Source organism: Polypterus senegalus, chromosome 12 (assembly GCF_016835505.1).
Source record: "Polypterus senegalus isolate Bchr_013 chromosome 12, ASM1683550v1, whole genome shotgun sequence".
NCBI lineage: Eukaryota > Metazoa > Chordata > Cladistia > Polypteriformes > Polypteridae > Polypterus > Polypterus senegalus.
The window spans coordinates 38,505,341-38,637,962 of NC_053165.1; the positions used below are offsets into that span (position 1 = coordinate 38,505,341).

At 41.0% G+C, this 132,622-nt stretch overlaps 2 protein-coding genes across 9 annotated transcripts in view; one reads left to right on the top strand and one right to left on the bottom strand.

Annotated features, from left to right (window-relative positions):
- Positions 1-8,102: 8,102 nt before the first annotated feature.
- atg7 (ATG7 autophagy related 7 homolog (S. cerevisiae)) lies at positions 8,103-92,634 on the top strand. 6 transcript variants are annotated; one of them, XM_039770877.1, is made up of 20 exons: positions 8,103-8,209; positions 10,360-10,406; positions 30,464-30,648; positions 30,855-30,909; positions 31,261-31,378; positions 32,400-32,474; positions 32,552-32,668; positions 35,723-35,869; positions 36,009-36,097; positions 37,947-38,068; positions 38,699-38,789; positions 39,835-39,979; positions 40,087-40,245; positions 80,613-80,807; positions 80,921-81,103; positions 81,188-81,303; positions 85,108-85,183; positions 88,171-88,251; positions 88,716-88,847; positions 91,787-92,634. In XM_039770877.1, exons 3-20 carry the CDS (start codon positions 30,483-30,485, stop codon positions 91,817-91,819), a joined length of 2,100 nt encoding a protein of 699 aa, XP_039626811.1. In that variant the 5' UTR covers positions 8,103-8,209; positions 10,360-10,406; positions 30,464-30,482; the 3' UTR covers positions 91,820-92,634. The 6 variants fall into 6 exon arrangements, with proteins under 6 accessions (XP_039626811.1, XP_039626807.1, XP_039626812.1 ...); XM_039770873.1 differs by lacking the exon at positions 8,103-8,209 and adding an exon at positions 8,847-8,942; XM_039770878.1 differs by lacking the exon at positions 8,103-8,209 and adding an exon at positions 8,847-8,942 and having other exon boundaries at positions 88,716-88,838.
- Positions 92,635-105,906: 13,272 nt separating this feature from the next.
- vgll4b (vestigial-like family member 4b) overlaps positions 105,907-132,622 on the bottom strand; it is a 239,506-nt gene continuing 212,790 nt past the window's right edge. For all 3 annotated transcript variants that reach the window (XM_039770880.1, XM_039770881.1, XM_039770879.1), the window contains 3 exons: positions 119,260-119,476; positions 116,678-116,801; positions 105,907-108,133 (listed from right to left, as the gene is read on the bottom strand). In XM_039770880.1, coding sequence (XP_039626814.1) covers positions 107,865-108,133; positions 116,678-116,801; positions 119,260-119,476 — 610 coding nt within the window. In that variant the 3' untranslated portion in view covers positions 105,907-107,864. The remainder of the gene's footprint in view (positions 108,134-116,677; positions 116,802-119,259; positions 119,477-132,622) is intronic.

Sequence of the window (132,622 nt, forward strand, 5' to 3'; positions counted from 1 at the left end):
CCCACCGCAGGGCACACACACCCACACTCACCCAACAAGCTGACCCAACAAATACAAAAAAGAAGGGCTATATGGAACATACCTATGGCACACATTGAGGACAAATATATGCAATGACCATCCTTTACCTGAAATGAAGTGACCACTGCATCGTGCCACTGGTTCTGAGGAGGAGTTTCCCCCTGGAATGCCCTCAGAAACAGGGCGATGGGCATTTTGCAGGAGAGCAAATTCTTCTGCTGGGGTTAGGTGTAGACCGCGTGGACCTCCACCTGTTTTTTGCTTGTCTGCCTTCTTATTAGCTTTAAAATTAATGTTTTTTATATATGATTCTTTATGTCAACAATTCTTTAAATAGTTATATACCAATATTTACCAGTTTTTCTTGTACTTCACTTTAACCTGTTCCCATGTTCTCCTTGTGCTCACGTTTGATCTGGAATTATGACATACTGTATTAAATAATAATTAATCTGACACATAGGAAGTGAAACGCTGCATTCAGTAAGTACAATGCACACTACTTAGTGTTTAATTTGTCGGCCACTTTTTGCCAGCCGTCTTTTCTGGTTTGGGCTGCTTTTGCAGTGTTACCCCTTGTGCATATTAAATCTTGAAATTCTTCATATCCTTCGAGTAAAAGGTCCTGCTCCGCTTGTGTGAAAAAATGCACCCGTTCTTTCGTCATTTTGTTGCACCCTATCAAAGACTTACTGATCATGTTTTCTAGACTCAATATATATGGGCTTTTCAATCAGCATGGGCACACATATTCATCTCGGATGATTAGATCCACCTAGACTAATCTACATGCCTGCGTTTGAAAAACCGACTTAATCCGGATGAGTTTCACCAGCATCAACTCATCCAAGATAAGGCATCTGATCTCGAATGATTTAAGCGACGTACGGAAAATACCCCCCAGTACTCAACCACTTCATCCAGTTCAGAATCACCAGAGCCAGTGTATTTCCTGGCAGCAAAGGATGCAAGACAAGAGGCACCCATGAGACTTGCTAAAAGTGGTTTAAAATTTAACCAACTATTCCTCTGAGTTTATGTGCCATAGTGGTTAAGGTGGGTTTGAATCTCAGCCAAGATGCAGACTCTGTGGTTTGCAGATGTCAGAGAAAACACCAGTTTTCGTCCCACATCACAAAAACATAAAGGTTAGATTTATTGTCAACTCTCTTTCAGGTTTGACTCCTCGTGTGCTTGTGACTTCACATGCTACACTGTTCAGCTGATACAACATCTTCAGAACAGGTACATAAACTGCTGGCGGGCTGCTTTTCAGAAAATGCCTCAAGTAGCACAGAAGAATCAAGTCTGAAATCAGGCTGGTACTATAATATTTCCATTGCCATGCAGGTGCATGATTAAAATCCATCCATCCATCCTCTTCCGCTTATCCGGGAAAGAAAGCAGGCTGCCTGGGCCTGAGTAGATGAGGACCTGACCAGGAAGATTTGAATGCAACTTTAAGTTATCGTCCATCCATCCTCTTCCGCTTATCCGAGTTTGGGTCGCGGGGGCAGCAGCTTGAGCAGGGATGCCCAGACTTCCCTCTCCCCAGCCACTTTTTCTAGCTCTTACGGGGAAATCCCAAAGTGTTCCCAGGCCAGGCGGGAGACATAGTCCCTCCAGCGTGTCCTGGGTCTTCCCCGGTGGCCTCCTCCCGGTTGGACATGCCCGGAACACCTCACCAGGGAGGCGTCCAGGAGGCATCCTGATCAGATGCCCGAGCCACCTCATCTGACTCCTCTCGATGTGGAGGAGTAGCGTCTCTACTCTGAGCCCCTCCCGGATGACTGAGCTTCTCATCCTATCTTTAAGGGAAAGCCCAGACACCCTGCGGTGGAAACTCATTTCAGCCGCTTGTATTCGCGATCTCATTCTTTTGGTCACTACCCATAGCTCATGACTATAGGTGAGGGTAGGAACGTAGATCGACTGGTAAATTGATAGCTTTGCCTTATGGCTCAGCTCTTTTTTCACCACGACAGACCGATGCAGAGCCCATATCACTGCGGATGCCACACCGATCCGCCTGGCGATCTCACGGTCCATTCTTCCCTCACTCGTGAACAAGACCCCGAGATACTTGAACTCCTCCACTTGAGGCAGGATCTCTCCCCCAACCCTGATTAAAATTTTCCCCAGAATAGATCTAAAAACAGTGTTAGAAGTGGGCCAGTATGTTTTTTTGTTCAGAGCTCCATGGGGGGTTGGGGGATGTTGGTCTGAAGTCAGCCAGTACTCACCAGTAAGCAGTACTGGCACTTATATATTTTACTCTTTGAAGTTGGGTCACTTATTTTTGCAGTACTCATTACCGAAACTTCTTACCATCTCTCAGACCTATAATCCCATGTGTTAACTGGTCGCCTTTTCTGGGGATATGAAGGGGTTCCCACCTCCCATACGTAAAAGCTCTCCATCTCCTAGATTATATTGTTTATGTAGCCACGGCTGGACTTCTGTACTGGCTACTCTGGACTGTAGCCCAGGACATCATAAACTCCTAAGGACCCAAAATTAATCAAGAGGCATTAAAAACTAATTATTCTTTGCTTTTCAAACAACTGTTCCTGGCATTAGATGAACTGATCCAGACATGTTTAACCTCTTCACCACTGTCCCTGAAGAAACTGGTTCACTGCTAGCTGCACACATACCGTCATCCCCAAGTTTTTGGATGTCCAGTGAATTTTAGGTAGTGATGGAAGGCAGCTGTTAGACAGCATTTGGGGTAGCAGGAGAGCTAAATACCGGATGTCAGAGAGGAAAGTGGGTATATTTATAATAGTGACAGTTCTTAAGCAATGGTCAATGATACGATTTATAGATTAGTTCTAGTGATAGAGAAGGATAAAAAGGTGACAGTTTGCATACACAGTAAACTATGATGCCACTTCTGCTTTCAAAATTGCCGTTCAATGATTGGTCAGATTGATCATGTACAAATGATGCCTTACGGAATTTTTGTCTATTCATAAGTGATGACATATTAGATGTACTGGTGATGGTATGGGGCCCTTTTCTAGTAGTAGATGACAAAATGTAGGCATAAACTATATAATGTATGAAGCCTGAAGTCCAAATAGCAAAGAAACATTTTCACAAGAATAACACAATTGCACTTTTATTCAAACATATAACTGCAGAAACAAAAAGCCGCCTTAACATGCGACATTAACACCAGTTTACTGTAACTGACTCCGTGGCTCAATAGACTCAACCCCCGCTTGGGAATCAAGGGGTCGTGGGTTCGATCCTGCGCCCTCCGTTTTGAGAAGTAAACTGCTCTTGTCTTACTGTTTTACAATAAAAGCATACATTTGATTTCAGTCTGTAACAGCCAGTGCAGTTTATGATCCTTGTAAAGGTTAGCTTTTTTTTTATTCACTTTTCACTCTCTCAGTCGCGTTCAGAATTAATCCATACAACCCCATCTGACACGGCTGTTTTCACTAAAGGTTCTGACACACAAACGCTGGCGAAGCTGCCTTCTTCGTATCTCACCGTCACTTGCTTTTCGTCTTATTGAGTGTTCCTGCCAGTCCCCGCATGTTGCTGTATGCTTTTTCTTTGTACTACAGGACATGCAGAGGAAAGAATGGTAAAGACCAGTAACTTCGGCGCTATATGCAATCATCAGACACTCCCCATCTGCCCGTGTCGTTCAAGCACAGGAACATATATTAGTGTAAAGTATAACAAAAGTGCACTTTTATTCAAGTGCACTTTTCCATTGCCTTTTCCTGTAAGAAGCAGTGTACACACTTCTCTCTATCCAGCATACAGCAACATGCGGGACTGGCAGGAACACTCAATAAAACTGAATAAAAAGAAAATCAAGTGACGGTGAGATACGAAGAAGGCAGCTTCGCCAGCGTCTGTGTGTCAGAACCGGGTGGGGGGGCGTTAGTATGCATCGTGGTACAACGCAGAGCTATAGCGCGTCTGTATTCTGTTTCTTTTGTACTCGAGGGCACGCAGAGGAGAGAATAGTAAAGAGCAGTAAGTTCGGCGCTATATGCAATCATCAGACACTCCCCATCTGCCCGTTGTTTTGTTATACTTTTCAATACTTTTATACTGCTCAAACTGGCATGCTCAAAAAATACACGTGTAATGCCACGAAAAGTGCACGCAGACACTTCATTTCTCAAACAAAACAAGTGCACTTTTATTCAAAACTACCTGTATAACCGAAGAAAAAAGAAAGCAAGTTACAGTAGGCGATTGATACGACACCTTGCATGGTGCAATGCTAAGAAGTGCAGATTTTCATTCCGTGCTATATGAAATCATCACATTCAAAATTAACAGTTCCACACACCCAAGGACCGTCCTTCCTACATTTACGACACGTGTACTTGCCGTGTACACACCTCTCTGTGCTTATGGTTTCTATTACACTGAATGAGCACCTGACACTGTACTTTCTTCCCTGGGGGAAGGGTCCGCATCAGAGAATTTCCAGTTCTTGCATAAATTCACACCCGATCTGACGCTGTTCGTTTTCAAATAATATTGCATTAGTGCGATTATATTTTCACATATATTGTCTCTTTCTTTCAGGTGTGTAATAGAAACCACAGCATAGAGAGAAGTGTGTACATTGCTTCTTACAGGAAAAGGCGATGGAAAAAAGTGCACTTTTGTTATACTTTTACACTAATATATGTTCCTGTGCTTGAACGACACGGGCAGATGGGGAGTGTCTGATGATTGCATATAGCGCCGAAGTTACTGGTCTTTACCATTCTTTCCTCTGCATGTCCTGTAGTACAAAGAAAAAGCATACAGCAACATGCGGGGACTGGCAGGAACACTCAATAAGACGAAAAGCAAGTGACGGTGAGATACGAAGAAGGCAGCTTCGCCAGCGTTTGTGTGTCAGAACCCTTTAGTGAAAACAGCCGTGTCAGATGGGGTTGTATGGATTAATTCTGAACGCGACTGAGAGAGTGAAAAGTGAATAAAAAAAAGCTAACCTTTACAAGGATCATAAACTGCACTGGCTGTTACAGACTGAAATCAAATGTATGCTTTTATTGTAAAACAGTAAGACAAGAGCAGTTTACTTCTCAAAACGGAGGGCGCAGGATCGAACCACGACCCCTTGATTCCCAAGCGGGGTTGAGTCTATTGAGCCACGGAGTCAGTTACAGTAAACTGGTGTTAATGTCGCATGTTAAGGCGGCTTTTGTTTCTGCAGTTATATGTTTGAATAAAAGTGCAATTGTGTTATTCTTGTGAAAATGTTTCTTTGCTATTTGGACTTCAGGCTTCATACATTATATAGTTTATGCCTACATTTTGTCATCTACTACTAGAATATAAAAAGTTTCTGTTTTAACAATGTGTTGACACAGATTACTGTAGAAACGGAACAGACATGAAATGCGTGTGTTCCAAACAACGATCTATTATTTCCGCTCTAAAACTCCACTTCACTCCCAGATACTCAATCAAGGCATGAGCTGAGAGAAGTTCGTGCACGTTCTAAATTGGTGGGGGGATGGAATAGCCGGCTTCTCTTTATCAGCACATTTAGAAGACATGTTAAAGATTCACGAAAAGGTGCCGACTCACTTTAAGCACTGTATCTAATAATTCAAAGGTTTTGTGTTAGAATGTACTAATCAACAAAACCTTTACCTAAAACATCTTACTGACTACCCTAGATATGGATCATGAGTGAAACATTTCAGCTTATCCATCCATCCTCTTCCGCTTATCCGAGGTCGGGTCGCGGGGGCAGCAGCTTAAGCAGAGAGGCCCAGACTTCCCTCTCCCCGGCCACTTCTTCCAGCTCTTCCGGGAGAATCCCAAGGCGTTCCCAGGCCATCCGGGAGACATATATGACATAGTCCCTCCAGCATGTCCTGGGTCTTCCCGGAACACCTCACCAGGGAGGCGTCCAGGAGGCATCCTGATCAGATGCCCGAGCCACCTCATCTGACTCCTCTCGATGCGGAGGAGCAGCGGCTCTACTCTGAGCCCCTCCCGGATGACTGAACTTCTCACCCTATCTTTAAGGGAAAGCCCAGACACCCTGCGGAGGAAACTCATTTCAGCCGCTTGTATTCGCGATCTCGTTCTTTCGGTCACTACCCATAGCTCATGACTATAGGTGAGGGTAGGAGCGTAGATCGACTGGTAAATTGAGAGCTTTGCCTTACGGCTCAGCTCCTTTTTCACCACGGCAGACCGATGCAGAGCCCGCATCACTGCGGATGCCGCACCGATCCGCCTGTCGATCTCACACTACATTCTTCCCTCACTCGTGAACAAGACCCAGAGATACTTGAACTCCTCCACTTGGGGCAGGATCTCTCCCCCAACCCTGAGAGGGCACTCCACCCTTTTCCGGCTGAGGACCATGCTCTCGGATTTGGAGGTGCTGATTCTCATCCCAGCCGCTTCACACTCAGCTGCGAACTGATCCAGAGAGAGCTGAAGATCACGACCTGATGAAGCAAACAGGACAACATCATCTGCAAAAAGCAGTGACCCAATCCTGAGTCCACCAAACCGGACCCATTCAACATCCTGGCTGCGCCTAGAAATTCTATCCATAAAAGTTATGAACAGAATCGGTGACAAAGGGCAGCCCTGGCGGAGTCCAACTCTCACTGGAAATGGGCTCGACTTACTGCCGGCAATGCAGACCAGGCTCTGACACCGGTTGTACAGAGACCGAACAGCTCTTATCAGGGGGTCCGGTACCCCATGCTCCCGGAGCACCCCCCACAGGATTCCCCGAGGGACACGGTCGAAAGCCTTTTCGAAGTCCACATAACACATGTAAACTGGTCGGGCAAACTCCCATGCACCCTCCAGGACTCTGCTAAGGGTGAAGAGCTGGTCCACTGTTCCGCGACCAGGACGGAAACCACACTGTTCCTCCTGAATCCGAGGTTCGACTATCCGACGGACCCTCCTCTCCAGAACCCCCGAATAGACTTTTCCAGGTAACCCCCGAATAGACATTTCAGCTTACACTCCTAAAAATGAAGGTGAAAGAGTGGTTCTTCAGAGCAATGCCATTGGAAAACCATTTTTGGTTCCCAAAAGACCTGAAGACCAAAAGACCTGAAGTTCCTGAAAGAACCTTTATTTATTTAGATCTGTAACAGGCTCCATAAGTAAATAAACACTAATAGAGAGTAAAAGATGTGTGATATACCAATTGCTCATAATTTTAAAAGCACTGATACTGCATATAACAGGCTAAGTCCAGGTTTTCTTAATATGTTAGTGTCCTGTTGGGTATACTACAATACATTAAAGATTTATTTTTTTCCACATATTCAGAAATTTTTCAAAGCACAAAAAAACAACTTCATATGCAAAGAATGAAATGGTGCTTTGTCAAGCAAAGTTTCAACAAGGAACCACACAACCCAGTAAAGAACCATCAGGCATTTACATTCTGCTGACAATTGCCACTTTGCACAGTAGCAAGAAATCTTTTTGAAAACCAGATATATACTTTACATACCTGTGCAGAATGTTGTGGTGGACAAAGCACAGGGACTGGAAAGGTTGTTTGAGAATGAAGGGATACAAACTGTACCTCCTACAAATACTTAGCTGGCCGAATTTCAACTGAACAGCATATAAAGCTCTTTGGTATAGCTGGGCAAAAGTTCCCAGAGTCTGTGAAATGGCAAAACACTAAACCTACTGATGTGTTTTTATTCCCATTTTATTTTTATTGTTTCTGAGTTTTACATTAACACCTGAAAATATTGAATATTGTGTAAATAACTACTGCTAGAATGTTTTTAAATAGTTTTTTTCTCTCTCTCTCTAGATAGTTAAAAAAAAAATCATAGTCTATTTGTCAATACCTGACATGCTATACTGAGCTTTGACGTCATCACATATGAAGTTTTGGAATTGCATCGTCTGTGCCTCAGTCTTTTATTGTGTTTCTTCTGCTACCCATAAGCTTACTGCATGCATATAACACTACTTGCTTTTGTTATCTAGTACCTATTAAAGTTAAGAGGACTCGTAACGTCTGACCTTACAAATTAGTTTATACGTGGTTTCCTTTCAGAAAACCATGGTGGGGCTCGAACGTTCAAGATCCTCGATCCCCGGTAAGTCCGAGCCTGTGTAAGTGAAGAAGCTGACGCTCCTGGTGCACCGCCTCTTGCATTCTTTCACTTCTACCACCACTTAAAAGGTAACAGTGTGATAAAAGTATTTTAGGCTGGAAACCTTGTGTATTGATGTGACGTTTATCATTTCTTTGCAGAACGGACGTTCAGTTAAAAGCAGGTTCTGCTACCTGTTAATCTCACTCTCTAATTTAACGCAATTTGCTCTACGTTCGTCGATTTCCTAACATGCATATTGAGCTTTGGGTAGCACAGTGCCAAATAAAAACTGTATATAATCTAATAGCTGAATTAGACATAAGCGGGTAATGAATACCCTAGATAAGGATACCGTTTTTACGAAATATACTTTAGACGTAATTTTTGCTGAGAGACTGATATCGCCACTCTTAAAACAAACAATGGCTGAATATAAAGACTCCAGTCAACCTTGATGCATAAAGAATTGTGGCAGGTTTATTTGTTCTTCGTTGTCCTCCCACAGTCCAAAAACATGCCGGTCAGGTGGTCTAGCGACACTAAAATGACCGCTGTGTGCATGTTCACCCGGCAATAGGCTGGCGGCCTGCCCGACACCCATTGTTTGCTTACGTATAGCCATACATATTTAGTAAATCAGTCACTAAGAAATAACTGACCGACTGTTTAATATTGCAAGTTGCTTTAAATGCCGAATTATCGTTCCAAAACAAGCCAGTTGGACCAATCGATTGGCAATACGTCTGTAGTCACGTGTGCGGAAACAGGAAGCGCAGCGTGAAGCTTGGATTTTGGCTGGAAAGTGGGCGCAAAGTAAAGGTACATCTGTGCCACGCGCCCTTATTCCAGACTCCTTCGTAATACTTGATTATCGTGCCATTGATATTTTTTATTCGGCTACGCGAGTGAATGAAAATAAGTTTAGTGACAGCACGAGGGCCTGCGGATTCGCGAACGTTTTATTTATGGCGTAAAGCATTTGTTCATCCACATGACCTATGTTGAAATAGGCCTACTGTAAGGTTTTTTTCTATTATTATTTTTTAATTCGTCTCGATAACCGCCCGTAATGAAAATGATAGAGTCCTGGGCAGGGCGGGGGACGTTATATTGCCGCGCAGCTGAGACCTCGCTCTCGTTTAAGCTGAACAACAATCAGGAAGCAGATATTACTAATTTATTTTACCAGTTCATTCGCAGAAGTTACCTTTTATCGTATGCGAGGTAGCATAAAAATTTTGTTCCTCCCGGGATTCGCAAGCATGATATTCTGAACTAATGCACAATCTTTTAATCTACCAGAGGCGCGTTTGCATCCTAAATTGTTGCAAAGCTACATTAAATCTGATTTTTGCATTTAAATGTAATCCCTTCTGTCTGGGAGCTGTGTGCATCTGCTGTTCGAGGAAGCTTGCTAACCGGTCGACCTGCAGTGACGATCAGCGGTGCCGAGACTATCATAAAGGAGGCGGCTGAGGGTTGTTATGGGAGAGTTGAACATGTTACTTTAGTGAGATTGAGTACTTTAGTTCAGCTCGCTGGCAGATCTGAGCCGCCTTCAAAGTTTAACGTTCTTTGTGCTTTTCATTTATTGCTTGTCTCTAAAAGGTTTTGTTCCCATCATGAATCCCCCTTCATGTCTGGTCCAGGGCATGATTGGATTATAAACATTCATTGCTCCAGTTCTTGGCCTTGAAGATTAGGTGACCATTTCTTCATTGCAAAGAAAAATCTAATGCTAAATAAGACTGTTGTCAAAGTTGTGGCCAATTCAGGTTTTTTGCATCTGTTGGTCAGTTGAAAACGTCCAGGAGCTCCAGAGGGGTTGTGTGAGTCAGGCAGCGAAGTGTGGTATAATGGAGTGGTAATAATGTTTAATTAATCTTTAGCTGATACAGAGAGCACAGACTCTCACTGATCCTTGGAAATGGCAGGTTCAACTGAGGTGTTGTTTTTTTTTTATCCCACCGAACCGAGGGATCCAAATTTGACAGGAAATGTGTTTTAAACATTCTGTTCACATGTTTGAATACAAAAATGTGTTCCAGACGTTTTCAACAATAATCATTGTTCAGCTAACACAATCTTTAATAGTCCATGCATAAATTCATCAGTGCATAAATGACTTCTATGCTTGAACAGAATTGTTTAAACTTAATATTTGATTAGACATTGAATAGATTATGCTTTGATATCTGAAGTTGCAGTTTGATTTTTTTTTCTTTTCTACCCATAGAAGCTGCAAAGCTTAGCAGACCTAAACACTGACCACGTACATTCCAGGTAAGCAAATTGCTGTGCCACTGTCTGTGTGAGGCGTGAATGTTCTTCCTGTGGGAATGGAATTATCTGGCTACTCCTGTTTTAACTCATATTACAAAGAAGAACCAGTTTGGTTACTGACATTTCCAAATTGTCTGTGTGTGTGTGTGTGCTTGTGCTTGCTTGCTTGCAAATGAAGGCCTTATGATAGGCTGATGCCCCATGCAGGGCTGGTTCTTATTTTTGCTATTGATGCTCCATCTCACCACCACACTGTGTTACACAGATACATTTTGAGAATATTATTATGTTATTTTTGAGGTATTGCTGCGTGAAAACAGTAAACTATTAAAGAAAGGCATTATAGTATCCAATTTCCTTTTCAAAAAAGCACCAAAGGAAGCTTTTGAGGCCCCAGATTTTTTGGGGTTTGTTTCTGCTTTGGCAAAAATTGTTTTCTGCAGATTAGCTGTTGAGTGGAAGACAAATCCAGAGCATAAATGTGTTTGTGTGGAGAAGTATGAAAGAGATGAATAAAGCTTTCAGTAGGTGACAGAAGTCAATATGACAGAGATGCACAAAGCATTTGGCTTGGATTTTGTGCTCCTGTCTGTGTATTTAATGACATCCTTGGGTCCACTTTTGTTGTGAAGTAATGTGCATGTACATTAGTTGGAAGGAAGAGCTGGAGGAATAATGCTTCTGTGGGATTCTGCTCCTCTTTAATTGGTGTTATTTTGCAACCTGTATAATTTCACATGTTCAGATCATGCCCGTGTTGGATTTCACACTTCAGCATAGTTGAGAAATAATCTTGTTGTTTGCTGTCAAAATACTGTCTGTGCTACAGCAGGTCACTAGGAAGGCAGTATGTCTTTCTTCTTTCAAATAAGTACACAGAGTGCCTTATTTTCTAAACTCTGGCTATTTGCCATTTTTATGTACTTTCCTTTTAATTTGTAACACTTTTCATTGCAGCAGATAACTAGAGCAACTTCTTTTAAATGAGCACATTATCTGTTCTTTCATGATCATATTCTTTCTCATTTTACTTTTTACAATATTTCTCAATTTAGATGAGATTTGTCATCCAGTTAAAATATACAAAAATTGTTTGTTTGTCAATTGCTTGCTACATGAGAAATCAGAGGATTCCTAAAGGAAATGACTTCCACAGTAAGGGTGTTCGTGTGTGCTGGAATCATTGCAATAGTGTGGCTTACTTACCCAGATCCATTTATCTAGTTTTTAGAAACTTCACCTCCCCAGGTCATCATAACTCATTTTAATTTGAAACATTTCTATAGGTTGGGTTTATAGTTCTGTTTTCACACAGCTTTTTAACATTGTGTACATGTAGCATTTTTTAAGCACCCAAGACATGTGGTACGTGATAATACTTAAGTTGGTACTTGCTCAAATTATTTAAAGATTTAAAAATTTAAACCTATAAACAGCAAGAACTTTTGAATAGTTAAATTCAAGGTGTGTTTAAAAAAAAAATAAAAAAAATTGTTATTACTATGCTTTTGAACTGAAGTCTCTCCTATCTGACTTTCATTGGTCAACAGTCCTGCCTTCAACTGAAAAGTTTGTTTGAATGTAAATATGCTTTGCTATTGAAACAATTTTCTGGAAATAGTTTGTCTAATGATAGTTTATTAAAAAATACACGTGTTTGGGAAGTTGAATATTACTTGATAACTGGCATTTGGATTATGCAACATTAGTAATTTGAGCATTTTGTCATGGGCATTTAATACTATTTTTTATTGTTAAGTAAAATAATTTTGTTATCTCTGTTCTTCATGACAATATGACATACTTATCGTTGGCCATCACTACAAGCAACACAAGATGAGTAATAGAGACAAAATGATTTTTGGGTGTAGTAGTCCTTTAATCTTTTTTTGAGCCAAAACCAAAGGCTGTGAGAGGAATTATTCTGTGCAGTGTGCACAGTGAAATGCATTTGCTACTTTTCATTTAATGCATGAAAACCAATAAATCATAAGAAATACATCACTTTCATCTGTGTTTCAGGAGTATGGTCAAGAGGCAGAAAAGTTGGGTTGTAAAACATAAGAGCTTGTGTTCTGTCCTTATCAGTGGTGTCACCATGTGCAGTTCTTTTACCTGTGTGAGATTCAGTTCTAGAAGCATACACAGTTCACCATCTCTTTACATAATCTGGTTATTGTTTTCACTATGAAAAGCTGCTGAATAAAATAAAGCTTCTTTGTCTCGTAATTTAATTTGTGTAAGTACCACCAGTGTTGCCAGTTTCCACCTATATAGGTGGCTGAGGCTGGTAGCACTTCTTTTCCTTATTGAACAGCTTAGATAATCATCCCTTTAAAGAATAAGGTTGGTTGGTGTTCACAGATATATCTGTCTGTCTTAAATGAACTGATTGTTACAAGTCAGTGCTTAATTTTAATAATTGTCTGGAGCTTATTATGAGGTTCTACTGATTAGGTAGATAGAAATTGTGAAGTACTTTGTTGGGCTCATTGGTCCAAGGTGAAAAAGTATCTAGGTACAGTGACCTCATTAGATTTTGTGTACATATGAGATGATTTGGTCATTTATTTCTGTCTGAGCCCATGTGTGCAACTTTTTAAAGGTATAAAAATTCCCACATCCATTGTTTATTCAGTTGATGATATAATGGATTAATGTCTTATGGAAAATTGTGCACCTGCAGCTTTAAATTACTATTATTGCAGGCCTTAGCACAAACATTACTTAAGTGCCACTTGACAGGAAACCCACTTATCTTGCCTGCTGGACATTTTAAAGAAAAGGTTTCTTTTGGTAGGGGTTGAGATTTGAGTTGAAGTGAGAGAATTCTAGATTTACTGCAACTGAAAATGAAGTTTAAGTATCTGTTTTAGTCACGTAGTTGGGTAGATATTCAACACAATGTAACATTGGAACTCTTGGCTGTCAGAAACACACGTTGAGATGTATTCTCAAAGAATGCCATTTTTACCAGCGCATTTAGAGGTATTGTGATCTCAGTGCAATCTCTTGTCACGACTGGGTCTTTAATAGAAAATGATTGGGCAACCTTTCAACCATAAAAAGGAATAAAGCAGGAACTTTCCTGTATAGCTACAAGTAAAGTTAAAACTCGGCCACAGAAGGATCGACAGAAAGAGGCTGGATTGAGATAACTTCAGTACAGGTCATGTTGTATCTATTGTTGTTGTCAGTAAGTGTGAGAGATTTCATTAGAGATGATGTCATAGGTGGGACCACTCTTGCCTTAATCAGAAGCAGCTTGTGGGCAAAAAATAATTACCCAGTGATCTGCTTAAGATGGGTTGTACAATAAACATTTTTTTCTGGCAGAATAGTGGGAAAGCTCTGATGCAGATTGCACTTCAGAATATCGCCTGGGAGTCGAGGTCCATGTCCTGGAGGTAGTGTTATTCCTGATAACTTCACTGAGTGCAGGCACAGTGCGCTGAATATACTAATAAGATATACTAATTACTAAATACAGAGCTGGTAAACACATGTATAGATTTGTTAAAACACAAAGAGACTTTCAGAAGTAGACTTAATGTTATTTTGGAAGAATTAAGGGGATAGGACTAGCGAGTTTTGTTTGGCTGAATGGCCTTTTCTCATCTAGCTTGTTCTAATGCTCAAAAAAAAAAACAAGGCAGAAGCTGATTAAACATAATTGGAAATAAACAACAACATTTATTTCTATAACACATTTTAATACAAAGGATGTAGCTCAAAGTGCTTTACAACATGTCAAAGAAAGGGAAATTAAATTTTAGATAAGAATAAAAATGAAATAGTATACAAAAGACTGATAATTTACATGTAAGAAAGATATACAGTTAACAGTCCTCCATCCATCCATCCATCCTCTTCCGCTTATCCGAGGTCAGGTCGCGGGGGCAGCAGCTTAAGCAGAGAGACCCAGACTTCCCTCTCCCTGGCCACTTCTTCCAGCTCTTCGGGAGAATCCCAAAGGCGTTCCCCAGGCCAGCCGGGAGACATAGTCCCTCCAGCGTGTCCTGGGTCTTCCCCGGGGCCTCCTCCCGGTTGGACGTGTCCGGAACACCTCACCAGGGAGGCGTCCAGGAGGCATCCTGATCAGATGCCCGAGCCACCTCATCTGACTCCTCTCGATGCGGAGGAGCAGCGGCTCTACTCTGAGCCCCTCCCGGATGACGGAGCTTCTCACCCTATCTTTAAGGGAAAGCCCAGACACCCTGCGGAGGAAACTCATTTCAGCCGCTTGTATTACGATCTCGTTCTTTCGGTTACTACCCATAGCTCATGACCATAGGTGAGGGTAGGAGCGTAGATCGACTGGTAAATTGAGAGCTTTGCCTTACGGCTCAGCTCCTTTTTCACCACGACAGACCGATGCAGAGCCCGCATCACTGCGGATGCCGCACCGATCCGCCTGTCGATCTCACGCTCCATTCTTCCCTCACTCGTGAACAAGACCCCGAGATACTTGAACTCCTCCACTTGGGGCAGGATCTCTCCCCCAACCCTGAGAGGGCACTCCACCCTTTTCCGGCTGAGGACCATGCTCGGATTTGGAGGTGCTGATTCTCATCCCAGCCGCTTCACACTCAGCTGCGAACCGATCCAGAGAGCTGAAGATCACGGCCTGATGAAGCAAACAGGACAACATCATCTGCAAAAGCAGTGACCCAATCCTGAGTCCACCAAACCGGACCCCTTCAACACCCTGGCTGCGCCTAGAAATTCTGTCCATAAAAGTTATGAACAGAATCGGTGACAAAGGGCAGCCCTGGCGGAGTCCAACTCTCACTGGAAGCGGGCTCGACTTACTGCGGCAATGCGGACCAAGCTCTGACACGGTTGTACAGAGACCAACAGCTCTTATCAGGGGTCCGGTACCCCATACTCCCGAGCACCCCCACAGGATTCCCGAGGGACACGGTCGAATGCCTTTTCCAAGTCCACAAAACACATGTAGACCGGTCGGGCAAACTCCCATGCACCCTCCAGGACTCTGCTAAGGGTGAAGAGCTGGTCCACTGTTCGCGACCAGGACGAAAACCACACTGTTCCTCCTGAATCCGAGGTTCGACTATCCGGCGGACCCTCCTCTCCAGAACCCCGAATAGACTTTTCCAGGGAGGCTGAGGAGTGTGATCCCTCTATAGTTGGAACACACCCTCCGGTCCCTTTTAAAGAGGGGACCACCACCCCGGTCTGCCAATCCAGAGGCACTGTCCCGATGTCCATGCGATGTTGCAGAGGCGTGTCAACCAAGACAGTCCTACAACATCCAGAGCCTTAAGGAACTCGGCGTATCTCATCCACCCGGGGCCCTGCCACCAAGGAGTTTTTTGACCACCTCGGTGACTTCAGTCCCAGAGATGGGAGAGCCCACCTCAGAGTCCCCAGGCTCTGCTTCCTCATTGGAAGGCATGTTAGTGGGATTGAGGAGGTCTTGAAGTACTCCTCCCACCGACCCACACGTCAGTGAGGTCAGCAGCGCACCATCCCCACCATATACGGTGTTGACACTGCACTGCTTCCCCTCCTGAGGCCGGACGGTGGACCAGAATCTCCGAAGCCGTCCAAAGTGTTCTCCATGGCCTCTCCAAACTCCTCCCATGCCCGAGTTTTGCCTCAGCAACAACGAAGCAGCGTTCGCTTGGCCTGCGGTACCTATCAGCTGCCTCCAGAGACCCACAGGACAAAAAGTCCTATAGGACTCCTTCTTCAGCTTGACGGCATCCCTCACGCGGTGTCCACCAACGGGTTCGGGATTGCCGCCACGACAGGCACCGACCACCTTGCGGCCACAGCTCCGGTCAGCCGCCTCAACAATAGAGGCACGGAACATGGCCCATTGGACTCAATGTCCCCACCTCCCTCGGGGCGTGGTTGAAGTTCTGCGGAGGTGGGAGTTGAAGCTACTTCTGACAGGGGACTCTGCCAGCCGTTCCCAGCAGACCCTCACAACACGTTTGGGCCTACCAGGTCTGACCGGCATCTTCCCCACCATGAAGCCAACTCACCACCAGGTGGTGATCAGTTGACAGCTCCGCCCCTCTTTCACCCGAGTGTCCAAGACATATGGCCGCAAGTCCGGCACGACCACAAAGTCGATCATCGACCTGAGGCCTAGGGTGTCCTGGTGCCAAGTGACACATATGAACACCCTTATGCATGAACATGGTGTTCGTTATGGACAATCCATGATGAGCACAGAAGTCCAATAACAAAACTCCGCTCGGGTTCAGATCGGGGCCATTCCTCCCAATCACGCCCTTCCAGGTCTCACTGTCATTGCCCACGTGAGCATTGAAGTCTCCCAGCAAAACGAGGGAATCCCCAGAAGGTATGCCCTCTAGCAACCCTCCAGAGACTCCAAAAGGGTGGATACTCCAAACTGCTGTTGGCGATACGCACAAACAACAGTCAGGACCCTTCCCCACCCGGCGGAGGGAGGCCACCCTCTCTCCACGGGGTAAACCCCAATGCACAGGCTCCAGTGGGGGCAATAAGTATGCCCACACCTGCTCGGCGCCTCTCACCGGGGCAACTCCAGAGTGGTAGAGAGTCCAGCCCCTCTCAAGAAGATTGGTTCCACAGTCCAAGCTGTGCGTCGAGGTGAGTCCGACTATATCTAGCCGAACCTCTGACCTCGCGCACTAGGTCAGGCTCCTTCCCCTTCAGAGAGGTGACATTCCACGTCCCAAGAGCCAGTTTCTGTAGCCGAGGATCAGACCGCCAAGGTCCCCGCCTTCGCCACCACCCAACTCACACTGCACCCAACCTCCTTGGCCCCTCCCATAGGTGGTGAGCCCATGGGGATAGTTAACAGTCCTTAAACGTAAAATTATTTTTTTAAGCTTCAAAATGACAGTTCGATGATAAGTTTAGATGGTCTGGGTGGACAGAAAAGAAAAAAATCTCCAGTTAAGGGGAGGGGAAAAAACAGAATCTACACGGGTTCCGGTCCAAGAGACCACCCATCCCACATTGGGCATTCTGTCTAACATAAATGTTCTTAAGTTCTTTTTTCGTTCAACAGGATTCACTTTGGAGTGCTGTATTATATTACTTCTAATATCATTTGTGTTTAAAAACTGTGGCAAAAGGCTTCTGACTTTCATTGGAATCAAGAGGCATTTTATTGGCTGAACTGAGTTTAGAAGATGATCAGTTGTAGAAAATAAATCTCTTGGGTTTTCTGCATTATCTATCTATACTAATAAAAGGCAAAGCACTCACTCATCACTAATTCTCCAACTTCCCATGTAGGTAGAAGGCTGAAATTTGGCAGGCTCATTCCTTACAGCTTACTTACAAAAGCTGGGCAGGTTTCATTTCGAAATCCTACGCGTAATGGTCATAACTGGAATCTATTTTTCTCCATATACTGTAATGGACGTTAGCTCGATGCCCGTGGGGGAGCTGCGTGTGACATCATCACGCCTCCCACGTAATCACATGAACTGACTGTGACCGCAGTAGGTAGAAAAGAAGGAAGAGCTCACAAAGAGCGCTGAAGAAAAATGCTGAATACTTTATTCGCGAGATACAAGTTTAATGAGAAGACACGAGGTATAAACGAGACTTTGGATCACTTTGTAACGGAGTTAAAATTGCTGTAGCGAGAAACTTTTAAGTGCCGGGTCTTAGCTAACATTAAATAAAGCCGTGGACATCGCAACATTACACAAGAGAGCAGCTCACGTGAACTGACTGAACGCAGTACGAGTGATCACTTCCATGCATCAATCCTGTTCAAAAAACGCATTACACAATTGACAAGGTGATGGCTTTATATGTCGTTCGCTTATAAAACAGCGGAGATGCTGTGTAAAGGCTGTTTCACAAAAATCCAGCGGAGCGTCTTATATGAGCAGACAGTCCGCTAAAGAAGGGAATCAATAAATATCTATATAGTCGTAATAAACGAGCAAAAAATAACGTACAAGCCGCGGATTAAATAAAGGAAATAGGTACCTGAACAGTAAAGTAAGTCTCGAATAGCTACACAATAACTATAAGAATCGTAATAAATGAACAATAAAACAGTACAGAACCGTGAAGCAAGGAGAACGATTGCCTTATATGCCGTTCGTTTATAAAGTAGCGGAGAAGCTGTGTGAAGGCAGCTACACAAAAAAACGGCAGAGCGCCACATTCTGAATGTATTCCTGGCATCACCGTTATACCCTCTGATCTCCCATTTCAATTGAAATGCCTCAAATTTCCAGTAAGGCTCTGCTTCGCGATGACAATAAGTCTCAGGGACACACCCTACAAAAGGTTGCCATTGATTTGAGGCAGCATTGCTTTCCTCCTGGACAAAACTATTCGTTGCATTCTCAAAAGTAATCTCAGTGCACAGCTTGGTCATATTACAACCGGACTGCTGAACTGACAACGTGGTACACAAAGAGATCCATAATAGATAGTTATTGGTATATTTTCCCTCAGTTTAAAAAGGTTTTCTTCTTAATAAATTTTCTTAAAAAAAATTTAAAAGCAGTTCTTTGTTGCTGCGAAGCGCGGGGATTTTGCTATATACAGTATATATATGTAGATTATGTATGTATGTATGTATGTATGTATGTATGTGTATATACAGTATATATATGTAGATATGTATGTATATGTGTGTGTGTACATACATATATACAGTACAGGCCAAAAGTTTGGACACACCTCCTCATTCAATGTGTTTTCTTTATTTTCATGACCATTTACATTGGTAGATTCTCACTGAAGGCATCAAAACTATGAATGAACACATGTGGAGTTATGTACTTAACAAAAAAAGGTGAAATAACTGAAAACATGTTTTATATTCTAGTTTCTTCAAAATAGCCACCCTTTGCTCTGATTACTGCTTTGCACACTCTTGGCATTCTCTCGATGAGCTTCAACAGGTAGTCACCTATATGTATGTGTGTATATTATATATACACATGATAAAAGCATGGTTTTGTGCACACTGAAAAGCAAGCAAAATTAGATGCATTCATGTCCATGTCTATTATTTGATTCTGTCGCCCACTAAAACCCTTTTAAATTAAAAAAAAAAAAAATTGCAATTTGGGGCAAATTTACGTACGATTACATACGATTAATCAAGACTAATTATTACACAGCCTCTAATTAATTGGATTATTTTTTTTAATCGAGTCCCACCCCTAATATATATATGTAGATATATATGTGTGTATATAATACATATATATATATATATATATATATATATATATATCTATATAATATATATATATATATATATATATATATATATATATATATATATATATATATATATATCTATATATATATATATATATATATATCTATATCTCTCTCAATTGCCAAAATATGTTTATTCCTACACATGTTGTTAAATCAAATCCTCCCAGTTTAGGCTTGGAGGCAGCTGTCAAGATTTCACATGTTGCTTATTAAGTGAATGATCTGAGATGTTGCTATAACATATTTTCAGTATTTAATGTAAATAGTATGCTTGTGGAAATTTACTTTATAAATCTCTATTTCTGCTCCTATTGTTATTAACACAGTTCAAGTAGTAATTTGAACAGTACTTCAAATAATAAGCAAAGTAAGAATTTCCAAAACAAATACACTCTCAAAGTTTTGAAATTGGTAGGAAACATAGTCGGCATCAGGAGATAGCAAAAATAAATATAAAATAAGAGTTTATATCTGTGGTGATCTTACTGCTCGCAAGCAGGATCTCTGAAAGAAAAAAGAAGCGGTTTTAAAATTATCCATTTACTTAAACTTGTTTTAGTTTAAAGTAACAAATGATTCTTGTATGAATTTTTTGTAATCAATTTTTATTGACGATAAAAACAATAAGCACCAAAAAAGGGAAAGATTTTTTCATGTACAGATTTTGAAGATAATTGTATATATTAAGTTGACATGTACAACATGAATGATATACACACATCAACTTTGACAATGTGGTCTTTTTGGTGAGTAATAAAATGTGACAAAAATTAAGAATTAATTGCTGAAATAATTTGAAGTAAATAAAAATAAAAAACTAAATAAGAACTAAAACTATAAGATATGGCAGATGCATATTTGGCCATGCCACTGCTCTTGGGCTTGGATTCTATCATAACAGCATACATCTTCTTTTACCTCAGGTTTAGGGACTATACATTGCCTTGGGGTGGGTTAGTTTTGAGGAAAAGGGGCATAATGAGTTAAGATTGCATTGTTTAAATTATTATTTAGCTGTCAAGTCCATTCGAGTATAGAATTCGGTCACAACCTACTGTGGTGCAGCCCTTACTAAGGAGATGGCCCAAGGTATGGATGGACAAACTTGATTGTGCAGACCTATGAATACCTGGGAGTGCAGCTTGCAGATAAATACCTGGGAGTGCAGCTGGATGATAAATTGGACTGGACTGCCAATACTGATGCTCTGTGCAAGAGAGGACAGAGCCGACTATACTTCCTTAGAAGGCTGACATCCTTCAACATCTGCAATAAGATTCTGCAGCTGTCCTATCAGACAGTTGTGGCGAGCGCCCTCTTCTACGTGGTGGTGTGCTGGGGAGGCAGCATAAAGAAGAGGGATGCCTCACCCCTGGACAAACTGGTGAGGAAGGCAGGCTCTGTTGTAGACACGGAGCTGGACAGTTTGACATCTGTGGCAGAGCGACGATAACTGAGCAGGCTCCTGTCAATAATGGAAAATTCACTGCATCCACTTAATAGTATCATCTCCAGACAGAGGAGCAGCTTCAGCGACAGACTGCTGTCTCTGTCCTGCTCCACTGACAGACTGAGGAGATCGTTCCTCCCACACACTATGCGACTCTTCAGTTCCATCCGGGGGGTAAACGTTAATATTATACAAAATTATTGTCTGTCTGTTATACCTTCATTGTTAGCACTCTTTAATTTAATATTGTTCTTTATCAGTATGCTGCTGCTGGAGTATGTGAATTTCTCCTTGGGATTAATAAAGTATCTATCTCTAACATGTCATCACATTTACACCGTAGTCAAAGTCCCTGTCTGTCACTGAGCATACAGGGTTCCTCCGATAAGGAGGCATACCATTAAAGAATGGGTTGATGATACATTACAGGATGGAATTCTTGAACCCTCTACCTTGTCCTGGGCCTCTCCAGTAGTCTTAGTACATGAATCCAATGGCACATTCCGTTTCTTTGTTGGCAGTTGTGGGTTGAGTACTAACACCATACTTGATCCTTGTCCTATACCCTCATTTCACAGAATCCTTCAATCCTTGGGTGGAGCAGTGGTTTTCAGTACTGTTGATCTATTGGCAGGTGCGTTTTACAGAAAACAGTTTGCAGAAGATGACTGTCATCATCCCTAATGGTTTGTTCCAATTCCAGTGCTATTCAGCAATTAGAACACTGGAGGTTCTCTTCAGCACTTATTGGAACAAGTTCCATTAGGGAGTTGAGGAGATTCATTGCCAAAACCTGCTTTGTCAGCATTGACAATGTAGTTGTTTTCTCACCTTCTGAAGAAAGATACCTCTGGGATCTTGGGAAAATCTTTCAACAATTTCATAAGGTTCAGCTGACCCTCAGTATTTGAAGGTGTCAACTTGTGTAGTCTCCTTTCTGGGGCATGTAGTATCAGTGGATTCCGAATGGATTGCTGCAATACAACCACACCATAGGACATCAAGGCTCTGCAGTGCTTCACCGGTATGGTGGGATGGTTCTACAGATTCCAATATTTGCTGTCCATGCAAAACTATTACACCAACTCTTTAGGAAAGTGACCTCATGCAAGTGGTCACTAGTGTGCCAAGATGCTTTTGAACACTTGAAGAGAGATTTGATGGCACCACCAGCCTTGGCCTAGTCCACTGCTCACCTACCAAGTGCATACCAATACCACAGGGCTCGCAAAATTTCAAAATCCCTGGTAGCCCTTCGGGCAGGCACTCTTCAGTTTTTGGTAGCCCAAAATAAATTTAAGTAGCCCGAATAAAAAAGATTATTTTTAATGTATAATATTGTAAAGGAAATAAAACATCAATCAAAAAATTGTTAAAACACAAATTACAACAACTGTATAAAAATTACAATCATCAACTCAAATATTTGGTTCTAATTGAACAGAAATTTCTATGAACTTGTAAGAACTGTGTAGAACATGAATCAGTCTGTGTCAGATTCTGAATCTGAAATTTCCACTGAAGTCACGGATGAGAAAATGCCACTCGATGTTGAGGGCATAGCATCTCCTCCATCAGCTTTCTCTTCCTGTGCATCGGCCTCCATTTCACTGCTTTTTGTTCTTGTCGGAGTTTTATGATCCAGGTGTCTTGAACCTTTTCCAGAAAACATCCAGAAACGAATTGACTTGTCAGGGCAAAAAGATTCAACTGTTTCCCCATTAATGGAGAGTTGCATGCAGTCATTCAGTGTTTCAGGGTGTAGAGAGGTACGATGTGTTGTCTTCACTCGGTTCATGCAAGAAAATCCTCTCTCACAGATGGCTGTTGATGGACTAAGTGTCAGCATTAATTTCACCAGCAACAAGATATGAGAGAGGTGTTCTGGATTCTCAGAGAGGAGATCTCTGTACAAGCAATCAACTACCTTGCTACCCCGGTGTTCTGCAAGCCACATTTTTAGATCCATCCATTCTTGTGGAATTTTCTCTTTCTCTTCCTCATCTAGCAAACTGGCAAAATGTGTGACAAGATAATCCACCTCTTCATTCCCATAATTTGCCAGCTCTTCTCTGGGGTATGGAAGAGTGGAAGGGTCAAAACTTTGAAACAAGAGAGAGGCTTTTCACGCAGATTTTTAAATCTATTGTCCATATACTTGACTGAGTTGTCAATAATCTTCTGAATCTCTGCACCAAAGGTGTCTTTGTCTGTACCCTCACCTCTTCTAGCAGGTCGCTGACTTTTTGTGAGCTGAGTTCCACAGTAGCAAATGCTACCATCCTCGTTGCTGTGAACTTTGTGTCCAAGGTTTTCTGGTATTCTCCTGGTTTTGTTTTTAGGCTGAGTAAGCGTGATGTGGTGCTCTCAACTAACTGATTTGTTCGTGTGATGTTTAGGTTATCATGCTGAAAATCAGTACAGCACTTGGATAAGATGGTACTGTAGTCCAACATGAAATGCAGGAAGCGAACAAATTTCTCAGTCTTCATCTCCTGCACCACCCCCTTAGCTTTGGCTGCATCCTCGGACTTGACATCACTTCCTCCTGCCATGTTCTCCATATGAACAACAGTGGGAGTGTAATTTTTTTCCTCTTTTTTCCTTTTTTTTTTTTGCTCTTCAGGCCACTGAAATGTGCCAGTTTCTCATTTAGCAGTTCACTTATTTCTGTCAGTTCTCTTGCTTCTTTGGGGAATAGTAGTACATCTTAAAGATGGTTTTCAGTGTACCTTCAAATTTCACCAGGTACTCACAGCCTTTCACGCTATCCAGCACGGCTAGCTCTAACTTGTGTGCCACACAGTGGATTGTTATGATGTGGGGTATCCTCTGTTTCAGTCTCCCAGCTACTCCTGTTTTCTCACCCATCATCACTGCAGCACCATCAAAATTTGCACACACTACTTTCTTTTTCCATGTGTCTTCTCTGATACCCATGGTGTTCACTGCTTCATCAATAGCCTCTAAAATACCTGCAGCATTTGCACTCTTGACTGGCTGACATTTGATCATGTATGTGGATATGTCACCATTATCTCTCACATACCTGACATGAACCAACTCCTGTTCTATTATACCAGTGTCTGTACTGCCATCTGCAAGAATGGATAAGAACCTGCTTTCTTGAATTTCCTTTTCAATCTGGTCTCTTGAAATTTGTGCTATTGCTCCAATAAACTCTCTGCAAGCATGGTCATTGAGATAAGTGGAACCAAGATCTAGGCCATTTGCTTTTTGAAGTTTGCAAAGACTGCTAAATTTTGCCAATGGTAGTTCACTCTTTGCAACATAGTACGCTGTTCTAAACAGCTTTTTCAAGACTTCTTGTTGTGCTTGGTTTATTTTTAGTATGGTTTTGCAATTGGTGTTTGTTCTGGGAAAGATGCTGCAGACTGAGCACCAATGCATTTCTTGTGATGCAGAGATTTCTCATGGGTTTTGATAGGGTCTTTCCTAAAATTACTGGTCCCAGTAACAAAGGCGCTTGTCGAGTCAGAAATCGAGGGAAACTCACGACACACCCGGCAGAACATTATGTTATTTAGCTTGTCATATTCCAGCCACAGAAATTCTTTTGTCCATGAAACCAAAAAGCTGTGCTTTCTTTTTGCCTCATAGTCTAATTTGTCATAACTTTTCCGCTTTGTGGTAGGCTTTTCTTTGGCTGTCCCTTCTTCACCCTGACCTGTCTTCTTTGGCTCAGCAGAACTAAAATACCTGCGTAAATCCATCTATTTTACACGCACACACAACAGTCAGCGATTTTTTAAATTCTCTGCGCAATCAACCTCTATCACATGTTTAAAGCTTGCTGCGGGAGATTTCACTTCTCACTTTTGAATAGTAAACCAATGAGTGATAAGACGATGTCAGAGGAATTGGTGCGCAATTAATCTGTCACTGACCAATCAGTACTGCCGCTTTCTATACACAGTTCGCTGATCGCAAAGTGAAAGTAAAAAAACAAGCGCGAATTCAAACGCGATTTCAATATTTCACATATTGACAGTGGCTTATCGATGCCCGTAAATGACATAATTACCCAGCTACATTTGCGAAAGAATGCAAAAGCATTGCCGTATATTTTTCCTTCCTATGATAACCCGACGGGCAGGGCTGAGATAGATTTTGGTAGCCCGACTGGAAGACACAATAGCCCCGGGACGTTGGGCTAGCGATTTTGCGAGCCCTGAATACCAGCAACATTGGGTTTTGGGTCTGTCCTGCTACAGAGTAATGATTGGTATCAATAAGTTATTACTCATGTTTCAAAATCATTGCACGTCCCCAAGCTAAATTACCCCACTCCAGAGAAGGAATGTCTGGCAGTAGTGTGTATGATGGAGAAATGGTGCTGTTTCCTTGACAGAGTACTGTTTCAGGTGTACATGGACAACCCTGCTGTGGCCGGGGCTGTGGAAATGTGCTCTCCAGGAATCTGGGCCCCCAACAGGTGTTGTCACTGGTCTTAGTATCAGCTTGTTGTCTGGGTCTCCTTCGTGACTTGGAAGACATTGTATATTCAGTCATTCAGTCCTGTTTGTTAGAATTTGACTAGAAAAGGTCACATCCAGTATAATGAACTCCAAGGCATGTTTAGTGTAGTGTTCCATATAAGTGCAGGCTTGATAAATATCAGCTTGTCATACCCAAGGAGGTTGTTCCAGAGTTTTCATCCAGTTGTCATGATAGTCCATTTGGTGGTCACCTAGGCATGTTAAAGACACTGAAAAAAACCCTGGAGGTGGGTTGGTGATCTACAGTGAAAAAGCATGCATAGAAATACTTGAAGCCCTGACAGACATTCCAACAGTATAAAAACCAACCTGGTTTTCCTTCAGGACAGCTATATTCCACCACAGTGAAGGAGCGTAGTGTAGTGTGGGGAATTGACCTTATGGATCCAAGATGCAAAAGGTAGTCCAGATGGTGGAGCTGTTAGCTTTAGCACTTTGAAAGTGATGTACAAGTTAAGTTGTATTTCATTGAGCCTATCAAAACTGTTGGCAAACTTTGCTGGCAGATCGTAGGTACCTGCTATAGTGCTAACATCTGTTGGATAGCTGTAGAATTCTTATGTTTCTCTTTGTTTTTTTTGGTAAGCAACAGCTTGCAGAAAATAATGCTTTAAATAGAAAGTCTGTAGTTATGTTGTTACAGAGCAGGTTTAAAGTTGCTGATGTTTTGAAACAACTAAACTTGTTGCAAGATGAATATTTTGATGATAACAACTGTGATGGAGATAGTGACAGTCAGCTGGCGTGGAACCTGTTCGCTGTGGTATGGATGTGGATAGCTGCCTTGAAGGCATTTCTTCATCATAAAGTGCCTGACTTGTCATGACTGTCAGGACAGCAGTACATGGACATTCTGCTGCTCACTGAGCACAAACAGTCACCTGTTTCAAAATGTGTTATGTGGAACAAACGTGTACAGTGCAAAGAAACATGTCATATTAACAGCACATGTGCTTCTAATGCTGCACACTGTGTGGTGCCATGCATCATTCAAGTGCATACTTTCAGTTACTGATGAAAATAAATTAAGTTTCTTTATATTTTTGATATACACTCACCTAAAGGATTATTAGGAACACCTGTTCAATTTCTCATTAATGCATTTATCTAATCAACCAATCACATGGCAGTTGCTTCAATGCATTTAGGGGTGTGGTCCTGGTTAAGACAATCTCCTGAACTCCAAACTGAATGTCAGAATGGGAAAGAAAGGTGATTTAAGCAATTTTGAGCGTGGCATGGTTATTGGTACCAGACGGGCCGGTCTGAGTATTTCACAATCTGCTCAGTTACTGGGATTTTCACGCACAACCATTTCTAGGGTTTACAAAGAATGGTGTGAAAAGGGAAAAACATCCAGTATGCGGCAGTCCTGTGGGCAAAAATGTCTTGTTGATGCTGGAGGTCAGAGGAGAATGGGCCGACTGATTCAAGCTGATAGAAGAGCAACTTTGACTGAAATAACCACTCGTTACAACCGAGGTATGCAGCAAAGCATTTGTGAAGCCACAACACGCACAACCTTGAGGCGGATGGGCTACAACAGCAGAAGACCCCACCGGGTACCACTCATCTCCACTACAAATAGGAAAAAGAGGCTACAATTTGCACAAGCTCACCAAAATTGGACAGTTGAAGACTGGAAAAATGTTGCCTGGTCTGATGAGTCTCGATTTCTGTTGAGACATTCAAATGGTAAAGTCAGAATTTGGCGTAAACAGAATGAGAACATGGATCCATCATGCCTTGTTACCACTGTGCAGGCTGGTGGTGGTGGTGTAATGGTGTGGGGGATGTTTTCTTGGCACACTTTAGGCCCCTTAGTGCTAATTGGGCATCGTTTAAATGCCACGGGCTACCTGAGCATTGTTTCTGACCATGTCCATCCCTTCATTACCACCATGTACCCATCCTCTGATGGCTACTTCCAGCAGGATAATGCACCATATCACAAAGCTCGAATCATTTCAAATTGGTTTCTTGAACATGACAATGAGTTCACTGTACTAAAATGCCCCCACAGTCACCAGATCTCAACCCAATAGAGCATCTTTTGGATTTGGTGGCACGGGAGCTTCGTGCCCTGGATGTGCATCCCACAAATCTCCATCAACTGCAAGATGCTATCCTATCAATATGGGCCAACATTTCTAAAGAATGCTTTCAGCACCTTGTTGAATCAATGCCACGTAGAATTAAGGCAGTTCTGAAGGCGAAAGGGGGTCAAACACCCGTATTAGTATGGTGTTCCCAGTAATCCTTTAGGTGAGTGTAGTTAACATTGATAATAAAACCTTTGCTTTCTGATACATTTCTTTACACCTTTTACAAGTTTTGAATGAGTTCATTATTTTACATATACCCATAGACCTATAATGCAGCAGCCTGGTAATAAATGTTCCACCAGTCATTGTGTTAATCAATTCAGTGACGGAAAGTTGTACTCCACCCTTAGAAATGAAGTGTCAACTAGGTGGGAAATGAAAGATGTGTCATCTTTGACAGGGGTCCACAGTTCACCAGCTTGGAGATGAAGCTCCTAATCTTACTGAGCAGATAAACAGGACCCAAAAAAGAATGAATGCCTTTTATGTTGGGACACAATCAGGACTAGGACCAGTAACCTCTGGAGTTGAATGTGGCACTTAATTCAGCATGGCAGAGCACCAGTGAGACCCTAGCTCTATTAGTTTTCAAAAGGCACATACTAGGCTATTGAAGCTTGACATATCTCCCACATCAGACTCAACTCTGTATTTCAGTATTTTACAGTTATAGAACCTTAAGAAACCAGTTAAGGAGAGGCAGATAAGTTCCAGAACCAAACAGACTTGGTATGACAAGCACCAAAAGAAATTCCATCTCTAAAGCCTCTACCAAATTCACTTTCACTTATACATTAGAGCCAAAATGGTTTGGTCCAGCCTATACAAAGAAGAAATTAGGTCCTCTTAATAACTAAGCCATTCAGCAGATGTACAGAGAAACTAAATACAATTCATGTGACCAACATAAAACCCTACTTTAGCCCAAGGAGGAGTTTAGGTTTGGGTAATCTGGACATGAGAATAATTAGTTTCATTGTTTGACTGCACCCATTTTTTTTTTTTTAAACATGCTTGAGACCATTTGTCAGATTGCATCTTAGTCTTAAATGTTATTTAAGATGCCTGCAGCGGTGTAATGATGGGAGAGCACCAATTAGGAACACATATTGGCCTTAAGGGTAGGAGTCAAGGCGGAGATGGAATACATTGGTTGTATGTGTGGACACTTTTTCTCTAGTGTCGTTTCTTGTGACTGAAGACAGAGATATAATTAAAGTTAGAAAAAAAATCTTTTATTTAATACACACCAGGCAAAGGTAAGAATGACAGAGAAGCACAGTCCTAGGACACCTGCCCTTCATCTGCCCCGAGAAGTCGGTGTCCTAAATCTTTTATAGGGCAAAGCTTTGTCTTCTGACTTTAGTTGCACAAGAATTTTGAGACATTACATCTTTACAACAATTTGCTTGGATCAACATTTTTAAAGTTCATCAGTTGGTTTTAAAGTTCATCAGTTGGTCACATGTGGTTTTTTGTCTGTTAGGAAAAAACAGGAACTTGCACTTGCACTTGCACTATAGGCATTTTGCTTAGCACGCACTTCAGTTCTGATCATTAATTCCTATTTTCCAATCTCATACTTTGGTATCTGTATTTTTCTATTTCACATATGCAAGGATAACTGGCTGTTTATGTTTAAAAAAATAGTTACAGCAGTAAGCAGATGTAGAAAAGGAAAATACAGTACATCCTCCCTAAGTACAGCTAAAGCAAAATCCTCCAGAATTTTTGATCATTTGAAGAAAACTTTTAAGACTGAGCAAATCCTGCTGGTAGATGTTCTACCACACAGCTGTGGTGAGCGCCCTCTTCTATACGGTGGTGTGCTGGGGAGGCAGCATAAAGAAGAGGGATGCCTCACCCCTGGACAAACTGATGAGGAAGGCAGGCTCTATTGTAGGCACAGAGCTGGACAGTTTGACATCTGTGGCAGAGCGACAGGCGCTGAGAAGGCTCCTGTCAATCATGGAGAATCCACTGCATCCACTGAACAGTATCATTTCCATACAGAGGAGTAGCTTCAGCAACAGACTGCTGTCACTGTCCTGCTCCACTGACAGAGGGAGGAGATTGTTCCTCCCCTACACTATGCAACTCTTCAATTCCACCCGGTGGGGTAAACGTTAACACTACACAAGATTATAGACCGTTATACCTGCCTTGCACTCTCCACCTTGCATTTTTTAACTTTCTCTGCTTTTTTTTTTATTGCTCTTTAATTAATATTGTTTTTATCAGTATTCTGCTGCTGGAGTATGTGAATTTCTCCTTGGGGATTATTAAAGTATCTATGTAGCTATCTAGCTGTTTTTCAATTCTTTATGATCTGGACAGATACCATCCATTTGCATAGAATTTTCACCTATTCTATACAATCACTTTTTTAATAATTTTGGTTTCCATGCGGACTTAATGGACCTTTCTTTTTAATTGATTTCTTTTTTTCTCTAAGGATTGTTTATTTTTTGATTGTGTGTACTTTTATGGTCTTTATGGATCAGTTAGTTATTGGTGAAGGTATATTTGGCATAATGTGTTTTATTTAACTTTTATTCTTTCAATTCAAATGTATAGACCTAACTTTTTGGTACTTACTGTGAGAATGGAATGGTCTGTACTGTATATGGTCAGTAGGGAAGTAGTTTTGGTTGCCCATTCTATTTATTCACTAAATTACATAATTGTATCATTTGGGGATTGGCACAACCTGGATAAAACTGTTTATAAGCATCATGTTATTCTTTCAAACAGAAGATTTCTGGATTAAGAGATGGCTGATTTGGATGGTAATGACTGCATCTCCCTGCCGAAGTTACAGTTTACTCCGTTCAGCAGTGCACTTGATGCTGGCTTCTGGCATGAATTAACACGGAGGAAGCTGAATGACTATCGGTTGGATGAAAGCCCAAGACACATCAAAGGATACTATTGCAATGGTAAAACCGCATGTGACATTTTGGGAACTATGGCTCACAGTTCATTTGTGAATGAAAGGTGCAGTCTTCCCCAGCTTGATGTTATCCCAATATTTGGGTTTATTGATTGAATGGTCTCAAAGTTTGGGGTTGATATTCAGCCTGGGCACACAGTAAAATCCTTGTAGTCTCACTTTCAGATTTTGTTTTGCTTTGGAAATGCACAGGTGACCCTGATGGACTGCCAATGCGATTAACCCTGGAGTTTAGTGCTTTTGAAATGTAAGTAAGCTAAGTTTGCATAAGTGCAGCTTGGTCTGGGGTTTTGCGATACTTTGGCTACAGTCTTGGTGAAAAGAAACAAACTATTACAGTTGAATTATCAGCTAAGCATAGAGTCTTTGAAGAGGGCTTATGGAATGTTCAAGTTCGAACCTAGCATCTGAGAGGTACATCCAGAGCAATTGTGTACCAGTGCCAGATGAAGATGACAGAGGGTTGAGCAGTTTTTGGTGATAGCTATATTTGAAAGGATAGTTATGTTTGATATGTGGAAGATGGTGAAGGTGAATCCCCACATAGGCTGCTCTAACTATAACTTTATCTTAAAACCACACTTAACACTGTTTTCAGGGAGTCTGCAACTCCAACACGCTGCTGTGCTGCAACAGGACTACTCTACAATACTAACACTCTTGAATCATTCAAGGCCTGTGATAAGAAGGCACTGCTACAGAAGTCAGTTGAAGAGGTGAGAATTACTTGAAAAACTTGAATTTCTATTTGAAAATAAAAGGGAGGTGGCTGAATTGTTAGCATTTGTACATTTTAGCACTTTCCATCATCCTGAATTGTCTTTATGTTTTATTCTTTTGGAAATTATCCTTTCGGGTTAAGGTTATAGCCACAGAAAAGTCTTCTGAAAATACAAGAAGTCAGTCAGTGCATAAAGGATGAGTGGCCACAAATTCTCTAGTGCCCACTTTTTCTTTGGCTGCTGCCCACTCCAAATTTTCCACTCCCATTTAGCTTCTAATGGACCTTAACTAGCAACATGACAACATGAAAATGCAACTTTGAAGGAGGTTTGCATAATGTGGCACATGCACTTCCAAGCCACCTGATAGACTTTCCCATACGACGGCAGTGAATACATTTGCATTATACAGAGGTTTTATCTTCTTATAAACCTTTTTTTTTAGCAAGGAATATTAAACATTGTATAATTTTTTTCAAGGTGGCTTTTCAAAGCTTGCCTTGACCTGCCAGTTCTAAATGTTCCCTCCTGATGAGCAGCTTTTTTACAGAAAAATATTGATTAGCTTACTTTTCTTGTGCCATCAAGAGGCATTTTCCTCTGTTTCTATGGCAGCAAATGATCCTTTGAGAAATCGTATTTCCTGAAAGTAGTTTTTTACGTTTTCCATAGCGCATTTTATCTTTTAGCATTATGGTCAGACTGCAGATTTTCATCACATTAACACGGTAGCCTTGTACTCCAGTTTTTTACTCCGACATTCTTCGTAAAGGGTTCATACACTCCCAGTTTTGCAAAAACACTTCTTTTTATTCCAGCTGCATACAAAGCTGCTTGTACAGACAAGCTTATCCAGGTCAGTAAAACTACTGATATCTCCTGTCCCGCAGTGGGACTCAAAGAATGATGGACACCACTGTCTGTAATCCTGTTGGGTATAGCTTCTAAGAATGTGCTGAAATAAAGTCCAAGGTCTGTTTAGCCAGGTAATCTTTTTTTTTTTTAATATATGGAGATATGGAAGTTGATTGAGTCTGATGAGACACCTGACTGCCTTAACCTGAACCGATTTCTGCTCCTAACCTTTGCTGTAAGTAGGCCTAGATATTTCTTCACACTTGTCCTTCTGCAGAATTTTTCCTTATTTTAGTGCCTTTTGGATTTTAGGATCTGAAGAGGTACCGCTTTTATTACTGGTTCTGTTTTCCTGCCTTGTGTCTTCCTGAAGGGGTTAATTTCCTGCAGCCTCCAGCACCCTTAAGCAAGAAGTTTTCACTCAATCAGGTATCTGCATGAGGTGTTGCCATATATGTAAAACAGAATTTAAATGTATATCTTTTTCTGTTGAATGATGAGCCACATCTTAGTGAATGTCTGGATTCAGCTGAAAACCATTGGGGAAAGAGGCCTTTTTAGAGGTGAGCTATATATCCTCCAATGCAAATAGTAGTTTCAGTGGGCATCTTTTTAAAAAGGCAAGTTTAGGGGAGTGTATTATAGTCATCGGGGACTTTAATTACCTTAATATTAACTGGACAAATCTTGTAAATAGTGTAGTACAGAGTTTTTAAATCTAATCAGTGACTGTTTTTTAACACTGTATGTTGAAGCACTAACCAGGAGAGAACCTATTCTAGGTTTATTACTTTGTAATAATCAGGAAAGAATTGAGGGTGTAGAAATGTTTGGAACTACTAGGTTCAAGTGATCTTAATATAATACGGTTCCCAGTCTTTTGGAAGTGTGGATGCAGGAACCAAAACTGTTAAGTTTAACTTTAGTAGGGCAAAGTTTGAACAGATACTGTACACCAAAGTCTAAAGACTGGGATAAACATTTAAATGTGGAGACATTCAAGGAGCATTGAAACAAGTTTAAAAACGTTGTACATATAATGTAGGACAGATACATCCCAAAGTTTAGAATTGGTAGGACATAAAAAAATGCAGTGAGCTAATAGAGTTGGAAAAAGAAGCTGCAAAGAAAAAGACAGTTGTGTAAAGCATATGAGAATGATAACTACTTTGTGAGCCATACACTGTATGAGAGCATGAGGGCAACCATTAAGAAAGATATTAAGGCACCAAAAAGGCAGTTAGAGAGGAATATTGAAGATAAGGAAGAAAATTGTCCAAAGATATTCTTTCAGTATTTTAGTAGTTGTGATGTGCACACAGTCCCACTGCTCAATACATCCTGCTTCAACGGTGACTTTGCAGCCCTGACGCATAGTGCGCCCGTTGGCCATAGAAGGCTCATTACTACAACAATGAGTTCACTCGCAGCCCCAGTGCGTAACGTGTCCATCGAATGGGGAATGATTGCCGACTCATGGGGTAGTTCACTGGCCCACATTCTCTTTGTCCCCTTTCCTCCAGGATAATGCGATCCCAGTCGTATATCCACAGCCACTGGACCAACCTGACAAGGAAGATTATCAGTACCTCAACTGAAGGATAGAGCCAAGGCAGAATGACTAATGAAGTCACTGCTTGTTTGCTGTGTTTGTGTGTCATGGAGTGGCAACTCCTGCTTGAATAAATACGCTTGCTGTTCCTGTTTGAAGTTGGTCGTTCTGAAGCCTAAGACTGGGCCTTGTTTTTCAGGTGCAGGACAGTGACTCGCACGTCACAGTAGTAAAAAACAATCATTCTGAAGGTGAAGTGCGTCGGGAATAGTAAAAGGGAATTATAAAAAGCATGCAGTGAAATAGTGACTACTCTAAACTTGCATTTTTCTTAACTTTTTACATGTGAGGAAGTGGATAACCTCTCTGTAGTAAAAGAGACTACTAAGGAGGTACTGAGTGATTTGGAAATAATAAACAGAGAATTGCTGGGTAAATAGGCTAAAATCTAACAATTCACCAGGACCAGATAACATTTACTCTTGAGTACTTAAGGAGGTCAGTGAATGCATATATAAACCCTTGAGACATATTTTTATGAATTCCTGTTATATAGAAAGGGTGATCATGCAGATCCAAGTAAGTATAAGACAAGCTTAACATGCATCACAGGTAAATTACCATGAGAAATTCCTAAGGAAAAGATTGTGCGGCACATAGCAAAAATGGAAGTGTTAGTGAACAGTCAGCATGGGTTCAGATGAGGGAGGTCATGTTTTATTAATGCGGTGGAATTCTATGATGAAGCAACAAAAGGATACATTCACAGAGATGCATATGATAGTATTTATCTTGACTTTCAGAAATCAGTCGAAAAGGTTCCACATGAGAGGTTGGGCATCGAACTAAAAGAGGTGGAAGTTCAGGGTGTTGTGTGTAGCTAGTTGAAAAATTGACTCAGACATAGGAAGCAGAGGGTTATGTTGTGAGGAACCCTATCAGAGTTGGCTGATGTTAAAAAGTGGTGTCCCTCAGGGATTGGTGCTAGGACTACTGCTATTTTAATATATGTAAATGATTTCGATAGGAATATAAATTGCAAGATGGCTAAATTTACAGATTATATGAAGCTAGGTGGATTGGCAAATAATTTAGAATGTATTGAATCATTCAGATGTCATTGGATAGCTTTCAGCCATGGGCAGATTTGTGGCAGATGTAATTTAATGCAACTAAACATGAAGTATTACACATAGAAGTTAAAATGTTATATTTGACTATGAAATGGGATGTCTGAACACTGATAATACTGCTTATGGAAAAAATGGTTATGAGTTCATTATGACTACTAAATCCAAGTGCCCGACAGTTGTTCAAAAGCCATAACCTTTTAACAACCTTTAAAACTCCATTTCATGTTATTTATATAGAAAGGTGGATGGGATTTACAAGCTTTGTTAGGCTAAATGTCCATACCTGTTCTTGTAAAAATGTTCTAAAGACATGCTGTCTTATTCTGCCATTTACAAATCCTAAGGAATTGGAGAGCTAAGTGAATTAATTTATTTTTATAATAATTACAGAACTAAATATTTGAAGGACAAAGGAATAATAGTCCACCCCTTTGAACTGCCAGATCTAGACAATTGTTTGGAAATTTATGCTCCTGAAATAGGCAATGAACTGTTATAATTTTTTCATTCCTTTTTAGTTTTTGTATATTACTTTTGCTTTAATATTCTAACCAAATTGATCTCCCATGCAGGAACCTAGTGATATTTTCAGTTTTAGCCTATTCGTACAAATGGCATTATTTGGTCTTCAGTTGTCAACGGTTGTAGTTGGGCCACTGTTGCTGGAATGTTAATTTGAAAAGCATGTTCAAACAGTCATGAATCTTTCTACATTATCTTTTGCTCAGTTAGAGGTCCTGTTTGTCCATTTTCTGTGTTGTGAATGTTAGCTGGTAGTTTTTAATTCTCTTCTTTTAGATAAAGGCACTTCAAGATGCCTACGATGCACTTTGCTGCAAGACTGGAGCTTCAGCTATTCCTTATTTTGTTGTGAAGTACACAGTCGATTCAGTGTCCATATCTCCTCTAGCAAGTTTGGAAGAAGAGGTTAGAGCGCAGAAAAAGGTAAAGCAACATTAGTTTCTTCAAAGTGATGGTTGTGGGAGTCTTTCCACCACTAGTCTATTTCACATTACTAAGTCTTGCCATGACTTTCAAGTGAAAGAGTATAATGTGACTTACATTGTGTTTTGACTTTCCTTAGGTCACCATTGGAGTTTATGACCCCTGCACACTACCTCAGTACCCTGGATGGCCTTTGAGGAATCTTTTGTATCTCATCACCTATCGCTGGTAAATAGAGAAGCCTTTTTATGTCTTGTGGATTGTCTCCAAATTCATTGTCGGACAGATGCTATGATGGCCATTGCTGAAGAAATTATTTATTTGCTGTATTTTTTTTCCTCTTAATAGGAGGGCTGCTGTAGTCATGGTTTTCTTGTTTACCATTGCATTAAAATGCAGACACGCTCACTACAAGATAAGCCGATCCTTTTCATTATCTCTCTCACCTGAAGGTTTGTTTTTACTGATGAGGTGAAACAATTACTAAAATATTTTAATATGTAGATACACTAAAACAAAGTTGACTGACCCCTGTGGATGCTGAATTTCACTCTAGTCAGCATCAGCATTTTCTTTTGAGGTTCCTTTCTGTTTACAGGCAGGCAATGTGGTATAGTGGTAAAGGCTTTGTACCTTTTGACTTCAAATCCTACTGCTGACACACAGCATTGGTGGTGTATAATAATAATAATAATAATAATACATTTTATTTATATGACACCTTTCACATGCTCAAAGTCCTTTACACAAATTCATAAAGAACAACATGGCATATAGAACATTAGATACAAATAACACCTGGATAAACACTAGAATTCATGAAGCCTACGAAAAAACTCGTAATCCTGGGCCACTTTAAATTTCTTTGCATTTCTCCATTAGTGTCTTTTGTTTTGTAAATGTGTCCATCAACACAAGCAACAAGCAGCCTGCTGTTCTATCCGATGCAGCTCAAGTTACACAGAAAATTCTCAGAGTGTGGTAAGGTGAGGTTCGCAACTTATTGCCTTTTAAAATAAATAATCCCTGAACTCGTGGCTTATGAAGAGGGAGTGGTAGTGTGGCTGGAGCAATTCCTGGGTGCAATGCAGCGCAGACATTTCCTCACTTAAGTGCATGGGTGAGGAATCGTCTGTGTCTGTAATTGATACTGGGAGCTACTAATTGCCACACCTGTGCCACGTTCCCACATATAAAATGAGAAGCATGAGTGCGAGGAGGGGAAAAAGATAAGAGGATAAAAAGGGAAATGAATAGGAACTGAGGTTAAAAGGCGGCTGAAGAGCAGTCTCGGTGAGGGTGATCTGGCCACCTAGAGAGAGAAGGCATCATGAACAGGGCCCTGCGAAGGAGTGTAGGTTATGGCGTTCTAGGGTCTGGTTCACCTCACTAAACAATGCCATGGACTGGGCGAGCATGGCAGATGACCTCCCCAGGTATCCGAGGTATGCCTTCGGGTACGAGAAGGATGATGGGAGGAGTGCCAACATGAGATGGTCTGGCTGCGCTGTGAGGAGATTGCCAAAATGGCGATTTGGGGATGAAGTTTGTGGCTGCTGAGTCTCTGCTGTCTACGCAAGTAATGGCTGAGCCAGGGAGACGAAGATTCTTTTTAATAAAAACACGGAGCAGTTTTTACACCATCCCCTTGTTCCGTGTGTATGTGTGTCCATCTGTCAGTTCATTCGGTCATAACTATTGACAGTGATGTGAAGAAGGGACATGGAGTGGACCCATCTCACAGAGCTCAAGTCTGATTTTCTGAGTGTCGGGTTGTATAAGGTAAATAATATAGTGTATTATAATAATAAATACGAGGCAGGAATTGTTGAACACATAATTAAAACAGAAACATTTTTCATGTTTTAGTAATAATTTACAAAATGTAGACATGAAGTGTATTATTTGTGAAGACTGAACACATAAACACTTTCACAAAAGTTACAGGTATAACAAAACAGGTGCGCTTTTATTCAAGAATATAACCATAGAAAAAGAATATGAGTGATTTGGATAAGAGTGATTTGTTAATGCCAAATTACTGGCTCACCTTACTGTTTTCTTTGATATTTTCCAGGGGACAAGTCCTGGATTCACTGGAAGTGCTATGCTTCAGAGACAGGACTCTGCAAGGCATGCGTAACTTGACACACAGCTTGCTGTTTGAAGTGAAGCTCCCCAAGCTTTCAAATGCTTCAGGTGTGCCTCTGGCCCAGTCAGACATTCATTGTTGTGTGTGCTATCACAGAGCAAGTCTTTATCAAAGGCCTGAAATGTAATGAGAAGTCAAGCACCTGTTATTGGCTAACTGAACGGATTACAATATGCAAGTTTGCTTGACTTCTCATTGCGTCCGTAACGGCTAACACAGTAAAACAGGCTTAAAATGTGTAATTACCAGTATACTGAGAGTTCTGTATGTCACAGCAATTTATGTTAATCACAGTATGTGAGATGTTTCTACAACATTGTAGCCAAAACATTTTTTTACCATCTTTGTTTCCTCTTTACATGGAATTTGGAAGTATTAAAATTTATGTGGAAACAAATTGCATCTTTATAGTTAAGCAGTTTTTGAGTAAGAGTTGGCATTTGTTTAAAGAATGCTTGACACCAACCATGTAGAAATCTCAAAAACAAAGGGAAATTTTAAAAATCAGAGGTATGTTTATACTTTATGGACATTGGCCCACCAAGAAGTTAGCACATTTTCGCCCTCTTTGTGTTCTCTGATCATTTGGTTTAGGCAAGTTGCATGGCAGAATATTAATGACTGAAAGTACACTGTAACTGAAAATAATTATTTTTTTGTCTGAAATTGCTTTCCAGGGTGCCCTAAAGGTGTTGGGTGGGAGAAGAACCAAAAAGGAGCAATGGGACCAAGAATAGTGAACCTCAGTGAATGCATGGACCCTAGGCGGTATATCATTGATCTTTTTTCTCAATCTGTTACTAGTGCAAATGAGAAAGGACAATTGCAGTATTTGAAGTAAATAAGCAAAATGCTAAAGAAGGCTCATAGTTCTACTTATATAGACATGATGGCTTTCTGCTTGGGCTTATACTGGAAGTATGCAACCTCTGCATAAATGAGATTCAGCCAGAACATCCTTAGCTTCTGCCTAATATGGTCCTACAAAAATGCCATTTGAAAGTAAAAAGAGTGGTTTGCCTCAAAGCCTGTGTAAACAATTCACTTCACTGCACTGGAAATGTTGTTTGCCCGCAGGATACTTTATAATCCTCTTTGCACAATCTTGGTAATAACAGCCTTAAGTAATTAATAACATCAATCTGAGATTTGTCAATTGAAGGCTCCTTGTGCTTCTGTATGCCAGCCTTTTGTCTTTCTCTCTAATTTTGCCTTTTTCTAAAAGAGTTATTATTAATTAATTTATTACTGAAAGGCCTAATTGTGTCCTTCTACTCAGGCATGAGTCACAAAACTCAAAAACAGGTCTCCTTCTGGTTCTAGATCATTAAAAGAAGGCGGTAATTGCCATTTCCCTCTTCAAAGCTTTTCAGGCCTGACCACAAAACCCAGCAGCTGAGTGTAGTGTCTGCAGGGAAGGCCTTCTAAACTCATTAAGGTTGTTGGGCCTGCTTCTATTAATCTCTTTTGATAGATGAATCCTCAGAGTTTTAGCACTACAGTGGCTGAGCACCAGTTGACATAAGGGAAATATGCACTTTACTTGCTGCTCAAGTTACTGAAGTTTTCATATAGTGTTTACTGATTAAACCACACAGGGCAGTGATTACTGTAACGGCAATGGAACAAGCAAAAAGTCTTTTCTCCTGTTTGGCTGTCATGCCTAGAGCTGACCTGAACTGTAACCATCTGTGAACATGTTTCAAGCAATACTGCCATTCCCTTCTATAACAAGAGGCTACAAGTTGTCTAAAGGAACGTATAGGAAGCTACCTGGTGCACCTCAATAAATACTTTTCTTTCTCTTATAAAGACTGGCTGAGTCCTCAGTGGACCTGAATCTAAAACTGATGCGTTGGAGGCTGGTGCCAACTCTGGACTTGGAGAAAGTGATCAGCACGAAGTGTCTCCTGCTTGGAGCGGGGACACTGGGCTGCAATGTGGCCAGGACACTTCTGGTAAGAGATTTGTTTTTGTCGACGCCCTCCATACACTCTCTCACTCTCTGATTCTGGTTATCCATTAAAGTTCCCTAAAAAAAACTTCTTCTGTGGTCTCCCTTAAGGGCTGGGGTGTAAGGCACATTACCTTTGTGGACAATGCTAAGATTTCTTACTCCAACCCAGTACGCCAGCCTTTGTATGAGTTTGAAGACTGTATAGGTGGTGGAAAGTCCAAAGCGTTGGCAGCAGTGGAGAGGCTTAGAAAAATATTTCCTGGAGTGGTGAGTAAGAAGTTTTTTTTTCTAAATTTATTATCTGTGTGTATTACCTGTAGGTGCTTTGTAAAAAGTGTCCATGGTCTGGTTTGTAAAAGTTGTTGAATTTAGCAAGCAGGACACTCAAGCAATGACCCTCCACATCTAATATATAAAGCTCAGTCAATGTATGTATGTTTGTTTGTCCGCCATACAAATCTGCACTGGGCATGGGGCTCCTTTGTGACCAGGAGAAGGTCATGGGGTATGTTTGGTTCAGAGAAATGTTCGTGGTGGACCGCAGGGCACCTTTTCACCGACGCAACATTCGGCACACGTCCCCATACTTACTTGTAACACAACTTCACCACGGTGCCATCTAGCGCCAGCTTTGGTCTCTGTGCGTCGCTCTTTACCCATGTTTCTTTAAATTGCCAAGAGATGGCGGAAGTGTCCAAGTATGAGAAAGCTGACAACTTTCATCGGGTGAAGAGGTACTGCCGCATAGATGTAAAATGTGAACAACCCGGAAAGCGTAACCGGCTGACACACCCGCGTTTCCGCACGTCACACTTCCACACGCACTGATAGTGCTGTATTTCATTCACCAACGTCCGTTATATAAAAGCACGCTTGAACAGAGACTCGCCTAAAAAATGCCGCATCCTTTCCCCACCATTTTCCCCAAACGCAACCCCGATTGTATGTCACTTCTCTCTGTACTTGCCATCGCCATCGCCAACGTTCGTTACGTGGCATCACGGTTCAACACAGATGCTCCTTACAAACAGAGCACCCCTCCCCGCCATTTTTCCCAGTACGGTTTCAGTGCTACTATTTCTCAATGGCTTTCCATATCTGTGGCTCTATTTCCTCGATTTCCGACTGACAGTATGATTTCAGTGTTGCTCTTTCTGACTGACTGGTGCTATTTGTTCGATTTCTGACGTATTGTAAATAACGTAAATTTATCTCACTGTGGTGCTTATTCCATACGTAATACGTTATAATTGTCCTGCTTTTCGCTAATATACCCATGCCAGACGTAGAATTGGAAGGTCCACTTCAGGGGCCACAGGAGAGTCTATTTCAAGGGCGTCTGAAACGCCACAGCACACAGAATCCAGAGTGGAGGAACTTACAATAAAATGTCAACAACAACAACAACATTTATTTATATAGCACATTTTCATAGAAACAGTAGCTCAAAGTGCTTTACATATTAAAGAATAGAAAAATGAAAGACATAATTATAAAAAATAAATCAACATTAACATCGAATAAGAGTAAGGTTCAATGGCCAGGGGGGACAGAAAAAACAAAAAAAAAACTCCAGACGGCTGGAGAAAAAATAAAATCTGTAGGGATTCCAGACCATGATACCGCCCAGTCCCCTCTGGGCATTCTACCTAACATAAATGAAACAGTCCTCTTTGGATTTAGGATTCTCACGGAAGGGCTTGATGATGATGATGGTCACGTAGACTTCTTCCTTTTAATCCGTCCATCATTGTTGGAGCATCATGAAGCTTTGAGTAGGTGGAGGTGGCGCAGGCCACCACCACAAAGAAACCGGAAAAAGAAAGAATAAGAAGTCAATCAGAAAAGTTTCTTCTATTTCTATGTTCTGTTTCTTTCATTTGGGAAATTCACTGGTTATAGATTCCCGGGCAACGGCAGACTCGCCTTAAAAAGACAGCATCCTCCCCCGCCATTGTCCACACGCAGCAGCGGTTGTATGTCACTTCTCTCTGTAGTTACCATCGACAATGTCCATTAGATAGCAGCATGGTTCAACACAGACACTGTTTACTGTGTAATACCACTTGCCTTTTTGTCAAGACTCTCTATCCAAATATTATTGAAGCAACTATCATGACACATTGCGCAAGACATAAAGATGTTTTCATACCAAGAATACCGCCGATTCCGAATGATTTACCCTTTGATTTCAAACTGCTCCAATTTCCTGTTCATTTGGCTTTCGCTATGTCAATTAATAAGTCTCAAGGGTGATCACTACAAGTTGCAGGCATCTATTTCGAAAATCCATGATTTTCACACGGACACCTCTACGTAGCATGTTCTAGAGTGGGAAATCCTCAGAATTTGTTCATTTTCTCACCACAAGGGAAAACAAAAAATATAGTGTATCCAAAGGCTCTGGAATGAGCACTTATATTGCCTATTACAATAAAATGTGAATCAGAAAAATGTTTGTTCTATTTCTATATTCTGTTTCTCTCATTTCGGAAATTCACCGGTTATAGATTCCCTAGCAATGCCGGGTACTCCTGCTAGTTGTATATAATATCAAGGCCAAATAATAACTTCAATATTTTTGTATAATGTAACACACGAGAGACAGGAACACATAAGCATGTATTAAATAAAACAGTGTTACGTATCTAGGCCATCTTTCACAGGTCTTGAACTCCTGTTTACCCTCAGGGTGGTTTGCCACATGCCTACTGTTTTGATGTGTAGCATCCTATGGTTATCCTATATTCTTCTTTATTTTCTTTTTTGTGGAGACTTAACTAAAATGCTTCAAATCCCATACACTTACCACTCACTCTGTGGTCTGGCACACGACTTCAGTTTAGCAGCTCCTTCCCCAGTCCCTTCTTTATCTATAAAAAACATTCTGGAGAAAGAGCTACACTTTTATATGAAGCACAGTGGGTGCTGGGCAAAATAAAAAATCCCTTCAAGCAAATTATTAATCTGTTTGAATGAATTGTATAATTCATTCAAATGGATTATTTTTATTTTTTTCCCTGACACTTAGTTCAGTAGCTATTTATTTTTCCTGGTATGCAGTTTAGTGAACCGGAACCAGAAGGGTATACCTAGCCAATAGTCTCGGTCTGTTTTACTCTTACCTATTCTTCTAGTAACATTTCCATCACATACTCTGAGAAAATTCAATAAATCCATTCTCTTGCGTTTTGAAACTCATTTGAAGACTCCTCAAACGAATTGTTTTAGCCACGGTGGTCTTGCAACTAGTTATTCTTCCAGTATACTAATTTTAACACACACCCTACAGTGCACTTATGGTTCACTGAACTGTATGCAAGGAAAACTGTATATACAGTTCAGTATATACAGTGGGGCTCCGTAATATGAACTGGACTGCAGGAGGGAAAAATAATAATAATCTGTTAGAATGAATTAATACAAAATAGGGCTCTGTACTGCTGAAATAAGAGTCAGTAAAAAAAAATAATAATAAAAATTATTTTGAAGTGTTAAGTAATTTGTTTGAATGGATTAATAAGTTGTTCGAACTGGTTAATAATTCTTTCAGACTTTTTTTTTTTGCTGGACAACTACAGGTTTCCATACTTTTAACTATGTATTATAGGTAATAAATTTTATTATAACTTGGCCATACAAGCAAATGGAAAAAAGTGTCTTTTAAACCAAGGCCTTACTATCTGATAATGCTAGATGTGTAATTGCAGGTGGCACAATAACTTAACACTCAGCTGTGAACCGATTCAGAGAGAACTGAAGATCACTGCCAGATGAAGCAAACAGGACATCATCATCTGCAAAAAGCAGTGACCTAATCCTTAGTCCACCAAACAGGACCCCCTCAACAGCCTGGCTGCGCCTAGAAATTCTGTCCATAAAAGTTATGAACAGAATCGGTGGCAAAGGGCAGCCCTAGCTTTTTGCAGATGATGTTGTCCTGTTTGCTTCTTCAGGCCGTGATCTTCAGCTCTCTCTGAATCAGTTCACAGCTGAGTGTGAAGCGGCAAGAATGGGAATCGGCACCTCCAAATCCGAGACCATGGTCTTCAGCTGGAAAAGGGTGGAGTGTTCTCTCTGAGTTGGGAGCGAGATCCTGCCCCAAGTGGAGAAGTTCAAGTATCTCGGGGTCTTGTTCACGAGTGAAGGAAGAATGGAGCGTGAGATCAATAGGCGGATCGATGCAGCGTCCACAGTGATGCAGGCTCTGCATCGGTCTGTCGTGGTGAAAAAGGAGCTGAGACGTAAGGCAAAGCTCTCAATTTACCAGTCGATCTACGTTCCTACCCTCACCTATGGTCGTGAGCTATGGGTAGTGACCGAAAGAACGAGATCGCGAATACAAGCGGCTGAAGAGTTTCCTCCGCAGGATGTCTGTGTTTTCCCTTAATGATAGGGTTAGAAGCTCAATCATCCGGGAGGGGCTCAGAGTAGAGCCGCTGCTCCTCCATATTGAGAGGAGTCAAATGAGGTGGCTCGGGCATCTGATCAGGATGCCTCCTGGATGCCTCCCTGGAAAGGTGTTCTGGGCATGTCCAACTGGGAGGAGGCCCCGGGGAAGACCCAGGACACGCTGGAGGAACTGTGTCTCCCAGCTGGCCTGGGAACGCCTTGGGATTTCCCCATAAGAGCTAGAAGAAGTGGCTGGGGAGAGGGAAGTCTGGGCATCTCTGCTCAAGCTGCTGCCCCCGTGACCCAACCTCGGATAAGCGGAAGAGGATGGATGGACGATAACTTAAAGTCGCATTCAAATCTTCCTGGTCAGGTCCTCATCTACTCAGGCAGCCTGTTTCTTCAGGTCATCCTCTGGTTTTATTTTCATCAGGATCCAGCATTGCTGAGTGGCAGGGGCTTGGTATGGGGGATGTTGGTAAATTAAACATCAAAGCACTGCTTTTCTTATTATAATGAAACATGACTCATGAAATGCAAGCTATGCTTTGTCCACTTACAAATAGACATTTAGTTTTGATAGATCACCTTTCTTTATAAAGGTGTTTTGGCTAGGTTTTCAAGATGTATTATGACCTTCGCCTAACAGAGTATAGAATATACCCTACATTTTTTTACTTACCGTTCAGAGCTGCAACATAGCAGTGTAAATATGCTTTCACTAATGTCTTTTTCGAATTTAAGTATGAGATCTCTTGATTTTATGTTCATGTCTTAAAGTGTAGCCTAATATTTCTTTCTCCTTTTCATTGGTTCTGTCTATTATTTACTTTTTATATTTAGTTTGCTAGCACTTTACTACTTTTTTAAAAAAGTTAAAAAAATTTGTTAGTATTGTACATGCTTATACATGTTTATCACCATAGTTGAGATGCATGCTTCTGTTAATGGAAAGTTCTTCAATTAAATTTATTTTTATGAAACGTGCTTCAGTATTTTAGGTTAGTGTATGATGCAGGGGTGTTTCTAGGATTTGACGATAATCATGTGCTTAGGCCCCTTTAGGTGTCAAAGTGCTCCCTCTCATTTAACGTCTAGGGACATACATTCTCCAAGTTCTTGCACTCTAAAATCATAACTGTTAAAAAAAAAAATGTCTATCTCATAAACTGATTTAGATATTAAATGTTGAATTATATGCCTCGCAGTTAGGAGACCCGGGTTCGCTTCCCGGGTCCTCCCTGCGTGGAGTTTGCATGTTCTCCCCGTGTCTGCGTGGGTTTCCTCTGGGCGCTCCGGTTTCCTCCCACAATCCAAAGACATGCAGGTTAGGTGGATTGGCGATTCTAAATTGGCCCTAGTGTGTGCTTGGTGTGTGGGTGTGTTTGTGTGTGTCCTGCGGTGGGTTGGCACCCTGCCCAGGATTGGTTCCTGCCTTGTGCCCTGTGTTGGCAGGGATTGGCTCCAGCAGACCCCCCAGAACCCTGTATTCGGATTCAGCGGGTTAGAAAATGGATGGATGGATGGATGGATGTTTGAATTATACATTTTAATATAATGATGGATAAACACAATCATTAATAATGAACTATTATAATTGAGAAAAACGTATTTATTAGTCATTTAGGTGGTATACAAGTTGTGTATTATGTGGCAATACGTCTCCACAGTCATCTATATAACTTGCAGCCTACCACTTTTTTTGTCTTTTATTGTGGCTATCCCATTCTCTTTTTTGCATGGTCCAATTCTGATACTTAAAAAGGATCATATAGTTAAAATTATTTAGAACAACATCAGAGTTGACTTTATCTATGGGTCTCATGCACACAAATATTCTGTGTACCTTTTCCTTTACAATAGTTTGTCTATGTATTTTCTTTTGTGGATTTTTTTCTGTCTCTCTGCTTGTTGCTGTTTATGTGTTGACCCTCTTGTCATTCTGCTGCTTGTATCTTTTCTCTTTCATTCTTGCTTCTCTGTATTTCATCTGCTTTTCTTCTCTTATTGCAACCTGTATTTTGCCTACATCTTCAATTCTCTATGTCTGTTCGAGCTGTTTCTTTTTGTTGTCTGTCTGCCATCCTTTGCTATTTATGTACTTTAACCTTGAAGTTTATCTGTCTTTTCTCTCTTATAGTCTCTGTTCTGTATCTTGTGTCTTTCTCTGTTGTCTCGATTCTATCTTGGTGTCATTCTCCTCTTTTGTTGTCTGTATGTGCTGTATTCTCTCTTGTAATTATGAATGTCTTGTTGTCTGTGTGTGTGCTATTTCTTCTCTTGCTGCCTGTTTTACTTGTCTATATGTTCTTTACTCTGCTGCTATTAGTGTGTGTCTTCTTGGTCTTAGTTTGTCAAATTGATCAATGACAATGGACATCAAGGTGATCTAGTCGTTCCTTGTCCATTTTTGCCTCAACCGTGTATGACGGCATCTCCAGGCACTGAATAAACATTCATGTGTTCAGCTACAAATGAGAATTGTCAATTCAAACTGAAATACTTATTTGCGTGAGGAAAACATGTCATAATGAAGCAAACAGTATACCCTGAGCAAATCTGGTATTTTTTCTTCCTCTGTTTTCTTCTGTAGATAGTGTTTTTTGCCACAGGTACTTTTCCTGAACTAAGATAAATGTTTGTAGTACTATGGTGTTGTACCGTGTAAGATGAATGTTGTAATGCAAGGCAACTCCATATTTTGTGAGAACAGTAATGTAGAAGTAGTGTGGCTGGCTTGCACACCTGATAACTTCTAATTTAAGCTCCTTTTTCATCCGATCCAAACAAGGAAAGAACAACATCCTCTGTTGTGAACTTTCAAAATCAGCAGTGGCCCCACAAGCTGAATCAGCTATAAATTCTTTTTTTGTTTACATTTTGGACCTAAAGATTTGTATTATGCACATTATTTGCCTCACTAAAATTTTCTGCATTCTCATACAGAATGTGTGTCATTGTCAAATTTAGTGATGCGGGCTCTGCATCGGTCTGTCGTGGTGAAAAAGGAGCTGAGCCGTAAGGCAAGGCTCTCAATTTACCAGTCGATCTACGCTCCTACCCTCACCTATGGTCATGAGCTATGGGTAGTGACCGAAAGAACGAGATCGCGAATACAAGCGGCTGAAATGAGTTTCCTCCGCAGGGTGTCTGGGCTTTCCCTTAAAGATAGGGTGAGAAGCTCAGTCATCCGGGAGGGGCTCAGAGTAGAGCCGCTGCTCCTCCGCATCGAGAGGAGTCAGATGAGGTGGCTCGGGCATCTGATCAGGATGCCTCCTGGACGCCTCCCTGGTGAGGTGTTCCGGGCACGTCCAACCGGGAGGAGGCCCCGGGGAAGACCCAGGACACGCTGGAGGGACTATGTCTCCCGGCTGGCCTGGGAACGCCTTGGGATTCTCCCGGAAGAGCTGGAAGAAGTGGCCGGGGAGAGGGAAGTCTGGGCCTCTGCTTAAGCTGCTGCCCCCGCGACCCGACCTCGGATAAGCGGAAGAGGATGGATGGATGGATGGGTGATGAGAACTGCTTTTTTGAACTTGACTGCTTCAACCAAATCTAGATTAGCACCTTGTGCATACAGTATTTGTGTAAACCAACTGTAGTAGAAAACCTGTTATAAATATAACCATTAAGTAGACAACTTTATCCTAAGACCCAACTGCACTGGTGTCTCAACAACTTCAAGGCAGTGTAACACAGCAGTGTAGTTTTTCGAGCACTGTGGTAGCAGATGCAAGGTGACAGGAACAATGACTTTTTGAAAGCTGAAGAAGCTCCCCCTATAAGCCAAGCTATTTTTCAGTTGCAAGAAGCATCTCATGATATACCAGTGAGGTGTTAAAATGTTTTATACATACATTTGCTTAATTTTATTTATTAAAAGGTGACTTCCACCTTTTAGGATACAATTGGTTACTTTTTTTTTGGTTTTCCAATTGGAGCATAGGCAGTTCAAATGACTTGCACATGGTCATACAGTGTCAGTAGTGGGATTTGAACCCACAACCTCAGGGTCAAGGTTATTATATATTTTGCCTTTTTATATTAGTTTTTATTTCAATATTTTTTCTGACCTTACTTGGAAATTCAGTTTAGTTTTAGTTTTCCTTCATTATGTATTTTTAGTTTTAATTTAGTTTTTATTGCACAAAGACATTATTTTTATTTCTATTAGTTTCAATTTTAGTAATTATTAGCTGTCCCCTGCGGCTTCACCCGTGTAGTAGTGAAACAGGACAAATTTTAAAAATCAGTTTAAAAAAAAAAAAATGTTTAAAAATGTAATTTGTATTGAGAAGAATTGATAGCTTTTGTATCTGAGGGCCTCTTGATATTTAATATTTTTGGTTTTGCTATCAGGGGCAAGAATGTAGCTGTGATCTCTTTGCCAGAAATGTAAAAAGTTAGCAAGGGACCTCCGACCAAGTGGAAGGTGGGTGCGCTCCAACCTCCTATTTGCTTCGCTCGCCCACCCTTATGTTTGTTTTACCGGATATACAATTTAAAGAGATTGTTATTTTCATGGGTATTGTTACATATGCATTATTTTTACTTTTACTTTAAAACTTTAGTAAAAAAAACCAATACTTGTCCTTTATTTCTAGCCCCGGGTGTGATTAAACCTCTTTCTCGCAGGATATATAACGCTGCTCGCGTTGTGAAGGGGGGGCAGCTGAGCACACGCTAAAGAGATGCCATCGGATCATGTTGTCTTGCTGCTGCTGCTGGCGAGCTCTGTGTTCTGCATTTCGCGCTGCACATTGAACATTTAAAAGCCTTTACAGCAGCTGTCGTTTTGCCACTTCGCATCTCTACCACTCGCGTTGTGAAAGGGGGCTGAGTGCACGCTAAGGAGAGGTGGTCTGATCGTCTGCGTGTTCTTCTTCTCGCATGTCATTGTTTTAAGAGCTGTGAGCACATGAAGTGTGTCTGCCAAATGCATTCCAACAACTGCTAGGCTGGCAGGATGGCAGGAAACCTGGAGCTTACCTCAGCAGGTTTGGATGCAAGGCGGGAAAAATCCTTGGTATGCAATATGTATGATATGGCTGATGTTAAGAACAAAAAGAATATGATATTTCAACTATCTATTTTGAAAGAAAGAGAGACTGAAAAAAGGGGGACAGATATTTTAAAACATAATTCTGCTACAGGATTATTTTCACAATATCAGATATTTTGAGCTGTAAATATAAACTTTAAAAAGATAATAAATATAGAATAAATACAAAAACACATTTGTATGTTTAGTTTTTCACCAGTTGGCAGACTCTCTTCACCTACTTACCTGTAATTCAGCAAAGACGTTGCCAATTCAGGAATTTTACAAGGCTTGTATCGCAAAGCAAAAGTGATTGGTCAACAACAATATGCTGATCTTGCATGTTGTTCTTGTCTGTCTCTCGCTCAGTGCCATTTTATTTTCAGAAAGGATTTCTCCTATCATGAAGTGGCAGGTGAATTATTGTCAACAAAACGCTTGCACCTGAGTAATAAACTAAAACTTTACTCAATAATGATTTTTCTGTCCATTGTGTAAAGGTTTTGTTGATCAGCACATTCTGATTTCAGGATGATTTAAATCTTGATATACAACAAGCACAAAGAAAGGCGACAAAGTACGTACCCGTGTTCAGCTTGCTTGGTCACCACAAATGCTGTGTGAACACCTGCTCTCCGTCACCAGCTGCCAATCACTGGACGAATACAAGTGGGCGACCCGTGGTGGATTTACAAGAGTTAAAGACTAATGGCACTAATGTTAATTCAAAAACAAAAACTAACATTTTTTTTAGTATGCTGTTTTTTTTTTCTTTTCAGTTAGTCTGTCCAGCTACTTTAATAGTTTAGTTTTTCATTTCAGCTCTGTTAATTATTTTATTTCAGTTTACGAAAATGTTTTTTATAATAATAGTTTTGTTAACTATAATAACCTTGCTCAGGGTTTGAGGTCCAAAGCCTTAACCACTACGCCACACTGTACACACATTCCAAACAATCAAACAATTCTGCAGCTTCTTGAACAGCTATGTATGTGTTTGCAGATGACCAAGTTTAATTTATGTACATAGCACTATATGAAAACTGTTTCTGGATGCCTTGTACAAAAAAAGAGTTTGCACACCACCAAATGCTCCACTTCTCACTGACACACTGTCAAATGCTTGAGCTACATATCTCTGGGTTCCCAAAGCTTTTCATTAAAGAATTTCTTCAATTGTATTGTGTCTTTGTAGCAAAAGCCTTTAAGTCTGAAAGGAATAGGAAACATTCCTTCAGTTCCCCCTTTGAAGTAACATACCTTACACCTACTGGTAATTGTTGTTTTTGCCTTTAAAGAATGCATGCCAGAAAACTGTACTCTTATATGTGATCTCTGCACTTATTTCTTCTGAATAGCTTTTTAATAAAGGTTTTGGTTTTGAGATGTTTGAGAAAAGTACAGTAGGTGGTATTGTCTGCAGCCTTAGAGCCCTGAAGTAAAGGACCATATTGTGAGAGTTTAAACAATTCTAAGAAATTTCACTTACCTTCTATTCTCATTATCAACATGGCCATGAAACCAGATACCCCTTTTTCCAAGAAATCTTATTGCCACATCTCGCTGAATATACTTATGCTTCTCTTGAATTTCTCCATCTTTCTGTATTAAATTATTCTATTATATTACCGTGCTACAGTGTGCTCCTAAAAAGCTTGGCAAATAGTTATGCTTGTCTTACTGTATGTAATAAAGGTTTTTTCAAGTTCCCAAAAAGACATCAAAAGCTTTTTTTTAAAGTGTGTATACCCCTGGCCAACCAATTTGTTGTTCGATTGAGTATGATTCTTTCCAAATAGACAACAGCAATAGCAAAATGCAGCATTTTGTGGACCAAATACTAGAACCAGAAGAAGCTGTCATATCATTTTGAGTGGAACGCTCTCATTTGTATACCAAAGCGAGTAAGTGGATACTGAACAAACCTTATTTGTTTGGGGCCTGTTTCATGATTACCTAGATAATCCTTCTCTTTGCCTACATCCTCTCCTGCTCTTCTCATGTTATGGTCATCTTTATCTATTCTATCCATCTCTTCCATTGTCATCAGAGACTGGTTTTGTTGTATATTTTTACATTTTGAATGTAGCAATCACTCCTCTCTATATTTCTGTATATCAGAATTAAGTACGGTTTCTAATAACATAACTATGATTTCATAATGCGGCACTCTTGTGTGATTTTGGGCTATACTAAAAATAATTTGTATTGTAATTGTATAATGTTAAATAGAAAAAATGGTAATTATAGCCTACTATCTTTTCATCACCTGAGCATGGTGAAGTCATATGTTTTTCAAGTGAAGGAAGAGGCTGTTACTGACAATTTAGAAAGGCTACAATATTTATAGTGTAACATTATGAAGTGGCTTTTAGTTTTGCCTGCAATGTAGTGAGTTATCGGTTATTCCGTTTACTTTCAGACATGCAACAGACAAACTCTGTATACTTATTTAATACTTACCTGCCTGCTCAAATATTGTTTTTTGGCGTGTCCTAAGGAGCTTACTTAAGTAGTGACGTGCTCATAGAATTCTACAGTCTGATGTGCAAATATGTCATACCTTTATGGAATTAACCTTTTGCTAGTATAGGAAATGTTAGGGATTTCTGTCTTGACCACCTAGAGATGCCAAATTAATATGGGAATATGTGAGGATTTTAACTTTGACCCATCCTGGGACACCAAATTAATAGAGAAATTTGTATAGATGTTAATCAATCAATTAATTATCAGTTTTGTGAATAATACAATGTATTGATAAACACAAGCAGTGTTCTCCCCAGAAATTTTTTTCAGCCGGGTGGCAAGAAAAAGTAGCCGGGCGGGAAAATTTGGTGGTGTGGAAAGGTTAAATGTGCACTTTTTTATTAGTTAATTATTATTAATTATTTTCCAAAGCTCAATATGACTTCTTTTTTAAGGTTTGACACTTGTAAAAGAATATTTTTTATTAAATTTAAGAAGTATCCAATTCAGGATCCTGCAACCCTAACAAAAATTTTAAGTAACAATGGTATGACATAAACCAACAGGCACAAGTATTGTCGCTGTCGGGAAGAAAAATAAAAACATTGAAAAAAGGTATAGGAAACCTAATGAAGAAAAATTTAAAAATATTCTTCAAAGCCAACTTGCATAAGCAGAAGGTGTCTTCAGTTAAATATTTATTCTTTTTTTCTTCCTAGAGGCCCAGTTGTCTGAACCTTTCCTATAATCAAAGTTCCTAGGATCTGGGCCCTCCAAGGAGATCACTCGTACACTTGTCATAGTGACTGTACTGCAAAGTCAACAGACAGTCATCTAGTGTCACTGGCCATTTTCAGATTAATCTGGGGAATTTTCAGAATATTCTGAATTTCCATTAAACCAGCAATCCTAACTGAAGATTTTTGGAAGAAATAGAATAGCTGCCTTAAGATGTTCAGTTTTGTTAAATAATATACAGCAGCTGCTGCTTGGGCACTTGCAAGGGTTTTTACACAGTGACAGTTGACCAAGAATCCAGATGGTTTATATCTAAGCAGTTTTGCCACACCTTTCTGTTTCCCAATCATAACAGCCGCTCAATCTGACCCTAGTCCAACCAGATTAGCAGTTTTCAAGTCCATAATCTTACTCAGTGTGTTGGTTATAGTCTCCATTATGGAGTCAATCATATTGCAGGTTGATACAAAACTAATTCTGACCTCTTTAGTGACGTGGCAAACATATTTAATGTAAATAATTAATTGTTTTACATCTGAGATATCTGTGCTTTCATCACACAGAATACTGAAAAACTTTTCTGTGTGTATATTTTTCAGTATGTTAGATTTTATTTCTGATGCTAAGACATCCAACAGCTCTTGCATTATTCTTTCAGAGGTGTAATGTGCATTTTTACCAACATTAAGACTTTTGAGTGGTAAAGGGAGAGCCTGTTAGATATTCAGTTCACACTTGCACTACGGCAGGTACGCATTCTCGACATTTCCATTTTATTCTCGACATTTCTACATTATTCTCGCCGTTTATTTTGAGATTAAATTCGACATCTTGACTTTATTCTCGTAGTTTGTCATTAAAGTAGAACATTATAAACTAAACTTCATGTTAAAATTAATGTTTAATTTATTAGATTTTCTCAAACCCCTGTCATAAATTACGTAGCAACATTTCGATTTTATTCTCATCATAAGTGTCAAGATTAAAGTGGAAATGTCGAGAATAAAGTCAATATCTCAACTTTATTCTTCACTTTGTCCGTATTTTTTTTTTCTTCACCATGGCCCTAATACGCTTCCATACAAAACCCTCAGCAATTCAGTGACAAAACTTTTGCTCAGGACACAGTGTGTGCTGCAAGGGTTTCTGCACACTTTTTGCAATATGGACGCAGGTCCAAATATGAGCAAATATAAGAATGGCAGATGGGGTCACTTTAAACAGGAACCACAGTAAGTGCTACAAGGATTTTTGCACACAGAACACACCTAATGCTTAAACAACTGTATGTGTATATATTGGTTTGCTATGTACTTTACAAGAAGAGAGCTGCTGTATGCTCAGCCGCACTATACAGACTGCGCTGATGCTGAGAACATATCACTTCCTGATGCTTTTTTCTAATATCTGACAGGCTGGTTTCACTAGACTTTTTTTTTTATTTTATTTTATCAGACCTCCTCTTGCCCGCCCACCTCCACATCCTTTTTGCTTGTGAACTGCCGCTTCGCTCCCGCTATAAGTATGTACAGCCCCCTCTCACCCGCCCTCCTCTCCATACTCCTTGCAACTGTATGAAGCTGCTACACCCCCGCTATTACCATGTACAGCCCGCTCTCGAAACTCCACCTTCCTATATTCTTTGCTTGTGAACTCTGCTCTGCCTGGACACCCGCTATTAGCTTTAGCAGTATTTGCCCACCCGCCCGCTCGTCCCTTGCCATCTCTGCAGATCATTAGATCTGCCTGTGCCTGCAGATCTGTGGCTGTCATCTCACAATGTCATGCGAGATGACAGCTGGGCGCTGAACTATATTAGCCGGGTGGAGCGCCCAGCTAAAGATGCTAGGGAGAACACTGACAAGGATTATAGGAATATGGTAGCAACATATGTCAACATAAAAGACATGACTCAAAACAGTTAAGACATCCATCAATCCATCCATTATCCAACCTGCTATATCCGAAGTACAGGGTCACGGGTGCAGACAAACATATAACACAGAAGAGACTTGTTGTGTACAGGCTATTTAGTGTTCTAATTTATCATAGCATAGATAAACAGTTTTATCATTACCAAGTCTTTAAGGGTGATGTTTGATGTTGCATGGAGCTGTGTGTCGTTGCTCCAAGTTCAGTATGAAGACTCTGCTTGCATTGGAGTGCACTCTTTGTCTTTGCTGTATGGTCCTTTGTCAATGATCCTTTGTGATGTGATGCTTCCTTCCTTAGATTGCTGTTTGCTGTGCCCACAGGGAAAATAATTACTCTTTATGGCACAGGAGAATATATGCTGAAATTCCATTCTTGAAGTAATGGCTGCTTTTCATTATTCATAGACAGGTCTCATCCACTGCCACAGAGTGGATCTTGCAACTAGTTCAGGTTGTCTAGCTCCAAGGCTCTATAGAGAATAGCTTTCATGCCAGAGAAAGTTTTGTGAGATTTTTTTCTCCATACAGATTAGGATTCTACACTCATCAAGGAGACCAGACTGCCAGCTTTCAGCTCACAAAGAGAACACTTTGCAAGCTCTCAGCTCCCCCCAACAGAGTAGCTGTACAACTTTCAGGTTCCCAAAGCGTTAGAGGATTATCAGCCTTTAGCTCCCCAAAGAGTTAGAAGATGTGAAATCAGCTAGTTTTGAAGGAAGATGTAACCTCCGGTGATAGGATCAAGGTCTCTTCCAGTTCAGATACTGTGCCTGCTTATAGGAGAGTGTTGTTTTGTCTATAGTGTCCAGGCAGAGTTTGGTTTGTAATCACAAACCATAACAAAATAAATGTCCATCTGGGCATCATCTTATCTGAAAGAGGCTGTCGAGAGGTGTTAGTTCAATTCTGCTTTAAACTTTTGTTATCAGACAAAGTTTAGGGTTGACCAAGATGTTGGTTCAAACTGCATCTTACCCATTAACTTAGTAATTTATGTGGTGGGGAGGGTATGTAACTGATTTTATCCATCCTTGTTAAATCTTCTGTCCTAGCAGGTCTTGTGTGCCACTAAAGCCTACCAAAACAGGCAGTGCCCACTTTGTTCTACAATAGTACAGTGGTACCTCTGGTCACAACCGTAATGTCCCCAGTCTTCTTCCCCCCAGCACTTCCGGGTGTGGCGGAAGTGCTGGGCTCCAGAGTTCTTCAGGCACCGGGGCGCCGCCTGGCCTGTCCCCTACCCGAGGCCGCCAACAAAACCAGGGCGGTCACCCCCTCGTGGTCGGAAGGAGGCACCAGCCCTCCTCCAGTCCCCTCAGGCGTCCCGGCTGGGCTCCACCCCCAGCCGCATGCGACACGAGTTCCTCCATCATTGGCTCCTCCTTGTGATCCAGGACCAGCTCCTCGATGTCCTCATTGTCCATTTCAAGACCCATGCTCTTGCCCATGGACACCATCTCATCCACACCAGGAGGCACAAATACTTCAAAATCCCGTTCAGGAATTAAGGCCAAACTTTCTTCCAGGTTGAGTTCAAGGTCCGGTATGTGACATCTTTCCAGGCTTTGTTTAATTTTTTTTTTTTTTTTTGATGCAATGAACAATATTAAAATGGTTCTTCCAGAACTCCTTCAGGGTCAAAGATGTCTCTTCGGTCACATTGAAACACCTGGAGAATAGTCCTTTGGTGTACAGCTTCTTAAAATTTAAGATAACCTGCTGCTCCATGGGCTGCAGAAGAGGAGTCGTGGTTGGGGGGCAGGTGTTGGGGACACGACCTTAATAAAAAGTTGTACTCCTCGACCATATCGCCAACCAAATTTGGAGGGTGTGCCGGTGCATTGTCCATCAGAAGAAGGCACTTTTCAGGCAGATTATTCTCTTCAAGATATCGCTTCACGGTGGCCGCAAAAGCCTTGTGCAGCCATTCTAAAAACAACGTCCTTGTGACCCAAACCTTCGTGTTTGCCCTCCACATAATGGGAAGTCTGGCCTTGTTTGCATTGTACTGCTTGGAAGCACAAGGGTTCTTGAATTGGTAAACGACTAGCGGCATGAGTTTTACATCACCACTAGCGTTAACACCCAGCAGAACGGTTAATCTCTCTTTCATTGGTTTATGGCTGGGCATAGCCTATGTAAGCACATCATTAAAACAGAAACGTTTTTTCTTGTTTTATTAATAAACTAGCAAAATACCTGTGCTTCGCAGCAGCAAAGTACTGCTTTTAAATTTGTATTAAGAAAAAAAGTAAACCTTTTTAAACTAAGGGAAAATATACCAATAATTATTTGTTAAGGATCTCTTTGTATACTACGTTGTCAGTTCAGCACTCTGGTTGTAATATGACCAAGCTGTGTGAACTTACTCTTGAGCATGCAACGTATAGTTGGCCATGTGAAAAGCAATCTTGCCTCAAATCAATGGCAACCTTTTGTAGGGTCTGTCCCTGAGACTTATTAATTGTCATTGCAAAGCAGAGCCTTACTGGAAATTGGAGGCATTTGAATTGAAATGGGAGATCAGAGGGTATAACAGGGATGCAAGAAATAAAAACTCTCTCCCCTGAGCAAGTGCCAGTAAAAATAATTGCCTCAATTAGGTTCTTTTGCAGACACGTGACCTGAAGTCTCATGCCGTTAGAAGGTTTCGGTGGCTGTAAGTTTTTCAGTAACATTATTGGTGTCCCAACCGTCAAAAATAGATTATGCACAGGAGTGCCTGGAGGATTTAGAGTGTGGAGAAACTCTAGCGACAGCGTGTCTATTAACTTGTGGATTTTTCTGTGAGTATTTGGCGGCATCGTCACGAAGTTGTTTCCGCAAGACCGCGTTAGCTGCGGAGCTGAGCTCGGAGCGAAATGAGGTGAATGAAGGGGGAGATGATGATGTGACTCCCCCACCTGCCTTAACTCTCAATTCCTCCACAAACACAGTCTCTCGGATCTCAACTCTCCTTTATATAAATCAGTAAAGGAGAGAGGACTAAACACTAAGGAAAAAGAACGGCAAGACCGCGTCAGCTGCGAAGCTCAGCTTGGAATGAAATGTCGTGAATGAGAGGGGAGATGATGACCTGACTCCGCCACCCGCCTTAACTGTCCATCCCTCCACAAACGCAGTTTCTCGGCATGACAAACGCCAGCGGCAGCATGTCTGAACTTAATTTAAAGTTAAGCTTTACACCTTGCAGAGGGTTGTTTCTCTCTTACTGCATCAATAAACAGCTCGTCTTCCTCTTTATCTGAGACATCACACACTGCATGCATGGGTTTACCTTTCCCAGTCCTGCAAACTATAGTGAATTGGTACAATTTACCACATTTCCTTTAGCTGGACATTGACTTTTTCCACCGTGTGCTTTGTTTCTGCAGTAGCTGCACTTATGAATACGCTTGTATGCGTTACTCGCTTCATATTCTTTTGCTGCCTTCTCAATTGTGTAATGTGTTTTTTGTTCAGCGCTCTTTGGAGCGCTTGCTTGTTCTCTGCGTACTGCGTTCACAGTCAGTTCATGTGAGCTGCTCGGAGTACATGCATCAAAGGTTCTCAGCTGTGCTTGTGCTATCTCGTGCGATCTTGCGATGTCCACAGCTTTATTTAATGTTATGTAAGACCCGGCACTTAAAAGTTTCTCTCACACTTTCGCTGAGTTTGTGCCAAACACTAGTCTATCCCTGACCATCTCTTCTTCGTTTGCATAAGCACAGTCCTTCACCCACGAATATTTAGTGGCAGTGTGTCTATTGGATTGCTGCTGCCGGACGGCCTTATATGGGCAGGCACTCAATCACGTGGGAGGCGTGATGATGCGGGAAGCAACTCCGCCTCACACGGTGACCGAGCTGCAGGCTATGGCCGTATATATGTACATAAGTAGGTTCCAGTTATGACCATTATGCATAGAATTTCGAAATTAAACCTGCCTAACTTTTGTAAGTAAGCTGTAAGGTATGACCCTGCCAAATTTCAGCCTTCTACCTACATGGGAAATTGGAGAAATAGTGATCAGTCAGTCAGTGTGGGCTTTGCATTTTATTAGTATAGATGACAAAATGTAGACATGAACTGTATAATGTGTGAAGCCTGAAGTCCAAATATTAAATAAACACTTTCACAAAAGGTACAAGTATAATACGACAGATTCCGTGGTGCAGCGGTAAGAAAAAACGTTTCTGTTTTAACAATGTGTTTACATAGATTGTTGTAGACACGGAACACTAATGTTCCAAATAACGATATATTATTTACCTTATACAAGTCTAGGTACTTCACTCAAGGATAATCAAAGCTTGAGCTGGGAGAACTTTTTGCCCTTTCTGCGGCGGTGGGGGAGGGGGTGGGATAGCAGGCTGCTTGTGTTGATTGACACATTTGCAAAACAAAAGATGTTGATGGAGAGGTGCGAAGGGATTTAACGTGGGCCGGGATTACGAGATATTTTGTAGGCTTTGGTAATTCTAGTGTTAACTTGTTCCATTAAGACTCATCATGTTAAAATGTATTGTTTAACGATACTATATGAGAGTTGTGGGGTTGTGACCAATGCTAAAAGAAAAAAATAAAATTTACTTGGTTAAAACTATAAATATACGAATAATCTACATAATTGTTTAAAATCTCTTCAGCTCTTTATACTCCAAAATAATAATATATTCTTGGACTACCTGTTACATGTATTTGATCCTCGCAAGCACCTTTGTGATTACTCCATCTGCCAAAAATAAAGGAGAGTGAAAAAGAAGATGGGCTTTGTGTTTAAAAACATGACATACATTTTTTTTTACATTTATTAAGTGCTTAAATCCAAGTGTGTTTACCTCTTGATCCTCTGGTGTCTTCCTGCTTGACAAAGTCTTTTTTTTTTTTTTTTAATACATAAACAATGCATTTTTTTCCACATGGCTCACACACCTGCAAAATATGTGCCAAATAATATATGTTACAGTCAACAAAGGCTTAACACTAGAATTACCAGTCTACGAAAAAACTTGTAAATCTGGCCCACCTTAAATCCCTTTGCACCTCTCCATCTGCGTCTTTTGTCTTGTAAATGTGCCGATCAAGACAAGCAGAAAGCAGCCTACTATTCAATCCTCACATTGCCACAGAACGGGCACAAAGTTCTCCCAACTCATGCCTTCATTATCTGAGAGTGAAGTGCTAGAGTTTTAGAATGGAAATAGATTATTTGGAACACATGCATTTCATATGTGTTCTGTTTCTACAATAAGTAAACACATCATTAAAATAGAAAAGTTTTTCATATTTTAGTAATTAAATGACAAAATGTAGACATAAACTATGTAATGTGTGAAGCCTGAAGTCCAAAGTCAAATAAACACTTTCACAAAAGGTTCAAGGATAATGCAACAGCTTCCATGGCGCAGTGGTAAGAATTGTTGACTTATAATCAAGAGTCCCCCGGTTCGATCCTGACTGCCTTGTATATTTACCATTTTGAGAAGTGAGCTGTTCCTATTGTTAATATTATACAATAAAAACCATACATTTGGTTTGCGTCTGTAACAGCCACTGTAAATTTATAGTACTTGTAGAAGTTAGTGGGGGTTTTTTTTCCACTTTTATTCTCTCACTCACAATCACGATGCATACTACCAACACCCGGGATCTGACGCTGTTAGTTTTTATTTGAAACTGGGAATAACTGTAGATGTGAGTGGTGTTTTGAGACAATCGACCTGGAAATTCTCTGATCTGGATGGATAAAAGCTGACACACAAACGCTGGTGAATCTGCCTTCTTCCTATCTCGTTGTCACTTGAATTTTTTTATTCAATTTTATTGAGTGTTCCTGCTTATGCTCAATTAGAATGCGCCTTATGGTCCATGATGTCAAAGGCACACTGACAAAAAACAGAGACATAGGTTTATATGATATTTGGAATTACAGTAATCCCTCGCTATATCGCGCTTCGACTTTCGTGGCTTCACTCTATCGCGGATTTTATATGAAAGCATAACTAAATATATAACGCGGGTTCTGCGGACAATGTGTCTTTTTTACTTCCTGTACATGCTTCCTCAGTTGCTTTGCCCAGTTGATTTCATACAAGGGATGCTATTGGCAGATGACTGAGAAGCTAACCAATCAGAGCACGCAGTTAAGTTCCTGCCTGCTAAATGCAGTGTTAATCAGGAAGTCTCGTCTCGCTCATTCAACATCAACGTGTTTCTCTGTGTAAAGAGTTGTGCTCTTTTGTGTTTATCTTTGTGCATAGTCAAGCCCTTCATTATGGCTCTAAAATGATCTGCTACTGCTTCAGGGAGGTAAACGTTTTGGATTTGTTGAAGGCTACGATTCTTTTTATTTAAAAAGTAGGAAAGGAATATAAGATCTATGGCCGCAGTCTCCTTTTAACCAGGGTGCAAAACGAGTTGTAAGTGGATGTGATAAGGCAGTAGTCCGGATGGAATCTGCTTTAGGGATTTGGATTGAAGACTGCCAGAAGAAGAACAACGGCAGTGCTACACAATTGCCTGAAGTGGCTCCTTTGGAAGAACTGTAACGCTCTCCTTTGTTGTGCAGTAAAATTAAACTCATTGTTATCGGACAAGTCATCGTGTCATTGTTGGTGAGTAACCATAATTAATTTTCTACTTACAGTACTTAGTACATGTACGTATGTTTAGTGTCACTGTACACACATTTACTGTATACTATTTTCCTTGCATTGTACGTATTTATTGCTGGTGGCCTGTCTGTCGTAATGGCTGTAACATATGTGATATTGGAGTCACTCAATATCTTTAAAATAATATTTAGGTTTTACTGTATATAAACAGTATGTTTATATACATCATTTCAATGAATCTTACCTAATATCTAAGAGAATACAAAGGGATTATGCTGTATAACTCTGCGGGGAATATTTATAAACAGTGTGGGAGAGTTTATAAGGGCTTAAAATATATAAAAATAACCATACAAACATATGGTTTCTACCTCGCGGATTTTCACCTATCGCGGACCCCGCAATCGAGGAGGGATTACTGTATTCATTTCATGACCTGTATAGTACATTTCGGAAAACATTATGGCACGGATGTAACATTATTCATATTCATTCTCATACCATCTTGCGGTTGTAATCGGTGACCACGTGTTTCCCCCCGATCTTGCCCAATCTCCAAATGTTGCTGCATGGTGGTGTTTCTTTTGTTCTCCAGGACATGCAGAGGAAAGAATTGGAGAGAGAAGTCCGTTCCACGCTATATGCAATCATCACATTCAAATGTTAATAGTTGCCACACACCTAAGGACCATCCTTCCTACATTTACGACATTTGTACCTGTTGCAATGTACACACTTCTCTCTATGCTGTGGTTCCTATTACCCTGAAGGGGTGCCTGACACTGACTGACTGAGTTTGCATTCGTTTGGGAAGTGGGAGTCTTGGAACAGAAGTTTTTTCTTTTTCCATCTCCTTTTCTTGTAAGAAGCGACAACGAAGCTCCTCTGCAAGGTGAGCCATGAACACTCTTCTTTTCTCAGTGGACCCTGTACATGCCTTGCACAGTACATGTGCGTTGATCGCCACCAGGTCAAGCTTGTTATAGCACACAGCAACCGGCCACTTGCATGTTCCTGCTTGCACTGAATTAGCTCACGCCTTCTGGTGCATGATGTCAAATCAGCACCAGGGGGAAAAAAAAAGAAAGAGACAAATATATGGGACATTGGGTGTAAATTTATGGTACTTGGAAAAAGTTAGCTTTTTTTCACTTTTATTCTCTCAGTCACATTCATGCTCTCCCTCCCCTCCTGATCTTACCCTAAATAACTGCACTAACATAAATTCACACCCGATCTGACGCTGTTCATTTTCAAATAATATTGCATTAGTGTGATGATGTTTTCTGATTGGTACTGTTCAGGTCATTAAATTATTTCTTTGGCTGTTACAGACGCAAACCAAATGTGTGTTTTTATTACATAATATTAACAATAAGAGCAGCTCACTACTCAAAATGGTAAATATACGAGGCAGTCAGGATCGAACTGGGGACTCTTGCTTACAAGTCAGCAATTCTTTGTAGAAACGGAACACACATGAAATGCATGTGTTCCAAAAAACAATCTATTTCCATTCTAAAACTCCAGAACTTCACTTCCAGATAATCAAAGCATGAGCTGGGAGAACTTTGTGCCCGTTCTACGGCAGTGGGTGGATGGACTAGTAGGCTACTTGTCTTGATCTGCATGTTTATAAGACAAGTGACTTTCATTTGCTAAATAAATAGGAATGTGAATAGGGTTGTATTTATCTTTGCATGTTTCAAAAACTTTATCCAACATATCTGTCCTACCTGATTTCATGATTTTGTTCATGTCGTAAATCTGGCACGTCTCGAATGTAGTGCGACCACTTTGTGTTATGTTAGTGCAGACATTGAGTGCGTGTGTGTGATGATAAATGATTTGACAGATTTTTGGACACCTAATACCCGCAAATCACAAAGGCCAACTGTACTCCTGAGTGCCACAAACAGAACAGAGAAGAAAGAGAGAGACTAGTCTGTTAACAACTGTTTTAATATATTAAAAAGCATTATGAACATCTCAGTTTTAAAAATCTTAGTATTCATATGACCATTGCAAAAGATTAAGTGTCATAGTTTGTCTCCATCTATTGTTTCTTTTGTTTAAAAATGTAAGTTTCTAATTGGCAGATTGCCTGCTGCTTGAATAATGACTGGAGAGGATCAATAGGAAACATGCACTGGCAGTAAAGGCAGTTTTGAGGAAAAGTGAAGTTAACCACAATAAACAGATCTAAAGGGGAAGTCCTCAAGGATTTTTGAAAATGTGTAAGCCTAAGTACATTTTTTTTAATTCTTCATTATCTGGACAAGTACTACCCATTTTTTATAGACTTCTCCACTATTCGATAGAATTGCTTTTTTAATAATGTTTGATATTTTTTTAGTTGTTTTTATTTTTGTGGTCTTTGTGTGTAGCGTGTGTGAGTGTTAGGGATCAGTACAATGTTTTATTTAATTCTGAGAACATTGGAGTCTCACTCTAATATAAATAGGTAGGCAACTCCAATGTTTGGGGTTTTATAACTAAACATTCTGCCATCCACAATAGATTGATTTATCCTCACAAATTTAAGCAAATCTGTTCCTCTAGAGTGTAGTGAATTTTCTGTAAGACAGGTAGTAACATGTTCTGTAGGCAAGAAAAAAAGGGCTGTGGTGAACTACTGTACGTTTAAGGGAGGTTTTAGCTGTCTTGTGGATACTCTGTTCTGTTTGTTTAGTCAGCCCAGTAAAAGGCATCACTCTAATTCATGTTGTGTTGTAGTTAATGTAGGGGTATCTGTGCTCTGTGGCAGCAGTGCAGATCTAGAAACGCTTCTTTAAATGTGCTTCAATGAATTTAGTTATCACCATAGTCTTCACAGTATTGTAGTCTAAAACCCATCTTGTTAATCTGAATTTATAAAGTGGAAGGGGAGCATTTTATTTAAGTTATTTATTTTGCATTTACTTAGGTTAAAACCCAGGTTGTTAGGTCTGGTTACAATCCATATGTTATTTCTGTGTGACAGGGGTTTTTGAAATTCTTCAACTAAAGTCCAGGTTTTTGTACACCTAATGATGACTCTTTTTAAGCAGATTTCTTCTTGGAAGGCAGTAGTGGAGAAAATCATAACACAGCACTGAAAGAGTGAGAAGAAGCAGTTTTATCTGTCATGAATATTTGTGGGGGTTGGGGTGGAATCTTGTTTCTTTTTTAGTCTATAATTATGTGCGTGACATTTTAGAGCTTTGTTGAAATACAGCAGTACTTAGAATTATAAGAAAATGCTGTTCATATGCTTCAGGTGATAGCAATGTGTTAATAACAGCAATTTGTCTTGTTTCAGGACATTATCTTTAATAGATTAGAGTGTGCATACTCTGGCTTTCACATGTTTGTCTGGTGGAGGCTTGTGCATGCAGCTGTCCAACTGGGTGATGCCACACCCTAGTTTTGCAAAAAGCGATCAAGAGCACTGTTTATACATACTTTTCCGCCTGCTGCTTTTCACTTTTACCCAAAAAAAGAAGAAAGCAACTAGTGTTTAGCTGGATCATCCTTCATCCAAAATTTGAAAGCACAGCTTATGTCTGTGTAGTATTTCTGGAAGCAGCAAAGCTGTGGAAATCTAAAGAAACAGAATTAGAGACACCATATCCAATCTAACTCTTTTTTACAAGTGTTTCATGCTACCATTTTAATCAGGTGAAATGTGCTTTGTGCTTGTCCACTTGCTTCCCACTTCCCCCCCATTTTTTCTTGTCCCTTTCCCTCCATACCTAGCCAGTTTCTCCTTGGACAGGTTCCTTATTTTCTTGCTCTAAAGCCTTTCTATTTGTGCTAACACCATTTTGATTCTGACAGTAATTTATTATGTACTGTTTAAAATGTAGGTCTTAAATGATTATACATATTTATTGTTGATATTTGTTTCATATTTTAGGGTGGTCACGCATCCATATGCAAATTATAAATAAAAGCATAATCAGAAAAAAATCGCACCAATTAGGTAGCTTTTAGAGCTCAGAGCTTGTACAGGTTATAAGTGGATGTGTAAGTCTGGCCAGCTAGTTCTGATCTTCTGTGACTTTTGTGGTCAGTTGTAATTTTACTTGCTCAATTGATAACAGATCTGTAATGTTTCTGGGATTGTAATGAAAGAAGGATATAGCCAGTAATCTTTGACTTTTTGTTTTTAATTTGGTTATTTATGCTCCCATTGTAGCAATGGGATATAAAACTAAACAAATAGGTTTTAATTCACTCTGAATTTTCTTAGTTGGCTGAGAAATTTTTTACAGCTACTATACCATTTCAACACATTCTTGATATGAGGGCAAATGACCCTTTGCGAGCTGGCAAAGGTAATGGATTGATTTTCTTTCTTGATTGATGTCATACAATTGGTCTTTCTCTGTGTGAAATCTGTTGTAATTTTGTGGGTTTTCTTAGCATTCAGTATTAGGTGTTCTTTCTTGCACTAGGTGACCAGTAACATTATAGAAATAAATTTGACCCTGAAATAAGTTAACAGCTTTAACCCAAAAATAAAAACAATATATTTAATTTTACCATGCCTTATTTTTTAGTTCTGTTGCTATGTAGTTAGGCATAAGGAAAATAATCTCCATTAAATTGTAACCTTTTAAATGAGTGGCAGCCATTTTCTTATTTTGGCAGCTGTAGGCTATAAAACAAAATTAGATATTCTCCAAATTCAAGTCATGGAAGTTGCACATATTTTAAAACTGAGCAAATATGTTTAAAAAGGCTAATAGACTATTTAAAAAAAGATTTTTCATGACTAGATGAAAGATGACTTGGGGGGAAAAAAACCCAGAGAAAGCTACCATACAAAACATGGTAGACCCTCTTAGGGGACATATTGTTGATTGGTATCTTGGATTTTCAAATATGAAGTGTTATATAATGGCAGCTGAATAGTGTACATTTACTTGTTTGTTTGATGCCTTTGTCCTAGGTGACATAACATTTCTGATACAATTGTTTAAATTTCTTTTGGTTTTCCAGTCAAGTGACTTGCTCATGGTCACACAGTGTCAGTAGCAGGATTTGAACCTCCATCCATCCTGTTCCGCTTATCCTAGATCGGGTTGCGGGGGCAGCAGCTTGAGCAGAGATGCCCAGACTTCTTTCTCCCCGGCCACTTCTTCTAGCTCTTCTGGGGGAATCCCGAGGTGTTCTCAGGCCAGCCGGGAGACATAGTTCCTCCAGTGTGTCCTGGGTCTTCCCCGGGGCCTCCTCCTGGTTAGACGTGCCCGAAACACCTCACCAGGGAGGCGTCCAGGAGGCATTCTGATCAGATGCCCAAGCCACCTCATCTGATTCCTCTCGATGCGGAGGAGCAGTGGCTCTACTCTGAGCCCCTCCTGGATGACTGAACTTCTCAACCTATCTTTAAGGGAAAGCCCAGACACCCTACGGAGGAAACTCATTTAAGCCGCTTGTATTCGCGATCTCGTTCTTTCGGTCACTACCCATAGCTCATGAACATAGATCGACTGGTAAGATGAGAGCTTTGCCTTAAGACTCCGCTCCTTTTTCACCATGACAGACTGATGCAGAGCCTGCATCACTGCGAACGCCGCACTGATCTGCCAGTTGATCTCACACTCCGTACTTGAACTCCTCCACCTGGGGCAGGATCTCGCTCCCATCCCTGAAAGGGCACTCCACCCTTTTCCGGCTGAGGACCATGGTCTCGGATTTGGAGGTGCTGATTCCCATCCCAGCCGCTTCACACTCAGCTGCGAACCGATCAAGAGAGAGCTGAAGACACGGCTTGATGAAGCAAACAGGACAATATCATCTGCAAAAAGCAGTGAGCCAATCCTGAGTCCACCCAGCCGGACCCCCTCAGCGCCCTAGGATTTGAGTCTAGGGATTCTAAAGGAGCAAGAGAGAGAACGAGAACTAATGTTTAGTGACACATTGGCTAAATACCCAAAAGTGAACTCAGCTCACTGATCACTCCTTGCAAGGCTCAAGACTAAATTAAAAAATGTGTTCCAAGTTTTTCCATGTGAAAGAGAAGGAAGTGTTAGTATATTTTGGAAATACAACTTCTATATTTCAGTTTTAGCATCAGGCAGGCACATTACTCTGGTTTACTTCTGGAGTTAAAAGGCAGCTAAGAAATAGTAATGTATGTTTTTCATTATTGTTCACTGCACACCTGATTACCTTTAACAATAAAATACACATCTTTGTGACCCTTGAAAAGCTTAGGTTCTTTCTGAAAAGGCACATCTTTACTATTCCAGGCTTTTCACTGTTTTGTTTTATTTGACTGAGCTATAGCTGAAACCTGCATATGGTATGTGCCATGTGTTTTTTTCTGTATCACTTCACAGGATAATAGAAAACTGAAGACAGTTACTTGTACTGGGCACATCAGTACTGAATACTTTGTAGGTCTCTTCCTTTTTCATAAATTGATTAGCATTGACTCTACACACTTACTGCTTTATTTCAGTTATCTGTTTTATGTTGTTTAATTCTTCTTCTTTTTAAAACCTCCACTGAATTACTTATTCTGAGTAGTGTAGAGGAAGCCAGTAAGAATAATTGTAATTAATCATACTTGGGTTCTGTTAGCTTTTTTTAACGTTTTATGGGCTAATGTTAAAAATGTTAATATTTCAAAGAGTTTTACAGTATGTTTCATATGTGAGAAAGAAGATTTGGAAATTGCTGGAATTTGAAGCCAGTGTAGAAACATAAGAACACAGTTGAATGGTTGTACTTCCTAGTCCTGGTAATGCTTGACAACAGTGAGTGACAAGCAGAATGGGATGATTTAAAAAGCCTATGAATACAGTAGACCCCCGCAAAGTAGCGGTTCAGAGTTCGCAGCCTCTGTCATTTGCGGATTTTTCCTTAGAACCTAACTAATAATTGTTAGCGGAAGCCACAAATATCCTCTGCAATTTTTATGGCTTTTTTCATGGCAATACTGTACTGTAGAGAGAACAGGAAGCAGCTGTACAGAAAACAGCGACTTGGGATGGTGAAAGTAGCCAATAGAATTTGAAACTGCAACTCCCAGCAGTCCCTGCAGTGGCTCTGATTGGTCTTCTGCTGAGGGTGCTGGGGCTGTTGAGGTCAAAGGATGTCAGCGCGGCTTTTAAAAAGGAGACGGTGAAAAAAAAGCAAAAAAAAAAAAAAATTTTGTAATTTGGGTTTAAGTTCCTGTCTATCTGCCGTCTGTTGGGTTACCAGTACTTATTAATTTTGTCCTGGACCGTTTCGTGCGCCTGGATTGTCTGCCTGTGCACAAGAGGACTGTAAGTGGATTCATGGCCATCCTCCAAAGAAAGGAGCACTCCTGAACCCGTCCACCCGTCTTCATCATTTCTGGAACTGCTGGTAGGACTATCTGTAAATTCCCATTCAACGTGCGGATCTCTGAACTATCTGTTTTCATCATTACATTTCATCCGTTGCCGTTTTTCATGAACTTTTTCATGATTTACTGTTTGTGTTTTGTTTGTGCTTTGTTGTATCTAATGTGTAATCGCCATAAGGGGAACGGGGTGGTATTGTTGTTTTCTTATTTCCTTTGTTTTCATTACATTCATTATTTGCTATTTGATTACCGGTTGGCTTTGTTTTTGTCTCTGTTTGTGAGTGCCCGCATCGGGTCAAGGCTGGAATCTCCATCATAAAAATAAATATATCACCATCTTTTCAATTGCAGCTTCCCGCACGACACTATGCTTACTTAAAAGCCTGAACCGTACCTGTCCTTTTTGGCTGATTGCTTTGTTTTTCTCTCTTCCCCCAGACAGGGGTTGTGCTCCCATATGATGTTTGTCTATTACTTAATCGTTAACTAATTGCATGCTGAGCACCTTTTACTTCTGAAAGGGACATGTTTATTTGAAGTGTTTGAATAAAGTGTTTGTGTGCAGTTCTGTGACCCAAGCTGAACTAAGACTACCCTGCCAGCATTAGTGCTTACCTCCGTGTGCTTGCTAGCAGTAGTTTTTAAAATTGTTTTTACAGTTCATTAGCAGTGTGTAAAATGATCAGTGTTGCAGTAATTGTGATGCTCTTTGCATGAAAAAAAAATGTTTTTACTTTAAAATTGACTTTTTCTTTGTTAATTATGACGTTTAATTAAAGTGCAGAAAAAAAGTATTTGGCGTCTAGGGCAGGGCTCTAGACTAACTTTTTGCACTGGTTGCACTGGTGCGCCTAACTTTTTTTCTTAGGTGCACCAGCACAAAAGTTAGGTGCACCCAAATTTTCAACTGCATCACATTTAACACCATAGTTTTACAAGTTCACTTTATTTATTTTTTTTTTTTTTTTTAATCGCTGTCCATATAGGCAATATTGACTTGTAAATGATTAACTAACAATCTGGTCAATATAAAGTTCTTTATTTGAAAACAAGCACAATTCTACAAGAAAGGTAACTTACTGAAAAAGTGTTGGTGCTTAAAGTGCTTTACTGAGCTGAAATTTAAACTTAAAAAATCTCAAGATAAATTAACTAAAAAGAAAATCTATATTAAGTGTTTTAAGGGCTTCAAACTGAACATCTCATGGCTCAATGTCTTATGGACTATCCTCCATTGCAGTCACATGTCCCTCGGATGGCCAACTCCTGTAGTTTGGCCTTCTTGATCTTTGGCCTTGACTAAACCAGCTGGCCACACTCTCTCTAGCATCAAAATCTTCCAGACTTGGGCATGAGCATACTCGACCTCAATGTGTCCAATAAGTATATTCACCGGTCTTCCTCTCTGCAAGATACGACCATACACAATGACGCATTCCTTTGTGGCGATATCTGTGTCTCCCTCGATCAGGAATGCCATGTACGCACTGTTCGCAATTTGCACAGACGTCTTTTTTTTCAATGTATCTGCGATGATTCCTATAAATTGGCCACGCGACATCATTGCTGTACGTCGGGTTTACGTTTAAGCCATTTTTCTTCATAAGAATTATTTCGGACTTGAATTTAGTGAAGGGAAGTTCTTTTTGCAATATTGTAGGCAACGTTAAACTTAATTATCATTTCGGCCTCGTCTGATGATCTGTTTGCTGCTGCCTGCCGCTGAAAGGCAGCGGGGAGAGGGGACACTTGAGCAGTGCATTTATCGCGGCATGTAATGTGTTTTATAGATGCATTGTGCTTTTTCAGCGTTTCAATTCTAAATGTATTAGAACCAGTCACAAATGCACTACTGCCGGCCATGGTCTTCCCACACTTTTTACAGTAAATACAGTGCATTATATTATCGGCTTTACTGTATCTTAGCCAGGGAAACTGGTCAAGCCACTCTTTTCAAAATGTATATACTTTACCCCTTTTAATTTCAGTGGGCTCGGACTCGATCGTATGTGGCTCATTGTCTCCGGACCAGGGCTTGCTATAACTTGGGAGGTTGATGGCTTCGTGTCAGAGCATTGGTTATGATTTTCAGACGGATCAGGCCCTAACTTAACATTCTTAACGAAAAAGCTGTCAGTCGTTCTTTTCATCTTCTCTCATAATCCGCGGCTACATCCACTGTTTACCTGATGGGCTACTCACCTCTCTCTGTCTGACTGCATCACATGCATATTCAAACGTACACACACGTACAGGAATATCTGGACCACGGCCAATCAGAGGGGGGGCGGGATCCGCACTTCACTATCTCTGATTGGTTTAGACCACGATATGGGCCTAATGTGTGTCTGTTGTTGAACAACAGGGAGACTTTAAGAGTCACGGAGTTTCATTTTTTTTCCCCCTCGAACGGCTGGTCGCACTGGTGCAACCTTTGATTTTTTTTAGTCGCACCATTGAGAAATTAGGTCGCACTCTAGAGCCCTGGTCTAGGGATGCATTAACCCCCAAGTGTGTGGCAGTTTAATGGTTAAAGCCCCAAGATACCGCCAAAACGAGCTGCACCGTCTAAGGCTTCTGGCAATGAAAACGCACTTGCATGAATTACAGTACATACTGTATAGCAGTAACATCTGTATTTTACATTCTAGCACTGCAGGAGACATACCAGTGCAGTATACAGGTTTACCTTTACACTCTTTATTTTTAGGTAACGTATTAAGTTAAAAGTGTTTTGGGGGCATATTTAGGGTTTAAACTATGAAAATAGGCATTTTTTTTAAACCACATCCAAAATTTGCATTTTTTCACAATTCGAGGGGGCTCTAGGAACGAAACCCCCGCAAATTTTGGGGGTGTACTTTATAGCATTGTGGTAGTCAATTCCACCAGAAATAAATGTATGAATTACCTTCTCTGTATTCGACATAATGAGATAATGGCTTGATTTGTTCCATATTTCTTGGATACAAAATGTGCCCATCTTTTAATCTTATAAAAGTTGAAGGTATTTCATTTCTTTAATATTGTTCTATGAATATAACTAACCTCTTCCAACAGTCCCTTCAATCTCTTAAAATTGCATTTGCAATACAATTTGAAATTTGCATTCTCTGATAATGAGGGAAAACCCACTTTATTAAGAATCCACTCTTAATCAATTAGTCTTAGTACAAGCTAAAACTATTTACACTTGTGTATTGTATTTACTTCTCCAGGGTTTTAACCAGCATTGGACCTCACCCTATGTAAGATGTAGGTATGTAAACTGCTTAGAAAATTAAAGGAACACTTTAATCAGAGTATAGCATCAAGTCAATGGAGGTTCTGGAATGTTGATCTGGTCATTTAAGTAGCAGAGGGGGTTGTTAATTAGTTTCAGCTGCTTTGGTGTAAATGAAATTAACAACAAGTGCACTAGAGGGGCAACAATGAGACAGGAATTCCAAAACAGGAATGGTTTAACAGGCCACTGACATTTTCCCTCCTCATCTTTTCTTACTTTTTTCACAAGTTTTGCATTTTTCTACAGTCAGTGTCACTACTGGTAGCATGAGGCGATACCTGGATGCTACAGAGGTTGTACAGGTAGTCCAACTTCTCCTGGATGGCACATCAATATGTGCCATTGCCAGAAGGTTTGCTGTGTCTCCCAGCACAGTCTCAAGGGCATGGAGGAGATTCCAGGAGTCAGACAGTTACTCTAGGAGAGCTGGACAGGGCTGTAGAAGGTCCTTAACCCATCAGAAGGACCGGTATCTGTTCCTCTGGGCAAGGAGGAACAGGATGAGCACTGCCAGGGGCCTACAAAATGACCTTCAGCAGGCCACTGGTGTGAATGTCTCTGAGCAAACAATCAGAAACAGACTTCATGAGGGCATCCTGAGGGCCCGACGTCCTCTAATTGGCCCAGTGCTCACTGCCCGGCATCAGGGAGCTTGATTGGCATTTGCCATAGAATACTAGAATTGGTAAGTTCACCACTGGCGCTCTGTGCTTTTCACAGATGAGAGCAGGTTCACCCTGAGCAGATGTGACAGATGTGAAAGGGTCAGGAGAAGCCACGTAGAACGTTATGCTGCTTGTAACATCGTTCAGCATGACTGGTTTGGTGGTAGGTCAGTGATGGTCTAGGGAGGCAAATCCTTAGAGGAAAGCACAGACCTCTACAGGGTAGGCAACAGCATCTTGACTGCCATTAGGTATCAGGATGAAATCCTTGGACCCATTGTCAGACCCTGTGCTGGTGCAGTAGCAACTCAGATTGGTCCAGATCTGGGAGGAGATCCGCCCATCTATCGTCTCATTAGGGCCATGCCCCAATGTTGTCCACCTGAGTATCTGTACTGTTGTACGATTTTCAGTTGCTGCAATGAAATTTCAGCAAAATGGACTACCCTGCTGCATCATTTTTCACTTTGATTTTTGGGGTGTCTTTGAATTCAGGCCACTGTAGGTCAATAATTTTCATTTCCATCAAATGAAGTGGCATCCTTTCATTCCTAACACATTACCCAGTCCATATCAGTATAGATATTCGGCATGATTTTTTCCCCATTGAGATCTGATGTGTTTTCAAAGTGTTCTTTTAATTTTTTTGAGCAGTATATTTTACCTTTTATCACTGCTAGTGCAGTGCTGAACTAGTATTTTACTTGCCTGTTGAAGGCCCTTTCAGTCTCAATAGATTTTCACGAAATATATGCTCATTTAGATACATGTAAAGAATCCTGCTTCAATTTTTACTTCTAATTGGCTTAGGGACATATTATCTAGATCAGTGGTTCCCAAAGTGTGATAGGTCACAATATCTAGCGGTCCTGGTGTAAAATTAAGAGAACAGAATACACTCCTTGTAAGTGATCAATCTGAATTATAGTGTATCTATTGTAATGTTTTTCCAAAAAATTGATGCAATTAAGTAAATACATAAGTTTTCCATTTCCATCAACAAAAAAAAAAAACATTCTATCACACTTGCGGTTTGGCTAGAATTCCTCACGGTTTTCATTACTGTTTTTAAGGAAATGTGTGTTTTGTGTTATGAATGCACTTGGAAAGGGCTTGAGTGACGTTATTCTATTTAAAAAGAATGCCTAATGAACCAGAGTACCTGTATGCAGTTTTTGGGCCCATACAAAGTGAATTGCGTAAGTGTATATTGTTAGATATTTTGTACATGCAAGATGGTTTCCTTTTAAACTTTCAGTGGTTAACTTTATCAGGTGCACCTGCTCATTAATTTAAAATTGCCTGTTCCTCCTAACAGCCAGTCTTGTATCTGCCCCCCTGTATGTGTTGAAATAGCCCATCTTATTTTTTATATATATATATATATATTTACCCCCTTCCTGATTTCTTATTCTTTTGCATGTTTGTCACACAAAATGTTTCTGATCATCAAACACATTTAACCATTAGTCAAATATAACAAAAGTAAACACAAAATGCAGTTTTTAAATGATGGTTTTTATTATTTAGGAAGAAAAAAAAAATCCAAACCTACATGGCCCTGTGTGAAAAAGTAATTGCCCCCGAACCTAATAACTGGTTGGGCCACCCTTAGCAGCAATAACTGCAATCAAACGTTTGCGATAACTTGCAATGAGTCTTTTACAGCTCTGGAGGAATTTTGGCCCACTCATCTTTGCAGAATTGTTGTAATTCAGCTTTATTTGAGGGTTTTCTAGCATGAACCGCCATGCCATAGCATCTCAATTGGATTCAGGTCAGGACTTTGACTAGGCCACTCCAAAGTCTTCATTTTGTTTTTCTTCAGCCATTCAGAGGTGGATTTGCTGGTGTGTTTTGGGTCATTGTCCTGTTGCAGCACCCAAGATCGCTTCAGCTTGAGTTGACGAACAGATGGCGGACATTCTCCTTCAGGATTTTTTGGTAGACAGTAGAATTCATGGTTCCATCTATCACAGCAAGCCTTCCAGGTCCTGAAGCAGCAAAACAACCCCAGACCATCAAACTACCACCACCATATTTTACTGTTGGTATGATGTTCTTTTTCTGAAATGCTGTGTTCCTTTTACGCCAGATGTAACGGGACATTTGCCTTCCAAAAAGTTCAACTTTTGTCTCATCATTTCACAAGGTATTTTCCCAAAAGTCTTGGCAATCATTGAGATGTTTCTTAGCAAAATTGAGACGAGTCCTAATGTTGTTTTTGCTTAACAGTGGTTTGCGTCTTGGAAATCTGCCATGCAGGCCGTTTTTGCCCAGTCTCTTTCTTATGGTGGAGTCGTGAACACTGACCTTAATTGAGGCAAGTGAGGCCTGCAGTTCTTTAGACGTTGTCCTGGGGTCTTTTGTGACCTCTCGGATGAGTCGTCTCTGCGCTCTTGGGGTAATTTTGGTCGGCCGGCCACTCCTGGGAAGGTTCACCACTGTTCCATGTTTTTGCCATTTGTAGATAATGGCTCTTGCTGTGGTTTGCTGGAGTCCCAAAGCTTTAGAAATGGCTTTATAACCTTTACCAGACTGATAGATCTCAATTACTTCTGTTCTCATTTGTTCCTGAATTTCTTTGGATCTTGGCATGATGTCTAGCTTTTGAGGTGCTTTTGGTCTACTTCTCTGTGTCAGGCAGCTCCTATTTAAGTGATTTCTTGATTGAAACAGGTGTGGCAGTAATCAGGCCTGGGGTGGCTACGAAATTGAACTCAGGTGTGATACACCACAGTTAGGTTATTTTTTAACAAGGGGCAATTACTTTTTCACACAGGGCCATGTAGGTTTGGATTTTTTTTCTCCCTAAGTAATAAAAACCATCATTTAAAAACTGCATTTTGTGTTTACTTGTGTTATATTTGACTAATGGTTAAATGTGTTTGATGATCAGAAACATTTTGTGTGACAAACATGCAAAAGAATAAGAAATCAGGAAGGGGGCAAATAGTTTTTCATACCACTGTGTGTGTGTGTGTATATGTGTATACACTGCTCACAAAAATTAAAGGAACACTTTAAAGAAACACATTAGATACATCAGATCTCAATATGAAGTTGGATATCTATACAAATAACGACAGGGCAATGTCTTAGGAACAAAAGGATGCCAAGTCTTTTAATGGAAATAAAAGTGTTCTGCCTACAGAGGGCTCAATTGTGTAGACACCCTAAAATCAGAGTGAAATGAAGATGTGGCAGGCTAGTCCATTTTTTCAAAACCTTAATTTCTGCTACTCAAAATGCTTTTCAGTATCTTGTGTGGCCCCCACGAGCTTGTATGCATGCTTGACAACGTCGGGGCATGCTCCTAATGAGACGACGGATGGTGTCTTGTGGCATTTCCTCCCAGATCTGTACGAGGGCATCCCTGAGCTGTTGTACAGTCTGAGGAGCAACCTGGCGGCGCCTAATGGACCGAAACATAATGTCCCACAGATGTTCTATTGGGTTTAAGTCAGGGGATCGTGAAGGCCATTCAATTGTTTCAATTCTTTCATCCTCCAGGTACTGCCTGCATACTCTTGCCACATGAGGCCGGGCATTGTCGTGCATTAGGAGGAAACCAGGACCTACTGCACCAGCGTAGGGTCTGACAATGGGCCCAAGGATTTCATCCTGATACCTAATGGCAGTCAAGATGCCGTTGTCTAGCCTGTAGAGGTCTGTGAGTCGCTCCATGGATATGCCTCCAAGATCATCACTGACCCACCACCAAACCAGTCATGCTAAACGATGTTACAGGCAGCATAATATTCTCCACGGCTTCTCCTGACCTTTTCACATCTTTCACATATACTCAGGGTGAACCTGCTCTCATCTGTGAAAAGCACAGGACGCCAGTGGTGGACCTGCCAATTCTGGTATTCTATGGCAAATGCCAATTGAGCTCCCCGGTGCTGTGCAGTGAGCACAGGGCGCAGTAGACATTTGGGCACCCAGGCATCCCTCGTGAAGTCTGTTTCTGATTGTTTGATCAGAGACATTCACACCAGTGGCCTGCTGGAGGTCATTTTGTAGGGCTCTGGCAGTACTCATCCTGTTCCTCTTTGCCCAAAGGAGCAGATACTGGTCCTGCTGATGGGTTATGGACCTTCTATGGCCCTCTACAGCTCTCCTAGAGTAACTGCTTGTCTCCTAGAATCTACTCCATGCCCTTGAGACTGTGCTGGGAGACACAGCAAACCTTCTGGCAATGACACGTATTGATGTGCCATCCTGGAGAAGTTGGAGAACCTGTGCAACCTCTGTAGGGTCCAGGTATTGCCTCATGCTACCAGTAGTGACACGGACTGTAGCCAAATGCAAAACTAGTGAAGAAACAGTCAGAAAAGATGAGGAGGGAAAAATGTCATTGGCCTCCACCTGTTAAACCATTCCTGTTTTGGGGGTCATCTCATTGTTGCCCCTCTAGTGCATCTGTTGTTAATTTCATTAACACCACAGCAGCTGAAACTGATTAACAACCCCCTCTGCTACTTAACTGACCAGATTAATATCCTATAAGTTTCATTGACTTTATGCTATACTCTGATTAAAAAGTGTTCCTTTAATTCTTTTGAGCAGTATATATATATGTGTGTGTATATATATGTGTATATATATATATATATATATATATATATATATATATATATATATATATATATATATATATATATATATATATATATAATTTTTTTCTTTTTTCCTTTAGATTTGGCTGGAATCCAGGTTTTTTCTTCTATTTTGGCTTTTTGGTTTACTTTGTGCTTACTCCATGAGCAAACATTGCAGTTGCCTGACAAACTGTGCATTACCAATTGGAAAGAGTTCTATGAACAAAACGCAGAAAATAGAATGCTAGTGTGGATAAAACACTTTTGAAATGAACACAGCATTTTAAAATTTGTACATGTTAGTTTGGACTAAGCCTACATATAGATCACCGCAGAATCATTTATGTGTACTGAATGGCATACATATTACAGTGAAGTCCAAACAAAGGCAGTCATTGTGCAATGCATGATAATGTGCATATACCATTGTTATTTGCATAAACTTTCAGTTTTGATTTTCAATGTCTGTAACTGTTGTAGTAATTCCTCTGAAGTTTAGTAATATAATACTTCATTCATTCACACCATGTTCACAAACACAGCGATACAGCGTGGCTCTCTTAAGTTATGGCTAGGTTGCTTGGAAAGGCTGCTTTCTTCGCTATGTAATACTTGTGCATTGCACAGGTTAACTTTTTTCCATTTGTTATCCCTTACACAGTCAAAAAACTGTTTTGTAAGAGAAGAACAAATACAGCAACCCAAAACTGTGATTAATCTTGCAAGGATAATGTAAGGACATTAGATGGAAGTCCAGTCTGTAACTCATTCTGATAATCTTGGATCATGATGATGCCCAATTCATCAAAACAAATAAGTGCTTACTGGTTATTGAAAAGTGTAGTGTTTGTTTTCAAATTAGGCTTGAAACAGTGACTCCCTGTCTTAAATTTGGGATCTTGAAAAAATGTATCATAAGATCTGAAAAAACAAGGTATCACACCAAATTGAGAAAACTCTTAAAGACAAGTAGCCATCATACTGTGCAAGTGACTTGAGTGCAGTAGAGAATATCAAAGGCCAGCCGATTGCATCTTGGGGGAAAATCTGACTCGCATTGTAATGGCATAGTAATCCGGAACATAAGATGTTAAGAACTTTGTACCTTTTTTTACTTATCCATTAAAAGAGCCAATGATGCATATGATCTAAACCCCTGCTGCCAGTTCACCTGACTCAAATACCTTCTTATGCATAAGATTTATAGGACAATATATCAGAATGACACCGCTGATGAATGTACTGCAGCATCTTGCCACCCACAGTCAATCAATGTAATTCATGTTTTTAAAACTCTCCTGATTGCCGTTTTATATGAGTATCTAGATGCATAACTGTACAGATTCTGCTAGGTGGGGTGTTAGTACCCAATTCATGTAACATTTTTATAAAAGTGTCCCATGTGCTTAATCTGCATATGACAGTTTGGCACTCTGTTGTTACTTACTGCAGGTTAGTTCCATCATTGCCTTTCTTTGCGACCATGACCTGCAGATGTTACTAGTCAGACATGGTCCTTACCTTGAAAATGTTGGATTCTTCTTTTCCAAAAATGATTTGGTCAGAAAGCAACTTGAAAATCTTAAGAGTGGTCAGTCCAATACGTAGTTGAAATGTGACATTACAGTTCACCAAAGGTCATCAGATGAGATTTACTGTGTAACTCAAGTGTATGGTTGCTTCCTCCACAAGGCAATGTCCAGATCCCAGCCTTGTTGCTATATTTATGCAGTTTGTACAGTTTGTCTGTACAAGTATTTTTGTTTCTGGCTACTCTTGTTTCCCTCCACACCGCAAGGAACTGCAGGTTAGGTTTAGTTGGTAACTGTAAATGGGCTTGGTGCCCAACTGTTATTCATGTCCTGTGTTGGTAAAGCCTATCCTTCAAGCAAAGTGAAATTGAAAATAGCAAGAGACATCTAGAAAGAGTTACTGTTAATGAAGGGAAAGTGAACTCTTAAAAGATAATACAGGGAACAATCAAGGACATAACATTTTTCTAACAATTCAGTCCAGTCCTTTAATAGAGAACACCATTATAAGGTGCTTTACAAATAAACTTAGGGTAATGTTTAAGCCTCAGGACAGAATTAAAACCAGAGAGTCCCTGTTTAGGAGTACAATATACTGTACTGTTAGTAAGAACTGATGAAATAACACCAGAGTCAGCCATGGCCTGGTAGGTGCAAAAGTGTCTGCTAGAAACAAGAAAGAGGTTTGACTGGTATATTTAAAGAAGCCCCTCACTTAAACCTAGAATGTGAATTTAGAAAATGTAAGTGTATCTATCCAGTCATCCATTTTGTGGGTCCAGTGTTTCCAGCACGATAGTGTATAGCTGGAGCCTGCTCCCTCAACAATCATCACTTTGCAGGGGAATGTTAGTTAATATTATGAGCCAAAAAGATAAATGAATATTTTCCAAGAGTCATGTAGCAGGGCTTTGGAATGGCAAGAAAGAAGGTGTAAAGTAATGTAAAATGGCAGTCTAGACTTTGAACTCACAGCTTTTAAACTCAGAAGCAGTATTTTAGTGATGAATATATATCAGGCAAGAGGCCAAATTAGTCAAACCAGCTGAAAGTTGATGTGCTGTTTTTGACCTCAATGACACTCGGACTGCTACATTTTGTACCTGTTTTAATTTGGTAATACATCATGTTGGAAGACATTTAAAAAGGGAATTGCCCAAATCCATCTTAAAAGTAATAAAGGTGTTTGCAAAATATAGGATAATAAAATACGACCAATTGTTTCAGTATTTGAGAGAGAGAAAAACAGGGTTGACAACATAGTAGGCGATAGACAAAAATGTAGCATTCATATTATAAAAATCAAAGTTCTGTGTTCTGATGATGGAGGACATTGGAATGCATTGTCCTGATTAAAGATATGACAGCGCGACTTGGAGCTGTTTGCTTACATTTCTTCACACAGGTTACTCTGAATACTTTGAACCTACCTTGTGTGGTTTAAGATACTGTAGATCCTTGGGAGCAATCAGTTCTTGGCTCAGTGCAGTATTGTAAATGCCAGAGTAGCAGAACTCGCACACCACGATTGACTGAATTATCTGTTTTTGCCAAAGTTTGGTTTGTTTTTTATGTTGTGTGATTTCACCATGGTTAGAGTTCAAGTGGCATCTGGGGCACCAGTCCAGGAGGGTATAGTAACTTGGGAAGGAAAATGAGTGTGTTCCTGCTGTGTGCTAGAGAGCAGTTGATCCGTTGGGTACCAGGGATGCCTGAACCTCAAAGAACTGACAGAGAAAGTCCATGGGGAGCCAACAGCAGTCCAAATGATTTACTGGCCAACAAATGGCAGCACTTTATCCTCAAAATGGTACAAGGTTTTCATTTATTGGTGAGGTAAGGGAGATTGGCTAATAAAATGCCAACTGACCAAAGTTCAGTAATTGATTAATGGATGGATTATTGCTGGAGTTCATTTGTGTTAATTAGTTTCAAACCACTTTGTTTCCTGTCTGTTTCAACAAATATTTCTTTATGTGTATATATTATTTAATTAGTAATTTTTATAATTTACATTTATATCCACTTGCTCAAGAGTTTGTTTATTGCTTTGTAGGATGCACACGGTCACCACTTGAGCATCCCCATGCCTGGCCATCCAGTAAATTTCTCAGAAGAAACAATGCAGCAGGCTGTCAAAGATGTGCAGCAGATGGAGGCCCTTATCTCTTCCCATGATGTGGTCTTTCTGCTGATGGATACACGCGAGAGCCGATGGCTGCCCACTATGATTGCTGCAAGCCAGAGGAAGGTGCTGATAGGAACAGAAATACTCCCAAGATGATGTCTGAATTTGGCTCTGTCACACCGAGGATCTTTGGCACAGTCCTGCTTTCCTTGCTCATTTTCACTTCTCTCTTCTAGCTTGTCATTAATGCTGCCCTGGGCTTTGACACTTTTGTTGTAATGAGACACGGCCTAAAAAAGTTACCAGTGCAGGACAGCAGCACGCCATCAGGGGATACTGGATCAACATCACTCTTCTCCAACATACCTGGCCATAAGTTGGGATGCTACTTCTGCAATGATGTTGTGGCGCCTGGTGATGTGAGGAACCTTAGCCCTTTTCCTTTTGCTGTGTTCTTTCTGCTATTTGTTAGTGCCTTTACTCTCTGTTTCTTGTATCTACAGTCAACCAGAGACCGTACCTTGGATCAGCAGTGTACGGTCAGTCGCCCTGGTTTAGCTATGATTGCCGGTGCCCTCGCTGTTGAGCTTCTTATCTCTGTGTTACAGCACCCAGAAGGGTAGGTCATATTTGGAATTAGTCTGGAGAGGGGGGTAAACGCAAGTAGAATTAATCTATAATAATAAATGGCAAAGCCCTCACTGACTGACTGACTCACTCATTCACTGACTCATCACTAATTCTCCAACTTCCCATGTAGGTAGAAAGCTGAAATTTGGCAGGATTATTCCTTACAGCATACTTACAAAAGTTAAGCAGGTTTTATTTTGATATTCTACACGTAACGGTCGACAACATCTGCCATGTTGAACTTTCTTATTTATGGCCCCATCTTCACGAAATTTGGTAGGCGGCTTCCCTGCGCTAACCGAAACCGCTGTACTTACTTATTTCGATGGTATGAATCCACTGTTGGCCGCCATTTGAACTTTCCAACGTCAACAATTTTCAGACTTCCCGTGTAGGTAGAAGGCTGACCCCATCTTCACGAAATTGTTAGGTGGCTTCCCTGCGCTAACCAAAACCGATATACATACTTATTTCGGTGGTATGACGCCACTGTCGGCTGCCATATTGAATTTTCCAAACGTTACTAATTCTCCAACTTCCCGTGTAGGTAGAAGGCTGAAATTTGGCAGGCCCATTCCTTACAGCTTACTTACAAAAGTTAAGCAGGTTTCATTTTGAAATTCTACACGTAACAGTCATAACCGTCAACAACGTCCGCCATATTGAACTTTCTTTTTCATGGCCCCATCTTCACGAAATTTGGTAGGCGGCTTCCCTGCCCTAACCGAAACCAATGTACATACTTATTTCAGTGGTATGACGCCACTGTCAGCTGCCATATTGACCTTTCCAAAGTCACTAATTCTCCAACTTCCCATGTAGGTAGAAGGCTGAAATTTGGTACTTATTTCAGTGGTATGATGCCAGTGTCGGCCGCCATATTGAACTTTTAACGGAAACCGATGTCCGTACTTATTTCGTTGGTATGACACCACTGTCGGACGCCATATTGAACTTTCCAACGTCACTAATTCTCCAACTTCCCGTGTAGGTAGAAGGCTGAAATTTGGCAGGCTCATTCCCTACAGCTTACTTACAACAGTTAAGCAGGTTTCATTTTGAAATTCTACGCGTAACGGTCATAACGGTCAACAATGTCCGCCATGTTGAACTTATTTACGGCCCCATCTTCTCGAAATTTCGTAGGCGGCTTCCCTGAGCTAACCGAAACTAAAGTACATACTTATTTCGGTGGTATGATGCCACTGTCGGCCGCCATATTGAACTTTTCAACAGTCTTTGTTCCTTATGGGCCCATCTTCAAGAAATTTGGTACACGGGTTCCCAACGCTAACTGAATCCTACTTACGTACATATATACGTCCATAGCCCGCAGCTCGGTCGCCGTGTGAGGCGGCGTTGGGTCCCCCATCCCAACGCCTCCCATGTTGTTGGCTGCCTGCCTATATAAGACCGTCCGTCGCTCCGGTCTCTACATTCCCTTCCTTGCTTCGCCACGGGATTCACGTCTCCCTATTGATAACTACAGCCTTTTTGTTTAATCCACGGCTTCTCCGCTGTTTTATTGTTTGTTTATTACAATTATAGTTATTGTGTAGGTATTTTACACTTACTTTACATTGCTCAGGTACCCATTTCTTTTATCATTCCAAGCCCCATTACCATGTCTATCGAGATGAACATATTGCACGGCCATATCAGGCTCACTCTGGATATCCGGAGGAACATTGTGTCTTATGTGTTGAATGACTGGGACAGGTTCTATGTGTGGACTGATGACGGTACAGGAGATAATTATACTACACAGGATCACTAGAAGAGTGAAATGCTTAAGCCCTTCACCTATGGTTCTGCATGTGAGTTGATGGCTGCCACTGAATTGTTCGGTTGTTGCTTTCAAGTGTACTGAAATGGCCAAATATTTTACATCTTTCAACAACCGCCAATGCCTCTTAAACATCTTAGATTCACAGGTGACGATTTCAGTAGTGGACACTTTGATGTTTATGAATGTTTAAACTCTCAAAAGCTGGATGTGATTTTATCAATGAAACTGGTTGTGTGCTTACAACGCTTGACAGATGCCAAATGTCACTTCAACACAACAAATCCTGCAAATACTGTCGTAAGTGAAACAAACCATGAAACTCAAACCGATTATGACAGCAGCAATCCAAGCTGTGAGATTTGAGACAAGATTACTTTTCACATGGCCAACTGTACGTTGCATCCTTAAGAGTAAACTCAGCGCACAGCTTGGTCATGTTACAACCGGAGGGCCGAACTGACAACATGGTATACAAAGAGATCCTTAACAAATAATTATTGGCATATTTTCCCTCAGTTTAAAAAGGTTTAATTTTCTTCTTAATAAAAATTTTAATGCAGTACTTCGCCGCTGCGAAGCGCGGGTATTTTGCTAGTTTTCAATAACCTGTGAAATCTCTTAAGCTTTCCAGCAGTGCCTAACTTGGCTTAGGGAGGAGTAGGGATTAAATAGCACAGTGTTAACTTCCACTCTTTAATTTGTTTGTACTGAGGTGATCAAAATGTTTTAAGCCTGGCATTATTAAGAAAAACGCCAGCAAAAACCAAACAAGTTTTCTGTTTTTTCAACATAATCCTAATCAACACTAATGCATTTGTTTACACAACCACAGTTTAGTAGCTGACTTGGATGTCTTCATCATTGGCATCCCACAGACACAGCTCTTCAAATTCAGAACAGCTGGTAGTCAGATGGGACTAGGTTTGGACAATAGAGTGAGCGTGTCATCTTTTCAAATGTATAGCTTTATTGAGCAGCTTTTATAACCCATTGAGTTTGAGGACTGGCACTGTCATGATGCTTAAAGAGGATGATTGGCAGCTGTATTCACCAGGTTTCTTTGTTTTTTTCCTTGTAATATGGACTACACCAACATTCTAAAAAAATTGTACTGTATTAGGATATAGCGGTTTGGACACTGACTGACTGTACTTGAATTTCTTTGGTGATTGTCAATCGTCCTGCTCTATTGTTTAATTTATTGTTTGGATTTGGCCACAGTAAGATGTGTCATGTTTCATAACCAGCTATGACACAAATTAATTACCATGATTATTTTTCTTATTGGACATAGCAATACTTATAACCAAGAGTCAACATTCTGGACTGGCGCTGTGCGTATAATTTGTACCTGTTTAACTGTTCATTGATTGTGATGCCAATATCTGAAATGTCTGCTGATACACAAACCCACCTTCTTCAGTTCTCAATCAAAACATGCTTTTTCAACATTTGCCTTTCAATATTTTCTTATCTGGTTGACATCAAAGGCCTTAGATCCTCTATGAGAGACATCTTGTCACAGTGCAATTCTACAGCCCATCTCTTGACTGTGGCTTATACATTGAATCAAAAATGAATTTCTGAAGGCATATCGTTCTCTGGCGTTAGAAAATTAGTGATAGCACAATACTTGATTTTGCAATTTTTAGCATTTATATTGACTTGATTCTGAAGCAAGAAACACACTCTAAAAACCATAATGCTACACAAAAACAATGCACATATGCTTGCATGCAGATGCTGTCATCAGCCCCTTACAAAATCACCCCTTTCAGGGTCCGGCTCGAAACCTTTGATCACCCTTATGTATGAATGCAGCCTGCTTCACAATTCAGAAGAGAGCTGTGCTGCTGCAGAAGGTGTTATGATTCCAGATTAACTTTCCCATGTCTGTGTGAGTCCATTGGTGTAACAATACTTAGAAGTGTGGCACTTGTACCCATAGCAGTGTACAGGTACCTGAAGGCTTTGAGTTTGGTGTTAACCTCTTCTTTTTGGCAGTGGCTATGCAGTGGCCAGCAGCAGTGATGACCGAATGAATGAGCCTCCAACTTCACTGGGCCTTGTCCCACATCAGGTCAGTAAGTCACATATGGTAATCTTTCTTATGTAGTGCCTTAGTGAGTAAATGTGCTGTCATAATGAAGAGCAAGGTGAGTTGAGCTTAAAAGGGTACTCCAGAATGGCGCATTGAGGTCATTTTGTGAGGCACAATGGGGTGTGTGCGAGTGTTAAAAGAATTAGTGTGTTCACGGTTGAATCCTCTGCTTGACTGTGTTTGTGGTTTTGGAGAGCACTGAACAGCTACCACAGTTGGTCAGGGCTGCCACCCAGTGGTAACTGACTGTACTGCTTGAAGCATCCCTTTACAGACGAGGTCTGCAAAGGCAGTGCTGGAGGGTCGTAGCAACTGCCGGTTTTTTGCACCAACGTGAATGCTTAATTAGAAACCTATACTTGCCTCTACCAAATCTTACTGAATTTTATGGCCTGTTAGTGTTTTTGTTCTGCCATGGCAGGCCATCCTTACATCGTAGATTTTTTTTCCCTCTTTCCAGGGATGTCATCCAAATCCTTTGTAGTCTGAAATGGATGACTAATTCCCAGTCCTTTTGTTTTTTTTTATTCCATTTCCTTCCAGATATTTTATTACATATGCTTTACAATGAATATACACAGGTGTAAATGGAGAACTGCTGGCTTCTTTGTCATTTGCGTCTTCTTTCCAAAAAGAAGCAAATAAAACAGTAAATGCAGCTTTTTAAAGATTAAAGTAAATAATCATCTGTTGGCAAGTGAGACAAGTAAAATGAAGCATGAAAATGTTACTTTGAGCGACAAGTGCTTCAACTGCAAACACTCTCAATTAGCGTAAGCTGGCTTAATTTGGGGTTTTCATAAGAAATGTTAGAAATGAGTTAGAAGTACATAATAAACAAGAATAATCGCGTCAGATATTTGAAATATTAAAATGTGTGCTTCAGTTTAAATATTTAAAGTAAATATTCTCAATTGTAATAGAAATTTGTCATTCTTTACCCTCTGACTGAAGTCTATAGAGGGCTAGGTTTCCAGTAAAGGATCAAAAATAACCTCATATCTATAATTACTGACCCTGAAACTGTCTAAAATGATAGCCCACATGCCAATGTTTGAAATTTGTAATTTTTAACCTTCTGAGAATGGCTCACAGAGGGCATGGGCCCACCGGTAAAGAATGAAATATCCAAATCTATATATATAATTCACTAAGGGGGCACGCAAGACAGAGAGCCCCCCCACCCCCGCCAACTCTAAAACAGCCCCACCTGCCAACTGTAAGACCATGGGATATGCTCGACAGAGCCCCTCCCACGTCATGGGATACGCTCGACAGAGCCCCACCCGCCAACTGTAACCCTCCTCCCGCGTCACCCGCAGCTCTCGAGGCATGTGCACTGCCTGCTCATGTGCCCGCACGCAACAACTCACCAAACACAGCCTCAGTCGCTTTTGTCTGTGCTACAGCCCACATGCACCTCTGAGCCACATTGACTGTTCATTGTTCTTTTCGGTTCCAGCTGCTTTTCTATATATATAATCGACCAAGTCGCCAGACCATGGGGTATGCACGACAGAGCCCCAACCGCCCACTCTAACCCTCCTTCCGCGTCATGGGGAACGCACAACAGAGCCCCACCAACAAACTCTCACCCTACTCCTGTGTCCACCCTCGCTCTCATGGCATGCTCACTGCTTGCTCATGTGCCCGCCCCCAACACGTCACCAAACACATCCTCACTCGCTTTCATGCAGCTGTGAGCCACGCTGACTGTTCATTTCATGAAAGCAACACTTCTTTCAATGTTATACTAATTCCTGCATCAGATAACTGTTTGTTTCTATCAGTCGGATATTTCTGGTAAAATGTCATTGATGAAACTGTTGCTCTCGAACTTCGCAACATGGCTGTAACCTTTGTTTGCCAGCATTGGGATAACTTCAGCGACATGCTGTCCGTTGTTCTTAGTCACGGAAGCATAGTCATACAGTCTGCTCAACAATACGCTGACTACATGAATACTTCCGTGGTTTATGGTGGCGAGGCAGAAATTGTGGCGATGTCCCAAATGCTGTCAGCTACAATCTCCATTCACTTCTCTCCTCAAGTTGGCATTTTCAATGATAATAAGGCACCGAGCCAAACTTTCAAAAAGATATGCCTGTATCTGCCAAAACCTGTTTTCAGTCATGGACAATTGTATGTTGCTCTCTCCAGAGTTCCATCTTTTCATTCACTGCCAGTTGTATCCTCAAACCCTCCACATTTGAACAACTGTGTCTTTCAGGAAGTGTTCACACATCAACAAATAATTATGCGTCGTATGCTACGCCACGGGTTGGCTAGTATTGTATAATATTTGTGAACAGCAATCTTGAAGCCAAGCATTGTTTTATGATATGTTTTCGTGAAAAGGGGCAACTTTGACCCCTCATATCCTGTTAGTAAGGTGAACCCCTGGTGCTGATTGACATGGCATGCACAGGTTCAAGTCTTTCGCTGAAAACACCTGTGGGTTTACTCTTTATCATAAGGTTGCAGTTTCCTACAAAAATGTGTTCCAAAGATGTTTTTTGGGCCATAAATAGGGGCAAACCACAAAAAGCTTGATGTCCTGCATAGCTGGACATCAAGACCAGTTGAACAATATATCAAATGTGGACGTTTTCTCGTACTGGCGATTTTGGAGAATTTTAAAGTAATTCTTCTGAACACTATAGCTAACTTTTCAGTAACAAAGTGGGTTGGGACAAAACCTGCAGCCACTGTGGCCCTCCAAATTTTCAGGTGCCTACTTTGGAGGCCATGAGCTTATGCGGTTGCCACAAGGAGGTTAGAAAAGCACAAGATAAGGGGAGTAACCTCCAAACCCTAACTATGTGCCAGTTTGGCATAAATTGAGACATTGGCTTGACTGGTTACTTTGAGTTTCTGACATCTTTTTGATAGTTCTGCTGTGTTGAATAATGGACAGCAGGTGGCACTGCTGTGCTGACTTTTCTCTTTCCTATTTCTTTTTACAGATTCGAGGATTTTTATCCCGCTTTGACAATGTGCTTCCTGCTAGCCTGGCTTTTGACAAATGCACTGCATGCTCCGCCGCGGTAAGTGCAACAAGTAACACCCATCCCCCAGCATTCGTATCGCTTGACTTAGGAGATGTGGGCTTGCCGGCCTCACTCTTGACGCAAATGTGGGTGAAAGGCCATATGGATTCAATCAGCCCACACTTGCCTTCTGACGTCATCAGTAGCGCCACACTGAAACCAGTTGTTGCAGAAAGGCTGGCATACCCTTCATGCTGTCCATGTTGTGGTTTTTTTTATTCTCGTTTATACTACTAGACTGGCACAGGAGGTGCCCTTGAACAGCCATGTCACCCTCCTGCTGGGTTATAATTCCTTCGGGCTGCTTAATATTTTGCAATACTTGATGGAAAGTTAGTTCTCCAAATTACCCTTATGGAGTGACCACATGCCCTCAAGAGGCCTTGTTAGTAGGGCCTGGTGTAAGTTTTTAGTTCCTGCCTTGACTAAATAAATACATACTTACCTTTGTTTCCATCCAGGTACTCCACCGTTATGAGCGTGATGGTTTCCAGTTTCTGGCAGAAGTGTTCAACTCTTCTCATTCCTTTTTGGAAGATCTGACAGGACTGACACTGTTGCACCAAGAGACTCAGGCAGCTGAGGTGAGAGCCGTAAGTAGGCAGGATAGGAGTGAGCAGTTGATATTCCACACTTAGAGGCATTCATTCTTTCCCTACAAGGAAGGACTTTTTGCCACATGAAGACACATGTGGCAGCCATGATGGAAATAAAGGTGTGACCGTCCTTCATGTGTTCTGTCTCATCTCAGACGCTCACTGCTCCCCTACTGCCCCTTAAAATTAGGTTTGCTTGATGTAAACCAACTTTAGTTAGATTTTGGATGCCTTGCATGACTTCTGTTCTGCATGAAATGAGGGGTCTTCTCATGGGTATGCAGAGATCGGTTTGCCTCTTAATTTTCGGGTGTTCTCCTTAGATGTTTATATTGTGCTTTATCTTTATATCTCCTGATACACCTCATGCATGATTATTTAGCGTAATCCGCTGTGTGAAGCATGTGCGTAAAGGTGTTGTAGGCACGGCCCTGTTTATGTCTAGCATTTCACATGGCACTGGCACACTACCTGTGTGGGCTGTGATTTTTTTTCCTGAACACATTTTACTTGAGACCTTGGTGGGTTGTTTGTAACAGCATAGCGCTGAAGACCCGGGCCTTGAAACAAGGTCACCACCTCAAAGGTTTCCTTTAGCATGAACCTAATAAATATACTGTCTACCGGTCAGAACTTGTTGAAGTGGGTCAAAGACTGACATATTTTGTACGTGTGAAGATGTATGACCTGTGCTAGACTAGAGAGCTCCTAAGCAGATTCTTTTCCATGTTTGCTGTAGTGGGCGTTGGCTTATACCTGCCACAGAGTCATACTGACTGTGACAAAAGGCTGCTGTGCCCACTCACACCTGTCTGGCATTGGGTGTGGTGAACATTTTGCATCTGTCCAGAGTCCCAACATCTCTTTGTAGTGCCAAACTTGGGGTCATCCCACCAGCAGTGTGCTTTGTTTTTCAGTTGTCTTGTTATCAGGGTTGGCCCAGATGGCATTGCAATCTCCATATTTCTTATGGCTCTCGCTTAGTGGTGCATTTCAGGACTCGGGTGCAACTAGAGGTTGACTGTCTTACTCGTTACACTTTTAGGCAGCATCCAACTCTAGAGCACAAGAAAGGCTGAGGTCTGCGTTTGTCCTGCTGCCAGTTTGCGTTTTCTACCTCACAAGCAGGCTGTGATTGTGTTGTGTCATAAACATATGGCTGTTGCTACCGGCTCCAACTGCAACCAGATGTGCGCCCAGCCCAGGATTGGGTCACGTGACTCCCTGACTGTTTCCAGGCCAGCATGCAGAACTTGAGCAGCCAACAGATGTACAAGGCTCTTGAGGAGGCAGCTTGCGAAACCCCCCCTTTGCACGTACACTACATGCGTGTGTACACGGGGTTACCGTTACACGCATGTACAACTCCGTCCATTGAGAGTATGTGCTGCAGCTGTGGCCATTTGGACTTTGCTCCCTTTTTTATTTTTTTAAACCTGTCAGACTGCTGAGGGGCACTATGTTGCACAATTTGTAAGCAGTAATTAGAAGTGTCTTTTTTTTTTGGTCTCGTAAACTAAATTCACACAACATGAAAAAAAGAGGTCAGAGAGAGCTGAATGGCGCCCAGCCAGATCTCCTGAAGTCTGCGCTGGCTGGCTGGCTTTTTTCTTGTGCGACTCACCCATATTGAAGCAATTAGGAGCATTTTCTGTTGTGTGTGCTGTGATTGGTTGGGTTGCAACACCCTAGGGAGTGTGGCTTAAGACGTTGTGTTCTGGGAAACCATCTCCTCCTCCTCCTCCTCCTCACTCATCTGGCTCCCTGTCTATGCTACTTCTCCCCAACACCATGGAGTGACTACCATCCTCCAGTATGAGATTGTGGCGCCATCTCTGCACAGAAGGCAGTGGGTTGGTGAGCAGTCCTTAGAATAGCAGTGCCTTACAAAGCAAGTATGACAAGGTGGAGCCTTGGCATGTGTTGTGGCACGTGTAACCACATGCACTTCACATGCTTGTGCTCTGCCTTAACCGCCTCAGGGTTCACTTTTGTGGCGAGACATGTCGTCCTCCATGGGTGTTGCCACAGTAGACTTGAGCCTGAACGTGACTGAGATGGCACACTTTTGCTTCCTACTTTGATGACAAATCCTGTATTATCTTGATCTTTCTATGATTATGTGCGCATCTTGTCTAAAGCTTCTTTCCCTACCGCTTGTCCTTAAGGGTGCCAGCCTAACTACTGGATGAGAAGCTGGCAGCTTTCCAAATTATTCCGAGATGCAGGCTCAGTTGTACTTCAGGTGCCATCATGTCAAACAGAAATAGACAGTTATGCTTTGCCCCTAGCTAAAGCCATGGGAGGCCACAAGCTTCAACACACCTCAGATGAAATTAGCCCCTTTAAGGCCAAAAGGTGCTGATAAGGAGGAGACTGGCAGATGGAAGCAACCTCCGGCTGCCCTTCCAGAAAAATGGAAGGTTAGTGTGACAGGCAGCAATTTGAAGAAAAGTTTCAGGTGGGTCACAATGGGCTTTCATTAAAAGGTCCTTAGCCCAAGACCTGATTGCCTATAAAATGTGTCCCAGCTAAGCAGGCTAAGCTATGATTCTGAAATTAAATGCCATCGCTAGCCTTGCTTGGCATGACGAACCATAGCTCCAGACCCCCACCTTCTTGTGTCACAATGAAATGTCCTTTCTAGACTCTGAATGTGTAGAGCTGTGAATGCATAGAAGATTGATGCCTCCGGTATAAAGGGAAGCAACACCAGTATTGTGCATCAACATCTGAATGAGTGCTTAGCGTCGCCTTAATGAGATGTTTGGTATCACCCGCATAATGATAGTCTTATGAAAGTGGGCCCACTCTGTTTCTTGTGGGCTTTTGTGCATCATGCCCCACCAAACCTTGATATTTTCTAGATGTTCAGTAGGCTGCTGTACTTGCAGGCACCAAGGGTAGCAATGCTGATGTCTACCCCTATTTTGCAGATTTGGGACATGAGTGACGATGAAAGCATCTAGAGATATCCAAAGACCTCAGCTCTGCTTGAACCCTGTGCTTCAACTCCTCTTCTGTGCATCTTTGGTGTCACGATACTTTTCCAATAGCAATGATCTGCACAGCCAAGACTTGCAGGAGATCAAAGCAGCAGTCATCACGAATGACAAATTGGTGCACTTAATGAAGGACTGTGATAAACGCACCATAAACACTCGGTGAGGGCCGACTTTCTATTTGTATTTAAGACAATTCAACCGCACAAGTGAGAAGCCACGTGCTCACCTGGACTGCACAGTTAGCAGACCCTTTCCATCCACCTTTACAGGCACAAGTGGTGGTACGTGTGGTTTGAGGCTTAAGGGTTTCTTTTGCTTCCCTCCCAATCAAGCACCTTTTAATCTGGGAACGCTTCCTAATTATGGCTGAAATGGACCTTCTGATTGGCTTCCTGTTTGAAATCCCATCATGCTTTATTCCTTTAAATTGATGTGGCTACACAGAAGTTGCCAGCAGCACTACTTGCCTCTTGTCTATCTTCTTTTTTTTTTGTCCCTCCTTTCTATCAATGAGCTGAGCTTTTCAAACTGCAGATCAGGGGTTCACCTTTCTCCTTCTAGTGACCACTGAAACTGGGAAAAAAAAATGAGCAGAGCCTGGTTTTACCTGCCGCCATTTGTGCTCACTGTGTCTGCAGGGGAGTCATCTAATGGGTGAAGGCCCTTGGCAGTATCTCAATTTCTGTAAATTTGAATTAATGTGTCTGTATTACAAATATTTTAATAACACACAATCTCAAAGTAAAAATATGTATCAAAATAAAATATTAAAGACATGAGCTCAGTGTTGTTGCATCTTTTCCGTCCCATAAGCATGTTACACCATTAACTTTTTACAAATGCAGGAGCCTGGCATTTCTACATGTTGTCCTGAGTGTATTTAAATTACGGAACAAAACTTTTTAAAGTTAGTAGCTGGAATTGTTGAATCTTGATGGAGGTGCTTTGGAGCGTCCAGGCGGTGGTGATGTGAGAGTTCTTGCTGCATCACCATGGACCACTTTCAGCCTTGGCAGTTGTTGACATGTTAAGTACTGCTAATGGTGGCCACTGGGGTAGAGTTGTGCTATGCTGTTCATGCCAGGGTTCGTGTTTCCCCTGCAGTTCTCACTGGGTTGGGTGCCCAGTCTTCCTGAGGTACTAATGGGTGACTAGCATGTGGTGGGCTTTTTTCAAAGTTTATAAGGCTTTTCCCAGTGTAGGATTTTCCACTTGAGTTGGTAAAGGTCCTGTCATATGACACCACTTTTTCCAGTGATTTTCACTTGTAGCCATCACTTACATAATCTTCGGAAGTAGGGGCAGTTGAGGCGTACTCCTGCAATTTGCTCTCACAAAATCAAACCTGTTAAAGCCCTTAGACTTTGGGCCAGCCTTGGGTGTGTGCCCAACAGTGGACAACATGAGTGTCCATCCAGGAAGTACAGTGCATACAGCACAATGCCACGATGAGCAAAAACAAACGGGTGTTTTGGAACTCACGAACAAAAGAGAGAAGCCTGCGTGTCTGAGGTCTCATGCTTTCTGTACCATGGCTGAATGGAATGATGGCTCGAGACTGCGCTGACCTCGCTCAATTTGTAAAACCTTCTCATGGACTCCTGCCTGTTAACGGTTGTTTTAAAAAAAAAAAAAAAAAGTCTAAGCTCACAATACTTTGCAAAGGTGAAACTGTGCTGGAAAGTCATTACACAGTCATGAAATTTGACATTCCCTGTGGTTTGTATTCATGTAAATGACATTCAGATGACAAGATTGGCAACTGTAGCCATCAACTATGACATTTCAACTAGAAGTCATGTAATGCCACATTAACTTAAGGGGGACCTTTCCTGCACCCCAGAGTTAAAATACTGCAGCAAGTTTCTTTCGTATTCATTAGTCGTTTGTATCCTTAGCAGTCAAGTTATGAATTCAGGTGTCTGGGTAATTTAGGTAACTGCAAAGCCAGAAAAATAGTGTGCCCATGTAGTCTGTGGCTATTGCTGCCACTGTTGGCCTTGTTACTTCCATAAAAAAAACCCACAAATGAGTGCAATACGACCTGGATTAGCATAACTCCTGCTCTGTAAGGAAGGATTCGTCAGAGCAGTGACAAGGGTTGGTCAACATCAGAGTAACTGAAGACGACACTGATTTTAGAAATGTCCAGGTCCAAAACCTTAGTTTCATTAGTTCCTGTTCACATACCTCAGTGTCAGAGGTAAGGCACATCTGCCCAGTATAGTGGACCACATGCTGATAATAAGTAAAGGAAATATTTGGTTGCAGGTATTGAGTCCCTGACAACTGCTATCCCAAAGCTTAGTAAAGAAAATGGTACAGAAGAAAGTGAAGTAAATTAAGAACAGTGATGGCAAGCTACATATATTATACTGACAAAGAGCAACAGCTCGAAATTTGCTTCTTTGTGTTTTCATACGGGAAGAAGTCAGCAACTTACCAGCAGGTACAAGAACCATCAGAAGAAAAGGCATGTTGGTGAGCTGCCAGCAGGGATAAGACCAGAAGGTCATTCTTCACTAAGGCCAGCTTTATACTTCACACGCCGTGTCACATGCTGCAGCGGACACTCTTGCTATGCAAGCGTTTTACTGTTTATACTTGCACACGTACGTTAAATACAAGCACTCACATACACTGGAGTCATTTTAGCAGCACCAACTCCCCAAATCTGCATGTCTTTGGCAGGAAATCAGAGCACACCATGGAAACCCAGCAGGAAAACATGCAAACTCCAGGCTGGGAATATCAGCGACGTGACTCCCTGTAAGGGCTCATTTATACTTCACGCTCAGAACGCGTACGCGTCATGGCTGCCACGCGTTCCCAGCGTTCATTTCACGCGTCCTCTGAGCAGGTCCTCAGAAATTAACGCGACGCGTGCGCGAGTTGCAGTACCAGCAAAAATTCGGAGGGCGCAGTGTGCTAAATGTCGGAACGTGACTTCAGAGTCTCTGTTTACTATCTCTCCTCCTTGAACCGTCACCTTATCGTGGTGGAGGGGTTTGCGTGTCCCAATGATCCTAGGAGCTATGTTGTCCGGGGCTTTATGCCCCTGGTAGGGCCACCCAAGGCAAACTGGTCCTAGGTGAGGGATGAGACAAAGAGCGGTTCAACAAACCTCCAATGAAGAGTAAAAACTTTGGACAACGTTTTCCCTTGCCCGGACGCGGGTCACCGGGGCCCCCCTCTGGAGCCAGGCCTGGAGGTGGGGCTCGATGGCAGCGCCTGGTGGCCGGGCCTGCACCCATGGGGCTCGGCCGGGCACAGCCCGAAGACGTAACGTGGGTCCTCCTCCCCATGGGCTCACCACCTATGGGAGGGGCCAAGGAGGTTGGGTGCAGTGTGAGTTGGGTGGTGGCGAGGCGGGACCTTGGCGGTCTGATCCTCGGCTACAGAAACTGGCTCTTGGGACGTGGAATGTCACCTCTCTGAAGGGGAAGGAGCCTGAGCTAGCGCGAGGTCGAGAGGTTCCGCTAGATATAGTCGGACTCACCTCGACGCACAGCTTGGACTCTGGAACCAATCTCCTTGAGAGGGGCTGGACTCTCTACCACTCTGGAGTTGCCCCCGGTGTGAGGCGCCGAGCAGGTGTGGGCATACTTATTGCCCCCGACTTGGAGCCTGTGCATTGGGGTTTACCCCGGTGGACGAGAGGGTGGCCTCCCTCCGCCTTCGGGTGGGAGGAAGGGTCCTGACTGTTGTTTGTGCATATGCGCCAACAGCAGTTTGGAGTATCCACCCTTTTGGAGTCTCTGAGGGGTTGCTAGAGGGCATACCTTCTGGGATTCCCTCGCTTTGCTGGGAGACTTCAATGCTCACGGGCAATGACAGTGAGACCTGGAAGGGCGTGATTGGGAGGAATGGCCTCCCCGATCTGAACCCGAGCGGTGTTTTGTTATTGGACTTCTGTGCTCGTCATGGATTGTCCATAACGAACACCATGTTCAAGCATAAGGGTGTTCATATGTGCACTTGGCACCAGGACACCCTAGGCCTCAGGTCGATGATCGACTTTGTGGTCGTGGTCGCCGGACTTGCGCCATATGTCTTGGACACTCGGGTGAAGAGAGGGGCGGAGCTGTCAACTGATCACCACCTGGTGGTGAGTTGGCTTCGATGGTGGGGGAAGATGCCGGTCAGACCTGGTAGGCCCAAACGTGTTGTGAGGGTCTGCTGGGAACGGCTGGCAGAGTCCCCTGTCAGAAGTAGCTTCAACTCCCACCTCCGCAGAACTTCAACCACGCCCCGAGGGAGGTGGGGACATTGAGTCCGAATGGGCCATGTTCCGTGCCTCTATTGTTGAGGCGGCTGACCGGAGCTGTGGCCGCAAGGTGGTCGGTGCCTGTCGTGGCGGCAATCCCCAAACCGCTGGTGGACACCGCGTGAGGGATGCCGTCAAGCTGAAGAAGGAGTCCTATAGGACTTTTTGTCCTGTGGGTCTCTGGAGGCAGCTGATAGGTACCGCAGGCCAAGCGAACGCTGCTTCGGTTGTTGCTGAGGCAAAACTCGGGCATGGGAGGAGTTTGAGAGGCCATGGAGAACGACTTTCGGACGGCTTCGAGGAGATTCTGGTCCACCGTCCGCGCCTCAGGAGGGGAAGCAGTGCAGTGTCAACACCGTATATGGTGGGGATGGTGCGCTGCTGACCTCACTCGGACGCTATGGGTCGGTGGGAGGAGTACTTCAAGACCTCCTCAATCCCACTAACATGCCTTCCACGAGGAAGCAGAGCCTGGGGACTCTGAGGTGGGCTCTCCCATCTCTGGGACTGAAGTCACCGAGGTGGTCAAAAACTCCTTGGTGGCAGGGCCCCGGGTGGATGAGATACCGAGTTCCTTAAGGCTCTGGATGTTGTAGGACTGTCTTGGTTGACACGCCTCTGCAACATCGCATGGACATCGGGACAGTGCCTCTGGATTGGCAGACGGGGTGGTGGTCCCCTCTTTAAAAGGGGACCGGAGGGTGTGTTCCAACTATAGAGGATCACACTCCTCAGCCTCCCTGGAAAAGTCTATTCGGGGTTCTGGAGAGGAGGGTCCGCCGGATAGTGAACCTCGGATTCAGGAGGAACAGTGTGGTTTTAGCCCTGGTCGCGGAACAGTGGACCAGCTCTTCACCCTTAGCAGAGTCCTGGAGGGTGCATGGGAGTTTGCCCGACCGGTCTACATGTGTTTTGTGGACTTGGAAAAGGCATTCGACCGTGTCCCTCGGGGAATCCTGTGGGGGGTGCTCCGGGAGTATGGGGTACCGGACCCCTGATAAGAGCTGTTCGGTCTCTGTACAACCGTGTCAGAGCTTGGTCCGCATTGCCGCAGTAAGTCGAGCCCGCTTCCAGTGAGAGTTGGACTCGCCAGGGCTGCCCTTTGTCACCATTCTGTTCATAACTTTATGGACAGAATTTCTAGGCGCAGCCAGGGTGTTGAAGGGGTCCGGTTTGGTGGACTCAGGATTGGGTCACTGCTTTTGCAGATGATGTTGTCCTGTTTGCTTCATCAGGCCGTGATCTTCAGCTCTCTGGATCGGTTCGCAGCTGAGTGTGAAGCGGCTGGGATGAGAATCAGCACCTCCAAATCCGAGCATGGTCCTCAGCCGAAAAGGGTGGAGTGCCCTCTCAGGGTTGGGGGAGAGATCCTGCCCCAAGTGGAGGAGTTCAAGTATCTCGGGGTCTTGTTCACGAGTGAGGGAAGAATGGAGCGTGAGATCGACAGGCGGATCGGTGCGGCATCCACAGTGATGCGGGCTCTGCATCGGTCTGTCGTGGTGAAAAGGAGCTGAGCCGTAAGGCAAAGCTCTCAATTTACCAGTCGATCTACGCTCCTACCCTCACCTATGGTCATGAGCTATGGGTAGGGACCGAAAGAACGAGATCGCAATACAAGCGGCTGAAATGAGTTTCCTCCGCAGGGTGTCTGGGCTTTCCCTTAAAGATAGGGTGAGAAGCTCAGTCATCCGGGAGGGGCTCAGAGTAGAGCCGCTGCTCCTCCGCATCGAGAGGAGTCAGATGAGGTGGCTCGGCATCTGATCAGGATGCCTCCTGGACGCCTCCCTGGTGAGGTGTTCCGGGCACGTCCAAACGGGAGGAGGCCCCGGGGAAGACCCAGGACACGCTGGAGGGACTATGTCTCCCGGCTGGCCTGGGAACGCCTTTGGGATTCTCCCGAAGAGCTGGAAGAAGTGGCCGGGAGAGGGAAGTCTGGGCCTCTCTGCTTAAGCTGCTGCCCCGCGACCCGACCTCGGATAAGCGGAAGAGGATGGATGGATGGATGTTTACTATCTACATGTGACAGCAAGCCTCTATGCGGATCCTACGGGATCGATGTGCGCGCTTTGCTGTTTGATGAATGGTTCATTGATGAATGGTTCCAAGTGTTGAAGCAAAATGCCGACATACAGATGCATTCATGGTGCTTTTATATTCAAGCGTCGCATATTCCCGATAGTAATGACACGATACATTTTAAAAGTCTCACATACCATCTTTTGTGCTGTCTATTTATTATTTTTTTTACTTTACCTGCTGTCAGGTCCAAGAAGCTCGTAGCGATTAAAAACTGGGATGATGTTTACGATGGTCTGCTTTAATGATAAAGTAAACTACGAGGTTAAAGTGGACAATTCGAGATTAAAGCCGAAATTTCCACTTTAATCACAAAATACATGTTTTCACCGTGTCCTTTATTTTTTTCTCAGTGGCTCAAATACAGCGCTATACATTATGTTGGCGATGTGAAGTTGCAAAAAAATAGACGGCACTGAGACTTTTAAAATGTATCTTATCATTACGATCGGGAATATGCGACGCTTGAATATAAAAGCACCACGAATGCATTTGTATGTCGGCATTTTGCTTCACCACATCGAAGCATCCATCCTGTAGGATCGGCATAGAGGCTTTCTGTCACATGTAGATAGTTCCTGAATGTAATGACACGATACATTTTAAAAGTCTCACATACCATCTTTTGTCTCGTCTTTTTTAATTTTTTTATTTTTGCAACTTAACAACAGCAACACAATGTATAGCGTTATATTTGAACCACTGAGAAAAAAATAAAGGACACGGTGAAAACGTGTATTTTGTGATTAAAGTGGAAATTTCGGCTTTAATCTCGAATTGTCCACTTTAACCTCGTAGTTTACTTTATCATTAAAGCAGACCGTCGTAAACATCATCCCAGTTTTTAATCGCTACGAGCTTCTTGGACCTGACAGCAGGTAAAGTAAAACAATAAAAAATAGATGGCACAAAAGATGGTATGTAAGACTTTTAAAATGTATCGTGTCATTACGATCGAGAATATGCGACGCTTGAATATAAAAGCACCACGAATGCATCTGTATGTCGGCATTTTGCTTCAGCAGCGGAAAGCAGCAATAGATCGCCACACAGAACAAATTAAATGTCTGATATTCCAACTCTCTGCACATTTAGAATCTTTAGATTCATACTTGATATCACTTTCATGATGAAATGCATTAAAGTGTGTGTGTTACATTTTACATATAATTTCATTTAAATAATGAATACTGTTAATAATTACACACATGGGGGTATCACGGTGGCGGAGCGATAGCACTGCTGTCTCGCAGGGAGTTATGTTGCTGGTATTTCCTGCTTGTATTCCGCACTGTGCTCTGGTTTCCTTCCAAAGATAAGCAGATTTGGGGATTTGGTGCCGCTAAAATGACGCTAGTGTATGTTTGCTTGTATTCACCTTGCGATGAGCCGAGGCCTTGTCCAGGGATTGTTTCTCAGTCGTGCCCAATACTTGTTGGAATGGACACATCCCTGGATTGATGGATTTAATCAATAAACATCCTTTTCACAGATATTGCGGTAAAGTGTTATCGGAATTTAATAGGTGTTTTAGGCAATTCACAACACAGAGAAGCCGAACATGTTCTCACCGTGATAATATCTCACACTGCCACCTGGTGGACTCCTCCACGTTTACGTAAAGTACGCGCGCAAGTATAAACACTTCAACGCTTCCGTAGCAGGAGCGTCCGCTGCAGCATGCGTCGCGTCGCGTGAAGTATAAATGAGCCCTAAGACAGCAGTGCTACCGCTCCGCCACAGTGGCACCCCCGTGTGTGTAATTATTAACAGTATTCATTATTTAAACGAAATTAACAATTTATCTGTAAAATGTAACATACACACTTTAATGCCCTTCATCATGAAAGTGGCATCAAGCATAAATCTAAAGATTCTAAACGTGCAGAGAGTTGGAATATCATACACTTAATGTATTCTGTGTGGTGATCTATTGCTGTTTGCCGCTGCTGTCAGGGCAGGAGGAAGTCTGATTAAAAACTGGGATGACGTTTACGACGGTCTGCTTTAATAATAAACCACAAGGTTAAAGTGGACATTTCAAGATTAAAGCCAAAATTTCCACTTTAATCACAAAATACACGTTTTCACCATGTCCTTAATTTTTTTGTCTCAGTGGCTCAAATACAGCGCTGTATGTTGCTGTTGGGAAGTTGCAAAAAAAAAAAAAAAGACGACGTCACAAAAGATGGTATGTGAGACTTTTAAAATGTATCGCATCATTACGATTGGGAATATATGACTCGTGCATCTGTATGTCGGCATTTTGCTTCACCACATGGAAGCATTCATCAAACATCGAAGTGCGCACACCGATCCCATAGGATCCGCATAGAGGCTTTCTGTCTCATGTAGTTAGTAAACAGAGACTCTGACGTCACATTATGACTTTTTGCACACTGCGTCCCCTGATTTTTTGCTGGTACTGCAACTCGCGCACACGTCACGTTAATTTCTCAGGACCTGCTCAGAGGACACATCAAATGAACGCTAGGCAGCCATGATGCGGGCGCGTACGTGTTCTGAGCGTGAAGTATAAACAAGCCCTAATAAGCTGCAATTTTTAGATAAATCTCACACTTTAGAAAGCTTTTCATACCTTGTGAAAGGCTAGCGATCAAATAAAAATACAGGGGAATTCAAGCTGCAGTGTTTTGTGGATAGGTGCAGACCAAGGCACAAATGGTAATGGTACAGTATGGGGAACATTTCTTAAAATTAGGTGTTAAAAGTGTTGTCCCTCCGGTAGGTGCTTGGAATGTCAATGATAAGGTTATAAACAATAAGCCGATCAAGTCTGCAGATGATACCAAACCAGGTGCAGGTCAGATAATGTTGAAATAGACTTATTACAGACTTGTCGGGATAACATATAGACTTGCACAGATACAATTTAACACAAATGACTGCTGTGAAGTATTACATGGAAGAAGTAAAAAACCTCTCATGAAAAAAATCAATGAGAAGCCGTGTGCTCATGACTTAACATCTAGGCAATGTCCAGAAGCCATGAAGAAGGGTAAAAGAATGTTAGGTAACAGAATATGTAGAGCCCAGGAAAAATGAAACTCTGCTTAAGCTTAATAACGCACGAGGCTGCACACTTTAAGGTCTGTAGACACATATTTGGTCTGCTGAAAGGTCCAGAGGAGGGCAACTATTTGAGCTATGAGGTGTTCACGATTATGAAGGATACCCGTATACTGGACCTAGGCCATTATTTTAAAAGATGTTCAACAATAACACCAGGGCCCAGTTGGAAACGTAAGAGTAAATTTCACACAAAGCAGAAAGTTTTTTCTTTTACTTTCTGAACACATGAAATAAATTACCAAGCAGTGTAGTGAAGAATTGGACATTAGAGACACCTAACACTCAACATACTGATTGATGAGCTTGTTAGTATAGATCAGGGGTCTCCAACACGTCACTCGCGAGCCACCAGTAGCTCACAACCCCTTTCCAGTTAGCTTGCCAAAGGATTAATGAATCCTACATAAATTTGAAAACCTGATTAGTCAAATTAGGGGTGGGCGATCTTTCCAAAAAATCATCATGATCCTTTTAACACAAAATCACGATCCACAATCTGAAAGGCAATCTATCTTTTCAAAGTGGCATACACTGCAAGACCTAAGTAACATTTTAAATATCAAACAAAGTTGAATCCAATTGTTCTCTCGTTCGCTAGCTAAGCAGAGTTAAGGAACACGAACCGAAGCTGGCCAGTCAGTGAGGAAGGCCCCTCCCCTTTCGATTCGCACAAATTAATTGGTACCAGAGCGCACATAAAGATCTCAAAATGCTGGTCTGCTTAGGATTCCAAGGATTAATAAAATAACAGTGGGAGGTCGAGGGTTTAGTTACAGGGCTCCTAAACTGTGGAATGGTCTGCCTGCTACTATAAGAGATGCCCCTTCGGTCTCAGCTTTTAAATCCCGGCTGAAGACTCACTACTTCAGTTTAGCATATCCTGACTAGAGCTGCTGATTAACTGTACAGACTGCATCTCTGTTGTTAGTCGTTGGCACTAAAACATAAGTAACATGATAGTTAGAATTTGTTACTAACCCTCACCTATTCTGTTTCTGTTCTCGGTACTCAAAGGTGGCACTTGGTGCCACGACCCACCTGCCAAGTTGTTTTGCCTGCCTAAGGTAAAGTCATCCCTGATGGAGGATCACAGGAATCGTGGAGTAGAGGAGTCCTTTTCATAGGATTAGCGCTATTTCAGCTATGGACTGGCCAAATGGGAGAGGCAGCTTGATGAATGACTCTAAACAAATGCAAATCATATGTGATATCATCTAATGTTAAATTCTGCTACGTACTTCTAATATTTTTATACTGTATTGAGGATTTGTTCCGTGTATTGTATTGCCCCCCTTCTTTTTGACACCCACTGCATGTTTTAACCTACCTGGACAGGGGTCTCTCTTTGAACTGCCTTTCCCAAGGTTTCTTCCATTTTTTCCCTACTGGGAGTTTTTTTCCTTGTCTTCTTAGAGATTGAAGGCTGGGCCTGTTAAAGCCCATTGCGGCACTCCTTGTGTGATTTTGGGCTATACAAAAAATAAATTGTATTGTATTGTACCGTTAGTGAACTATGATACATAGCGAAATGAGAGAAGTCGCAAAATCAAATGGAATGTTCAAGCAAATTATAGAAAAAAACCCGATCTAAATCCGTTAAGTAGTTCTCTCATGAAAAGCGTACAGACATACAAACTTTGGATTTTATATATTAGTAAACCTTCAAAATAATGAGCAGTTAAAGTCTCAACAGTATTGTCAGCATTTCTGGAGCTTAGCAGAGGCAGATAACTATAAGAATCTTCACCAAGCAGCTCTGAAAATGTCTGCTTTGTTTGGGTCTCCATACCTCTGCGAGTCTGACGTGAATGTCATGAAGTCAAAGTTCAGAACAAGACTGACAGATGAACATTTAAATGACTCATTAAGAGTGAACCTAAGTGGCTCCACTCCACCATACACCTACGTCTCTTGAGTCCATGCAATGCCAGTCTGACTAACTAAAAAACACATCACACATGCAACTGGACATGTGAATAAAGTGACATGTAACAAAATGACAAATGAATAAGTAATATCTGTGTACTTGGAATTGCATTGTTTTGTTTTGACAGCATTCATGTTTTACTTCAATAGTGTGAGATACACTAGAAAATGCATACAGACATACAAAATGCACTTACAGGTGAACCAAGTATTTTTTTTGTGATGTTTTAATGCAAAATGTGAATTGTGGACACCAAGGTTATTATAGTTATCGAAAACTAAAATCAAAACTGAAACTATTATTAAAAAAACATTTTCGTAAACCGAAATGAAAAACTAAAACTAAACAAAACTATTAAATTAGCTGGAAAGACTAACTGAAATAAAAATTTACCAAAATATTTCTTAGTTTTCGAATGGATATTCTTGCCTTTTTTAACCCTTTAATGTGTTTCATTCTTGCCGTTAGTCTTTAACCCTTTTAAGTTTTAACTCTAAAACAGAAAGTCATCCACCACGAGCCGCCTGCACATATTCATGAAGTGAACGGCGGCTGTTCACACAGCATTTGCGCTGACAGAGCGAGCCGAGTACGGCTGCGTAAAGCGTGTGAAATAGAAAGAGATTTATGTGCCGACTTTATTTGTGCTTGTTGTATATCAAGATGTAATTCAAATGGCTGAAATCAGAATGTGCTGGTCAACAAAACGTTTACCATATGGACAGAAAAATCACGAGTGAGTAACGTTTCAGTTTACTTCTCAGGTGACTGCTTTTTGTTGACAGCAATTCACCTGTCACTTCTCACAGGAGAAATCGTTTCTACTTTCTCATATATGAAGTATGGAGAAAGTATAGTAATCATGAAAAAAAATCAACCTCGATATTTTGATGAATCTTGACGTTACAGACCTCCCAGAGTCCAAAAATACTGTTTTTTTTTTTTGGAAGTGTGTGTATAAACACGGGAACTCAAAAACGCAACTAGATAGATGGATGAAATTTGGCATATGGTTGTTACACCCGGATTGTAGACCTGTATTACCTTTTGGGCCAAATTCAAGGACAAAAATTGGAAAACTCCAGACTTATGTCATAATGAAAATGTGTTTAAGCTAGTACTGCCATGTTTTTGTTCTCAAACTCGACAGGTGTCAAAATGACTGGATCGGATACTTTCATGCACTGTACTTGCCCACCTTTCTGATAATAAAGTGCAACTTGTAGCTGTACCTGTGTCATTGTCACAGACCACCCTACACACAGTCTACGACCACATAGCTGTTCTTCTGACCTAGAGTGGGTATTTCTGGCAGTGTCAGCTTTACAGAAGCAGCAAGATGTTACGGTAAGTGGAAGGCTGCTGTCCCAGAACGCTGTAACATACAAAATGAGCCAAAAGAAAGTCTGTCAGGAAATGTAACTTATCATCAGGTTCAGCTAGGAAGAAAATAACATTTTGCTGATGTTTTTCTGCAGTTCCCTTGATTTTCAAACTACTCCAACAACTTCTTACTGCAGTTGATGAAATTAGATTTTTGTTCACTGATCTACTTGTACATCTTTTTCATATCATGCCATGAGGATAACTGTATTCGGTATGGCAAAGTAGTTAAGTAGTAAAGACAAGTACCCCTCTATTTATATACCCATCTGAAATCATGAAAAACATTTGTTTTACGATTCTGTTGTATTGGCCTGATCCAACCTTAAAAAGCGGGGAAAAAGTGCATAAGGTGTAGCTAGCCTGAACACACACCACTAGCCTGAATTCAGTCTGTATGACCCTCCATCACTGACTGCTACAGGGGTCTGCTCTTAAGCCTACCCTTCTCCCTGGGCTGTCCAACTTGTAGGTTCACATTAAAGATATTTGAAGTGATTAAACTACGACACTATACATTTTGGTTTTCCTTAAAGTTATTTCATATTTAAATACATTTTAAAATGCCACAAATGTTTTTCAGAATCTTCTTTCATGACCCACCTATCTAATAAAGGGTTAGTTTTTCCACGGCTGCCTTACAGCCTCAAAGAAGCAGGCTCAATTTCTCCTCCAAATCCTGTTCAAGTGTTGCAATGGACTGCATCCCTTCCAAGGTCAGTTGCTGCCTTGCATCATGTGCTGCTGGGATAGGCTATGGCTTTTAGCAGCCCTGTAACTCAAAGAAGGTTCGTTAAATGGAATGATTAATGATGTCGAACTTATTTATAAAAATGCAAGCAAGACCTTCATCTCCATGATTCTGTATGTAGGGCACCTCCCCACTCACTATTGCCTCTAAGACAGTAGTGGCTTCATATTTATCAAACAGTTTCTCAATTTCTACCATGCTATACTTTAGTATACACTAATGGCGGCTTTCTGTTAAGTAAACTCCCACAATTTTTACCAGCAGTTTTACGGTTAAGCCCTTCTGACCGCTGAGAAAAACAGTGCACAGTGCAGAACTTCCAACCAAAATCCTGATGGGAGTTTCTGCTTAGAGATGGACCTTATACAGTACACAGCTTGAGAATATTCCAAGTAGTTCACGTCAAGTTGTCTTTTCTGGTACAAGCGACAAAGTCGTCTGCCTCAAGCACAGCTGTTTTACAAAGCAAATCCGGAGTGAAATGCTGCACCAGACACTAGTATGGACAAAGAAAGATGCAAAAGAGATGGAAAGAACACAAGTAGACAGAGCCCTGTGGTTTAAGAGCACTTTATTGTTCGTCGAGGCTACGTTTTAAGTACAAAAAGGTGGCCAGCCAAAACCTCTTATCATATAGAGAAACAAGGCCAAAAAGGAAAAGGAGATACAGATGAATAGCACTGAAAAACACAGCTGGGCTCTGCTTCGCTCCGCTTTCCAACGGCATCAGTCTACTGTCACCAACTCGCGTAGCCTTTAGCAGTAAGAAACTAGTGGCCATGAATGAGTAACTGTGTTCCTGCACTTTTTTTTACCTTAATTACAGACAAAACTACAAAAACAATTAAAAAGATCAACTTTTTTTTCCACCAGAGACAAAAAAAAACTGTATGATTACAATAAAGGACAGGGAAAAATTAAATAGCTACATATCATTAACAAATTAATTGTTCCTCAAAAAATACCTACGAATTTTCTTTTCTGTACATTCTTTACGCACAGCGTAATGATGGTCTTAAAAGTTACCTATATAAAAAAGTTTTTTTTTTTTTTTTCTTCTTTTCAAAAGTAGTGATTTCCTCTAAACAGAAGGATTCTGAAAATGCCAAAGCGGAAGAGTACACGTGAGTGCCTAGGAAGAGCAGTTCTGCCGGAATGTTTGGGTCTGCGATTTCCATCTCGGCATGAGCAGCTCCACCGAGCCTAATGGAGGAATGTAAGCTGCCTCGGCCACTCTGAGGCCCCATGTGGGCACAAGCAGTCGGGGCTGAGCAACCCTGTGTAGTGCCCACTGACAAATGTATAGAATGTCACTCTGTAGGCAATTAAACAGGCAGGAAAGGGTGACCCAGTCACTGCAAACACAAAACAAACAACTACACTGACTGCAATATCAGCAGATTCTGTCAAATCCTTGAGTCCCAAATCCTCATGGCAGCAACCAAAATGCATGGAGTAGCTAGCGGAAGGGAAGAGCTGAGCACACAGGCCGGGAATGGGTCATTCAGGAAAACCACAGGAAGGCGTATCCCACCCCGATAGCCACACAGGTCAGGTGGGGTATGAGAATGCAACTGATCAGTGCCTTCAATGAAGTTTCATTTTGCAGGATTCAAAATGCAACTTGAGTACAAAAATAATACTTTGTCAAACAGGAAAATAAATAGCAAATGGTGGGCACTCAGATTCTGAGTATGTTGCTGTTTGCCCATGCATTCTTCTCAGTATAAATCTTAACCCTCTATAGGGGGCTTGCGTGTGAGTATACATCTAAAGGCCTGCCCGGAGGCTGTGCTCGTTGCTGGCATCTTGCTACAATGAGTATCAAATTAAAAATATAAAGTAGAACTGTACCAGCAGTAAGAATATCTAGGACCATTACTGGAAAAAACAACTGAAATAAAGAATATTAAGATTCATAACATCTATACATTAATAGACACCAGCTATTTAAAACATGCATTGGTAAGCACTACTGCCCCTGTAAAAGTCAGAAAAAAACAAAAACAAAACAAAACATGAATGCCCAAGAGCGCTGATGCAACATCTCTAACTGGCACATGCCCTCCAAGTACAAGAAACTGACAGCCAACTTCCAATAGTGCAAATCAGACCTGGCCACTCTCTTCAAGTAGAAAGGTACAGAATCATGGGAAAAAGAACAATAACGAGCAAAGCACACAAGAGGCAGATCCAAAATAGATATGGGAAGGGGAGGACAACAGCAGCTACAAGTAAAAGCACAAAAATGTGGTTCTAACAAATGCATGGCTTATCGCTGAGGGGCAGGCAGCAGATTTGCATCGGCAGTTTCTTTGGTAACAAACAGGTGGTTAGGGCACTATATCAACTAAAAGAACCATCTTCTGCTAGCTTTCTCTTACTTCTACTAAGCTGGGGTATAGAAAAATGTTTTATTTTTAATGGAAAAAATAATAAACTGCAACCCTCCTGGTGTCAGTACACCCACTCTTGGCAGCTGGTCTCTATCAAAGGGCCAGCCATTCACTGTTCATGACATCACTGAAGGAGACTGACTGTGGTTGACCATATGGGAAGAGGGTGGAGTTTGGCCCCGACGTGTAGCCGATTCTGGGCTGCTGGGCACCCCATCCTTGGCAGCCTTTATCTGAAGCCATGTTTCCCCTAGAGCTTTGGCAAAGTGGTCATCGACTGATCCAGTAATGGAAACAGAGTTTGTGACTGGCTCTGGTTCCTTGTAGTTCTTCCCAAGACTCCTGCGGAAGTGTTCCTCAATCACTGGATCACATGTATTGTTGGCTGGAAAACAGAAAAACACAAAAAAAAAGGCAAAAGAAGATTACAAAAAGTGAATTTTCATTTGGAAAGAGTACAGCAGGTGACTGGCTAAATGGCAAAGCAACCTTTAGATGGACAGAGAGAGCGGCACAATTTCACTGCGGCATATCCTCTTGTTGGTTTTAATTTCGTCACCATGTTAGGATGAGATCTAGAGTGCAACACTGAAAACAACACACAAACATTGGAGGAACAAGGTCAAAAATTTCCCAGGACCTGCTCTGGACTCTGTTCAAGCATCGGGGTCGGGGGATGGAGGGGGTGTTGTGATGAAGGAAAGGCAAATTTAAAAGTAGCAATGCCAACACGATGACTAACAAGTTCAAAACTGAAATGGTGGATACACAGAAAGCACCCATTACATTCTTTCACTACTCTAGCACCTTCACAGCTCCTCATTGGTCAACCAGTACCCACAACAAATATTAACAGACCCATACCAGCAGCGGGTTTGTCAAATTGCCTCCCTGGTGGAAGAACAATGTAATACAGGTGTATCTCAATCAATCAGAATATCATCGAAAAGTTATTTCAGTAATTCAATTCAACAACTGAAATTCATATTGTATATTCATTACACACAGAGTGATATATTTCAAGCTTTTATTTCTTTTCATTTTGCTGATTATGGCTCACAGGTAATGAAAACTCAAAATTCAGTATCTCAAAAAATTAGATTACACAAGACCAATAAAAAAAATGGCCTACTGAAAACTATATCCATGTACACTCTCAATACTTGGCTGGGGCTCCTTTTGCATGAATTCCTGCATTAATGTGGTGTGGCATGGAGGCGATCAGACCGTGACACTGCTGAGGTATCATGGAAGCCCATGCTTTGATAGCGGCCTTCAGCTCGCCTTGAAGCACTGACTCAGGCCACAGTCCACTCTTTGTGAATCTCCCCCAAATTCTTCAATGGGCTGTGCTTCACAATCCTCTCAAGGCTGCGGTTATCCCTGTTGCTTGTGCACCTTTATCTGACACATTTTTTCCTTCTACTCAGCTTTCCATTAATAGGCTTGGATACAACATTCTGTGAACAGCCAGCTTCTTTAGCAATGACATTTTGTGGCTTACCCTCCTTGTGGAGGGTGTCAATGACTGTCTGCTGGACAACTGTCAAGTCAGCAGTCTTCCCCACATACAGTATGTGTGGCCTACTGAAACAGACCGTGAGACCATTTCAAGGCTCAGGACACCTTTACAAGTGTTTTGGGTTAATTAGCTGAGTGGACTGTGACACCAGAAGTCTACAATATTGAACTTTTTCAGAATATTCTAATTTTCTGAGATACTGAATTTTGGGTTTTCATTAGCTATAAGCCATAATCAGCAAAATGAAAAGAAATAAATGCTTGAAATATATCACTCTGTGTGTAATGAATCTATACAATATATGAGTTTCACTTGTTGAATTGAACTACTGAAATAAATTAACTTTTTGATGATATTCTAATTTATTGAGATGCACCAGTACATAGACTCATTTCAAGGCAGTGTGGTGTGTTGCATTAAGGCCTGGCCCCACATGAAGAAAGCAATTTTTTTTGTTTATTTATTTATTTTTGTTACCAAGGTCATCTGGAGATGTGTCATTTAAAGTGAACTTCCATTTAGTAGGACTTCACCAAGAAGAATTCATTTTGTGTTGTCAAGTGGTGTTATGGGGACAGTAAGGCAAGTTGCATCTTAAAAAATAAAGACTAACCAACATCATACCTACAGCCACATAATTTAAGAGAAGACACTCAACACTACGCCACTTGTATAATGTCACAAATTGAGGCAGTGGCAAGGATTACTAATTTAACTAGCTTTACTAATATGCTAATGTGATGTGACTTCTTGATCAGTAATATAGAAGTTAAATGCGAACTGACTACAGCTGAGCTCACAGTGAAAGTCCTTTAACAAGATACATTCAGACCACAACACAGGCACACAGCAAAGTCTGCTTGACTTGTCAACAGGCAGAAGAAATTTGAGACAAGAAACAGCCACATCATGATGTGAATCAAATGATTTAGTACCCTGAACTAGGACTAAGTATATTTACACATGTTCATTAAACACCTCAAATGAGGCCTTATTACTTTTGACTTGAAGGAATGGAAATAAGAGTCCATCACAACATGCAAACCCCATTTGGATGCTCTCTGCATTTATAAACTTTAAAAGAATTTATGAAACAAATTATAAAAATGTAAATAATTCCTTTGCCCTGAAAAAGTTGGAAAAAAGAATACTTTAGAGTCTGACTCAATTCTTTTTCAACTTTTTCTCTACAGTGATGAGGAGACTTTTGTCCCATGCTAGCACTGTAATTAACATTACTTTAAACACTTAGCCACACAGCAAGGCAAACCAAAGCAAATTAAACAGGTCAATAAACCAAGAACACAAACTTACATTTTCCACTTAAGCAGGCACTAATAAATCTCATATCTGCTTACATCAGCAGGAACATAATAAAAGAAGATCACTAAACACCTCACTTATAAAATAAACATTTGTCCACTTTAACATTTCTAATTTATCAATATAAACATAATGAATGCATCAACCAACTGGACCCAAAAATCACTGATATTTAAAGTCACTCCTAAATGTCCAAATCAGTTTTACAGAAAAGTAAATAAATTCAAACTAAAACCAAGAAAACACACGAGAAAAATGAAACTCTGAAAATATTATACTATTATAATATTATTAACATAAAATGCACTAAACCCTAAAACTGTGTGAAGAAAATCAATTATTCAAGTGGCTCCTTTTTAAAGATAAAGGAATTGGCTCATCGTAAGCCATTAATGAAGCCCTAGCAGTACATTCAACAAAGGTCCAAATGCGTTTATGTGCCCTACTTCGACCCAAGTCATGACTACATGGCCTAACGATGAAGTGAGGAAACAAAATACAGAGCTAAATCTCTCTTTAAATTTTGTTTTTTTCATTGATAAAATGCCGTGTTGCTGAATTTTTACTGCTATCTTAAAATCTGTGAAACATCCATCTACAATGTCTATACAGTGATCCCTCCTCAATCGCGGGGGTTGCATTCCAGAACCCTATGCAAAACGTGAAAATCCGCAAAGTAAAAACCATATGTTTATATGGTTATTTTTATATATTTTAAGCCCTTATAAACTCTCCCACACTCTTATAAACATTTCCCACACAGTTATACAGCATAAACCCATTGTATTCATTTAGATATTAGGTAAGATTCGTTGAAATTATGTATGTAAACACACGGTTTATATGCAGTAAAACCTAAATATTATTTTAAAGATATCGAGTATCTCAGATATCCCATATGTTACAGCCATTATGATAGACAGGCCACCAGCAATAAATATGTACAATGCAAGAATAATTATATACAGTAAAATGTGTGTACAGTGACACTAGACGTACGCACATGTACCAAGTACTGTACGTAGAAAATTAATTATGGTTACTCACCAACATTGGCACGACAACTTGTCCGATAACAATGAGTTTAATTTACTGCACAACAAGGAGCGCATTACAGCTCTTCTAAAGGAGCCTCTTCAGGCAATTGTGTAGCACCACCGCTGTTGTTCTTCCGGCAGTCTTCAATCCAAAACCCTAAAGTTGATTCCATCCAGACTACCGCCTTATTACGTCCACTTACAACTCGTTTTGCGCCCTGGTTAAAGTACACTGCGGCCGTAGATCTTATATTCGTTTCCTCCTTTTTAAATAAAAGGAACTGTGGACTCACAGATGCCGTAATGGCGTCCTACAGTGGTGTAGCTGATCCCTTCCTTCAACACATCCAAAACATGTACCTTTTCGGCAATCATTACCATCTTCCGTTGGCGCTTGGGCGCGGCCCCTGAAGCAGTAGCAGGAGCAGATCGTTTTGGAGCCATAATGAAGGGTTTGACTATGCACAAAGATAAACACAAAAGTTAACTCTTTACACCGTGAAACACGCTGATGCTGAATGAGCGAGACGAGATTTCCTGGTTAACGCAGTGGAATCGAATTCGGTGCTCTGTCGCTTAGCCAATCAGCACACAGGAACTTAACCGCGTGCTCTGATTGGATAGCTTCTCAGCCATCTGCCAATAGCGTCCCTTGTATGAAATCAACTGGACAAACCAACTGAGGAACCAGCGAAAATTCTGCGTTATATATTTAGATATGCTTACATATAAAATTCGTGATAGAGTGAATCTGTGAAAGTCGAAGCGCGATATAGCGATGGATTACTGTATTTTAAGTATAGTTTCATGCATATCAGTGCTTAGGAGCCAACTAGCATTTTCAGATGTATTTATGAACATTCATCTAGCTATTTTTATCAATAAAACTATAATGATTCTCTGTACTCTATATATGAACAAAAATCAAAGAACATGTGCAAAACAGACTGGGATAGAATTTTAAGTGGTTTCATACAACTCAGAAAAGTTAAAGCAGTTATCAAGAAAAAAAAAAGCAATTACAAATGGAGACCAAGAGAGAGCCAAAATTTAACGAATTACCAATTGACAATAAAGTCACAGAAGTAAAAATCTTGCAATGCACAATTTAAGACCAATCCACCCCTTTTCTACATGTGTGAATTCAAGCTCATACACAGACAAAAAGGATGCTTTTGGAACCATCCACATACCTCTAGTTTTTTGTATCCAAGTAATTTTGTCCACATATGCAAAAAAATGACATCACATGACCTCTCACTTATCCCAATAACACAAAAACAAAAATACACATTTAAACTGGGCAGTAGCTGCAAATCTGAAAATAATCCAAAAAAGGCAAAAACATCCAATTTGCATAAAGGTATATTTAGTGCATTTTATGTCTGTTTCAGAACATGAGATCCCTTACTTTGATAAAACAACCAACTTGCTATTTGAAGCACACTAAAAACAAGGATTGAGGTCCAAACTTTACTTTCCCTAAGCCACAGTTGTCAAGTCGTACTGTGTCCATCTGGGAGATCTAATACTCCCAAGTAATCCTTCTATCGTCCTCTGGGTCTCCTCCCAGCTGGTCATACCTATTACACCTTTACAGGAAGGTGTCCAAAAGGCACCCATATCTGCCTCAATGCACTTCTCACCCACTCTCTAAGGGAGAGTCCATCCTCCCTGCTGAGAAAGCTCATTTCGGTTGCTTTCACCCACAATCTTGTTCTTTTCAGTCATTACCCAAAGCTCATGACCATAGGTGAGGGTAATGGCGTAGATTATCTGGCAAATTGATAGGTTCACCTTCTTGCTCAGCTCCTTCTTCACCACAACGGATCGGTATAGTAACCGCTAACTGCACTTGCCGCCCCTATCCGTCTGTCAATCTCAATATCCCTTTTCCCATCACTCATGAACAAGCTCATGTAAAGCTGCCCCAATGCGTGCTGGAGTTCACAGCCTGATGAAGCCAACAGGACATCATCTGCAAAATGCAATGATGCAATTCAAAGGTCACCAAACTAGACACCCTCCCCTCCCGAACTGCACCTTGATATCCTGTCCATGAAGATCACAAACAGGATAGGTCACAAAGCATAGCCGTGGTGGAATCCCACACCCACTGAGAACAGTGCCGATTTTCCTGAGTATGCGAAAACACAGATCTCACTGTGATTTAACAGGACCCTAATAGCTGTCATTAAGGGCTCCAGAACCCTGCACTTTACCAGCACCCTCCACAGAATCCTTTGAGCAATACAGCTATATGCCTTTTTTAAGTTCACAATGTAGACCAACTAGATGTACTCCCATGCTTCCTCCAAGATCCTCATGAGGGTAAAGAGCTGGTCCACTGTTCCACGGCCTGGATGGAATCCATTGCTCTTCCTGGATCTGAAGTTCCGTGACTGTGTGGAGTCTCTTTTCCAGTACTATGGTATAAGCTTTTTCATGGAGGTCGAGAAGCGTGATCCCCCCAATAGCTGGAGCACATCCCCTAGTTCCCCTTTTTAAATAAATGGGGACACAAACCCCCACCCAGTCTACCACTTCAGGGGCACAGCTCCTGATAACCACACAGCATTAAAAAGGTGTGTCAGCCATGACAGCCCACCAATGTCCAGAAACTTCTGCATTTCTGGGAGGATCTCATCCACCAACATGGATATATATATATATATATATATATATATATATATATATATATATATATATATATATATATATATATATATATATATATATATATATATATATATAAAAGTTAACTTTTGTTATAATTTCATTTTATCATTGCTTGCATGATCTGCAAGTTTCATTCATTCATTCATTTGGCTTCTAATTCTGTTTTACACTTTAATTTTGAGTCATGTATACGGATACTATAGAATAACCCCTCTCTAGCCAACTATGTGCACCCAAAAGACTAACTTCTTAAAGATTTCTCTGCACCTTCCCCTTTACGTTTATTTTCTTGATAAACCTAACAAAACAACTGATGCAGTTTGTTTCCATATACTGGACACCGTTATCCATCCATCCTCTTCTGCTTATCCGAGGTCGGGTCGCGGGGGTAGCAGCTTAAGCAGAGAAGCCCAGACTTCCCTCTCCCCAGCCACTTCTTCCAGCTCTTCCGGGAGAATCCCAAGGCGTTCCCAGGCCAGCCGGGACACATAGTCCCTCCAGCGTGTCCTGGGTCTTACCCGGGGCCTCCTCCCGGTTGGACGTGCCCGGAACACCTCACCAGGGAGGCGTCCAGGAGGCATCCTGATCAGATGCCCGAGCCACCTCATCTGACTCCTCTCGATGCGGAGTAGCAGCGGCTCTACTCTGAACCCCTCCCGGATGACTGAGCTCCTCACCCTATCTTTAAGGGAAAGCCCAGACACCCTGCGGAGGAAACTCATTTCAGCCGCTTGTATTCGCGATCTTGTTCTTTCGGTCACTACCCATAGCTCATGACTATACTGTAGTAACGTAGATCGACTGGTAAATTGAGAGCTTTGCCTTATGGCTCAGCTCTTTTTTCATCACGACACACCAATGCAGAGCCCGCATCACTGCGGATACCGCACCGATATATGGACACCGTTATTTCAAATAAATCTGTTATCATACAGAAGACCCTTTCTTCACTGCTTGCAACCTATCTCAAATTAAAACTGTTCTACTTTTCACAATATACATACGCTTTTCCTCCTAATCAGAAAATGGATGCTTTCTACAATGTAAAGCACCAACAGTCAAGTAAGTTTAAACTGATGAGAGCAGAACTGCCATAAAATCAATGTTGAATAAGTCTGATAAAAATCCACACATCCCTGTGATAACTGCATTTGTAATCAGTACTGCACATGATGATATGGTACTGTCACACAGTCTAGTTTTTACAGTTTTTGTATGCTCTGGAGCTACAAACTAAGATCCTTTACTTGTGCTTTCACAAAATTTTTTACCACGAGCATGTATGCGTTATTTTGAACCATAATGACTATGTTATCTGCGTACATGAAACACATCGGTTCTCAGTGAACCGATTCTGTTAAAATTTGGGACAATTCATTTTTCAAGAAAATTTCAAAGAAAAGTTCAAGCTTTCGCTGAGGAATCATGAATACATGTCTCTGTTCAAATTTTTGAAATTTCAAAATCTACTGAAAATTATTGGCAAATTTGCAAAATATATATATTTGCTGCTTTTACTCATCCAACAAAAATATTAGATAAGAGGAAAGGAATCACATTAAGTGTTTGTTGCTCTTTATGTAGAGTGAACAAATATGTACAGTTTTATGATATACCAAACAACCTCACAGCTGAATTATCTGCACATTATGATTCAATATTTATGACTCTGTAATTTATCTGAGAAAAAAAAAAAAAAAATCTGTCCGCATGTTCTGAAGCAGACAACAATTACCTTAAGACAAACAGGTTTCAACCTCTTTCAAAAATGTTATGCTTAAAATATTTGAAATTTAGTTAGTCATAGACCCTCCAAAACTAACAACAGAACATTTATCAATGCCATTTTTAAATCACTTAAATTGGAATCTGCGATCTGTGAAGACCGTTATGACATTAAAAACCTATTTGATCTAGTTTAACTACATGATACTGTAAAGTGCTGTTAGAAATCATGTATTTAATGTTATCCACTAACACATGTAATTGTATTTTATTATCAGCGTGTACCGATGATGTCCTGACACCTCTCACACTCAACATTACCAGATGACCTTGCTGCTTACAAAGGCTTTACGGTGGTGTTAGCAGTGTGTTTTTATCTCAGAAGAATACATTTTATGATCTAGTATAGATTTAGTGAATAATTCTCAACTTTAAATGGGTTTATTTTGCAGACTTTTTTTTTTTTTTTTAAATGGCCTGTCCTGGATTGTTAGTGTTATCTGACAAGAGTTGCACCCTGATGTCAAAATAACATGAGCACACAGACACTGAGACTGAAATCAAATCATACAAGATATATGTATGTATGCTTTTGCTAGCATATGGCAAACTCCTCACCTCAAGCTGGCGCACATGTACTTACTGACAGAGCCTCTTCGGTAGCTGGAAGATGCAGGTGGCACACAACCATTGTGAGCAACAGGGCAGTGAGACAAGCCACAGTTTCGATTGCTTGCAGAAGCACATGTGATAACCGATGGACGATTCTATTTAGAGAGGAAACAAAAAATGTTAGATAATGCAGGAGCATCAGCCAGAAACTCAGTAGATATACATATGTTTTTCATCATTAGTCTAGGCAGTAGGTAGGTGCCTTCAGCAGAGATGTAAACCAACATAATTCCTCAGTCCTTACCAATTAGAAGCTTTGTGACTCATGTGGATAAGGGTAAAAAAAACACGGGAAGTGCACACTGAGTTCTAATGGATAGTCCAAGAACCAGATTATACTTCACGCTCAGAACACTTAAGCGCATGCATCATGGCTGCTACGTGTTTCCAGTGTTACTGATGCATCCACTGAGCATGTTGTCAGAAATCAGCAAGACTCATGAGATTGTTGCAGTACCAGCAAAAATATGGGTGGCGTGTGTTGTTTATGTTTTGGTATGTGACATCAGAATCGTTGTTTACTCTCAACATGCGACTGCAAGCTGCACTGCGGCTCCAACAAGATCAATCTACATGCTTCAATGTGGTGAAGCAAATCATCAAACTTAAATGCTTACATGCTTTGTGCTTTTCTTCATCAATTTCTCACATAGGCAATACAAGTGTTGCATATTCCCCATCATAATAACGTAATACATTCAAAGTTCTCACATACAGTACCATCTGTATTGCTCTTTCAGTCTTTTTCTTTTGCACCTTCACAACAGCATCAAAATGCAAATCATTTTTACTTTTAACATATTTGTCCCTCAACTCATAAGAGTGCAACATTGTTTTCTCACCTTCATGATGCCACCTGGTGAAATTTCTCAGATTTACTTAAACTATGTGTGTAAGTATTGACAGCAGCAGTGCGTAGCTGCAGTGTCCTCCAGCATATGCATCGTGTAGCGTTAAGTACATTTGCAGCCTAACAAAGTACCAGCTGATTAGCAGCTACTTTCACTCTTGCTAGAACAACTAAACTGCAAGCTAAGCTTACTGGATGGATGTCATCAGGCAATGCATTATATAGATTCTTCTATATAAGAAAAAAAAAACTAACTGGAGAAGGACTCGGATAAAAACCACTGTTCAACATTAACTGAGAAAAATATTTAGTCTGACAGTCATGATTAACAAAAATATCCATGTTAGATATTACCTATGATGTAAACACCACCCTAGTCAGCAGTGTGAGATAGAGCAGGCAGTGTGAATGTGCAGGCAGTAGATGCTGCAAAGAAAATTACCCAGGCAGCCTTTAAATAGCATCAGAGAAGAAAAAAATAAGCAAGTCAATTGATGGCTTAAATGGGTTACAGCCTTAAGAACTGTAAAGTCCCTGCTGCACAGGCTCATACATGAGCATAGTATGTCAAAAACACTACCCAAGCAGCCTGCAAAATGGGCTAGTGCCATGAGGCACAAAGAAAAGTTCAAATAATTCAAAAATGAATATTTTTTTGACAAATAACTGTATTGAGAATATCAGGAAACACTGGAAATATTTGACTATGATGGCCATATTGAGTATGCTATAAATATTTTAACACTATATTAACTGACTTAGATGAGTTTAGTCCTTATTTAATTTTGGCACAACAGCATCTTCTACTGGAGCATGTGGGACAGTGCTGTATGGGAGGAGGAAAAAAAAAAAAGAGCTTGAAACCACCTGCCTGTTATGCTGGGACATCATGACTTCATCTGTATCAGCACAATTTATATTAGAAAAAGAGAACATAATCTATATATACTACTGTACATAATGTTTAACTTTGTGCTTTATTCTGTGATAACAGTTTACATACAAGAAGTCTTATTCTGTAAACCAAATGCTTTAGACAAGACTTTTAATAATGAACTATTTTGAGACTTTTTGATGTTATTTAAACGCAGAGGTGTATTGAATTAAAATTAACCTTTTATCTGAGCGCTCAGTGGTGGGGTTGAGATGTTTGTCAGCTACTATATGTAAATGAACCTAAGGGATAACAGGAGCTGTTCTCTTAAGAGTAATCTGCTGATCATATAGTGAACCTCCACCAATGTAAATAAAGGACGTCTTTGAATTTCATTTGCAATGATGACTGAAGACTTTTTTTTACTTACTAAGTATTTTCCACAAAAGTGCTCCACCTGCTGTTAATCAGAGATGCCATTGCACAACATTTCTCATGACTGCACATTCTGTTCTCGATTCAAAATATTAATCCTCACAACAAGCAAGAAGAGGTCACTTAGATGAATCAACAATAATGCTCAAATATTTTCTGGATAAAATTAATTTCTGCAAATTTATTTCTACAAAGTAAAGACTACAAACTTCTTCTGTGGTCATTTCTCCACATTCATCTCCCTACTCCTCAAATACATCTGATCACATATCTATGGCCTCCAACAAATTATTGGTCTTACTCCTAAATTACTGTATCATGGTGATGAAATATCAACCCTGTATATTCAGAGCACCCCAAGGTACTCAGACATTTTATTACCCCATCTTCTTACCTGCTGCCGCTCGATGGGGCTTACAGATGCTGTAAGACCAGCACTCCTACTGACCTCCACATTTTTGGTCAGTGCTAATGGCTGATCCATTGCCAGACTTGGGATTGATGTATATAGGTGAGTGCTATGGATGCCCATGGAGGGCATGCTGCGTTCGACAGGGCTGCGGCTTTGATCTCTGTGATCCTTGCGGTAATCTCCGTTGGCAGACTTCCCCCTGTGAATAAAATGAAACTCATCATTATACCTCGTCTTTAGATTTGCTAGTATGCACAAACATGATTTATGCATTGAGAAGCAGAGAACCCCAGGGAAGTTAATAAAAAGTTCAACATTCTCAGTTAATAACAGGTTTCTTTTTCTAAGGAGGGGTTTATCATCACTGAAGCACAGGGCCTTGCAATACCTGAACCTATGGAAATCTAGCCAGACACGATGTGTCACCTTTGCCAAGTTTTATGCCTTCTACTTACTCAGACAGCACAATACAAACCTTAACCCAAAACAGATAGAGGTTTGACCAGAAAACATTTAGTTTAAGACAGACTACCACGCCATTTTCAAAATATCAAGTTGCTGGATTCCACAGCCTATCCTTGAAACTTTGTGCTCAAGGAATGATACATCCCTGCTTCAGGCACCAGACCAGCAAAGAGTAAATAAAACAAGATGAAAAGATTTCAGATTTTGATTTTTAAAGAAAGATGCAAACCTTTCTGAACATATGTTTTCACTCGGTAATTAGGGGTTATTGAGGGTAGATTGATGGGTAAAAATGGCAAATGAATCCATTTAAAATTAAATGTGCACAATACAATGGTGGTGGTCCTGAGGCTAGGGATCTGTACCGGCAATCAAAGAAATGACTGTACTCTGTTGGGCACATGAGCAAGGCCCTTAACCAGTTATTGCTCCGTCCCTGGTATGATGTTAACCTGCAACCAGCCCTACAAGCAGGTCCCCAAACTTGGGGACTTGGTGGGAGGATTGGCACTTCCATCCATTGTGTTAAAAAAAAAACCTCACACTCTTCATCCATTGAACCACTGTACTCCGATATCAATCCGGGTGGTTCACCGTGTGATAGGTCTGGCAACGCACTGTAATCAGCGCAGGCTCCCAACCTCTCTATCCTCAATACAATGTACAGAATACGAACATGTCTTAATACTTTATTAATTCACTGTATGTCAACCATAAATATTGAACAAAAACAAGCAAACAAACCAAACTAAATTTATAAGATGCAATTTCAGTCAGTCAGTCATTATCCAAACGGCTATATCCTAACAGTGTCATGGGGGTCTGCTAGACAATCATGCACCAAATATTCTTAAACATCCTTGTCAATGGAAGGAGATTAGGCATCAGCCACCTCTTCCATGTAAAGACAGTCAAAATAAAAGAGCTCCACTTTGCAGACATGGATGGCTGATGTCATATAACTTAAATCAGCACACATTTATACTAAAGATCCAACCATCCTGCAAAACTTCTTGTTGTTTGCTTTATAAAAGTATATGACAGAGTTCCAAGTTAACCCTAAACAAATGAAACCAAAATAAAAATCAGCCGGAAATAAAAATGCATTTGTACAAAATAGAAGATGCTTTTAATTAAAACGTTTCCATTAACTGGCCACTATGCATTAGGCCTGTTAAGAGTTAAATGTGCTCTGCAATGCATAGTCAGTTTTTCTCTCTTGTGCCCAATGTTACTGGAATAGGCTTCTGTTCCCCATAAACCTTAAGATAAGTAGATTTAATATACTGAACAGACTAAACCCATGTGGCCCTTCTCTGCTCCCTAGCCTACCAACAGCAAGTTAGTCTTCTAGCTGCATGTTTCACTTATCAAAGAACATGGCAAGGCACCTGCTTTTGTAACCAAGGAAATGGCATGACAAAGAAATGGCATGTAAAAGTAAAACATTTGAAAAAAAAATACAGGGCACTGCAGAATATACTGAATAGCAGGGGAATTTCACATTGAATGGATGAATAATTATAAGACCTATAAGGGTATGTATATGGCAGGAAACAGACTACTTGAGATAAAAAAAAATTGAAAATACAATGTGTGTTTTAATACAGAATATACAGTATATTCTGCCAAATTTAAGGTTACATACTTTCTATTTTGATAACTAAAATTTTGAAAGTGGAAAGAACAATAAGACTGCCATTACCATTCCTGAGCAGGGAACAGGAGCCTCTGAAGGCAACACAAAGCAAAAGACCTCAGAGTACAGCACAGCTTGCAAGAGCACACACTCCAAGCTGGAAGCCTGGCTAACTTGAGATACAAGCATGGGGCCAGCTACAGGGAAACCAAAAAGTCTGCTTCATTCCCCACAGTACATGCATGTACCGTGTGCATATTGCTCACTACCTCGCCTTGAAACATCACTTACTAAAGGGGGTTATTTTCTTTATCAAAGTTTTAGCAATATAGTACATGTACACATACCAGACAGTTTTCACTTATTTAAAATTTTTATTGTTTGCATTTTCACTACAAAAGTTGTATTTTTGCTTTGATGGTTAGATTTCCTTGCGGTGGGTTGGCACCCTGCCTGGGATTGGTTCCTGCCTTGTGCCCTGTGTTGGCTGGGATTGGCTCCAGCAGACCCCCGTGACCCTGTGTTCGGATTTAATGGGTTGGAAAATGGATGGATGGATGGATGGATGGAGGGTTAGATTTCCATAGCAAGTTATAACCTAAACAGGACTAATGAGACTGGTGAGTTACTGTCTAATTACAAGAGACTTTAAATAAAAACTCTCTTCAAGACGTAGTTGCCTATACTTTATTTCCATGCCCCTGCCTAAAAAATAACCCTTTTTAATTAATTATATTGTTTAATTAATGCTATTGAATTACGAATAAAACATACTATGTGATTTGAAACAAAAAAGTTTACATGTATTTAGTAAATTTGCATAACTCAAACAAATAGCCAGTTGGCACTGCTTAACTGCTGGTAGGAGAGTAAATACTGCACACAGTTGGGGAAGAGACACCACATATGAAAGAAGTACTTAATGAATGTCAGAGCTATCATTAAATTGTATATTTTTATTTGCTGTTTCACATTCTACTCAGCAAAAGAACAATTAAAAATGTCTATCTAAAAATACGAAGTGGTGTTCTGGCCTAACCTGAGAGTACAGCTAGTGTGTGAGTGATCTTTTACAGTGGTGTCCTGCATCACACCCACACTGCTTAGCTGTTATAATACACTGACCACTTTTGCTTTAGATTCCAGAGCATCACATTAGGTGACAAGGTTGCTGGGAAAGTTCTTCATAAACTGGCTGGTCTTTTCCAGGCCTCTTAACCCAAATTGATTATTCAGTCTTATTTTGTTTTGTGCTGAAATGGAACTCGTGCAGGTTGTTTACACCGACTGCCCTTGCTTTTAAAAAAAAAAAAAATAGTGTGTGCTTAATTAAAAAAAAAAACAAAAAAAAACCTGATATTATTCCCTTTTTAGGTGCTTTGTGTTCAGCAGGCCATCTTAAAGTTTGGCCAAAAATGAGCCTTGTTCTCTCTTGTTGCCACCATTCTGAAACAGTATTTGTATAAATGTTTTATTAATAACTTTTACCCTGCCTTGGAGGTTTAAAGCGTCATTATTGTCATATGCAGAGATTAGTAAGAGTCATCAATGTTTGGTGCCAAGATTATTGTATATTTATGTGCCTTTTTTAAAAATATATACATACATATATAATACAGTCAAAAGTTTAAGACCACTTGAAAAATGGCAAAAAATCATATTTTGCATGGTTGGATCTTAACAAGGTTCCAAGTAGAGCTTCAACATGCAACAAGAAGAAATGGGAGTGAGACAAAACATTTTTTGAGCATGCAATTAATTGAAAATAACGATTAAATTGAAACAGGCTTATTTACAGCTGATCAAAATTTTAGGACCACATGCCTTTAAAAGGCCAAATCTGTGCAAAGATGTGGATTCATTGTCATTTTCTGTCAGGTAGTCACACGTTCTGATGGCAAAGGCAAAAAAACTCTCCCTTTTTATACGTGGTTGGGTTGTTGAACTGCATAAGCAGGGTCTCTCACAGTGCGCCATCGCTGCTGAGGTGGGACCCAGTAAGACAGTCATTTGGAATTTCTTAAATGATCCTGAGGGTTATGGAACAAAAAAGTCAAGTGGAAGACCCAAAAAAATTTCACCAGCACTGAGCCGGAGGATCCAATTGGCTGTCCGTCAAGACACTGGACGATCCTTGACCCAAATTAAGGCCGTTACTGGTGCTGACTGCAGCCCCATAACCATCAGACGGCATCTGAGACGGAAGGGCTTCAAAAACAAAAAACGTCTTCAAAGACCTCATCTCCTTGAACGCCACAGAACTGCTCATTTGGACTTTGCAAGAGAGCACCAAACATGGGACAGTCAAAGGAGGAAGAATTTTACCTTGATGGTCCTGATGGTTTCCAACATTACTGGCATGACAAGCAGATCCCACCTGAGATGTTTTCTATGCGCCACAGTGGAGGGGCGCCATAATGGTCTGGGGTGCTTTTTCCTTCAGTGGAACAATGGAGCTTCAGGAAGTGCAGGGGTGTCAAACGGCTGCTGGCTATGTCCAGATGTTGCAGAGAGCATTCCTCATGACTCTGGGCCCTCATCTGGGTTTTTCAACAGAACAACGCTACAGTACACAATGCCCGCAGGACAAGGGACTTCTTCCAGGAGAATAACATCACTCTTTGGGCCCATCCTGCTTGTTCCCCTGATCTAAATCCAATTGAGAACCTTTTGGGGATGGATGGCAAGGGAAGTTTACAAAAATGGACAACAGTTCCAGACAGTAGATGCCCTTCGTGCGGCCATCTTCACCACTTGGAGAAATGTTCCCACTCACCTCATGGAAACCTTGCATCAAGCATGCCGTAACGAATTTTTGAAGTGATCAACAATAACGGTGGAGCTACTCAGTACTGAGTTCATGTTCGGAAGTTTGATTTCTGTTTTTTGGTTGGGGGTTTACGGGTTTTTTTGGAGGTGTGGTCCTAAACTTTTGATCAGCTGTAAAAGAGCCTGTATCAGTTTAATCGTTGTTTTCATTAAATTGCATGCTCAAAAAATGTTTTGTCTCACTCCCATTTCTTCTTGTTGCATGTTGAAGCTCTACTTGGAACCTTGTTAAGATCCAACCATGCAAAATATGATTTTTTGTCATTTTTCAAGTGGTCTTAAACTTTTGATCGGGACTGTATATAGAATATGTTCATTTCTTCCTCAATGATAGCATCCTCTGAGATTCCAAGTTAGTTTTTTTGAGGTTCATTTGAACTGTACAATGCTTCTCATCCGTATTTTTCTTTTCTTATCATTTTTGTAACATTTTAAAATTTGAACAGAAAGCACCTCTGTGATTTTGGCATTGTTTTCAACATATGCCTGGAGTGATTCACTCATTAGAAAAATGAATGAATTGCTCATTTTCTCTGAATTTTAAAAGTATTAAAAATATTTTCGCTGTTGCCGGAGTTTTCAATTAATGAAATTTCAATTATGATATTGCAAATACACAGTGGATGTTGGGCAAGGTCGTTGGGTCCAGCGGCTGAGGTGCATCTGTTGGTAAAGAAAGATTCATAGATCTTGACTTTGCTGATGATGCTCTGATCTTTGTGCAGTCAATGGAGTATCTGATCGGAGTACTCGAGAGACTGAAAGACGAGTCAGAGTGTCGGGGCTTGCGAGTGTCCTGAATAAAAACTAAGATCCAGGCCTTTAATGACCTCTTGTGCACAGCCATCAGCAGTGTGTCTGTTTGCTGAGAGAGGTTTACTTACCTTGAGATTCATGTCTCTGGTGACTCTTCCTATGAAGTCAGTAGACGGATTGCGAGAGCATGGGGGGGTTATGAGGTCGCTGGAATGGGGTGTGTGGCATTCCTGATATCTATGCAAAAGGATGAAGGTCCAAGTCTTTAGAGTCCTGGTGCTTCCTGTCTTGCTATATGGTTGCGTGACATGGATGCTATCCAGTGACCTGAGACGAAGACTGGACTCCTTTGGTCCTGTGACTCTCCAGAAAATCCTTGGGTACTGTTGGTTTGACTTTGTGCCAAATGAGCGGTTGTTCATGGAGTCCCGAATGAGGCACATTACCTGCATTGTGAGGGAGAGTCAGTTACAGCACTACAGCCATGTGGTGCGTTTCCCCGAGGGTGATCCAGCACATAAGACCCTCATTGTTGGGAACCCGAGTGGCTGGACCAGGCCAAGGGGTTGCCCATATAACACCTGGCTGCGGCAGATAAAGGGTCATTTCCGGTGGGTGGGACTGGACCGTGCGTCTGCCTGGGGGGTTCCAAACCAGGATCCCGAGTTGTTTTGTTGTGTAGTTGGCGTGGCAACGCACTGTACCAGTGCAGGCTCCCCAACCTGACCTGAAATACACTATCATAAAGGACTATGAAACAACAACCTATCATATCACCTACCTATGGCTCACAGATACGATAAAGTGAGCTGACTCTAAATGGGTCAACCCACTTAGACCCAATAAATTAAAACTATGCGGTCTGAAAAACTGCAGGTTACAAGCCAGGCAGGACTGGCATTCTTCTGCGAGACAGCCTAGACACTTGAGGCATACATTTTAAATAACTGCAGAAGGATCTAGTTGTTTACTGTTTACAAAAAGTGCATGTGGACTATACATTAATAAGATGACAATGTCTGCCTGCTTTGATGCAACCAACAATTCGTTTTACTTCATCAATGAAGTGGGCTTAGTCTGGGTACCCTTTTACTTTATCATAGGTTGACCCCTATTCATTTGTATTTGCAGTAAGATTGGCTTCTCTTGACAAAAAAAATCATGGGACATCAAAAAAAGTCTTTTTTTTTTTTTAAACAGAACAGACTACAAAACACTCACAACACAACAGTTAATGTATTTCCCTGTGGGCACAAGAGGTAAGCCTTGTAGGGAGAAGCTACCAAATCATCCACTAACTTCAAACATACACCTTTGCATGATTTCCATTCAACAACTCAAACGCACACACGAACAATAAGCCGTTGTCCCTGCCTTGTCTCTCCAGCCCACTTTGGGAAGGGCTGTGCTCTTAACAATTTGCACTTGCTTGTTTAAATCAAATATAGATGAAAAACGAGCCATTATCTGTTCATCAAATAAGAAAAGGAATACATCTGAGAGTTTCTGCTACAAACCTGACTTTAATCATTGCCAAAAACATGAAGACAGCCCAGTGTCCTCCCACAAGAAAGCTCTGGGCCTCTAAAACTTGGCAGACTGTCTATCTAGGAAAGAGGCGGGTGAGCACCCAGATGGTGAGAGTGTTTTCACAGTAAAAGTCCCATAGCCAGTTCAGCAGATAAATGACATTTCAGGAGGATGCAAACCATACTCACACACAGCCACAAGATGACATAAAAGGGATGTTGCTAAGGAACAACAAATACACAGTTTGGACATTTGATATCTTCTGTAAAATGTTACAGTGAAAATAAAAAAAAGCCCTTAAATTATCAGTTTTAAATCATTTATTTATTTGAACAGTAAAAATACTAGCAAGACAGCCATCATGTTCCCAGCAAACAAGGTTACTGGCAAATGCTGTAAACGCTTCCAGAACACACACACACACACACAAAAAAAAAAAAATCAAGTATAAATTAAATTATATTCAATAAATGTGTGCATGTTGATTGAGAGGATGCCAAAAATTTACAGGAATACTTCTGACCAAAAATGTAACCTGAACACTAAAAGATGAAGATGTTAATGCAGTACTAATAAATGCTACACATCATAAAGCCCAGAAGTTGTATTTAGCCTGTGAAACTTAATTGAATCTGTCAACATTGGGAGGGTTATATCTGCAAGAGTACCTGTGAGGAAACTAAACCCTGCTCTCAGAATGCACACAGAACACATAAAACATGAAAACATCTGTAGACAATGAAATATGGATTTGTATCCTCTTTTTCCCTGGCCTAATCCTGTTATTCGGGATATATGTCTCTTATTCTGTCACTGCTTGTTCCAAAAATTGACTCTGATGTTGAAGTCTTGAAGTCTGATAAGATGAGTGAGACATTAGATGAGAGATTTATTGTAGCTGAATATTCATTACAGTTCAGTAAATCTGTCTTCTGTATTACCTTGCACTTCGTTTTATGGAACCTATAATGGCCTACCCCAAGTTCCACTCTTCCCAAAAAAAAAAACAAAAAAAAAAAAAGGTGTGCAAATACTGGAAAAATATGACCTGGCCTGATCACTTGAAGATGCTCATGCTAACAGTGGGACCATGATAAAGTGTTCATTCCCCAAGGAGCAAAAAATGCAGGGCTAAAACCATAGCTTGAATACCACATAATTGCAAAACATTGCTGCCAGTAATGTACCCGTCTGCGAATAGGGTTTCAAACTAGGGAAATGCTTGAAGTCTCCATACAGTGGTATCTTCAATCACCAGGTCTCAACTCAGTCAAGCATATGTGCAAAGAGATGAGAATGTGCTATTTGTATTAGAACTCCACCAGGTGCCGATCTGTAATAGTTATCATTACAATTGATATGGTCTAGCTTCAATTGTGCATTTCTGGCATTTTCTTGGACCCATTCATGGAAAAATTGTGTGAGGACAGAAAAAAATACTGTTAGGTGTATCTAATACAGTAAAGTATAGAGTGGTCCAGATCTAATTATGCAACTTGTAATGCAATGCAGGACAACAATATAAGACAAAAGAATTGCTGTTTGACTGACAACCATCGTCCCACCATTTTGGAATACAGGACAGGTGCTGCCATCTATCGCCAACAAAAATACTTTTTTGTGAATTCTCTATGTAAAATTTAAGTTATAGCGTAATGAAAATTGCATAATTAGATCTGGACCATCCTGTACTAAATTCATATACAAAACTGTGAATGCACCTGATAAAGATTATGCATACACTTGCATAAAGAATGAGACACATGTGCCATACAACTGCCAAAATCACCACGTCACAAAAAGAATAGTATATTACAAGCATCACTTGATACATTTCCACTCCTAGAAAATCTATTTTTAGGAAGTTCAATGAGAACTTCATATTTTTCAAGGAGAATTTCAAAACACACTGCAAAGAATAAGTCCATTCTGACCAAATCTATCTTACTTAAAAACTTATATAAGCACTATATGGTATTACAGTAATCCCTTGCTGTATCGTGCTTCGACTTTTGCGGCTTCACTCTATCGCAGATTTTATATGTACAGTAAGCATATCTAAATGTATAACACGATTTTTCGCTGCTTCGCGGGTTCTGCGGACAATGGTTTTTTACTTCCGGTACATGCTTCCTCAGTTGGTTTGCCCAGTTGATTTCATACGAGGGACGCTATTGGCGGAGGGCTGAGAAGCTAACCAATCAGAGCATGCAGTTAAGTTCCTGTGTGCTGACTGGCTCAGCGACGGAGTGCCGAATTAGATTCCGCAGCTTTAACCAGGAAGTTCTGTCTCGCTCATTCAGCATCAACGTGTTTCGCTGTGTAAAGAGTTAACTTTTGTGCTCTTTTGTGTTTATCTTTGTGCGTAGTCAAGACCTTCATTATGGCTTCAAAACGATTTGCTCCTGCTACTGCTTCAGGGGCAGTGCCCAAGCGCTAACGGAAGATGCTAGCGATTGCTGAAAAGGTAAAAGTTTGGGATATGTTGAAGGAAGGGAAAAGCTACACCGCTGTAGAACGCCATTACGGCATCAATGAGTCAACGATTCTTTTTATTTAAAAAGGAAGAAAAGAATATAAGATCTACGGCCGCAGTGTCCTTTTAACCAGGGCGCAAAACGAGTTGTAAGTGGGCATAATAAGGCAGTAGTCCGGATGGAATCTGCTTTAGGGATTTCGATTGACGACTGCCTGAAGAAGAACAACGGCGGTGCTACACAGTCGCCTGAAGAGGCTCCTTTAGAAGGGCTGTAACGCTCTCCTTTGTTGTGCAGTAAAATGAAACTCATTGATATCAGACAAGTCGTTGTGTCATTGTTGGTGACTAACCATAATTAATTTTCTACTTACAGTACTTAGTACATGTACATATGTTTAGTGTCACTGTACACACATTTACTGTATACAATTTTTCTTGAATTGTACATATTTATTGCTGGTGGCCTGTCTATCATAATGTCTTTAACATATGTGATATCGGAGAAGCTCGATATCTCTAAAATAATATTTAGGTTTTACTGTATATAAACAGTGTGTTTACATACATAATTTCAATGAATATTACCTAATATCTAAGAGAATACAAAGGGTTTATGCTGTATAACTGTGTGGGGAATATTTATAAACAGTGTGGGAGAGTTTATAAGGGCTTAAAATATATAAAAATAACCATACAAACATATGGTTTCTACTTTGTGGATTTTCACCTATCGCAACCCCTGCAATCGAGGAGGGATTACTGTATAGGCTTATCGACTGAACCTGTGGTTCCAAAGTGGAAGTCATAATGTACCTTCTCCCAGAGATTCATTAAATATAGTATGATTTTTTCAATTTACACATATCAGCACAATTCATTAGTTTCCTTGATCAAAACAATGATCACACCTGACTAACCTGGGCTTTTGTTTTTTTCCTTTGCTCTGAGAAAGAGTAGCTCCCTTTATTTCAGAGTGTACCTACAGTTAAAGTCATAATTATTAGCCCCTATGAGAAATGGGACACTTTCGTACATTTATGTCAAATTTTAACATTTCAAACTTTATAAAGTTAAACAGTCAACAATGTAAAAACCTCCAACTGGTACATTTTTTATTTCAAAAACAATTTCTATATTGCTGAAAATTGGGGTGGTCAACATTATTAGCCCCATTTGAATTTGTCAGGAAGCATTGTAGTAAACTTAAATGTTGTGGTGTCAAACCACACCTGGACCCAATAAGAATGGAATGGCTCAATCAATTTAGCAACACATTCTAATAAATTAACTTAAATGAGCTAGGCTAGTGGTACTTTAAGAAAAGATTAAGAGACATCACACTTACATTTTTTATAAAACGTTATTTCATCATGCCAAAAAACAAAATATGAATGTCAGAGAATAGGTAGTGGATGCTCATCTTAAAGGGGATGGCAATACGGCCATTTCCAAGCATTTTACTGTATCCAGAAGAACTGTACGTTGAATCTATGAAAAATAGAAAGTGACCCAGGAACAAACCTAGGTGTGGTTGCAAGCCAAGATTTAAAAGACTTTGGAGAGGAAAACAATCAATAATGCCAACAAGAACCAGTGCAAAGGCCATTGTCACTGAACTAGCCTCTTCTGGACTTAAAGTAAAGAAAAAACTGTTGTGAGGGCTCTTCATCTTGGTAAGCTTGGAGGTCATTGGCCAAGCTGCATATCAAAGCTTGACTGAAGCTTGCCCACAACCATTTGAAACTTGGGGATGAATTTTGGAACTCTGTCCTTTGGTCTAAAGAGACCAAATGGGAGTTGTTTGGGCACATGGATACATTTTTTGTTTTTGGAAAGGAGAGGCCTTCAACCCTAAATACACAGTTCCCACAGTTAAACATGGTGGTGGAAAGAAATGCTACTGGGCTGCTTTGCTGCTTCATACACAGGAAACATAGGTCGGGTGCATGGCATAATGAAGAAATAAGATTAAAGGATAATTTGAAGACATTTGCTGCCAGTTTGGCTTTTGGTCATCGCTAGTTCTTTCAGAAAGATAAGGACCCAAATCACACATCACAGTTGGTCCAAAACATTTCGAGGAACACCAAAATCAAGGTCTTGAAGTGGTCATCTCAAAGCCCAGATATCAAACCTATTGAAAATCTTTGGCAAGAGCTCAAGGCTAAGTTCAACTCTCGAAAACCATGTAATCTGCATGAGCTGGAGAAATTTGCCATGGAGGAATGGTATAAGATCCCACAGGATACTTGTGCAGACCTTGTCATAAACTGCTGTAAGAGGTTACTATCAGTTTTGCATCAGAAGAGTTGTGCTATTGATCATTAATTGTTAGAGGGCTATTAATTTTGGCCATGTTATTTTTGTCTTTTCCTTGTTTCAATTAAGTGCATCTGTAAAATATTTTCAAACTTCTTGCAAACTGTGTCTATGTTCTTTTGAAAGCAATTCTCATAAACCCTTTAATACTAGTAATTTTTCTTAGAAAAATTAACAGTTTGGTTCAAGTTTGTACAGGGGGCTAATAATTACGACCTTAACTGTAAAGAAAACTTACTGCTGGATGTATACTTGCATAGATTACTGCTCATGCCTTTAGTGATTGGATCACTTACATTAACTTACATCAGATCTTTCTGAGGCCTTCAGGATGTTCTGAGTGCTTAAATAGGTGAATGTATAGCTTTGTTCATAAACAGTATCCAGTAAACTTAGATCTGGATTTGGGAAAAATTTCCAAGTTAAGCTTTGCAGGAAACATGAATCTGGGACTATATACACACACACACGGCCAAAGCCTAGTAATATATCACTAAATGCTTGAATGGTTCAAGTGTGGTAAAGGGTCTATAAGGACAATTTTGACATTTCCCTGAAAGTACAACACAGGCCAATTTTCAGACAAAAAGTTAAAATTTGGAAAAAAAATCATGCTAAATGATTTTATAGGGCTAAAGAATAATGTGCCATATGGCTACAAATATCACCAAAAATGTTTAAAATGATGCTAATTCCAAATGCACAGTAGCTAGGCAAATTAAATCAAGAACCACCACTGACAAAAAAATAAAAATCACACTCTATCACTACAACCACAAAAGTATATAATGATCCCCCCACCAAATGAAATAAAGCAGGCTGCCAAATTATCATCACTACAATATCCATCTGCCACTCTGAGATGAATATATATATATATATATATATATATATACACACACACACACACACACACACACACACACACACAGTAATCCCTCGCTATATCGCGCTTCGACTTTCGCGGCTTCACTATCGCGGATTTTAAATGTAAGCATATCTAAATATATATCACAGATTTTTCGCTGGTACGCGGATTTCTGCAGACAATGGGTCTTTTAATTTATGGTACATGCTTCCTCAGTTTATTTGCCCAGTTGACTTCATGCAAGGGGCGCTATTGGCGGATGGCTTAGAAGCTACCCAATCAGAGCATGTATTACATATTAACTAAAACTCCTCAATGCTATAAGATATATTTGCCGTGCGGTGCTTGATTGTTTGCTTGTCTCTGCCTCTATCTCACCCTCTCCGACATTCTCTGCGCCTGACGAAGGGGCTGTGAGCAGAGGTGCTGTTTGCACAGAAGTTGTTTGCCTAGTGAATAC

What these genes read in the sequence shown, in the direction of transcription:
- atg7 (XM_039770877.1), top strand. Translation starts at nt 30,483, where the DNA reads ATGGCTGATTTGGATGGTAATGACTGCATCTCCCTGCCGAAGTTACAG. An exon ending in TTCTGCTCCTAACCTTTGCT is followed by an intron (nt 32,475 to 32,551) that starts GTAAGTAGGCCT and finishes TTTGGATTTTAG; the next exon opens with GATCTGAAGAGGTACCGCTT. An exon ending in TTGCTGCAAGCCAGAGGAAG is followed by an intron (nt 80,808 to 80,920) that starts GTGCTGATAGGA and finishes TCTCTCTTCTAG; the next exon opens with CTTGTCATTAATGCTGCCCT.